The 144,179-nt window shown below is 45.3% G+C and overlaps 3 protein-coding genes across 4 annotated transcripts in view; 2 read left to right on the top strand and 1 right to left on the bottom strand.

Annotated features, from left to right (window-relative positions):
• The window catches only part of LOC135175899 (pancreatic lipase-related protein 2-like), a 23,660-nt gene extending 6,866 nt beyond the window's left edge, over positions 1–16,794 (top strand). The window contains exons 4-13 of the mRNA XM_064144307.1: positions 1,342–1,467; positions 2,395–2,529; positions 6,216–6,324; positions 7,090–7,206; positions 7,794–7,907; positions 9,444–9,562; positions 11,090–11,219; positions 11,505–11,616; positions 13,891–14,058; positions 16,655–16,794. Of these exons, the coding sequence (XP_064000377.1) occupies positions 1,342–1,467; positions 2,395–2,529; positions 6,216–6,324; positions 7,090–7,206; positions 7,794–7,907; positions 9,444–9,562; positions 11,090–11,219; positions 11,505–11,616; positions 13,891–14,058; positions 16,655–16,718 (1,194 nt within the window). The 3' untranslated portion in view covers positions 16,719–16,794. The remainder of the gene's footprint in view (positions 1–1,341; positions 1,468–2,394; positions 2,530–6,215; positions 6,325–7,089; positions 7,207–7,793; positions 7,908–9,443; positions 9,563–11,089; positions 11,220–11,504; positions 11,617–13,890; positions 14,059–16,654) is intronic.
• A 3,101-nt stretch (positions 16,795–19,895) lies between these two features.
• On the top strand, positions 19,896–45,631 carry LOC135175781 (inactive pancreatic lipase-related protein 1-like). Its single transcript, XM_064144073.1, has 12 exons — positions 19,896–19,944; positions 20,709–20,863; positions 21,371–21,496; positions 25,901–26,035; positions 27,211–27,319; positions 30,203–30,322; positions 30,622–30,741; positions 32,693–32,811; positions 38,625–38,754; positions 40,265–40,376; positions 43,281–43,448; positions 45,551–45,631. The coding sequence occupies exons 1-12, from the start codon at positions 19,896–19,898 to the stop codon at positions 45,612–45,614; spliced, it is 1,407 nt and encodes a 468-aa protein (XP_064000143.1). The 3' UTR covers positions 45,615–45,631.
• A 16,678-nt stretch (positions 45,632–62,309) lies between these two features.
• Positions 62,310–139,244, bottom strand: HSPA12A (heat shock protein family A (Hsp70) member 12A). 2 transcript variants are annotated; one of them, XM_064144304.1, is made up of 12 exons: positions 138,749–139,244; positions 116,957–117,042; positions 115,536–115,663; positions 107,072–107,258; positions 104,346–104,450; positions 98,449–98,565; positions 77,813–77,984; positions 75,018–75,104; positions 74,212–74,316; positions 72,892–73,150; positions 71,127–71,230; positions 62,310–68,568 (listed from the first exon to the last, which is right to left on the bottom strand). In XM_064144304.1, the coding sequence occupies exons 1-12, from the start codon at positions 138,774–138,776 to the stop codon at positions 67,934–67,936; spliced, it is 2,013 nt and encodes a 670-aa protein (XP_064000374.1). In that variant the 5' UTR covers positions 138,777–139,244; the 3' UTR covers positions 62,310–67,933. The 2 variants fall into 2 exon arrangements, with proteins under 2 accessions (XP_064000374.1, XP_064000375.1); XM_064144305.1 differs by having other exon boundaries at positions 115,536–115,660.
• Between the last annotated feature and the right edge of the window lie 4,935 nt (positions 139,245–144,179).

Raw genomic sequence — 144,179 nt, 5'->3', positions numbered from 1 at the left:
TCTGAAGGAGACTGATTTTATGCAGTTTCCAAAGCCACACCCCATCCTGACATTGATTTCACATTCTTACCTGTCTGCACTCTAAAAATAAAGACAGAACCACTCCAGTTGCATGCACTCTGAAATACTGAGCAAACCAGTGTGGAGGAACCTGTAAGTTCACGAGCTGGAACCACGTCACTTCAGCCTTTGAAATCACTAAATTCCTTTCAGGCTTTTAAATCTAGTGTTCTCTGAGCTACACAGGACTCCTCTGGCATGAGCTGTGATGCCATTACTGTCATTGCTTACAGCAATCCTAGTTGCCATGCTGAGAATCCAGCTCAGGCTCTCTGAGGATAAGTTATACCTGTACCAAGCTTTTATATTCTGCAGAGCAGGGGTGCATGAGCACACAAAATAGATCCAGCAGCAGATTACTCAGCGCTTCTGCTCTTGACAACATAAATCTAAGTACATCTTGTACTAACTCCCAGCCACTAAACATTAATGTATCTATGACCTAGGGCACACCTCTTCCACACCCAAATTTCCTGAGCACAAACCATGTATTTGCTTGAAAAAAGCACAGTCAGATATCATTATGTGTTTCCCTTTTTCTCTGATAACTAAGCAGCTTGTAGCAGTGTGTGAAAGATCAGTGCCACCTCTCCTGCACACGATTCCTGCGTGAAATTCTGCCTTTCTGAAACACCTCACCACATAAACTGGCATAGACACATCACCTACTTGGGTAAAAAAAATAAATCTAACAAACAACAAACCCACAACCAAACAACCAAAGCACATTTAAAAAGCACAAACTAAAAGACCCCAACCAATAAGCCAAACCAACAAAAAATCCCCAACAACCACCAAGCAAAAAACACTAAAAATACCCAAATAAAGAAACCAAACCATACCAAAAACCCTAACTGTTGCTTTGGTGCAGAGCAGCACATTGAAACCAAAGGTCAGGCAAATAGAAGGGCAAGCTAAACCAGGACATGTGGAGCTGGTGGGCTGCTCTCTCTGGAGGAAATCATCCAGCTTATCTCAACAGGAGTCATGCAATGCTGTATCCCTTTTTTGACTACCTCATATTCCACATGTTGCACCCTGTTCCAGGGTTCTTCCTGTGTTCAGCAAAGTAGATAGGAGCAGGAAAAACCACATGGTGACACCTTCCACCAACCGGTGGTGGAACTTAGAATGGTGAGGTACAGAAGTCTCTTGAGTTGCAAAAATGTCAGGCTTTGTCCATTCAAAGTAGTGCCTTGAGTCCTGCAGAAGAATTGACTAGCTGACTTATTTTAAATAGTGTTTGAATAACCCAAACCAGCTATTTCTTTTCACACACAGGTGATCTCAGCGATTAACTCCTCAACCATCCAAAACTCACATTTTTCCCCACGTAGAAATACCTCCTTCATCATTCATGGATTTGGAAGCACTGGAAAAAAAGGCTGGGTGGTAGAAATGTGCCTGGTATGAGAGAGTGTCCTCTGATTTCCATCAGCAGTTGTTAACTACAACCTGTCAGTATCCTTTAGGCACTAATGTTCGCCTTCCACTTTGCAGATCACTCGCTAGTAGTAGATCACTGGGTAGTAGTAGATACTGTATACAGTTCTGGACCCCCCAACACAAGATGGATATGGAACTGTTGGAGCAAGTCCAGAAGAGGCCATGAAGATGCTCAGAGGGCTGGAGCAGCTCTGCTATGAGGACAGGCTTACAAGAGTTAGGGCTCTTTAGCCTGCAGAACAGAAGGCTTCGAGGAGACCTTGGGGTGGCCTTCCAGTATCTGAAAGGGACCTACCGGAGGGTTGGGGAGGGACTATTGACAAGGTCTTGTAATGACAGGACGAGAAGTAATGGGTTTAAACTGGAAGAAGGGAGATTTAAACTAGATGTTAGGAAGAAGTTCTTTCCAGTGAAGTTGGTCAGACACTGGCACAGGTTGCCCAGGGAGGTTGTGGCTGCTCGTTCACTGGAGATGTTCAAGGCCAGCTTGGAGGAGGCCTTGAACAACCTGTTCTAGTGGGAGGTGTCCCTGTCTATGGCGAGGGGTGGGAGAGCGATAAGGTCTGCCCTGAGCCTCCTCTTCTGCAGGCTGCACACCCCCATCTCCCTCAGCCTCCTCTCACAGGGCTGTGCTCCAGCCCCCTCCCCAGCCTCGGTGCCCTCCTCTGGACACGTCCAAGAACTTAAACTCCTTTCTTAAATTGAGGGGCCCAGAACTGGCCTCAAGGTGCGGCCTAACCAGCACCGAGCACAGGCTACAGTGAGCAGTCCTGTTTGGCAGAGAGTGATTGTCACCCCACTGCTGTGTTACCTTTTCGTGCTGCGACTGAAGAGGGAGCTCTGATCGTTGTTTCCTTAAACGCTTTGCTTTATGTGTTCCCACATCAGCTGTTAGTGGAAGTGGAAAACACCAACTGCATCGCTGTCGACTGGAAAGAAGGTGCAAAAGGCACCTACGCCAGCGCAGTGAACAACCTCCGTGTGATCGGGGCTGAGGTCGCTTATTTCATACACACTTTACAGGTAAAGGACACAGCTTCGCCGCCTGCAATTCTTAAGTGGATCTAGCAGGGTTATGATGCCGCTGCTTCGGTTTTGAACGTGCCCGGTGCGGTCAGACAGAGCTCCGGGGAGAGCTGTGCAATGCGTGGGGCTGAGATCCAAGTAACTGCACTAATGAGCAGCTCCCTGAGGGTCTCTCGCAGCCGCAGAAGACGCGAACTGAGGGGATGCGGTTTGAAAGCGGTGCAAATTAGTTAGGGGCCAGTAGGTGGCAACATCTCCACACGATGGTAGAGGCAGGAGGGCAGGGGAGAGGCAGGGAGGCTCAGCACCGGCGCTGCCTCACCGGAGCCTCGCCAACCTTGCGCATTGTGCTGGAAGCAGAGCAGCTTAGCGCCACTGAAACGAACGGGAGCTGGCTCGCTCGATAACGCCGTTTACTGCCCACAGGCATGATAAACTGCCTCGGTGCCCTCTAATTCTGAGCTTCATGCTCCTGAAAGCAAGTGCCTGCATCTACTTGGGTAGCGCAGAGCTGCTCGGTGGAAAAGACGAAGGCATCCGCATTCCCCACTGACTTCAGAAAGACTCGAGAGTACTTAGAGCCGCTAAAAAAGCAGAACTTTGCCTGGTTACAGACTTGATCCTGGGTAGGAGTCCTTAAAAGCGCTGCAGGAGGTAGTTCAGAGCCCACAAGTCAAAGTGCCAACCTTGTAAGCGCATGAGCATCAAAGAACAGTTGCCCGGGATCTGCTGGGTTGCAACCTACTGTTTCTACCTAGGAAACGCATATCTAGCCTTACACATTTCCTTCTGCATCTCTGTTCTTTGTGTTCAAACCCCAGGTCACTGGAAGATGGGTTCAGTGTCTTATTTAGTATCTATCCCACTGGAAGATGGGTTCAACGTCTTATTTATTATCTATCCCACTAGGAGATGGGTTCAATGTCTTATTTAGTATCTATCCCACTGGGAGATGGGTTCAACGTCTTATTTAGTATCTATCCCACTGGGAGATGGGTTCAACGTCTTATTTAGTATCTATCCCGCTGAGAGATGGGTTCAACGTCTTATTTAGTATCTATCCCACTGGAAGATGGGTTCAGTGTCTTATTTAGTATCTATCCCGCTGGAAGATGGGTTCAACGTCTTATTTAGTATCTATCCCGCTGGGAGATGGGTTCAACGTCTTATTTAGTATCTATCCCGCTGGGAGATGGGTTCAGTGTCTTATTTAGTATCTATCCCGCTGGGAGATGGGTTCAGTGTCTTATTTAGTATCTATCCCGCTGGGAGATGGGTTCAACGTCTTATTTAGTATCTATCCCGCTGAGAGATGGGTTCAGTGTCTTATTTAGTATCTATCCCGCTGGGAGATGGGTTCAGTGTCTTATTTAGTATCTATCCCGCTGGGAGATGGGTTCAGTGTCTTATTTAGTATCTATCCCGCTGGGAGATGGGTTCAGTGTCTTATTTAGTATCTATCCCGCTGGGAGATGGGTTCAGTGTCTTATTTAGTATCTATCCCGCTGGGAGATGGGTTCAACGTCTTATTTAGTATCTATCCCGCTGAGAGATGGGTTCAGTGTCTTATTTAGTATCTATCCCGCTGGGAGATGGGTTCAGTGTCTTATTTAGTATCTATCCCGCTGGGAGATGGGTTCAGTGTCTTATTTAGTATCTATCCCGCTGGGAGATGGGTTCAGTGTCTTATTTAGTATCTATCCCGCTGGGAGATGGGTTCAGTGTCTTATTTAGTATCTATCCCGCTGGGAGATGGGTTCAGTGTCTTATTTAGTATCTATCCCGCTGGGAGATGGGTTCAGTGTCTTATTTAGTATCTATCCCGCTGGGAGATGGGTTCAGTGTCTTATTTAGTATCTATCCCGCTGGGAGATGGGTTCAGTGTCTTATTTAGTATCTATCCCGCTGGGAGATGGGTTCAACGTCTTATTTAGTATCTATCCCACTAGGAGATGGGTTCAACGTCTTATTTAGTATCTATCCCACTGGAAGATGGGTTCAACGTCTTATTTAGTATCTATCCCACTGGGAGATGGGTTCAACGTCTTATTCAGTATCTATCCCACTGGAAGATGGGTTCAACGTCTTATTCAGTATCTATCCCACTGGAAGATGGGTTCAACGTCTTATTTAGTATCTATCCCACTGGGAGATGGGTTCAACGTCTTATTTAGTATCTATCCCACTGGGAGATGGGTTCAACGTCTTATTTAGTATCTATCCCACTGGAAGATGGGTTCAACGTCTTATTTAGTATCTATCCCACTGGAAGATGGGTTCAACGTCTTATTTAGTATCTATCCCACTGGAAGATGGGTTCAATGTCTTATTTAGTATCTATCCCACTGGGAGATGGGTTCAGTGTCTTATTTAGTATCTATCACTGCTCTATTTGCAGCCCAGGCCTCTCTCTTTAAAATTAATTTTTTTTTAAAGGCAGAAATAATTCTTAGACTTCCTTCCTTCCCCCCCCCCCCCCCCCCTCAGTTTACAGATTTCTGGAGATTGACTTTAGGGAAAATTAAGCTGCATTGTGAATGGAAGTACTGCAGCAAAATGCATTCAAAGGAACTTGCTGCCTAACATGAAATAAAAACAATCTGACAGACAAATAGTACAGGGGTTTGGGGGGGTTCTTTTGGTACATGCTTGACAAAAATCGAGCTTAGTGCAAATAGAAGCACTTAACTACAAGCAATTAATGAGCAATCCTTGTTGGTTTTGGTCACTACGCATCCCCAGATTAAATATGACCCTTTCATGCAGCCAAGGTGCTGATTAATCTCTGTTTTCACCTTCAACAGATCTATTTCTGCAGTGTAGGTCTTGCACAGGGAGTACTTGGCAGTGAGGAGAATGAGTGTCATCTAAGCTTGTCTGTGAAAACACTGAGTGATATGATCACATATTCTAAGAAAATAGAAGTGATAAAAAAGGAGCACCTTAGAGTAAATAAGGAAAATTTGAGAACTTGTGGATGAAAGATGAAATTAGGAGTTGATTCAAGTAACAAAGAAGTTCTATTTCCTTACCAATGGTAACTGAATATGGTGACCATATGCCAACACTACTACAGTGAGTCCAGCAGCACTAGGCATTTAAAATTCTATACTGCATCATTTTCATAGAATCATCCAGGTTGGAAGAGACCTCCAAGATCATCCAGTCCAACCTAGCACCCAGCCCTGTCCAATCAACTAGGCCATGGCACTAAGTGCTTCATCCAGTCTTTTCTTGAAGACCTCCAGGGACAGTGACTCCACCACCTCCCTGGGCAGCCTATTCCAATGTCAATCACTCTCCCTTGTTAAGAACTTCCTCCTAACATCCAGCCTAAAACTTCCCCTGGCACAACTTGAGACTGTCCCCTTGTTCTGTTGCTGGTTGTCTGGGAGAAGAGACCAATCCCCATATGGCTACAGCCTCCCTTCAAGTTGTTGTAGACAGCAATGAGGTCCCCCACTGAGCCTCCTTTTTCCCAGACTAAACAATCCCAGCTCCCTCAGCCTCTCTCATGCTATTTTCTAGCAAATCTTAGTGTAATTAAACAATAGAAATAAATTCAAGGAACTCACACTCCATTTGCCATGCAGAAAGTCAGTCTAAATGTTCCTGAAGGTCCATAACTTCTTTGCTTACTATTTAAAGCCTGCATTCTTGTCTCCCACCACCTTCATGATCAGAAAATCTTCAAATATTCCCCTTCTGAAGTCCATTTAATTGGCCACAGTCTGGGAGCACATACTGCAGGAGAAGCGGGAAGAAGGATCAGATGCATCAGACGGATCACAGGTAGGCTGCTCACTAAGGTGCAGTGTTACAGAATCACAGAATGTTAGAGGCTGGAAGGGCCCTTGAAAGGTCATCTGACATAGTGAGACCATACCTGGACTACTGTGTCAAATTTTGGGCTCCCCAGTTCAGGAGAGATGGAGACTTGTTGAAGAATGTTCAATGGAGAGCCACAAGGATGACTGGGGGACTTGAGTCTCCACTATGGAGAGAGACTGTGAGAGCCCTGGGGGTGTTTAGTCTGGAGAAGAGAAGACTGAGAGGAGATCTGATCAACATGTAAAAACATCTGAGGGGTGAATGTCAAGTAGCTGTGGCCAATCTCTTTTCGGTGGTCAGCAGCAATAAGACAAGGAGCAACAGCTACAAACTGGAACAGAGAAGGTTTCACCTCAACACGAGGTCTAAAACTCTTTAGTGGGAGGACATACATTCTACCATTACTATAACTCCCTGGGTTACATCAAGCCCTTAACACACACAAAGCAATACATCAATAATCCTTAGGGTTTTTTCCCTAGGCTTAAAGTTTTACAGGCCAGTAATAAGCACACAGGTAATAAAATGCCCATTAGAAAATTATTTTCTTCTGTCAGAAGTTTCCATAAAGGTTCACAAAACCAAATTATTGCAATTTCCCCTCCTTTTTAGCTTAAACACTCTTCAATTGTTATTCCACAAGCCTCATGCTATACTGAATATGCAATGTTTTAAGTTGGAACACTTCTCTCCTTCCCCCAACCAATAAATGTGGTGCTTTTCCAGGTTTAGATCCTGCTGGGCCCTACTTTGAAGGTTTTCCTCCTGAGGTGAGACTGGACCCTTCAGATGCAGACTTTGTTGATATTATTCACACTAATGCTGCTCACTTTCCTGCCACAGGTAAGTGTTCATCTGCAAGTAAGTGTGCTGGTTTGAGGCTAATTGGAATAATTTAAAGAGAGAAATGAGATCATTTGCTGTGAAAATAAAGTAATAGTGATGTCTATATCACTCACTGGTTTTGCTTAGGGATATAAACCCAAGAAACAATAACAAAGTCAGTCAGTCTCTGTCTGCTTGCTTCATTAACTCTTTTGCTTGGACCTGTACAACTCAATCTAATCATTCTTCTTTTAACTCCTTATCTGACATCTCACCCCTGCATGTAAGCCTTCTTAAATAAGTGAGAGGGTGGAAAAAAAGAGGAGAGAAGTTAGTTCAGAGGCTTCCTGAGAGGTTCTGCTGTTTAGGAGGGGGTTTGAATTTCTGTATTACTTTTAACTTATATATGTTTGCATATAATTGTAAATAGCTGTGTATATATGCTTGTAAATTTGTGCTATGCTGTGAAATATAGCTTCAGCCTTAACTTCCAGCCAGCTGAATTAGCTTGGTGAATTGTAGCAGGGAGGAAACTCCCAAATCACCACAATATGCTTCTGGAGGGACAGACATCTCACTCAGACTCTGACACATGTGTATCTCAGGGCTTGGAATGTACAACACCACTGGACACCTGGACTTTTACCCAAATGGAGGAACCGTGATGCCTGGATGCCCTGATTTAATTCCAGAGGTGAAACATGGTGATTTTGAAGTGGGTAAGCACACATTCCCAACATGCACAGTGCTTGATTTTTGCTCAGTTCTGAAACATGATCTGTGAAGGTAGCTGTCCTTTAGGAAGAACATGGCAGAATGACAAAATGCATTCTGGCCTCTTTACTCAGCAACGAGGAAAGGAAGAAACTAAGGCTGTATGGAAAGGAGATATAATACAGGCCCAAGATTTGCTTTTGCATCTTGAATCTGGGCCTGCAGAGAACAAAAAAGCAGCAACCAGGGAATCTGCAAGCCCAACAACTCAACAGCCCCACCAGGAGGTTTTCTAGACTGAGAAAAGTCAGCGCCATGACCAAACTGGTGGCATGACACCATCACCAGCATCTTGCAGATGCTGCAAAGAGCATCTTACACCTATAAGGCTCAAAGTAGGTGAAAAGGCTCAGTATTTCCCAGGAGCTATACATACTTCTCCTCTCCGCTGGCTCAGGAGAGTTTGGCAGATGGCTGCTGGATTCTGCCTGCTCTATTAAGTCTTTCAAACTTCCATTAATTTAATCTTGTTTTGGTATCTTATACATGCATGAGATACAGAAGTGTGGTAGGAAAGCTGTCTGGCAGAAAGGGATCTGGGGGTTGCCACAGATAAACAAATCAATATGAGCAAGCAGTGTGCCCAGGTGGCAGAGAAAGCCAATGACATTCTGGCTCGTATAAGAAATGCTGTGTCCAGCAGGAGCAGGGAGGTGATTGTCCCCTTGTACTCAGCTCTGGTGAGGGCACACCTTGAATATTGTGTCCAGTTTTGGGTACCTCATTACAAGAGGGATGTGAAGGTGCTGGAGCAAGTGCAGAGGAGGGCAATGAAACTGGGGAAGGGCCTGGAGAATAAATCTGATGAGGAGCAACTGAGGGAGCTGGGAATGGATAGTCTGAAAAAGAGAAGGCTGAGGGGAGACTTCATCATTATCTACAACTACCCAAAAGGATGTTGTGGAGAGGTTGGTGCTGGTCTCTTCTCACAGGTAATTAGTGATAGAAAGGAAGGAATGGCCTCAAGCTGCAATTGTGTAGATTTAGACTGGACATTAGGAAAGTGTTTTTCTCAGCAAGAGTGGTCAGGCATTGGAATGAACTGCCCAGGGAGGTGGTGGAGTCACCAACCCTGGATGCGGTGCTTGGGGATATGGTTTAAGGGTGAACTTTGTAGAGTATGGATGATGATTGGACTTGATGACCCTGGGGTTTTTTTCCAACTGGAATGTTTCTGCATGTGATATATATATACATGTATGCATACACAGAGAGCTGTCTTCTTGAAAGGGAAGTAAAGCAATGCATCTCACTTGAAATCTTGGGGAAACTGACACAGAGATCTCCAGACAGGGAAAAAAAAAAAAGCCAAAAGAGCTCAAACAGTAACTTCTACTGCAACTAGAAATGTGTAAACTCAGAAAAAAACTGCTTACAATACCACACTGCTGTTCTGTGCCTTGGTTGTTTCCATAGTGAGGAAAGTGCAACTCTTGAATAGGAAGTTACTTCACGGATGCTCATAAATTTTGTTCCAACAGATGCTACAATCTTTGGAGGGTGTCACCACTCACGCAGCCATGAGTTTTATTTTATGAGCATCCTCCATCCCACTGGATACCTTGGATATGCCTGTGAAACATACGAACACTTTCAGTCTGTGAGTATATCAGCTCGGGTATGGGTGAGCTGCAAAAACTAAACCAGGTCTCTGCACTCACAGTAGGGTCCATTATGCACACAGAGCACTTGGATATCAGTGGATGTGCTCTCATGGTATGGTTTGGTGTCAGGACCAGTGCACAGAGCACAATGGCTCCCTCAGCTACTCTGTTCTGAAAAATGAAACCTGAAGCACAAATGATGTAATCAAATAGGAAGGGAAAAAAAGAACATGTATCAGTGTATGTTGGGGACTGACCTGTTGGAGAACAGTGAAGGGGAGAAAGACTTGGAAGTCCTGGTGGATGGAAGGATGGCCATGAGCCAGCAGTGCACTCTTGTGGCCAGGAAAGCCAATGCCACTCTGGGGTGTATTAGAAGGGCTGTGGTTAGCAGGTTGAGGAAGATTCTCCCTTCCCTTTACTCTGCTCTGGTGAAGCCTCATCTGGAGTACTGTGTCCAGTTCTGGGCCCCCCAGTTCAAGAAGGACAGGGAGCTGCTTGAGAGAGTCCAGTGCAGAGCCACAAAAATTATTAAGGAAGCTGAACATCTTCCTTATGAGGGGAGAGCTTGAGTGAGCTGAGGCTTTTTACCTCAGATAGGAGGAGATTAAGGCATGATCTCATTCATGTTTATAAATATGTAGAGGGGTTAGTGCCAGAAGGATGGAGCCAGACTCTCCTCAGTGATGCCCAGTGACAGGACAATGGGTGGAAGTTGAGGCATAGGAGGTTCCATGTGAACCTGAGGAAGACTTTTTTCACTGTGAGTGACAGAGCACTGGAACAGGCTGCCCAGGGAGGTTGTGGACTGTCCTTCTCTGAAGATATTCAAAAAACATTTGGATGTGTTCCAGCATGATCTGCTCTAGATGATCCTGCTCTGGCAGGAGGGCTGGACCAAATGATCCTTCGAGGACTTGCCTAGCTCCTGACATTCTATGATTCTAAGCCCCCTACACCCTAAACCTTTATGCAAAAGCACTTAGGTTAAATGTTTCTACCTTAGTAATTCCTAGTTGGAAGAGACATTTAGGCGGTGTTGAGTAATAGGTTGGACTCAGTCTTGAAGATCTTTTCCAACCTGGTTAATTCTGTCAATTGGAGCCTCCAAAATCATTGGCTCTTCTCTAATTTATGCTGAGCCTTGATGACAGCACCTAAATAAATGCATTAATTGTGTTCCTTTCCCCCCTCCTCATATTTTGTTGCTGTGTACGTAGGCAAGTTCTCTTTCACTGGCAGAGTAAAATTAGCTTATGCTTCTGTCCTAGATGATAGCTGAAAAATATTTGAAATAGGGAGTTTTAGGCCATTATCCAGACAGGTATTAAACCTGCTCATTCTACTTGGTATGCAGGGGTACAAAAGTCTAAAACAAGCTTATCAGATTTTGGTGTCAGGATGAGACAACAGGCAGCGCTGCCACAGCTTTGCAAGATCACAACAGCATCTTAAGCCTTGATGTTATCAGCGCTGGGATGAAAAGAAATACTCCTAATTAACTGATGCTTTGTTTTCCCTAGGGAGACTGCTTCCCTTGCCCCCAGGAGGGCTGTCCGATGATGGGCCACTATGCTGACAGATTTCCAGATAAATTGAAGAGGGTAAACCAAAAGTATTTTTTAAATACAGCAGCAGACCCACCTTTTGCTAGTAAGTGGAGGAGGGTTTTTTTTAATGGTTAATCATATGTGTGAAAAGTAATTGCCTTGTTCTGACTTACGGACATGCACCTCTGTTGCTTGCATAAACAGGTGCTAATATCTCTGACAAAAATGCTACACTAGTTATCAAAATCCAAGCTCACTAAAGCTTTCATTTGCTAGCACAGATTAATTCCAGATAGGGGGAAAAATGACTTCTCAGTATACCAGGACTCTCAGATCTCTCATATCAATGAATTCCAATTTTATTTTGCTTTTTCTTTTCTTTATGCAGCTTGGAGACAACAAGTATCTATCAAACTATCTGGTATAAAGAAAATGAGGGGGGACATAAACCTAGTTTTCCATGACATGGAGGGGAACTCAAAAGAATATGAAGTCGCCAGGTAAGACAAGTTAATGTTTTCCTGTAGCATTTAATGCTGCTAACCTTAATCTACACACTGTCCACACAGAAGTATCTGCCCTGCTTACATCTGTATTGTAAATCTTCTACTTAGCATCAGATATGGGGGGAAAAAAAGTTATTCCATGGGTAACACCTATGAGAGCAGGTGGATGGTAGCAAAAGGGAAGTGGAAGGCACTTTCTCTCCATGATATGTGTCATGGAAGGCCAAAACTGTCCACACTAAGTATTTGCACTGCTTGCATCTGTATTGTAGATCTTCTACTAAACATCAGATATGGCAAAAAACCCACAGAACTTATTCCATAGGTAACACCCATGAGGGCAGGTGGATGGTTTCAGAAAGGAAGCAGAAGGTACTTTCTTTCCATGATATGGCTACACAATGAATTAGGAATAGAGTTTGAGTTGCTCTTAAAAACAAAACCAAACCCAAACAAACAAAAAACCAAACCAAAACCCTCTAAACAAATGAAAACCCAAACACCAGACTTTACACCTCTGGAATGCTTGTAGCTTCCATGCTACCATGGGTCCCATCTGTCAGCTTACTCGCTCCATGTGCTGACAGGACTCTGCTTTGCCAGTGACTTGCTGTATGATCTTATGCAAGGCAATCCTATGCCTGAACTTGTCAAATCTGCAAGGTGGATATCTCCTTCTTCCCCAGGATAGTCATCATTATATCAATGGTACATTTTTATGGTCTGGGCAGTGAGTTTCTGTCACAGCCCATATTATCTCCCACTGACTAAAGTGGCAGTTCACACTGTCTTCTGTACCTGCTCTGAAACAAGGACTTCACAGAATCACAGAATTAACCAATTTGGAAAAGACCTGTGAGATCATCGAGTCCAACCTATCACCTAACACCTTCTAATTAAATAAACCATGCACTAAGTGCCTCATCCAGCCTCCTCTTAAACACCTCCAGGGATGGCGACTCCACCACCTCCCCAGGCAGTCCGTTCCCATACCAATCACTCTTGCTGTGAAGAACTTCTTCCTAACATCCAGCCTAAACCTGCCCTGATGCAGCTTGAGACTGTGTCCTCTTGCTCTGTCCCAGGATGTCTGGGAGAAGAGACCAAACCCTACTTGGCTTCAAGCTCCCTTCTGGTAGTTTTAGACAGCAATGAGGTCTCCCCTGAGCCTCCTCTTCTCCAGGCTGAACACCCACAGCTCTCAGCCTCTCCTCACAGGGCTATGCTCTAGACCCCTCACCAGCATTGGTGCCCTTCTCTGGACACATTCCATGAATTCTCACTCCATCCTCTTTACACATGCAGACTAAAGCCCCACAGAAGTTCCTAGGTCATCCATAATATGGTTAGCAGGTCAAGAGAGGTTCTTCTCCCCCTCTACTCTGCCCTGGCAAAGCCACATTTGGAATGTTGTGTCCAGTTCTGGGCCACTCAGTTCAAGAAAGACCTCAGGAAACTGCTTGACAGAGTCCAGCACAGAGCCACAAAAGATGAAGGGAGTGGAACATCTCTCTTACAAGGAGAGACTGAGGGAGCTGGAGCACTTCAGCCTGGAGAGAAGGAGCTTGAGGAGGAACTTCATCCATGTTTATAAAGATGTAAAGGGTGAGTGCCAGGAGGCTGGAGGCAGGCTCTGGTGTGTGATACCCAATGACAAGACAAGGAGCAATGGGAGGAAGCTGAGGCATAGGAAGTTTCATTTAAACGTGAAGAGGATTTTTTTTCCTGTGGGGGTGGCAGAACACTGAAACAGGCTGCCTAGGGGGCTCTTGGAGTCTCCCTCTCTGGAGATGTTCAAGACCTGCCTGGATGTGTTCCTGTGTGCAGGTGATTCTGCTGTCCAGGCCTAGGTGATTCTGCTCTGGCAGGAGGATTGGACCAGATGAGCTTTCAAGGTCCCTCACAGCCCTTGATATTCTGTGAATCTGTGATGCTCCATGAAAACCTCACCTTGAGCTTTCCCTGTGGCGATACCTATAAAACTCAGCACACCTGAGCACTGGAGGCAGCTACAGCCTCACCTTTGTCATCTCCTAATGGTCTCCTGACATACAGACAAAGTTTTTGGTATTGTTTTTCATCCTCCCCTTGTTTAGAGCATAACAACCCAGAGTCCTGGGCCAGTGTCTTGCTTTGTTACAAAGAAGAGCAAAAGTGCAATTTCCTGTAGTAACAAAGGGGAGAACTCAAATCTTGTAGAGAGTACAACTTAGTTCCACAACCTCTAAACCATCAAAGTTGGAATTGCTGTCTTCATTCTATTTGCAGTGGAGTCCTCTCTCAAGATGAAGTTTATACAAAATACCTTGATGTTGAAATTAACCCCAAAAATACTAAGAAAGTTGAATTCCTCTGGAATAAAAACATATTTACTCTGCTCTGGGCAAGGCTGGGAGCAGAAACAGTCAACATAACTTATGGAGAAGATGGACATAGGTAAGCATATCCCTTTTATGGGTCAAAGGAACAGAAAAAGAGTGTAAGAAACTCTGGGAGGCAGGATTGAAAAGTGGTCTCAGTAAACTGCACAGATGTACTAAAATTCACATTGTGGATTGCAAAACAAGATATTACACTTTGGTCAGGGAAAAAAAAAAAAATCAAATTCCAGACAAGAGGTAATTGTTTGGAAAGGAATGCAGCAGTGAACAACGTGGAATGAATGCTGGTTTGCCACATCAAAACCATTGCAAACAAGTAAAGCAAGTCCATATGTATCATCAGTACTATTGGATAGAAGACCCAGAGAGTGATTATACTAATCAGGAACAGCGTGGCCAGCAGATTGAGAAGTGATCCTGCCACTCTACTCTGGTGAGGCATCACTTGGAGTACTGTGTCCAGCTGTGAGACCCCCAACACAGGAGAGACATGGACCTGCTGGAGCGGGTCCCAAGGAGGGCCACAAAGATGATCAGAGAGCTGGAGCACCTCTGCTACAAAGACAAGCCAAAAATAATTAAGGTTATTCAGTATGGAGAAGAGAAGACTCTGGGGACACCTTACAGCTACATTTCAGTATCTGAAGGGGATCTGCAGGAAGGCTGGGGAAGGACAGTTTAGAAGGGCTTGAAGTGACAGGATGAGAGGCAATGCTTTTAAACTGAAGCAGCGCAAGGACTTAACATGGCCCTAGGCAGCCTGATGTAGTTGGAAATGTCCCTGCTCACTGCAGGGGGCTGGACAAGATGACCTTTGAGAGTCGCTTCCAATTTGAAGCAATCTGTGAATTTGTAGTTTGCATTAACTGGGGCAAGACTAACCAAAAAAGCAGGATCTTTTTCAAGTTTGGAGAACACACTTCAGGAACATCATGAGAAGTGTGGGTAGTAGGTCAAGGGAAGTGATCCCCCTCCTCTGTTCTGCACTGGTGAGACCCCACCTGGAGTACTGCATCCAGTTCTGGACCTCCTGTTGCAGGAGAGATGTAGGTGGGCTGGAAGGTGTCCAGAGAAGGGCCACAAGAATGATCAGAGGGCTGGAGCTGCTCTGCTGCAAGGAAAGACCGAGGGAGTTGGGGCTGTTAAGTCTGGAGAGGAGAAGGCTCCAAGGCAACCTTATTGTGGCCTTCCAGCATCTTAAGGAGGTCAACAAGAAAGCTAGGGAGGGACATTTTAGGATGTCAGGTAGTGATAGGACTGAGGAGAATAGAACAAAGGTAGAAATGAGTAGATTCAGAGTGGATGTGAGGAAGAGGTTCTTCACCATAAGGATGGAGAGCCTGGAAGGGGTTACCTAGGGAGGTGGTGGAAGCCTCATCCCTGAGGTGTTTAAGGTCAGGCTGGATGAAGCTCTAGACAGCCTGATGTAGTATAAGGTGTCCCTGCCCATGGCAAGGTGACTGGAACTAGATGGTCCTTGTGGTCCCTTCCAACCCTGACTGATTCTATGATTCTAACAATGCACAGAGACTGAAATCCAGAAAAGCAGCAAATGAGATTTAGAAAACTTGATCTGTGCAGAGCAGCTGAAGGAAATGTGTTTCTCAGTCAAGAAAAAGCCTGGAGAAGAGCATTAAAACATAGGCATAAGCTGTTTGTGAAGGGTCATGATTAACTGCATTCGCTGGGCTGAAGTCAAGGCTTCCCTGGCGTATTTTACAACAGAATAAATATTGGTTTGTAGTTTGCCATTGCCACAGATTAGAGAAGCTGATGAAATCTCCTTCTGTGTGAGCTCATAAAAAAAGCCACAAAGCTTTGACTGGGGTTAAGCACCTAGGCTAAACAAAGAGAGCTCAACGAGACACCTCTCTGATGTTTCATCTGGAACTCTGTGAAACTAGAGACTAAATTTTATTCATTTATTCAAACTGAGACTTTACAACTGATCTCAAAAGGAAAAGAAGGTTTAGGCTGAAAAGGACCTCAAAGATCATCTATTTCCAAACCCCTGCCATAGGCAGGGACACCTCCCACTAGAACAGGTCTCTCAAAGCCTCATCCAACCTGGCCTTGAATATCTTCAGGGAGGGAGCAGCCACAGCCTCTCCGGGCAACCTGTTCCAGTGTCTCACCACCTTCACTGTAAAGAACCCTTCCCTAACATCTAGTTTAAATCTCCCCTCTGCCAATTTAAACCCATTATCCCTTGTCCTGTCATTACAAGGCCTTGTAAATAGTCCCTCCCCAGCCTTCCTGCAGACCCCCTTCAGATACTGGAAGGCTACTAGAAGCTCTCCTCAAAGTCTTCTCTTCTCCAGGCTGAAGAGCCCTAACTCACATAGCCTGTCCTCATAGAAGTGCTTCAGCCCTCTGATCATCTGGGTAGTCCTCCTCTGGACTCACTCTAGCACCTTGTTGTCATTAATGTGCAGATGCAACTACTCTGCAGAGCAGTTTGTGTTAGTTTATGGACCAAGCTAACACGTCTCAAGGTGACAGAATGGCTTACGTAGCTTTATGGATCAAACTAACAAGCCTCAAGGTGACAGCTGACAATCTTTCACCTTTCTTTGGAGGAAAACAGCTAAATAAATCTTGATTTAAGTGGTTTTTGGTTTTTTTGTTATGTTTTTTTTTTTTCTTTCTAGGTCAACATTATGTGGCCGTGGAACTGTGACACATGGAGTACCTCAGTTACTTACGCCTTGCTAGAGGTCACCAAGGACAGCTGTTCTGTATTCAACAGCTGAGCAAACCACCAGTCCTGTGCATGGGAATGTTGGTGAACAAGGCTATTAAAGCAAAAAAAAAAAAGGAAGAAAAATCAAACTGCCTGTTGTTGCCTTGATCTTTTCAATTCTGTTTTCTGTGGAAGAAGCTGGAAATCATATATGCTGAAATCCATTTATAACTGTGATTCAGAACTGTGCAGTCTTACTCTGCCAGTGCCTCACAGTAAGAATTGTTTCCACCACATTGATAACCTGCTGGATTTTCTATCTATCAGACACTCTCAAGGCAACACATTACCTCAGCACTGGGAGCAGTCCCAAATGCTTTCACCTCTACAGCTTATGCTGTTGCTCAAAACTTTCCAGACATGTGAGCACTGCCTTCAGAGGACACTTTGGGATGAGGCAGGAATGGAACAAGACTAGCCTATTTCTGGGGCTTTTTAGCTTGGAGAGAAGGACACTAAGGGGGTGACCACATTCATGTTTATAAATATGTAAGGAGTGCCAGGAAGATGGAGCCAGGCTCTGCTCAGCCATGCCCAGTGACAGGACAAGGGGCAATGGGTAGAAAGTGAGGCATAGGAGGTTCCATGGGAACCTGAGGAAGAATTTTTACCCTGTGAGGGTGACAGAGCACTGGAACCAGATGCCCAGGGAAGTTGTGGGGTCTCCTTCTCTGAAGATATTCAAAAACCATCTGGATGTGTTCCAGTGTGATCTGCTCTAGGTGATCCTGCTCTGGCAGGGGGGCTGGAACAAATGATCCTTCGAAGTCTCTCCCAGCCCCTGACATTCCATGATTCTCCATCAGGTCACAACAGCCCTTTGTACACTGCACCTTCATGCAAGCCACAGGTGGAGGCAAAGCTCAAATGTTCCTCACTTGGGAAGAAATTTAACAGCTGAATCATACAAACTAGGTACTGCTGAATTTCTTTCCTGTGACCACTGACAATCTTGGAGAGAAGCTCTAATTCTGAATCACTCCAGACTTTAGAAAACATCCACAAACCCCATATTACACTAAAAGAAATGCTACTGCTCTTCAAAGCATGCCATGAGTGAGCCATACGGAGTTTTAAGACACCAAGGCTGTGGATATTTTTTTAAGTGTGAAAATCAAACTCTTAAGTTAATGAATAAGAAGAAACAGTTAATCATTTATTAAATTCCATTTCCCCACATTTGATAAATGCTGCACAAGCACTTGGGCAGATAAAATTCTAACACATAGTAGTAGAAACACAATATTAAGAGTGTATTTATGAACCACAATATTAGGATGGGCACAGGTATCTGTGAAATACTAAACCCAAAACAAACCACAAGAAAAACCACAGTAACAACCCCTGTTGTATCCTTGAGTAAACACTAACCAAAGCTATATGAATTTAGAAACACAGACCCACAGAATCACAGAACCTTAGAGGTTGAAAGGCACCTCCAGAGACCACCAAGTCCAAACCCCCTGCCAAAGCAGGATTCCCTAGGGTAGTGCACACAGCAATGCATCCAGGCAAGGTTTCAAAGTGTCCAGAGAAGGAGACTCCACAACCTCTCTGGGCAGCCTGTTCCAGGGCTCTGTCACCTTCACTGTAAAGAAATATCTCCTCATGTTGAGGTGAAACCTTCTATGTTCCATTTTGTAGCTGTTGCTCCTTGTCTTATTGCTGCTGACCACCAAAAAGAGATTGGCCCCAGCCACTTGGCATCTCTCAGATATTTGTACGTGCTAGTGAGATCTCCTCTCAATCTTTTCCACACTAAACAGCCCCAGGGCTCTCAATCTCCCTTCATAGTCACTTAATCATAGAATCAATGAATGCCAGGGCCCAGGACATACCTCAAAAGCTCAGCCAGTCCAAACCCCCTGCCAGAGCAGGATCTCCTATACCAGATCACACAGGAACACATCTAGGCAGGTTTTGAATATCTCTAGAGAGGGAGACTCCACAACTCCCCTGGGCAGCCTATTCCAGTGTTCTGCCATCCTCACAGGGAAAAAAATCCTCCACGTTTCCATGAAACTTCCCATGCCTCAGCTTCCACCCATTGCCCCTTGTCCTATCATTGGGCATCACCCAGCAGAGCCTGGCACTCACCCCTTGTACTGATGAGGTCACCTCTCAGTCTCCTCTTGATGCAGGCAGAGCAAGGGAGGGGTCTGAAAGATGGTATGGGTGCCTATCAATTCCTCCAGTAGACCCCTTACATCCCAACTAGACAGCACTAAACCCAAGAACTTTTCTGTCCAAGACAAGTTCCTAAACACACCACCACACAAATCCACATAATACTCTTTAGTATTACACTCCTGATATGTTGCTGCCTTGGAATTACCCTGCCTCTGGAGCTCCAGTCTTATTCTGATCTCCAGCACAGCAGTTCAGGAAATTGATGGCCATGGATTTTAGAGTTTTCAGATAAAACAACAAGCTAAATCTTCCAGCTTAGCTACAGACTATAATCTGAAATAAATATTGCTATCTTTCTGGGAACGTTTCCAAGGATAAAGCAAGCTATAAAAAGTCCATGAGAAGTTTACACATTAGAGTGTGGAGCTCCAGGGCTGCATTGTAAGTACTTCATTTTGGGGGGGTTCTTTTTCTACTTTGCCAGGTTTCCCAAGTGACAGCAATATGAAGAGGAGCAACAGTTTACGAAGGTGTGCTTATGCTAGCTCTAAAGGAGCTGCTATCCAGCTGGACAACAGGACAAAAACCACTTTGGAATTAAGCTATGTTTTAGCAGATTTAGGAGTTCCCACAACCTCTAGTGCAGCAAGGATCATAGAATGTCAGAGGCTAGAAGTGACCTTGAAAGATCATCTGCTCCAGCCCCCCCTGCCAGAGCAGGATCACCTAGAGCAGATTGTACTGGGATGCATCCAGACAGCACTTGAATATCACCGGAGAGGGAGACTCCACAACCTCCCTGGGCAGCCTGTTCCAGGGTTCTGTTGCCTTCACAGGGAAAAAACTTCTTCAGGTTTCCATGGAACCTCCTGTGAAGCTGTTTTACAGTTATAGATACTTGGTCCAAAGAAGACAGACATAGCACACTGGGACCTTGAGAAAACTCAGCACCAGAGAACTAAGTGCACTTAATAATCGACCAAGTTAGCAAATCCTTGCTTCTTTTTCTACCATTCCAGATGCTGGGAATTTGGATACTTGCACTTTTTCTGCTCGGCACAGCCAAAGGTAAGCACATAGAGTTGGTATTTATACAACCTTTCCACACTGCTATATTTTCTAAGGTATTATTCTGTATTATGGTGCCTTAAAACTTACTGGCTGAGGTTACACAGCTCACCTTCCTGCGCAAGAACAGTGAGAAGACTGTGTGCATGTGTGAGCCTTACATTTGCCTCTTCTCCACTCTGTAAATCCCACCCTAGGAACGTGCAAGAAACGCTGCTGTTTTCTAGCTCAGAGCAAAGCTACTGAGCTCCCAAACTTAAGGAATTATTTGTTGTGCTCTCCTTTTAGGGATGGAAATGGAGAAAAAGCTGAGGGTGGTAGGCAGAGGCAGACTAATGAGAGTATAGCTTTATACTCAGCAGAAGCCACTGGCTTGTGTAAGACTTCTCAGGTTCAGTGTAGTCAGCTGTTCAGAACAGTATCAGGTTATTGCTGATTATTTGTAGTATCTTGGCTTGGTGTTAGGAGAAACTCATGGGCTCTCTTTGCCTGAGGCAAAACACAGCTGGGGAGAGATACTCAAGGCATGGTACAAGATACCCAGGGAGGAACTCCACTGAATACTCTGTCAAAGGACTGATAGGGATGCTTCTTCCCTAGGGAAAAACTGTAGCCTTTGGAGATCTTAGAGAGGGTAACTGCTTTCTGTAAACTGTAGGATTTCCAAGGAGCCAAGGGACCTCCAGAGAAAAGATGCTACAAGTTGTGACTAGCCTGATCCACTTCCCTGCTCATTAATCTGTTACTGATTTTGTGTGCTACAGGCAAAGAAGTTTGCTACGATAGGCTTGGATGTTTCACAGATGATAAACCATGGTCTGGGACTGTAGAACGACCAATCCATAAATTACCTTGGAAGCCTGAAAAAATAGACACTCACTTCTACCTGTACACAAGAAAAAATCCCACTCAGTCACAAGTAAGAACTATTGCAGTTTTAACATCAGTAAATGAGATTGGGGGTGGGGGGGAAGAGTAAATATACAGAGACTCCACCTGGGTGTCTGGAAAGTGTCAGAAATAGCCAAACCTAAACTTTATTCAAGAGACAACCCACTTTATTCAAGAGAATCTCTTCCACTTCCTTAAGTGGAGTCTCTGGAGCAGAATTCTCATCCTCCTCCATCCCTCATAAAGGAGCACTACTCCCTCATGTTTTCTCTCTGGCCACTGAGAAGCACAGGAAGACTAAAGTTTTTAATCATTGGGTAATTTAAGTTCTATGTTTAAACAAGTAAGATGAAAATACATTACAAGCATTGTCTGCTCTAAGATACATGCCAAAACTCATTTTGTGCACCCTAGTGGATGCACTTAACAATGCATAACTTTTAGACAGATAGGAACAGTTCAGGGCTTTGTAATTTGGATAAAACTCTTTACAGAAAGCAGATTTTCAATTTTGCTGTTTTAATGTGTACCACAGGAGATCTCTGCAATTAATCCCTCAACAATTGATGCATCAAATTTTGATGCAAGCAGGGTAACCAGATTCATCGTTCATGGATTTATAGATAATGGAGAGGAAAACTGGTTGTCAGAGATGTGTGAGGTAGGTACCACAGAGAAATCCTGTCCCTATGATGTTCCTTTGCATTGAGAAACGCATACCTGGGAATTGTCTGTTTTCTCTGCTTCTAACCAACTTCTCTCGTGGTCTTGTGGTGATAAGGAAGGGGAAAGAGGCCACATTTTCAAATTTTTTCGCAACTTAAATAAGTAGCTTTGCACCTTAGAATCAGTCAGGGTTGGAAGGGACCACAAGGTTCATCGAATCAACGAGGTTGGAAGAGCCCTATGCAGTCAACTAGACCATGGCACTAAGTGCCTCATCCAGTCTGTTCTTGAACACCTCAGGGACAGAAACTCTGCCACCTCTCTAGGCAGCCCATTTCAATGACAAATCACTCTCTCTGTGAAGAACTTCCTCCTACTATCCAGCCTAGACCTCCCCTGGTAGAGGAGAAGACTGTGTCCCCTTGTTCTGTTGCTGGTTGCCTGGCAGAAAAGTCCAACTCCCACCTGGCTACAACCTCCTTTCAGGTAGTTGTAGACAGCAATGAGGTCAGCCCTAAGCCTCCCCTTCTCCAGGCTAAACAACCCCAGCTCCCTCAGCCTCTCCTCACAGGGCTGTCTTCCAGACCCCTCAGCAGTTTCATGACCCTTCTCTGGAGGTACTGGTTCCAGTACCTCAACATCTCTCTTGAATTGAGGGGCCCAGATCTGGACACAGTACTCAAGGTTTGGCCTGACCACTGCTGAGTACAGAGGCAGAATAACCTCCCTTGTCCTACTGGCCACACTGTTCCTGATACAGGCCAGGATGCCATTGGCTCTGCTGCCCACCTGGGCACACTGCTGGCTCATCTTCAGCTACTACCTACCAGCACCCCCAGGTCCCTTTCTTCCTGGCTGCTCTCCAGCCACTCTGTCCCCAGCCTGTTGCACTGCTTGGGGTTGTTGTGGCCAAAGTGCAGAACACTGCACTTGGCCTTGTTAAATCTCATCCCATTGGCCTCTGCCTGCTCATCCAGCCTGTCTAGGTCCTTCTGCAGCGCTCTCCTACCTTCCAGTAGATTGACACCTGCTCCTAACTTGGTGTCATCTGCAAACTTACTGATGCTGGACTCAATCCTCTGGTCCAGATCATCAATAAAGATATTGAACAGGACAGAATCATCTATTTCCAACCCCCCCCCCAGCCATGGGCAGGGACCCCTCACACTACATCAGGCTGCACAGAGCCTCATCCACCCTGGTCTTGAACACCTCCAGAAATGAGGCTTCCACCACCTCCCTGGGCAACTCCTTCCAGGTTCTCACCACTCTCATGGTGAAGAACTTCTTCCTAACATCCACTCTGAACCTACCCATTTCTAGCTTTCTTCCATTCCCCCCAGTCCTGTCACTACCTGACAGCCTCAAAAGTCTCTCCCCAGCTTCTTCAATTTTTTATTGAAGAAAAAAAAAAATCTATGTTGGTTATCACTGAATGAGCAGTGAGGGCTGACTGTTGGATGTGTTGCCTAGCAACCTGTTCAATACACCGACTGACTGTTGGATGTGTTGCCTAGCAACCTGTTCAATACACCGACTGACTGTTGGATGTGTTGCCTAGCAACCTGTTCAATACACCGACTGACTGTTGGATGTGTTGCCTAGCAACCTGTTCAATACACCGACTGACTGTTGGATGTGTTGCCTAGCAACCTGTTCAATACACCGACTGACTGTTGGATGTGTTGCCTAGCTGTTGAGTTGGCCTCTCTTCTAGGCTGCATGGGAGAGGGAGAGACACCAGGCTTACAGCAATGTGATGCATACTGAACAATCAGTTTATTGAAGCTGAGCATGATACCTATATAGCGGAGTTTGGTGGAGGGGCGTGTATTTTTGATAGGCTTACATAGGCAGAAATGGGCTGTCCACACACACAGGGGCAGACCTGACCAGCTACCCTCCTTAATCCCCCTTTGTAGCAACTTAGCCACAACACTGCTTGTTCCCAGGGCTGACCAGGCTGCCCTCTCGCACAGCTCAGCTAACAGCCTCTCTGCCAGCCTCTCAAGGCCACTTTTCTGCAGATGTGCCTCCTTATCAGAATGACCTAAGTCTGTTCAGTTACTCTGCCTGTTCTTTTCACTTCAGTTCTGTTCAAACCCCAACAGTTAGCAGCCTGTCCAGCGCACCGACCGACTGCTGGACGTGCCGCTCGGCAGCCCGTCCGGCGCACCGACCGACTGCTGGACGTGCCGCTCGGCAGCCCGTCCGGCGCACCGACCGACTGCTGGACGTGCCGCTCGGCAGCCCGTCCGGCGCACCGACCGACTGCTGGACGTGCCGCTCGGCAGCCCGTCCGGCGCACCGACCGACTGCTGGACGTGCCGCTCGGCAGCCCGTCCGGCGCACCGACCGACTGCTGGACGTGCCGCTCGGCAGCCCGTCCGGCGCACCGACCGACTGCTGGACGTGCCGCTCGGCAGCCCGTCCGGCGCACCGACCGACTGCTGGACGTGCCGCTCGGCAGCCCGTCCGGCGCACCGACCGACTGCTGGACGTGCCGCTCGGCAGCCCGTCCGGCGCACCGACCGACTGCTGGACGTGCCGCTCGGCAGCCCGTCCGGCGCACCGACCGACTGCTGGACGTGCCGCTCGGCAACCTGTCCAGTGCACCAACTGACTGTTGAACGTGTTGCTTAGCAGCCTGTCCAGCACAATGACCGACTGCTGGACATGCTGTTTAGTAGCCTGTCCAGTACACTGACTGACTGCTGGACATGCTGCTCAGCAACCTGTCCAATGCACCAACTGACTGTTGAACATGCTGCTGAGCAGCCTGTCCAGCACAATGACCAGCTGTTGGACATGCTGCTTGGCAACCTGTCCAGCACACTGACTGACTGTTGGATGCGCTGCTCGGCAGCCTGTCCAGTGCTCTGACCAACTGTTGGACACACTGCTTAGCAACCTGTCCGGTGCACCAACCAACTGTTGGACGTGCTGCTTGGCAACCTGTTCAATATACCAAAAGCAGATTGATCTTTTATAGCTGTCATTCTCCCATTTTCTACTCTTAAAATAGAGGTATTTTTTAATAGAACTTCACAATCAACAAAATAGCTCACTTGTTCTTCAGCTTGTTCCTTCTATTCTTTTCATCAGTTTTCGTGGGGATAAATCTTCAAATTCCTGCTCTGTTTTTCTTTTAGAGTGGAGAAAATGGGGCTGTGAATACAACAGCCCTCCTATGTGTATCAGTTATTTACTTTCCTTCCCATTAAGTAATAATCCTCTCTGCCCATTCATTTTTACCACTTCTAACATAGCCACAGACACTTCTATTAACTTTTTTCCTCTTTTTCCACTTGTAACTTGTTTTGGATGCTTTACAATGTCTGAACACAAAGCAGACAATAATAAATCTACCAAAGCTGCTAAAGCAAAGTACAAATAGCCAAATAATTCATCTCAGAGGAGAAAAGCAGAGCCACGCAGTTTGTGGCAGACGATAAAGTGTCTGCCAGCATATTCCCAAATAAAGCCACAAAGCTGAAATGAATGTTCAGTGACACCAGCTATTTATGAACCCTCTTAGAGTCATAGAATCAACCAGGTTGGAAGAGACCTCCAAGATCACCCAGTCCAACCTGTCACCCAGCCCTATCCAATCAACTAGACCATGGCACTCTCCTTCTTACAAGCTCTCTTGAATTTTAACATGTAAAAAAATGCAATTTTGAAATTAATTTGGATGAAAATACTTTAAATTTGCTTTGGTGCCTAAGTAGACCTCTTATTTAATGTTACATACAAAATCTGGCTGAAATTCCAGATTAAAAGTGTTTGTATAGCTTTTCTTGCTTCCTACCCCTTGCTGTGAGTATTTGCAGTGATGGTGTGGCCTTTACTACAGCATATCATAGAATCCCCAGGACTGGAAGGGACCTCAAGGATCATCTAATTCCAACCCCCCTGCCATGGACAGGGACACCTCACACTAGATCAGTTTGCTCAGAGCCACATCCAGCCAGGCCTTAAAATGTTCCAGGAATGAGGCTTCCACCACCTTCCTGGATAGCTCGTTCCAGGGTCTCACCATCCTCATGGTGAAGAACTTCTTCCTAACATCCAATCTCAATTTACCCACTTCTACTTTTGCTCCATTCCCCCATGTCTTATCACTGCTGGACACCCTAAAAAGCTCCTCAGCAGCTTTCCTGTGGGCTCCCTTCAGATACTGGAAGTCACAATGCGTACCTGTTTCAGCATGTTGTGAGCAAACAGATGCCTGTGAGCAGGCACGACCACATCTATGTGCTAAGGTTCTGATCCTTCAAGTGTTCTCATAGAAATTCATGCAACATTTATGAATTGAGCTGTTACCAGCAACATGATTCAATGCCAGGTTGTATTTACTATGGATCTCTGCAGTTTTCACTTTTGTTTTACTAAACAGAGGATGCTTAGCGTGGAAGATGTCAACTGCATCTGCGTAGACTGGAAAAAAGGTTCAAGGTGTCAGTACACTCAGGCATCAAACAACATCCGTGTTGTGGGCGCTGAAATGGCTTATTTTGTAGATGTTCTGATGGTAAGAATCTTTTGGTTATATAAAGCTATAGCTGTAAGGCTGATCTGAAAGAAACACAGTTCAGGAACTGTCACGATTGTGAATGCAACCAGCAGAAAAATGTTTTCTTCTACTCAGTGATCATTTCAGAAGATGTGCTACAGACAGATTCTCTGCTTTTAACAGTTAGAGAATTATGTGACAACACGTGGGTTAGTCAGCTCAGGGACATGAATTTCTACAGGACACCTTCCTAGCACAGCCAAACACTTATTCCATAGATGTTAACTCATGTAAAATGTGCAGTTATAAATATGTAGGGATATTTGGTACAGCAAACTGCATTTTCACCAACACAGAACTCAACAAATGGCTCTTAAGAATGCCAGAAAACCTTTGGTAAGAAACAGCACCAGGCAATACAGATGACCCACAACTCTGCACTGACCAAACAAACAGAACATGCCGTGTGCCCCCTTTCTTAGCCAGCTTCATGTGCAAAGCCATGCTTGGTTTGAGGCCTCCTTCTGACTCTGAGTGCTTACAACAGACATTCCCCATAAAAGAACTATAAATTATTTAGCATGATGGGTCTAGGACTACACTGAACTACATCTCACTCTCTACATCTTCACTGCAGCCAATAAAATATTGTCCAGAAAGGCTGAAGGCATCTCTCTTCTCAAGCCCTCCTCCAACTGCATGCGGCACCTGATCTGCCAGGTGCAACTAAGAGTTCCTGCCTGACTGCGTTTTACAAGTCACAGAATCACAGAGTGTCAGGGGCTGGAAGGGACCTTGAAAGCTCATCCAGTCCAACCCCCTGACAGAGCAGGAACTCCTATTCCAAATCACACAGGAACACGTCCAAGTGGGTTTTGAATATCTCCAGAGAGGAAGAGTCAGATAGGCATATCCTGTGAGTCTCAGTGAGTCTAGGATGTAAAATGGATGCAGGGCATCACAAGACTGTTACCAGAGCTGTCTAGAGGCTTATCAGCCTCCAAATGCAGGCAGCACCTGAATAAAGAGGTTTGGAAAACATTTGCATGGGATATAAGCATCTAAACTGGCAAACAGATGCTGAAATCCTATCGGAGTTCTCAAGCCTGTAGCCCAAGTAGTTCTTCAGTCCCTTTTTGCTCTCCTCCCTGTTGCTGATGGACACAGATGCAATCATTTTTGTTATTTCTCAGGAAAGATACAATTACTCTTCAGACAAAGTTCATATAATTGGCCACAGCCTTGGAGCACACGCAGCGGGTGAGGCTGGCAAGAGGCGCCCAGGCATCGGAAGAATAACTGGTGAGTCAGTGACTGAAGTCACAGCTCAGACTGCAGACACCACTGCTTAACACAACACCACTGGTGATTTGCTCTTCCAGTTGCATCTGACTGTGGGCTGTAGTTCAGCCGAGGGTAATGCGGGCATCATAGAGCTTAGCCACTACTCACATAGCACCAAGGAGCGGTGCCTTGGTAGCTGTGGGAAGATAGCCAATGTGAGGAGTCCTTCTCAGCAAAGGAGATTCTCCATGCAGCTAACTGAGCTGAAAGGCCCCATGAAATACAGCAGCTGACTTGTTGATGCACATTAATGGTTGTGGCCAACTCTACAGAGCTCTTTCTCCAGTGCTTCAGACTAGCAGTGCCACCACCTAGTGTTAGCTTGGAGCAGGACAGGGGCAATGCTGCAACATAACAATATTCAATTGCTGCTGATAAAAACAAACCTGTAACAGCTAATGCCCAACCAGGACCAGCTTTAAGTGCCATGCTTATGTTTCACACCTACCTAAAGCTAGCATAACAAAACAGATCTCTACCTTCCTTCTCCAACCAGCTTTTCTCCAGCTATTGTCATCTTTCATTAAGTGGGCTTTTTATACAGCACCACATCTGACACACAACATTACCCACTCCTTCCAGAGCATGCTAGAAGCAACACAAGAGTGAGTAGTTAGGTATTTTGCACTGTAGTTTTGCTAAGAACTACAATTTTCCAGAAAAGCATGGATCAAACCTGATGATTCAGAAGCAGCAAGCTAGCTTTCCTCTGATGTATCACCCATTATCAGCTTGCTCTGCCACACCTGTACAGACTTTTCACATATTAGAGTACATTAACAGTCATTAACTTATCCTTTTATTGTTATTCCCAGCAAACTTCTGAGAGCTTCATTTCTTCACTTAACTCTTGAAAGACCAGATCTATTTCTTTGTAGCTTCTTCAAAAATTGACTCATATATTGTCTGTCCAGGTAGACTTAGTAAAGAACTGCACTCCCACTGGCCTGACCAGTGCTGAGTACAGAGGCAGAATAACCTCCCTTGTCCTACTGGCCACACTATTCTTGATACAGGCCAGGATGCCATTGGCTCTCCTGCCCACCTGGGCACACTGCTGGCTCATCTTCAGCTGCTGTTGACCAGTATCCCCAGGTGCCTCTCTACCTGGCTGTTCTCCAGCCACTGTCTCCAGCCTGTAGTGATGCTTGGGGTTGTTGTGGCCAAAGTGTAGAACCCTGCACTTGGCCTTGTTAAATCTCATCCCATTGGCCTCTGCCCACTCATCCAGCCTGTCAAGGTCCTTCTGCAGGGCTCTTCTACCCTCCAACAGATCAACACCTGCTCCTAGTTTGGTGTCATCTGCAAACTTACTGATGATGGACTCAATCCCCTCATCCAGATCATCAACAAAGATATTGGCCAGGATCAGGCCCAGCACTGATCCCTGGGGGACACCACAAGTGATTGGTGTCTTACTTTCCGACAGCTGTGCAGATTCAGGTTTTCACCTCCCAACCCTCCTCTGTTGTCTTTCCCTGTTGGGAGTTACACTTTCCATGCTCTGAGAAAATAGGGAGGCCTCTTGCTGCCAATAAGCCAGATTTTCTTGCTTGGTTCTTTCAGAAAAGGTATTTTTGGTCTGGTGCTGTTTTATAGCTGTCCTCATCTTGCTCTAAATACATAGACCTTGAACATTTTCCACTGCTTCCATAAACAAGGTTTGTGTCTTGCAAGATAGAACAGGTAAATCTCTGTGGCTGATGGCCCGGAGTGTTTTCATTTTTCAGCATCCTTCAGCTTGTAATCTGTTTTCTACCCACATTAGCTGAGAGCAAATGACTCTTGAAGTAGTCAGTTTGCAACACTGCAAGACTTAAATGATGGAAATGAACATGGCCAAGAGGCATAGTGTGATGGTTTGGGGCTTCTAACTAGCACACATAGCAAAGCTCCAGGGAAGCACAGGCTCTCTCAGCCCTGTGCCCACAGCAGGAGCATTAGTGCAGCACAGCCATGGCACAACCCTTCTCCATATCCCTGCGTTGTTCCATGGAGAGATTTCATCTTTCTTACAAGTGCTTAACTGACTCTTTGTGAAAGCAAACAGCAGTCAAATAAGCATACTTATGACCTTTCGCACACAAAAGTCAGTTTTGGATATTATTAACACAGCCCTTTTCAATTGTTACTTTCCCCAAGGGATTTCAGACCTGGTGAACCTTAGACTAATAGTCCACAAAATTCAATCTAAAAGCAAACCAGGCAGAAAAAGAGGTACAAGTACAAGGTAGCAGAAACTGTGCAATTTGCAAGTCTTTACAAGCTCCTAAAATTGTTGCAGCAATTTGGAAAACAACTGAATTCTGTTTTCCACTTGCATCAAAAGCAAAGATTATAATTAGTAAACTAGAGGATTTCCAAAATCTAACCAGAGCCAGAAATAGGCAAGGTGGTTTTAACACCTCCCAGTATGTGGGGTGCTATCAGCATCAACTCCTCTTTTAAGTGGAGTATTCTAGGCACCGTGCAGATAGATCAGTCCCAGGGGATGCAGACACAGCGACCTCATTTTGAGCAAGATTCTAAAAGGGAAGCTCAGTTCAAAAACAACTAACAACATTATCCAAGTGTTTGGATTCAACACTGAGGCAAATAAGTACAATTTCATTGGCTTCACATAGCTAACCCTATCTCCTTCTTGGGAGAAAAGGCACTTGGTAAGAGTCATTTCCTTCCATTGTCATTTCATTTATTTATCATTTCATTGATGCCTATACTACTTACATGCAAGGAATGCTAGGCAACTCTAAGTGTGATATTCACTATATACAATCACAGTGTTATGCCAAATGGTGCATCCATCTCTCTTTATCTACACCTATCTCTTTCTTTTTTCAGGACTGGATCCTGCTCAACCTTATTTTCAAGACACCCCAATTGAAGTGAGACTGGATACATCTGATGCAGATTTTGTTGATGTTATCCACACAGATATAGCTCCCACCATCCCCAACTTAGGTGAGTAATCAGCCCTACCATATTAATACCTAATTATCAAATATTTATTCCCTTGGCACCTTTTCATCAAGACTCAATTGTGCACAGAGACAGAACAAATACACCACATCCACAGAATCACAGAAACATCCAGGCTGGATCACCAAGTCCAACCTACAAGCCTACTCTATGAGGTTCACTAATAGTTCATTAATAGTTCCCCTCCTAAATACCAAATATGGACAAATTTCAAGGCAGAATCCACAAGTACGAGATGATATTAATTTAAAATGTGTTCATACCTGCTTTAAATGCTTCAGGTTTTGGCATAAGCCCAGCTATAGGACATATTGACTTCTATCCCAATGGAGGAGAGCACATGGCAGGGTGTAAGAAGAATGCTCTTTCACAGATTGTAGACCTCGATGGCATCTGGGAAGGTAAGCACGCTGATCACCTCACACATGCTCACTTATAACTACTTAACTTTCCTTAGTTCAGCTGTTCTGCATTAGCTTTTGGTGCCACTCCCCAGTAAGGACAGCTGCAGAATGCAGTGGGACTGTTAATAGGCTCCAAACACACCATTTTCCACAGGTTATTCAGAAAACAAACAACCCAAAGGGTTTGCCTCTGGAAGATGTGCCTCCTTTAAAGTATCTAACAGCAGCAACCAAAGATACTGAAACTGTGCCAGTAATTTTGAAGGGCCTCCAAAAACACATTTCGTTTTGTTTCTGTTTAGTTGCCCAGCAGCAGTACTGGGTGGAGTAAGGCAAACCATTTCTCTAAGGATACCTTCAGCTGCAATGCTTCTGAGATACAGCAATTATCACACACACACACACACACCCCAGTTATCTATTACAATCTGGACTGTATTAAGGCAATGTCATTGTGTCTATTTTTACCCAGCTAAAAAAAACCTTGCCATGTAGATGCTCAAATGCACTGCTCTTTGTTATTTATATGGGCTTAATAAAAGCTCTCTTAGAAAATGTCTCTGCCTCTTTCTAAAGTTATATTGCACAAAACATTCGAAAGAAACCAACCCAAACCCCAAGATACCTGTTGTAGAGGTTTTTCAATCTATTACCTGAGCTGTTTTTTTACATCATTGCAAACACCTTAAGCTCTAGGAAAGCATGAACTTATTTGTCATAACTACCTTTTCATTTTTTTTAATGCAGGTTTTATTCAGTGCAGCTGGAGGCATTTTTTTTTAAATAGAGTAAACTTGTTATCAATAATGGGGAATTAAAGCACAAAGAAATGCCTGTGTTGTATGTGATCTTCTTTTTAACCTAAGCCAGGAGAATAAAGGCAGCACAAAAGAAAATAATATATTCATTATTTTAATTTTAAGAGTCTCCCTTCCTTAAGCACCTCCCAAATAATAATAATTTTGTTTTGAAGTCCCCAGCTGGAGCAAATCAGCACTGCCCCGGGAAACTCACTGTTAAATAGTTTGCTTTTGGATTTCTTTTGTTATGATAATGCAACTGTTGCCTACAAAAGACCTGGCTTCATGCAGTTCTCATTTCTATTGTGAAACTCGGTCAGATGGCTTGGGCGAGTGTTTGTGAAGGGAAAGGGAGCAGGGGCTGAGCTGAGCAGCACAGCTGGGCTCCACAAAGCATTCCAAGCTTGTATTTTATACCTGTTGAGTCAATGACATTCCTGAGAGCATCAACTCCTTGCAAAAAAAAAAAAGAAGCTTCAAAGCTTATGTTTGATACCGTTTGCTAGTTTGAAGCTAGCTAGAGTGTTTTGGTGAGAAGGACTAGATCATAGGCTGTGAAATGAAACCAAGAGTGATGTCTGCTTCCCTCATAAGCTTACTGAGATGTATAAAAACATAAGCCAAAACACAGATAACACACTTGGCATCACTCTCACTCAGGCTGCTGGCTGGGCTGCATCTTACTCTCTAGCCTCACCCTCCATTTTGGACTAATCCACTTTGCTTCCTAACCCCCTGGCCAAACCTCCATTCTTCCTTGGGACTGGGGTAAGGCTAAGAGGGGTAGGGGGAAGGTGCAGGGGTGGTTGAGAGCCCCTCCGGGGGACTCAGGTTTCTGGGAGGGAGTTGTGTTTCTGTATTACTTTTTACCTTGTATATTTCTGTCTATAACTGCATATACTGTAAATATCTGCTTATATATTGTGCTAGCTGTAAATATAAGCTTCATTCAAATTTCCAGAGCCAGCTGAGTCCAGTCTGGGCGATTTCTAAAGTGTGGGGGGCGGGGAACACACAAACCATCACATACTGTGATGAGATTTTTGAGGAGGAATGATGCATTCCAAAGACAGGAGCAGGGCTGTGCAGGAATCTTTCCTCAAATGGTAACAGAAAGGAAGGGCTAACCTGGGAGCATCTTTTCACAGGAACTCGGGACTTTGTGGCTTGCAATCATTTGCGGAGTTACAAGTACTACTCTGACAGTATCGTCTACCCTGATGGATTTCTGGGCTATCCTTGTGCTTCATATAATAATTTGGACTCAGTAAGTATTCCCCAAAGCTTCAGAATGGACTGTGTCAAAAATAGTGGCTTTTATCTGTACATCTGAAATTCAGTTTGTTTGTGCTGGCTTGTACCCAATGAATGCAGCTGTAAGAGAATCACAGCATCACAGGATGTTAGGGGTTGAAAGGCACCTCCATAGACCATCAAGTCCCACCTCCCTGCTAGAGCAGAACCATAGAATCTAGCTCAGGTCACACAGAAGTGCATCCAGATGGGGCTTGAGATCCTCCAGAGAAGGAGACTCCACAGCCTCTCTGGGCGGCCTATTCCAGGGCTCTGTGACCCTTACAGTAAGGAAGTTCTTTCACATGGTGAGAAAGACCTTTCTGTGCAGTAGTTTATGCCCATTGCCTCTTGTCCTATCCCAGGGCACAACTGAGAAGAGATTCTCCCCTCTCTCTGGACCCCCAGCTCTCAGATATTTATAAACATTGATTAGAGCTCCTCTAAGTCTTCACCAGACCAAACAGCCCCAGTCCCTCAGCCTCTCTGCATAGGGCAGCCCCAGTGGAGGTTGCCAAACATCCTAAAGTATCACAGCTCATGCAGCTGGCGTGGCTCAAAGTAGAAAAAAGCAACAACAAAGCAGGGACATTCCTAGTGCTGTGCTGATATGACAGCTCTGAGATACTGCTAGGGCTAGCATAGCTTCCCCAGGCTTGCTTTGCTACCTCAGACTGGGGTAGAGACAAGGAGACCTTGTTCCTGTAATCACTAAATGTATTTATCAGAGAACGATGAGTGAAGCCCTTAGTGTGGCAGGTGAGCTTTCAAACACATCTTAAACGTCTTCTTTCCCAAACAAGAAGAAGTAAAATACTATGTGATAACCTGCTAGGATTAGTCCATGACCTGAGTATTTTGGTCACTTAAGATGATTAAGGAAGTTGAACATCTTCCTTATGAGGGGAGACTGAGGGAGCTGGGGCTTTTTAGCTTGGAGAGGAGGAGACTAAGGGGTGAGCACATTCATGTTTATAAATATGTGAGGGTGAGTGCCAGGAGGATGGAGCCAGGCTCTGCTAGTGTTGCGGAGGGCAGAAATACGTGGCCGAGTCGAAAATTTATCAAAAATAGATATTTTTTATTTTTACAAAACCCGCCCCCACAACTATATATATAAAGATTAATTTCGTTTGATAAACAGGTTAAGTTGCATGAGAATTCTACGAGGATACCATTAATAATCTGACTATATATATTTGGAAGTCAGTTTTTGGAAAAGGCTTTAGCTATTAATTAATAGCGGTTTCTTACTAAATTAAGCTAAGCCAAATAACTCACTCAGGCTGGCTTGTGCGGTCTGTCTTCCTCCTCCAGCGGCTACAGGAGTCGTTAAGGGTCGTTAAGGGTCGTTAGGCAGACAAAGGTGTGTGCCTAACACCAAAGCAAGTCCTTAGTCTCTCTGCCGTCCAGGCACAGGAGAGTGAGCGAACTCGTCCAGGCACACGTAAAATCCAAAGCGGGAACCCCAAAGGCGGGAAGACCCCCAATATTTATACCCTTCGCTAGACAAAGGGCAGAGTTACCACACTTTAGGCGCGAAAGCGCACGGCCAATCCCAGCCTGGCTCCAGCGCGGGAACTCACGGGGCAGTCGCCGCCCCCTTCTCGGCTGCAGGGCAGGCGAGGGGGGGGGGAAACCAGGCGGCTTTTCCCCTTTCCCCCCGAAGTCCGGGCAGGAGAGGAAATTAGGGGTACAGGACTCCAGGACATCCCACCCCGGTGGTAATGAGCATCTTTGTCTAGAACTTGAGTGAGAGGTGATCCCCCTTCAATTTAGGAACCTATTAATATATATATATGGCTTAGCCTTTTCCAACATTAACAATAGGTAATATATTAATCGCCCCAACAATATTTAACAATACTTAACAAGGCTTAACAATAGCCCAAACAGTATTAATAAAGCTACACAGTCAATTTGAAGATTGCTCTGTTCCTGGTAGAGCAACCAAGTTCATGGCAGAGCCTTAGATGCTCTGAGTCCATGGCTGGAGGTCACAGTCCGTGGGTCCTGATGCCATCATCCACTGGCCACCCCGGTGATATGACTCCATCTCTCGTGTAGCTGGTTCTCCTTTTCCCAGGTGCTGGTCAGGTGGTCAGGAACTGGTCCTCTGCCTCGACCTTAACCTGTAAGGAGACAAAAATCTGCCTCGGCCTATAAAGGCCAGGCTTAGCAATTAATAGTTGGGGACGATCCACCGTGTACTGATCCGGTGGCCTTTTCCATTTGCATCTAGGGCTTCCCAGGCATGTAAGCCTCTGGGTTTACCCCATGCCATTGGCACTACCCCTATAGGTTGGCCTTTTGTACTGGGGCAGGTGGTCAGTGACCACGTGGCTCACCTAGGCAGCAGGTCTTTATTCTGGGGGCTTCTGTAGCTCTCCCCGTGACTGCTGACCATTAAAAGCTGCCGAGCCACCATTACACTAATTCAGTGTTTTGCCTCCCGTATGGGAGACGAGAAAGGGTTAACCTTTCTGTCTGGGGACGAGCTGCAGTTCCCAGCGGGGGGGCTGCCGCTTCTGGGCGAGCCGCTACGGGAGCCACCGCTGGGCGAGCCGCTTTTGCTGGCCCTGAGCTTCTCGCGGCTGCCTCTGGATTTTGCAGCCGATTTCTGAAGGCACCGCACTAGATCCTTCAGTTGCCAGTCTGCCAGCTGCCTTAAAACAGTTTTTGGTACCCCTAAAGTCAGGGCTTGTCTATACCAACTGTTCTTTTCTCTGGGTCTCCAGTCACTCTGTGGGTCTCTGCCCCTTTTCCTCGGGGAGAAGCCTGAAGGACCGGTCCCCCTGGGGGGGCAGTCCTGCACTGGCCGGACCTGCCTGCGCAGAGTCCTGGGATTTTCTGGGGGAGAAGCACGAGACTGTCTCTCCCCAGCCCCTTTTCCTTCAGGAGACCCAAACCCAAACTGCAGCCCGTGGGCATTCAAGTCAGTTAACAGTTCAGCCCAAGTCATTACGTGCTCTTTAGCACCATCGTTCTCTGCATTTTCTCCAAGCACACGTTCAATTTTCTCAACGTTCTTCATTACTTGGATTTGCAGAGTTGCTGGCAAACCCTTCATAATAGGGTGCAGTCTCTCCGGGTCCACAGGGGCATAAAACGGGCAATCGTAATGTCCCTTATCATAGATAGCCTGGACACAGGCAAGTCTGCGGAGAGCAGTGATGAGCTCAGAGGAGCTGGTGACCTTTAGTTCCGTCGGCTCCCCCCGGTAGGCTGGGCGGACACTGCTTGCCCAGTAGGCTATCCGAGCGGTGAGGCTGTGTGTCCCCTCGGGTTCACGTGTCAGGAACACATCGTCCCCCCAGTCTCCAGCAGCTTCCTGCGAGTCTAGAAGGACCCGGTCCCCACCGGCTCGGGACACTCGATACACATAGTCAGCGACTGAGTCCCCAGGATCTCTCGCATATTTAACTTGTAAGTCACTGAGCTGTGCGTCTGTGAACTGCTTTTTGATCACGGTGGTCCCTGCACCGCCTTTCCTGCCCTTCACGGACTCAGTCCTGATCACAGGCAACACGTGCTTGTGCACCGCGGCGCCCTCCTCACCGGAGCTCTCTTCTCCGCTAGCTACGGGAGAGTCCGGTCGGGACCTGCGCTTTCTGCGTGGCTTTGAGGCTTTCTGCCGCGCAGAGGCATGTGCAGAGGAATTCTCTGAGTCTCTGGCAGAGTCTTTTGTGCCTGGTTTCGGGGAACTCCTCTCCCCCGAAGAGCCCCTCGGGGCATTCTCTGCCTCTCTCCCCGATTCCCGCGAATCACTCCATTCAAATTCAGACACGGAGACCGAAGAGGTGGTGTCTGCAGGCGTTACAAGCCTTTCTTTCATCTGGGCAGTCAGTGCCGCGGTCAGGCTCTTTGTCTGCGCCAGCATGCTTTCCCAGATACTTTGGCATTTAGCTTTTTCGGCTAATAAATCCTTTTCCAAGGCCTGAATTCTTTTTTCATAATTTTCAAATTCGGCCAGAGTCTGGGTCACGACTGACCCCAGAACAACAGAGAAATGCTCCGTTGGAGACTCAGAAATCACAGGGTCTGAGCGCTCAGCTAATTTCTCCAGGATTTTCTCCGGATTTTTACAATTTTTCTGAGCCCAAATTAAATCAAGACCTGTGATTAGGCATCCCTTTTCTTGTAGAAATTCTATGATTGAACTACCCTGCATACACTGCGCCATAATGTTGCGGAGGGCAGAAATACGTGGCCGAGTCGAAAATTTATCAAAAATAGATATTTTTTATTTTTACAAAACCCGCCCCCACAACTATATATATAAAGATTAATTTCGTTTGATAAACAGGTTAAGTTGCATGAGAATTCTACGAGGATACCATTAATAATCTGACTATATATATTTGGAAGTCAGTTTTTGGAAAAGGCTTTAGCTATTAATTAATAGCGGTTTCTTACTAAATTAAGCTAAGCCAAATAACTCACTCAGGCTGGCTTGTGCGGTCTGTCTTCCTCCTCCAGCGGCTACAGGAGTCGTTAAGGGTCGTTAAGGGTCGTTAGGCAGACAAAGGTGTGTGCCTAACACCAAAGCAAGTCCTTAGTCTCTCTGCCGTCCAGGCACAGGAGAGTGAGCGAACTCGTCCAGGCACACGTAAAATCCAAAGCGGGAACCCCAAAGGCGGGAAGACCCCCAATATTTATACCCTTCGCTAGACAAAGGGCAGAGTTACCACACTTTAGGCGCGAAAGCGCACGGCCAATCCCAGCCTGGCTCCAGCGCGGGAACTCACGGGGCAGTCGCCGCCCCCTTCTCGGCTGCAGGGCAGGCGAGGGGGGGGGGAAACCAGGCGGCTTTTCCCCTTTCCCCCCGAAGTCCGGGCAGGAGAGGAAATTAGGGGTACAGGACTCCAGGACAGCTAGGTAATGCCCAGTGACAGGATAAGGGGCAATGGGTGGAAGTTGAAGCATAGGAGGTTCCATGTGAACCTGAGGAAGAATATTTTTCCTGTGAGGGTGACAGAGCACTGGAACAGGCTGCCCAAGAACTGCCTGGATAAATTCCAGTGTGATCTGCTCTAGGTGATCCTGCTCTGGTAGGGGGACTGGACCAGATGATCTTTCAAAGTCCCTTCCAGCCCCTGACATTCTATAATTCTATGTTTCTATGATTTATAGATCAAGGTCAGGAAGTTCTTCCCTGTGCCAGACTGGAAGATGAGGACCTACAATCTAAGCAGCATTGAGTCAACAAGCTTTTCACCTTCTACTGACAGAGCTATAAACTTACATACTGCTTACATTGACCTTTACATGTTCTAAGCAGATGACAGAGATTTCAGTTTGACCTTTATGTGTTCTAAGCAGATGGCAGAGATCTCAGATCAGTTTGGGAGAAGGTGACTGCCTACTCCTGCCACCACAGTAGAAAGCTGCTTTCTGTTTTCTAGACAGCCCTTCTTGACCCAATCTGAAGGTATAAGAGAGTATGACTTTTTTTTCTCCTCATTTTCTGGGCAGGATTCATTCTCCTCCCTGCTCTTGTTAATGACTCTCAAGGATATCACCGGTGTGGCCAGCTTTGGTTAAATGACATGAGAAAACCCACAGACACCTGAAAAATCAGAGCCTTTGAGAAAGTTGGCTAGCTCATGTGATTTTTCTCATGTCACAGAAAGGATTACTTAAAATTTGTTTTTGTGGTGGTACAGGGCTGACTAGGTGTATATGCTACAATTAATTTGGGAGGTTCTTTTGGTTTATTTGTTGGCTTGTTTTCCCTTGCCTGGATGCATAATTTTACTTACATATATATCTGTTTATTTTCACTAGGATAACTGTTTCCCATGCCCAAAAGGGGGATGCCCAAATATGGGTCACTATGCAGACAAATTCAAAGGAAAAAGTACATACAGTTTCCAGAAATACTACCTGAACACTGCAGAGGCCAAGGATTTTCCTCGTGAGTTTTCATTGCTTCCATTGCTACCTACTGCTTGTAAACAAACCTTTCTATTTTCCTCTTTTACAACCACTTTGAGCAGATCTCATAGCAGTGCAGTGACTCTTTGGTCCTTTGTCCTTTTTTCTTCTTTTGCTCCAACGCTAATGTTGCAATACAAGAGAGATGTGGAGGTGCTGGGGTGGGTCCAGAGGAGGGCAGTGAAGCTGGAGAAGGGCCTAGAGAATAAATCTTATGAGGAGCGACTGAGGTAGCTGGGGATGGTCAGGTTGAGGAAGAAAAGGCTAAGGGGAGACCTCCTTGCTGTCTGCAGCTACCTGAAGGAACACTGTGGAGAGGCTGCTGCTGGCCTCTTCTCGCAGGTAGTTGGAGACAGTCCCCTCAAGTTGAGACAGTTCCCTCAAGTTGAGACTGGGGAAGTTTAGATTGGACGTTAGGAAAAGGTGTTTCATGGAGAGAGTGGTCAGGGACTGGAATGAGCTGCCCAGGGAGGTGGTGGAGTCACCCAGCCTGGATGGGTTTAAGGTTGGTTTGGATGTGGTGCTTGGGGATATGTTTTAAGGTGAATCTTGTAGAATAAGGTTCTAGTTTGGACTTGGTGCTCCTGAGGGGCTTTTCCAACCTGGATATTTCTGTGTGTTCAGTTATGGGCCCTCCAGTGCAAGAAAGACTTTTTACAAACTCTGGAAGTCACTGAGGTATTTAGTGGACTGGAGGAAAGAGAGTTGGATTTGCTAATTGCGTGCTAAAAGATAGTTCCCAGCCACAAAAATTATTTCTTTTGAGCTTCAGGATTTTTGTGCACTCCTTCTAAGATGCCTATATTTTGGTGTGTATCAGTATTTAGTCATAGCACAGCCTTCTTACCAACTTCACTGACCTGCACGGTCAAAACACTGAGGTCTAGATTGCCTTTATCATGTTGCAGATTAGCTTTTGCTGCTGGGTTTTTTTTCTCTCCTATAAAATAGCACAAATATCTTCCCATTTCTCATGTCAATCTCATAAGGGCAGATCTGACTCGTTGGTGTATTGTGTTTGTTTTGCATGGTTATAACCCAAGGAGGAACAATAAGCACCAAGACCCATGTGTGAGAGCATTATGTTAACCCCTTTGAGTCCAGACAGCTTGTGAGGAAGTCTTCAGCTGAAAGTGAAGGGCAGTGGTCACAGAATCATGGAGGCTGGAAAGGACCTCTGAGAGCATCAAGTCCAGCCTATGACCTAACACTGTGATATCAGCTAAACCATGCCACCAAGTGCCACATCCAATCTTTTCTTAAAGCCCTCCAGGGATGGTGATTCCACCACCTCCCTGGCAGTCCGTTCCAGTGCCTAATCACCCTTTCCATGAGGAAGTATTTCCTAATATCCAAGCTAATTTATAAGTGATACGTTTCTTTTGCTTTCAAGCAGAAGCATAGACTAAAAAAAACAAGGCCCAACACTTGATATTTTGGAGGCTGTTTCTCCCTGGGTAAAATCTAATTTACTGTATTTCTTCTCTCAGTTTGGAGGTACAAAGTGAGTGTGACCCTCTCTGGAAAGAGTAAAGTAAAAGGATACGTAAATATTGCCCTGTATGGAAGTAATGGGAACACAAGGCAACATCAGATCACTGAGTGAGTTAACAATTCAGCAGACTACATATCTTTAATTAATTAATTAATTTCTAATTCATGTTTTTGATTAATGTTTCTGTTCAAATTGTACCCACAATGTAAACGTAGCCACAGGTCACTCCCTCTGGATTTGCACAGGAAGGGAGAAGGTTGGAACAAAGGATTTTAAATCATCAAATTTTGATGTTAGTTGTTTGCTGCCCCACTCAGATCTTGCTGAGCTCCAAGGTCTGGTATTCTTGTCTTTCACAGGCTTGTGAAATGCTGCTGCCAGTGCTGCTTACACCTAACAGTTACCTTGTGACTGACTGCATAAAAATCTCCTTGCTCTTGGTAGTAACTTTGCCTGCTCACACTGCTGCTGCTTGCTTGCCTCATGTTCACATAGTTAATTGTGGTTTTCAGTTTAGTGTCTGTTGTGGAGAGCAGGAATTAATACATGGCCGAGTTGGGAATTTATCAAAAATAGTTATTTTTATTTTCCCAAAAACCTGCCCCCACAACTATATATACAAAGATTAATTTAGTTTAATAAGCAGATTCAGTTGCATGAGAATTAACCTACAAGGATACCATCAATAATCTGACTCTATTGGAAGTCAGAAGTTGGAAAAGGCCTCAGCTATTAATTAATAGCGGTTTCTTACTAAATTAAGCTAAGCCAAATAACTCACTCAGGCTGACTCGTGCGGTCTGTGTTCCTCCTTTCCAGCGGCTGCAGGTGAATGGTTAAGAGGTCGTTAAGGGTCGTTAGGCACACAAAGGTGTCAATAGGAAAGCAAATGCTTGAAGGTCTCTCTGCAGTCCAGGCACAGGGCAGTGTGTGAGCTCAGGCAGACACATACGTCCAGGCACAGGCAAACTCCAAAGCGGGAACCCCAAAGGCGGGAAGACCCCCAATAGTTATAACCTTCGCTAGACAAAGGGCAGAGTTACCACACCTTAGGCGCGAAGGCGCACGGCCAGTCCCAGCCTGGCTCCAGCGCGGGAAATCACGGGGCAGTCCTCCCCTTCATGGGGCACTCCTCCCCCCCTTCACGGCTGCAGGGCAGGCGAGGGGGGAGGGAAACCAGGCGGCTTTTCCCCTTTCCCCCCGAAGTCCGGGCAGGAGAGGAATTTAGGGGTACAGGACTCCAGGACAGTGTCAACCAAAATATCTGAAATGGTGAAAAAGAGAAGGCATTTTGATGTGAGTTTGGGGAAGTGCATTTTTCAGTTTGGGTTTTTGCTCAGTGATAGCTATGTCACTTCAACTTTCTTAAGGGTGCCACATCTGCATACCTGGCAGCGGGAGCCTGCAATGAACTGATCCCAGTTAGCAGGCATCTTTGCATTATGAGGGCACTCCAGCACACTTCCAGCTGCCATTGCAAGGCCTGTGTCAATTCCATTGCTGGAAGTGAACTTTTTTTTCTGCTGTGGTAGTTTGGAGTTCCACCCCCTGCTGCAATTCACCAGACTAACACAGCTGGCTGGAAGTTAAGGATGAAGCTATATTTTACAGTGTAGCACAAATTTACAAGCACATATACACAATATACACAGATATTTACAACTATATACAATTATATACAAGTTGAAAGTAATAGAGAAATTCAAAACCCCTCCTGAACAGCAGAACCTCTCAGGAGGGCTCAAAACTAACTCCCCTCCTTCTTCTCACCTCTCCTTTATTTCAGAAGGCTTACATGCAGGGGTGAGATGCAGATAAGGAGTTAGAAAAAGAATTATTAGATGGAGTTATACAGGTCAAGGCAAAGGAGTTTATGAAGCAAGTGGTAGCCAGACAGAGACTGACTGACTTTCTTATTGTCTCTTGTTTTTATATACCAGTGGGTGATACAGACATCACTATTATTTTCTTTTCACAGCCAATGATCTAATTTTGCTCATTAAAATATTCCAGTTAGCCTCAAACCAGCATATCTCCCCAGCAAATATTGCTCTAATCTGCCAGGCATCACCACAGAACCAGCACAGAGACATAAAAGCAAAGGGATTTTGTCCTGTCTCTCCTTACTTCCAGAACCATAAGCCTTTTAATATGGGGAAGAGTAAACATCCTCCTCTGAAGGCAGATGAGTGAGAATGCAGAAGAAGGAATACAAATCCTGCCTTTCTCACGAAGCTTATTTAAAAGTGTAAAGGTTTCTTCTGATGGTTTTGCTGGTTCCTCTGGGTTTTTTTTCCCTCCACCCTGTTATCTCTCAGTTCTGCATTGGAAAAGGCATCACACATTCAAATGATTCTTGATTTCATACAGCAGGGGTAAATTTCAGAAGGTAGACTTTCACCTTCATAGCATGGAGATTCAAAGGGGACAAAGGAGAAGATCAGAGATACATTGGCTCCTATTCAGTGAGATGTAGTAGCTGAAGCTATTGCCAGTCTCAGACTGCTTGCAATATTGATACAACATGAAGTAGCCAGGTTATACTCTGTTGTCACTCATGAGCAGATGCACATCTGATTTTAATGTGGTGCTGCAAAAGTGGGAATCTGTGCTAGACCCAGGCTGAACAGATGGTGGATAACCTTTTTGCCTGTGCCAAAGAATCTAACTTCTGTATCACATAAATTAACATTAAAAGAAAAATATCATTTCTGTGCCAAAATACCTGCCCACAGAAGCAACAGGGAGCAAGCTCTTCTTTCTGCACAGGGACTGTCTCGTAACTGAGTCTTCATTGTGACTGCAGCACACCAAGCCTGCCTGCCTTCTCTCCTTACAACACTGATTTGGGATGAATCCTATTGAAAAAAAGTGACAACAATATTGTTACCATATTTTAAGCTAAATATTATTTCTCTTCTTTCTACTCATTTGCTACCACAGCCAGACAGCTGACAAGACTGGCAACTAATAGTAAATGCCTCACAGCCATAAAATGTTGTTTTTCACAGGGGAACACTCAAACCAGACAACACTTACACAAAATTCGTTGATGCAGAAAGTAATGTTGGAACAATTACAAAGGTGAAATTTCTCTGGAACAACAACTGGATAAACCCAACTTTTCCTAAACTGGGAGCTGCAACTGTCACAGTACAATCTGGAGAAGATGGGAAGATGTAAGTATATCCATTGTGAAAATCCTGAAAGCTATTTGGGAAGACAGGTGAAAAAAAGTTATGTGGGGTGGAAGCATTTTTGCAAGAAAAGCTAATGTAAGCATTAAAAGGCACTCAAAAGGCTCTTTTATTTCCTTCCTTTCAATACGCTGTTCATCCATGCTTCAGTTCACTGCTCCTTCAACCCTATGCCTTAAATAGCTCCAAATAAAACCTTAACATATTTCCAGGCTTCAGAAGAGGAAGCTTCCTGTATAACCCTTTGGGTGAGAATAATTAGTGTTGGCTTGGATTGTCAGCATTGTTCTTGCCAAGATCTTACTGCCCTCAAGCATTTGTTCTCTGTGTCTAGGCTTGCACTAGGGTGTCTGATTCACCATCAGTGGAGCCAGCAGAAGTGTTCCATTGATGCTGATGTTCCCTGATATGATGATTGATAAAAGAGGATAGCGATAAGCCCAACCTTCCAATGAGCAAGACTAATACCTGGAAGCTGTGCATAAAAGGCTAGATATAAACTTGAGGCAAAGAGGCTAAAACCAGTCTCTCTAGACTTTATGGAACAGGGGTTGGACATTTAGGCTGTAGAAATGGGATGTACTGATTCTGTACTTTCAAAACCAACTCATTCACAGAATCGCAGAATTAACCAGGTTGGAAAAAACCTTCGAGATCAAGCCCAACTTATCACCTAACACTTTCTAAGTAACTAAACCATGGCATTGCCTCATTCAATCTCCTTTTAAACACCTCCAGGGATGGGGACTCCACCACCTTCCCGGGCAGCCCGTTCCAATGCCAATCACTGTTGCTGTGAAGTCTTCTTCCTAACATCAGCCTGAACCTGCCCTGGCAGGTTCTGAAGAGGATTCATGATTTCATACAGCATCAATTATTTTATTTCCCTCATTTCATGACCAGGCATCTGAAAGAGGAGATCGAGTATATGTTTTAGATCTATATACGAATTCATAGTTTAAATGCTACTGTTTAAATGCACTGCAACAGACTCCCCAGAGAGGCTGTGGAGTCTCCTCTGGAGACTTTCAAGACCCATCTGTATGCATTCCTGTGTGACCTGCACTAGATTATGGTCCTACTCTGGCAGGTGGGTTGGAATCAATGATCTCCAGAGGTCCTTTCCAACTCCTAACATCCTGTAATCCTATGACAACATGAGAGAGAGAAATAGTTTCAAGCAAAGTAAAACGATTACAGCCCAACAGCCTTACCTTTAAGTAGTTGTAGTTGCTGTTCACCAAAGCATATTGCTGAGGAAGCTCATTCCTTTCTGTCTGTGCTCACTTCTATTCACTCACTGCCTCTGCACATGGAGTTGTGACCCTCAATGTAGTGATGGTAGCACAAAATCTGGGAATAAAAAAAGTAGAAATTCTACAAGTAAAGGGAGGCAGGCAGTGAGCCAGAATGAACACGGTCCATCCATGCTTTCCCCAGCAGCAGCATTTAGAACTTAGGAGCTCAAAGCACCTTGTGTTCAGTTGTGTCAAATGGCAGAGCAGGTTGACCTATATCAGCACAAATCACAGAATGTCAGGGGCTGGAAGGGACCTCGAATGCTCATCCGGTCCAACCACCCTGCCAGAGCAGGATCACCTAGAGCAGATCACACAAGAATGCATCCAGGCAGGTTTTGAATATCTCCAGAGAGAGATTGACTCCACAACTGCCCTGGGCAGCCTGTTCCAGGGTTCTGGCACCCTCACAGGGAAAAATTTCTCCTCATGTTTACATGAAGCTTCCTATGCCTCAACTTCCACCCGTTGCCCTTTGTCTTGTCATTGGACATCACCCAGCAGAGCCTGGCTCCATCCTCCTGGCACTCACCCTGCACATATTCATAAACATTGCTGAGGTCACCTCTCAGTCTCCTCCAAGCAGCACAGCCCCAGCTCCCTCAGGCTCTCCTCATAAGAGAGATGTTGCATTCCCTTCATCATCTTTGTGGCTCTGTGCTGGACTCTCTCAAGCATTTCTACGTCCCTCTTGAGCTGAGGGCCCCAGAACTGGACACTTCTATATCTCCACAAGCTCTGACAATTCAGGGTGTCTGCATTTATTTCTCTTTTTTTTCTCTTCAGATACCGCTTCTGTGGTTCCACGACGGTGAGGGAGGATGTTCTGCAAATTCTTAGTGCTTGCTAACAAGCACATATGGATGCCCCAAATCCATGCTACCAATAAAAACTAATCATGCATAAACCACTGAAGTCTGCAGTCCCTGCTGCTATCATGTTGGTGATGTGTGTTGGGGTTTTATTGCTGCCTTGGAAGGCGAGGGTTGTCTGTGGGTACCTCTCTACAAACAGAAAGTTTAGGGCAGGCTTAGGAGTGAATGAACCAAAGCCTGATGAAAATTTTCCCTGATTTCAGCTTGCTTCAAAACAATTTCAGACAGCAAGAGGAAAGACAGAACAAGAGGACGCAGTCTCAAACTGCTTAAGGGCAGGTTTAGGCTGGAGATTAGGAAGAAATTCTTCATGGAAAGAGTGATTACCTGTTCAAATGGGCTGCCTGGGGACGTGGTGGAGTCACCATCCCTGGAGGTGTTTAAAAGAAGACTGGATGAGGCACTTAGTGCCATGATTTAGTTGGTTGGCTAGGGCTGGGTGATAGGTTGTACTGATGATCCTAGAGATCTCTTCCAACCTGGTTAATTCTAGGATACTAAACAGTCAGGTAATAGAATCTCAATAGTAACTCCCAGAGAGTAGCAAGAAAAAGCAGAGAGGAGAGGATTAGGGAAGTCACCAACCCTGGATGTGTTTAAAGGTTGTTTGGATGTGGTACTTAGGGATATGGTTTAAGGTGAATCTTGTAGAGTAGGGTTCTAGGTTGGACTTGGTGATCCTGAAGGTCTTTTCCAACCAGGATATTTGTGTGATTCTGTGAAGGTGGTATTCTTAATTAAACTGAAGACTAAGCCCAGTATTTGCGTGAGATAAGGATGAAACAGAGATAGAAACATGGATGGTTACAAAGTGAGGACAAGGATTTTAGTTACCTGTGAGAGATGGAAGCGTGAACAGGATGGAGAACTGGTAAGATGCCAATGCTGAATTAAGCATTGCACCTTGTGAACTGGACAGAATCCTTTTGAGAAAGCTGTGCAGAAATTTCCAATGTTAGTGAAGTTTCACTAAAATGCTCATAATGTGAAGAATCACCAAAGCATCCAGAAATCCCATCTGCTGGCCCTCAGCCTTGACTGAAACTGCCATATGATGTGGTCAAAGCAGGCAACGCAATAAGGGGGTCACTTCTTCCCCTGCACTTGGATGAAGACAGTGCTGGGCCCCATCCTCTTTAACATCTTCACAGATGATCTGGATGAGGGCATCGAGTCAGTCATCAGCAAGTGTGCAGATGACACCAAGCTGGGGGCAGATGTAGCTGGGTTGGAGGGCAGAAGGGCTCTGCAGCAGGATCTTGACCACCTGGACAGATGGACAGAGTCCAATGGGATGGCATTCAATAGCTCCAAGTGCAGGGTGCTGCACTTTGGCCACAACAACCCCATGCAGAGATACAGGCTGGGGTCAGAGTGGCTGGAGAGCAGCCAAACAGAAAGGGATCTGGGGGTGCTGATTGACACAAATCCATTTCTGTCCAAACATAAACCTATCTTGGCTCCTACAGCTTACTGCTGGGAAAGTGGGCTGCTGCCAGAGGGACCCCATCCTCACTGAAAAAAATAACCCCACAGAACTGCTGGGGTGTGGAGATCTGGTCCTTCTTGAGACCTTTCTCTTCAGCAGTTTCTCTTGATGTTCCCCAGACTAAGGCACTCTACTCTTTCTTCCTCTCCGTGACCTTTCCTCCTGCAGACTGCCTTATCTTGAAGGACATCAATCCCTAACAATTTTTCTGATTCCCCTTGCAGCAGTGGAGAGTGAAACCATGTTAGTCTGTATTAGAGCACTGCTCAGCTGCAGAACAAAAATAGCAGTGTAATTAATTCAATGCATTTTGCCAGGGCTCAGTTTAGAGATGTGCATTTTTTGTCCTGCATCAGACTGAGGTAAGTAAAATTTTGGGTTCTCCTGCAAAACCTTTCTTGCCTCTCTACAGCTGCACAGCTCCAGCTGTGCAGGAGGCAGGGGGTACTACACAGGACACTACACACTTTCACACTTCGTTTCTGTCATCCAGACCGAGGAGGAACACACATCCCCTCTCCAGGGAGATAAACTGTTTTTGTTTTACTCAGAGGATATTCAGCTACAGGCATGGGAATGTAGATGCCCACGTACCCTGCAGCCCTTTGACATCTCCTGCTTCCTTCTGCCTTGACTGTTTGGCTCTGCTAGAATTTGGCTTCCTGATCTCAACACCTCCTGCTGAGGAACCCTCAGCAGGGTTATTAACTTCCTAACACCGCAGAAGAGTTTCTCCTTTGTCTTTTGTTCCTTTTCCTTGGTATAAGCAGATTCTTGCCTACACAATTGTTTTGACAGTCACGATATTCCCTGCATTATCCTCTGCCATAGCCACTTCAGCAGCCCGTCATTTTAACAAACACCTAACAGAAGCAAGACCTTAAAATTGACAATAGCATCACAATAATAATAACAACAAATTAAAAATCTCCTTTTAATAACGAACTGGAGCTGCCTTCATCTTGTTTTAGCAGGGCACAATCCTTCCCTTCCCCCTCCCCAGCACTCCTGAACACTTTACAAAGCTATTACACAAAAGGCAATGTTAAACGAACAACAAATTACTTCCCCTTTAGCTAGCTTTTAATGCTAATGGCTCTATTTATTCCCGACCTTTTGAAATATTAGATTTTTTTTCCCCTTATTTCTCTCCCCCCCTCCCTCCCTAAATGACAACATAAAAAGACTCCTTGTTTGAAAACGCGAGTGACTTTAAACCACACGTTATTGCTCGTAAGTATAGCGTGCGCATGCATCATTCATCCCAGCGCCCCATTTGTGGCTAATTGGTATATATTTCAGTTGACATATATTGTTCTCCTGCAAAACGTGTCAAATTCCTTAACGATGGCGCTGACAAAAGCGTGGTGCTTGAGATATATAAATTACTCTCTTTACCATGTAATCATTCTTATCTATTGGGGAATGCTGTTTGCGACAAATCGCGCTCAACAAAATACGCACTAAATTGATTTCCTTCCCCTCTTCTCCCTCCCCCCCCCCCTCCAATGTTAATATCACACCACTTGGAATCTTTGATTGAATCTTTAAATGTAAAAACCTTTTGATGTTGGGGTTTTTTTTTTCTATTTTATCTACTTCACTCTGCAGCTTTCTTTGCTTTATTTATTAAAAGAAGAGGGGCGCAGGTCTCAAAACATAGCTTTTGTTATCGGCGCGAGAAAACAAATGGACTGTAATTGTGGATGTGGAATGAGTAATTTGGTGAGCAAGGCTTTGTGCTGTGCTTTAGGTTTTTATAATTCCTGCCAGAAATTACTATGATTTTGTTGGTGGGCAGCATTGCAATCAGAATTTTAAGCACTGGAGCAACTTGGGCCACGTAGTTTTCATTACGCATTGTACTGCCACGTATGATGTGCTTCTTTCCTATGTTGCAAATCATCTGAGAACAGTAAAAGATAAAGAGAGGGGGGAAAAAAAGAAATGAAGATTTCATGTGACTCTAATTATTACTGAGATATAGCAGCACTCATTGTTGTCCTTAGACAATGCTGTCTATAGTCATTACGCTGCTCCATAAATCAGTAGGGTAATGAGGTTCTATCTCCCAAGAAATGTTTGTGCATATCTTAATTTGCCATTGATGAATTCTCCTTCCTGAACCTCTTGAGGTTTTTTTTCCTCTTTTAATCTAGTTTGTCATATTAGAGCTTTCATCACCTAGTCACAGCTGACAGCTTTATGTGTGCATGTTTATTTCTGTACCTTCCTGAGATGTGTCCTCGGAGGCCATAAACAAGAGCCTTACGATTTTATGCCTGAAGGTTATTTTGCTCTTAATTTGAGTGTAAATCACAAGCTGTTTTACCTCACTCTCACACTTCAGAGTATATATATATATATATACACACACACCCTGTACAGTTGTATTTAACTGAAAATAAACCCCCAAAGGCTAAACTTGTTAACATCAGGTCTCATACAAAAATTAGAGACAACATTTCCTCGATGAAAGAGAGATTTGCTTAAAGAAAAGACCATCTTTGGGACAAATATATTACACAATAAGTTCATAGAAGTACCTGCTTTTTTTTTCCTCTGCAAGCCCTATAAAATCCAAAGACAATAAAAAGGTAAAACATCTCAGCACTCTTAATCTGCTAGAACAGAAGGCTTCAGTAGGGGGCAGAGGAAGAAAAGAAAATCAGAGAATCACAGAATGTTAGAGGTTGGAAGGGATCTCCAGAGATCATCGAGTCCAACCCCCCTGCCAAGGCAGGATCCCCTAGAGTAGCCCACACAGCAATGCATCCAGTTGGGTTTGGAAAGTCTCCAGAGAAGGAGACTCCACAACCTCTCTGGGCAGCCTGTTCCAGGTCTCTGTCACCCTCACTGTAAAGAAGTTTTTTCCTGTTGAGCTGAAACCTTCTCTGTTCCAGTTTGTAGTTGTTTCTCCTTCTCTTATTGCTGCTAACCACTGAATTGGCCACTTGACACCTACCCCTGAGATATTTATACACATTGATCAGATCTCCTCTCAGTCTTCTCTTCTCCAGACTAAACAGCCCCATACCTCTTAGTCTGTCTTTGCAGGCCAGATGCTCAAGTTCCCCAGTCATCCTCCTGGCTCTCTGCTGGGCTCTCTCCAGGAGGTCCCTGTCTCTTTTGAGCTGGGGAGCCCAAAACTGGACACAGTATAACAGATATGGTCTCTCTAGGATAGAATAGAGGGGGATGATTTTATGTTCCCACAGACCTAAATGAAAAAATCCTAGCAGTGGCTTACATGCCAGTCTCAAGTTGTGCCAGGGTAGGTATAGGCTGGATATTAGGAGGAAGTTCTTCACAGAGAGAATGATTTCCCATTGGAATGGGCTGCCCAGGGAGGTGGTGGAGGCACCGTCCCTGGAGGTGTTCAAGAAAAGCCTGGATGAGGCACTTAGTGCCATGGTCTAGTTGACTGGATAGGGCTGGGTGATAGGTTGGACTGGATGATCTTGGAGGTCTCTTCCAACCTGGTTGATTCTATGATTCTATGCCACTCACTTTAGCAGTGGCCTACATAGAATCAACCAGGTTGGAAGAGACCTCTAAGATCATCCAGTCCAACCTATCACCCATGCCACTCACTCCTAAGCTGTGCCTATATACAAACATGAACCAAGACACAAAGCACTCTTTAAATGAGCGTAAATGTTGCATTGAATTACACAATAGTAACTGAGCAGCTACTACACTTTCTAGCAGATTGGAGACAAATGTTATCACAGAATCACAGGATGTCAGGAGTTGGAAGGGACCTCCATATATCACCAAGTCCAACTCTGCTGCCAGAGCAGGACCATAATCTAGAGCAGGTCACGCAGGAACACGTCCAGATGGGTCTTGAAACTCTCTAGAGAAGGAGACTCCACAGCCTCTCTGGGCAGCCTGTTCCAGTGCTTCGTTGCCCTTACAGTAAAGAAGTTCTTCCTCATGCTGAGGTGGAACTTCCTGCGTTGTAGTTTGTACAGTGAGACCACACCTCAAGTATTCTGTTCAGTGTTAGGCACCAAAAGCAAGATGTGGAGGTGCTGGGGTGGGTCCAGAGGAGGCCAACAAAGCTGAGGAAGGGCCTAGAGAATAAATCTGGTGAGGAGCAGCTGAGGAAGCTGGGGATGGTTAGGTTGAGGAAGAAGAGGCTGAGGGGAGATCTCATTTCTGTCTGCAATTTCCTGAAGGGACATGGCAGAGAGGCTGCTACCAGTCTCTTCTCACAGGTAATTGGAGACAGGACAAGAGGGAATGGCCTCAAGCTGAGACTGGGGAGGTTTAGATTGGACACTAGGAAAAGGTTTTTCACAGGGGGAGAGGACAGGCACTGGACTGAGCTGCCCAGGGAGGTGATGGATTCACCAACCCTGGATGTGTTTAAGGGTGGTTTGGATGTAGAGTTTAGGGCTATGGTTTAAGGTGAATCTTACAGAGTAGGGTTCTAGGTTGGACTTGGTGCTCCTGAGGGGCTTTTCCAACCTGGAAGTTTCTGTGATTCCTCCCAGCAAACCTGAGTTACAAAAACACTCTCCCTGCGCCTGGGACAGAGAGGACATTGAAGGGCAGCACACAGCAGCAAGGTGCCACTCCTTGCCGTGCCTAAAAGGATGGTGACATGGCAGCAGCAGAAAGGAGCACATTTTTGTTGCAGAGGAGGCTGGCAGGGGATGAAAAACTTCTTTTTAACCGAGGAAAACATTAGAAGTGAAAAGTGACTGCACTACTTAATTCTCCTTTTGACCCACAGAGAAAAAGAGGTGCCTGATGAAAAATATATGATCATGGGCAGTGTGAAGATAACTGTCTGATCAGATAATGGAATTGTTTGCAGTGATAAGAATGAATCCATTACTAATGCAAATAACCATAATAATTATAATTTGCAATACAGTAAAAATCACCTAGTCTACCTCCTCCTCTGACAGGAGACTGTATAATAAATTATAGGCTGAGAAAAAAAATTTTTTTTCAAAAGGATAAAGGTTAAAAGAGTTAAAAAAAAAAAAGAATTCTAAAACTTAAATGCTTAAGAGGGAAGTCAAGACCTGAAAGCAGAAATTGGGGCTATTAAATGAAACGATTGTGAAGAGTGAGATATTCTGGAATTGATTAGCAAACCTGAAACGAAACATTTCCTTGTCTCACTACCCTCCTGTCATGGATTTCAATAACTCTGGAAGAACAAAAAACATTAAAGAGTTGGCATGGCACAAGAAACTTAATTTAAAGGTAGGTGAATATGCTAATAGTACTCTGGGAAGATGAATGTAGCTTAATGCACACATATACACACGAGCAGAAAAAAGCCTCCAGGAAGGTTCATTAAATTCGAGGAGTTTGATCATTTGGGTTTGGTTTTGCTTCGCTTTGGTATCCAAAGCAGATCCACTTGTTCAGGACTGCATGTGCAGACCGTGCATACCTACAGGGCAGGTCTCTTGAGGGTCTCTGAGCACACCAAGACATGCATGCCAATTCCACAGCCTTCTTTCTTTGTGTGTACGGAGACAATGGGGAAATAAAACCTTCATTTCACCTTTGTGGAGGAGGAGAATAGGGCAGATGAGAATCATAGAATGGTTTAGGTTGGAAAGGACCTCAAAGACCTTCCAGTTCCGACCCCCTGCCACTGGCAGGGACATGTCCCACTAGAACAAGTCACTCAAGGCCTTCATCCTGGCCTTGAATACCTCTAGGGAGAGAGCAGCCACAACCTCCCTGGGCAACCTGTGCCACTGTCTCACCACCCTCACTGGAAAGAACTTCTTCCTAACAGCCAGTTTAAACCTCCCCTCTTCCAGTTTAAACCCATTACTCCTCATCCTGTCATTACAAATCTTGTCTTACAGAGCTTGCACTACAGTGAGATGCTTTATTTTGTACAGCAAATCTGCTTTCTCCATTGGTTAAGCAAAGAAATAAAGCTGCATAAGGCTTACCAGACATGGTTGGCATCGTAGCAGTCATAGATTTAGGTGACGCAGATCATGTGAGGCTTCCACACCCATTAACTCTGAGTAAAATAGCAATTAAGTGACCAAATCTAAAGAGCTGTCCTCCAACACTGTTAATTTAGCTCCTTGTTTTCCAAAGCACAGTATGTTCTGTAACAGTGATATAAGAAGAGACAGGGTTTTAATGACAAGGGACGTGTAAGAGAGACTTAAAGGTCGGAGACGCTGGCATGTAGTCAAGAGTATGGGTGACTACTGTCTGCAGTTGGAGTATTTCACTGTATTTTAAACTCACAGTTAAAAGCTCAATGTATCCATTCTAAACTTCCCCAGCAAGTCCTTCAGGAAGTCAGACATTTCACAGTATCACAGTACCACACAGTATCACCAAGGTTGGAAGAGACCTCACAGATCATCAAGTCCAACCCTTTACCACAGAGCTCAAGGCCAGACCATGGCACCAAGTGCCACGTCCAATCCTGCCTTGAACAGCTCCAGGGACGGCGACTCCACCACCTCCCCGGGCAGCCCATTCCAGTGTCCAATGACTCTCTCAGTGAAGAACTTTCTCCTCACCTCCAGCCTAAATCTCCCCTGGCGCAGCCTGAGGCTGTGTCCTCTCATTCTGGTGCTGGCCACCTGAGAGAAGAGAGCAACCTCCTCCTGGCCACAACCACCCTTCAGGTAGCTGTAGACAGCAATAAGGTCTCCCCTGAGCCTCCTCTTCTCCAGGCTAACCAATCCCAGCTCCCTCAGCCTCTCCTCGTAGGGCTGTGCTCAAGGCCTCTCCCCAGCCTCGTTGCCCTTCTCTGGACACGCTCAAGCACCTCAATGTCCCTCCTAAACTGGGGGGCCCAGAACTGAACACAGTACTCAAGGTGTGGTCTAACCAGTGCAGAGTACAGGGGCAGAATGACCTCCCTGCTCCTGCTGGCCACACCATTCCTGATGCAGGCCAGGATGCCACTGGCTCTCTTAGCCACCTGGGCACACCTGGGCCTCTGAAGTCTTTCACTGCAGCATTCTTTACGTGTCTGAAAAGCTCAACACACTCCAGCTGAGTGAAACGCAGGTGGCCTATCAGACCTTTCATGGTAGAGGAGTTGGAGGGAAGTGCTCTCTTTAATGATGCAAATTCTGAAAGCAAACTGAGCACAAAACTTGCAATATCTTTCATAACCATCGTTTGTGGTTACCTCATAAGCACAACTCACCAGAAACACCCCCAGCTCAAGTAATACTGTCACAGTGGGAGGGACCCATCTCACTCAAAAGGGAGAAGCAGCAATACCAGAAAGGTAATGGAGGTGGATAATAAATGGGACAGAAGTTTAAGAAGAATTCCTTACAAGGTACCCTTGGTTATTTACTGCATAGAGGACGGGGTCAGACAAGACTGTTAGGGAGATTCTCCCTCTGAGTCATGAGCTTCAGAAAGGAACCCCTTACACTCTAAACTCACAGAATCACAGAATGTCAGGGGCTGGAAGGAACCTCAAAACCTCATCCAGTCCAAGACCCCTGCCAGACCAAGATCACCTAGACCAGATAGCACAGGAACACATCCAGACAAATCTTGAATATCTCCAGGGAGGGAGACTCCACAACTCCCCTGGGCAGCCTGTTCCAGTGTTCTGGCAGCCTCACAGGGAAAAAAGTGCTCCTCATGTTTAAATGAAACTTCCTATGCCTCAGCTTCCACCCACTGCCCTTTGTCCTGTCATTGGGCATCACCCAGCAGAGCCTGGCTCCAGCCTCCTGGCACTCACCCTGCACATATTTATAAACATGGATGAGGTCACCTCTCAGTCTCCTCCTCTCCAAACTAAGGAGCCCAAGCTCTGTCAGGTTCTCCTCATAAGAGAGATGTTCCATTCCTTTCACTATCTTTGTGGCTCTGCACTGAACTCTCTCAAGCAGTTCTATGTTCCTCTTGAATTGAGGGGCCCAGAACTGGACACAGTACTCCATATGCAGCTTCAGCAGGGCAGAACAGAAGTGCAGGAGAACCCCTCTTGACCTACTAGCCACAGCACTTCTAACACAGCCCAGAATGGCATTGGCCCTCCTGGCCACAAGCGCACATTGCTGGCTCATGGTCAATCTCCTGGTAGGAATCCATACTTAGTCCCAGACTTGGTCAACAGTGTGGATCTAGAGGACTGTGTGGGTGCAATCAACCCTTTATATCACTTAGCAACGTGCTTATCACATGCCAAGAACCTGTTGCAGCAAGGACTCTCTCAGCCTTGAGAAGCAACCTTGAGAGGCATCCCTGCCCAAGGGCAGATCCTGGCATGCACCTGCTGCCATATCAGAGAGCTCAAAGGGCCCTGGGCTGTTCAGTATTTGTGAGCAAGATAACTGACTTAGGGCCATATTTACATACTGAGCACAGATGTTGCTTTCCTCCAAATATGGCTTGTGTGAATGTCCTGGCACTGACCAACACCACGGATAGGTGAGTGCATTGTTCAAATCAGCTCCTGGCTGGCTGTTATCTGTGTCCCCCCAAATCCACCACTTTGAGCTAGGTGCAGCCATCACAATCAGATGCAGCCAGTAAGATCTCCTCTGGTGACAGACACTTGAGCAGGGTTATGACAAGTACAGGTCAGGCTGGGGGAGCACATTGTCACAGCTATTAACTACTGTCAATGCTTAACTATCAACTAATAGGATTAATCATTGAACATGCACCCTTCACATTGCACACCAGGTGGCTTTTAGTCAGTGTTTACAAAAGTTGAGAACACAACATGCCTCAACTACTCACATCACAGAATCACAGAATGTTAGAGGCTGGAAGGGACCTCAAAAGCTCATCCAATCCAACCCCCCCTGCTAGAGCAGGATCACCTAGTTCAGATCACACAGGCATACATCCAGCCAAATCCTGACTATCTTCAGAGAGGGAGACTCCACAACCCCCCTGGGCAGTCTGTTCCAGGGCTCTGTCACTCTCACAGGGAAAAAAATCCTCCTCAGGTTTCCATGGAACTTCTATGCCTCGACTTCCCCCCATTGCCCCTTGTCCTGTCATTGGGCATCACCCAGCAGAGCCTGGCTCCAGCCTTCTGGAACATCACCTTTCATTGTCTGTTGTTCCTTCCCCAGGGCTTTGTGGTTTGTAGTGGGATGTGCACAAGACAAATTCTCCACCTGTGTGCACAAAGAATGACTTCAGCACTGGTTTCCAAAAGTCCTTCCAGCAACAAGGTGTTTGTCTGCAAGAAGTCAGCATCTACTGCCTAATCTTCAAAGCTGCCAACAGAAGCATAAAAAAGTTCACAGGTCTATAAAATGCCATTGAAAGAGCTGGGGGTTAATTAAAGAATTAGATTTAGGGCAAGCATGAAGCTAGTCTTCAAATGTGCCAAAAGCTGTCAGAGCAGGACAGGCATGAAGTGCTCCTGTGCTATCTAAGGGTAGGGCAGCCACAGAAAGTCAGAGTTGGCATCATGTAAAACTTCAGAAAGCTGAGGACAGGGAAACACAAATAAACCTCCCAGGCAGGTAGCACCATTGCAGCATCAGAAGCTTTAAAACCAGAATAAACAAAATTTGGGAGCGGCTTAGGCAGAACTAATAATGTTTTGCAGGAGGAAGGTGAGATATGGTTGATGTCTGTGGCCCTTTCTGGTTACATGCATCTCCTGCCATGCTCTGACAGCTGCAGTGTCAGTCAGCGAAGGCACTGGAGGGATCTGCACAAAGATGGACAAGTAAAAACAAGAGGAGCAATCTAAGGTCACAAAGAACACTGCTGATTCTGAAAGAGCAAGCTGACTCTGAAGGAGAGAGAAGATAAATGCCTCTGTGGGATGTGATCAGTGCATTTTGGCAACATCCTCTCAGTTCTGTTGCACCTCTAACAAGCGTGTGGCACTCCTTGATCTTCAATCTCATGTGTCCCACCCCTAAGACAGAACAAAGAAGCTGCAAAAATAATTTAAGTGTATTTTGGACACCCTTATTCATGTTACCTGAGTCTTCAAATGCCTTACAGCAGAATTAAAGGCTCAGGGAAGACCTTATTGTTCTCTACAACTACCTGAAGGGAGGGTGCAGCCAGGTGGGCTACAACCAAGGCATCCAGTGACAGAGCAAGAGGACACAGCTTCAAGCTGCATCAGGGCAGGTTCAGGCTGGACATTAGGAAGAAGTTCTTCACAGCAAGAGTGATTGGCATTGGAATAGGCTGCATGGGGAGGTGTTTAAAAGGAGACTGGATGAGGCACTTAGTGCCATGGTTTAGTTAATTAGAAGGGTTAGGTGATAGGTAGGACTTGATGACCTCAAAGGTCTTTTCCAACCTGGTTAATTCTGTGAAATGCTGAGAATGGTTGCCCTGGGCTAGCAAAATATCTATTCTGTCCAGCACCAAACTCTTGGCTAAGGATTTTTCACTGACAAGGCAGCCAGCTGTGTGCTCCTAACACACTGCAGGTGCTACTGCCATTTGGGACCTCTGCTCACACAAGGAAAATTGTCTGAAGGAGGATGCAGTAGTATTGTTCATGCAAAAACACACTTAAATACAGGAACCCCCCTATAGAATCATAGAATCAACCAGTTTGGAAGAGACCTCCAAGATCATCCAGTCCAACCCAGCACCCAGCCCTAGCCACTCAACTAGACCATGGCACTAAGTGCCTCATCCAGGCTTTTCCTGAACACCTCCAGGGATGGTGGCTCCACCACCTCCCTGGGCAGCCCATTCCAATGGCAAATCACTCTCTCTGTGAAGAACAAATGCCGAGCAGGGGCAGCATCTTTTCTGCTGGATTTAGTCTGTTCACAGTTAAGTTCTTCAACTGCACTCATTTTGAGGAGTTGATATTCATCCAGATTAAAAGTGGGGGGGCTGGGGAAGAATGGGGCTGAGAAAATAGGCCGTCTAGAGGCAAAGTGAAAGCTCTGTGAGCAACACTTTACGGTGCTGTGCTTAAACTGCAGCCCTGGTATGTATTAGCAGGCATGCAGAGATGGCCCACACATGGTATGCAGTGCATGTGTGTGTGGGAAGCATCAGGCCAGCTCTAGGAGTGCTCTTTGTACTGCAGAGGAAGAGGATGTGTGGAGCCTGCTGTCTGCTCTTATCAGCTGATGGCAGGCGGAAGTTTCTAACTGGAGGTGTAGAGCTTATTTCTCAGAGGGAAGGAAATGCTCCTTGTTGTGCTTAGGAAAGGCAGAGTCACCTTTCTGACTCCTTAGATAACCATGGTTTAGCAAACTGGGACATTCACAGATGTTGGCCTCACCATTCCTTTCGACTTTGAAACCTCTGCTCTTTGGTTACTTCTGGAGCACACCAATGCCTCTGTCCTCTCGCATCCAAATCCTAATTCCACATCTCTTCAGCCAATTCCTTTGGTCTCCTTATACTCAGTCCAGCACTTGTTGGCTCTGCTGCAGCACACAATATTCCCAGAACAATCCAATATTGTATTTTTCCATTTCTCCATGTTTATGTGAGCTCACCTGGAGACAGCAATAGAAGCATCACAGCAGTTGCAATCTACCAAGCTGTTAGAACACTTTTTTTTTGCCATCACATGGTAGCAACCACCATGTCCTAGGTTTGTGACTTCTGCTCCTGGGATATAGCATCTAGTACACTTTTCCCTATCATTGCAATCTCTGAAAACTGGGGAAAAAAATAGATACTACTTCAAAATTATAACCAGCTGTCCTGGAGTCCTGTATACCCCAAAATTTCTCTCCCTTTGTGGTTTGAATGGGAGAGGAAAGGTGCAAAACACCTGTTTGTCCCCCCTGCCCCATAGGGCAGCAAAGGGCCCTTCTGGCACGAGGCATGACCTGTACAGATTCTTGCGCTGGAATCAGGCTGGGGATTGGTTGTGGTCTTCGTGCCTAGGAAGCGGCAACTCGACTCTTTGTCTAGCAAGGGTATAAATACTGGGGTACTTCCTGCCTTGGGGTTCTCCCCTGCTTGGATAGTTCCTGCAGAAAGAGTCCCCTGGTGCTCCGAAGGACAAGCTCCTGAGGGACAGGACTGTCCCTGCTTTGGAGGGCTTGCCACCATAAGCACCCTTTGTGCAAGCTAAGGAGCCTCAGATGTCCTTTGAAAGAGAGAGAGCTGACATGCATCTGGTCTGCTCTTCCTCTCAGACAGCCTGACTCACCTGTGAGTAAACTTTGGCTCAGCCTGATTAATAGTTCCTCATCTTTTATATACCTCCAGAGATGGTTAGAGCACAGCCAGAGATGAATGAGAAGTAATAAACCAGAACTTTTTCCTTAAAAAGTTAAGTTTTCAAACATCAGTACCTAACAAAATTGGCAAACAACAGGTCTGAACCCCACTTTACCAAAGCATGTGCAGTTCTCACCAGTTAATCCAAGTTGCATCTCCTGAAATTCAGGTAGCTCTTGCAACTGAAGAAGGGGATTCTGAACTCATTCTCCTTAAGACAGGTGTCTGGAGAATGTTTAACGTAGCTGCTTAGGAAATTGGAGCGAATCTCTTGGGGGAAGATGGACACTGCTGCCATGGAGGTTGTTTTTGGCAGTTGTTTTCATCCATAGCTACCCACCTGAAAACACCATCTCCAAATTTCAATAAGGACTTACCTGACTCTGTGAGCATCATACACAGAAGTTCTGAGATTGGAAAAGACCTCTTCAAAATCATCAACTCCAATCATTAGTTTCACACTGACAAGTCCTTGACTAAACCAAATCCCTCAGCACAATATCTAATCACTATGAATCCTTATGATTGGAAAGGACCACCAGGATCAGCCCGTCCAGCCTTCATCCCAGCATCCTTAATCACCAGACCATGGGCCTCAAGCACCACACCCATTCTCTTTAAACACCTCCAGGGATGGTGACTCTACCACCTCCCTGGGCAGCCTGTTTCAGTGCCTGACCACCCGCTCAGGAAAGAACTTCCTCCCAACATCCAACCTAAACCTCCCCTGATGCAACTTTAGGCCATTTCCCCTTGTCCTACCATTAGTAAATTGGGAGAAGAGACCAGCTCCAGCCTCACTACAACCTCCTTTTAGGTAGTTGTAGAGGGTAGCAAGGTCCCCTCTCAGCCTCCTCTTCTCCAGACTAAACAACCCCAGCTCCCTCAGAATCATAGAATCAGCCAGGTTGGAAGAGACCTCCAAGATCATCCAGTCCAACCTAGCACCCAGCCCTAGCCACTCAACTAGACCATGGCACTAAGTGCCTCAGCCAGGCTTTTCCTGAACACCTCCAGGGACAGTGACTCCACCACCTCCCTGGGCAGCCCATTCCAACGCCAATCACTCTCTCTGGGAAGAACTTCCTCCTAACAGCCACCCTAGACCTCCCCTGGCACAACTTGAGACTGTGTCCCCTTGTTCTATTGCTGGTTGCCTGGGAGAAAAGACCAACCCCCACCTGGCTACAATCTCCCTTCAGGTAGTTGTAGACAGCAATGAGGTCAGCCCTGAGCCTCCTCTTCTCCAGGCTAAACAACCCCAGCTCCCTCAGCCTCTCCTCATAGGATTTGTGCTCCAGGCCCCTCACCAGCTTTGTTGCCCTTCTCTGGACATGCTCCAGCACCTCAACATCTCTCTTGAATTGAGTAGCCCAGAACTGGACACAGGACTCAAGGTGTGGCCTGAGCAGTGCTGAGTACAGGGGAAGAATAACCTCCCTCATCCTGCTGGCCACACATGTTTTCCAGACCTCTCACCAGCCTTGTCGCCCTTCCCTGTGCCCGCTCCAGAACCTACTACAAACCCTTTCCTAGCAAGCTGGGGCTGCAACTTCAAAAATAAACATCTCAAAGGAAAAAAAAAAAAAAAAAAAAAGAAATCTTTAAATTTAGAAGAGTCCAGTGAAAGGACCAAATTCTGGATGCACATATGAGTCCCCTGGAAACCGGTGCGATGTGCTAGAACACTTGAAAGCAAAATGTAGTCCTTAGTGTGTCTCTGAAGACTGTAATTATATTTCCCATTGTACTGGTAACATTAATTGAATGTTTAGCTGAAATCAAGTTCATTACAAGTTAAATACAGTACCTAGCCTATTAGGATGGTGTTTATAATTATAGTCATAAAGCACTTGTAAAACATCTTCATTGGAGCAAATAGGTGGAAGTTGGGATGTAGCAGCTGCTAGGCACCTCAGTTCATTCTCTGCATCATGTGTCTCAGCAGCACTGTACACTAAAGTCACACAGAGCATTGAATCATCTCCATAGGTAGTGCCAACTGCCAAATTTTAGGAGGTCAAGACCTGCAATGGTTAGCAGAAACATTTAATATTGCACAAATGGTTAGACATTTTTCTTCCAATGCAGCTGAACCTCACTAAATCTTCCTAGATCTAGAAATACACAATAAAGTTGCAAACATACCTGGTTATTGGCAAACTTATTAGTCTGTTAACACAATTTTAACAGTAAACCAGTCTTTGACAAGGCTTAAGAGACTGCAGTCCCTTTTGATGTATCAAATTTTATGTTTGATTTCATGACTCCTTCAGAGTATTACCACAGAAGATACCTAATCTACTTTTGGTATTGTCTGAAAGTCTTTCTATCTTAATTCCAACACACCCCCTACTCAGAGCTACACCAGCTTTGGTGGAAGGCAAAAAACACCCAGCAGTGGATTTCTACATTGGGCATGTATCAAGTCCCCCCTAGAAAGGACACAAATGAATTAAAAATGCAGCAGTCTCTTGCTGTGTGCTGCACAGGGGACTGGCAATGACTCTAAGTGTCCACACACCTAAAACCTTGAAGCCATCTCATAAGCAGCATATACAGTTGCTGTCAAACATAGAATCATAGAATGGCTTAGGTTGGAAAGGACCTCAAAGATCACCCACTTCCAACCCCCTTGCCATAGGCAGGGACATCTCCCACTAGAACAGGTTGTTCAAGGCCTCATCCAACCTGGCTTTGAACACCTCCAGGGAGGGAGCATCCACAGCCTCCCTGTGCAACCTGTGCCAGTGTCTCACCACCCTCACTAGAAAGAACCCTTTCCTAACATCTAGTCTGAATCTCCCCTTTTCCAGTTTAAGCCCATTACCCCTTGTCCTGTCATTACAAGACCCTGTAAATAGTCTCTCCCCAGCCTTCCTGTAGGCCACCTACATATGAAAGAACATCCAAACCCAAGCAGAAGCACTTGGCCTTTCTCAATTTCACAACAATTTTTTTATAGCCATTTTCAGGAAACAACTCTCAAAAAGAGAAAAAAAAAACCCACTAGTTTTATGGTATTTTATTTGACGTGATTGAAGACACACAAACACTCAAGACACAATCCAGACAAGTTGTGAACAGCTCCAAACATCAGTGAAATCTGAGTTTATCTTGCACAGAGGTGAACAAGACCACAATGGTTGGTTTTATAATATAGTTTAAGACTATTTCAAGCAGGTGAGTATTGTGACATTATGCCCAACAACTTTGATACTATTCATCCGCTTAAGCCACTTCGTGTCATAAATATGCAGCTTATCTTGGCAATTAAATCTCTGCAGCATATAAGTAGCCTTCTCATAATAATGCATTAAAACTCCTGTATATAAATATTGGTATATTCATACCAATGGAAACTGTCCTAACTGTCGCTGCACGTTTATCATATTCTAGCACAATTAATGATTCTGTTACAGTCAGCTGCTAATTTTCATTCTAGAGTTAACTTGGACCCAAACTTGACACTGGCTGCTCAGAGCAGAACTGTTCCTAAGACCATTTGCTTTCATTCTAGAGTTAATTTGGACTCAAACGAGGACACTGGCTGTTCAGAGCAGAACTGTTCCTAAGACCTTTTGCTTTCATTCTAGAGTTAATTTGGACTCAAACTAGGACACTGGCTGTTCAGAGCAGAACTGTTCCTAAGACCTTTTGCTTTCATTCTAGAGTTAATTTGGACTCAAACTTGGACACTGGCTGCTCAAAGAAGAACTGTTCCTAAGACCTTTTGCTTTCATTCTAGAGTTAAGTTGGACTCAAACTAGGACACTGGCTGCTCAGAGCAGAACTGTTCCTAAGACCTTTTGCTTTCATTCTAGAGTTAATTTGGACTCAAACTAGGACACTGGCTGCTCAGAGCAGAACTTCTCCTAAGACCTTTTGCTTTCATTCTAATTTGGACTCAAACTTGGACAGTGGCTGCTCAGAGAAGAACTGTTCCTAAGACCTTTTGCTTTCATTCTAGAGTTAAGTTGGACTCAAACTAGGACACTGGCTGCTCAGAGCAGAACTTCTCCTAAGACCTTTTGCTTTCATTCTAGAGTTAAGTTGGACTCAAACTAGGACACTGGCTGCTCAGAGCAGAACTGTTCCTAAGACCTTTTGCTTTCATTCTAGAGTTAATTTGGACTCAAACTAGGACACTGGCTGCTCAGAGCAGAACTGTTCCTAAGACCATTTGCTTTCATTCTAGAGTTAATTTGGACTCAAACTAGGACACTGGCTGCTCAGAGCAGAATTTCTCCTAAGACCTTTTGCTTTCATTCTAATTTGGACTCAAACTTGGACACTGGCTGCTCAGAGAAGAACTGTTCCTAAGACCTTTTGCTTTCATTCTAGAGTTAAGTTGGACTCAAACTTGGACAGTGGCTGCTCAGAGAAGAACTGTTCCTAAGACCTTCTGCTTTCATTCTAGAGTTAACTTGGACCTAAACTTGCACGTTGGCTGCTGAGAGCAGAACTTCTCCTAAAACCATTTGCTTTCATTCTAGAGTTAACTTGAAGCCAAACTTGCATGACACTGCTCAGAGCAGAATTCCTATGACCTTTTGCTTTCCCTAAGGAGAGCAGGTCTCATCTTCTCAATATTAAGTTGCACAATGTCATCTGACAACCCTATTAAAAAAGAAATACTCTGCAGGGGCTCTCCAGCAAAACTGCTACTCTAAAAATTGACTCATTTCCTAATAAAATTCATATTACTTTCACAGCCTACCCTCCTCTATCGAAGCAGGCATCCACATGCCACTTCACAAAGTCGTTTTCACTGGCTTATAGACTACAGACCACAGCATTAATATTCTACTTACGATTCTAACTCTTTAGACAAGCTAATTTTCCATTCTTAAGATTTCAAGAGGGCAACAAGGACAGTTGGGAGTTTGTTCAGTAGTTCAGTGATCTTGCAAAGATAAGCTTGAAAGTGTTCTCCTCAGACTCAATGAGGGAGTGCAAAAAAATATGGAAAATTACACTTCACAGTTACAGTAATTTCAGCAACAAACCCTTGCTTGGACCCAGATGGGATCTTACAAAAGGTGAATAAGAAAGGGCAGAGAATAGCTACTGTGCAGGGAACTATGCTTCAGAAGAGCTGCAGAAACTACTGTTAGCATTCCCCACAGACAGGCTGATAACAGCACAAAAGTCATGGGCCACTTGACCTTGCAGTTCACCCCTTCTTGAAAGGAGAGAGGGAGAGGTTTTAGCCACTTATTAGACCAAACTCTGTGCTAACAGGAGAGCACAAGAAACAAATCTGTGCAGAACTGGACTGATTCCAGTTTAACATAGGATGCAAAGAGACCCAGGGTCTACTTTCAGAATTTTGTCTTTTGGCAGGTGGCAGTGGTAGACAGAGACAGGGTCTGACCTGCAGCTACAGTAGATCAGTGTCACCTGGCTTTGGAAGGTTAGTTTTGCATTTGTTTTTGTTGGTTTTGCATTTTGTTTGTTTGTTTTAACTCGAGAAGATTCTTAATAAACACCACCAGCCTCACCCCCCCACCCCAAACCTGGTGGAGAAGTTGAATATTCAGATCATTCAATCTTAATTTTTAACTTGGTTTTTACAGGAGGATTCATCCATTATTATGAAGAACTGCTGGAGATGGAATGGTCACCATCTGAAAGAAAGAAATGAAAATCCCAGCAACATACTACTGCATCTGTGCAATATGCTGAACTGGTATGACTTGCATTGCAGGAAGAATGTTGGATTGTCTGACACACCAACATTTCTTTCCTATTATTATGAGATCAGCCTTTTCTATTTCATCTCTTACCACCTTTAAAAGCCTGTAATTACAGAAGCTGATTGAGAAACTATGTTATTTAAAATTAACAGCTGAATGAAATCAACAGAGGCAAAAGAGCATTTTCGTACAAGAAAAATAGCGCTGTAGAAAGAAAAGTCTGTACAGTATTTAAATATTGTATATACATAAAATTATATTGTTCATAACTCATCTTAAAGTTTCTCTTGTTTGTAAACCATGGAAAGCAACATACACACACACACAAAAAAATAAATCCCGGTATTCAGCTTTTAAAGCATTTAGCAGGCAGCAGGGAACTGAATGCTAGCAAGCACACTTTGTAATTATAGAAAGTACCCAGCCAGATACTATGACTTGCATTCTCCATAGTCCTTTTTGTTTTGGTTTGGTTTGGTTTTCTCCTTTTTTTTTTTCTCTTTGTTTAGAGAAACATGAATGCAGAACAGATTTCACATTCAACTAGGGAACTGTGCAGGAGACACAGAAAACTCCAATGGCAAAACGCAGTTGCATGTAGTAGTTCTGCAGCTCTTTCCTGTGGCAAAACTCCAGGTAAAACACAGCTTTAGTACAGGACTGGAATGTGAACTCGTGAAATAACTGACAGAGCTTTCATTTCCTAGAAGTGTCAGTAATGGATTTAACTCATGCTCAACTTCTCAGGAAGCAAGATTTAGTTTAGCAATTAACACTTCAAATATGCAATGAATTCCAGCAGGTAATCAGGCAGCTCTGTACAAATTCTCTGGAAGGCTGATTCTGTGTGTTAGTGTCAGTCTGTCAGTTTGGGGAGGGATGTGGATTTGTATCTGAAGCTGCCAGTTCTCAGCAGGTACAGACTGTAGGTTTGGAAGTGACCTTACCTTTAGCATTCTTCAACATAAAAACTGTTCCAGTCGCAGGAGAAATGTTCCAAGTGAAAGTGCTTAAGAAAATGTTTTCAGGAAGCTATTATGTGGAAAACAAGATGCTCCCATGAGCATCTCTGTATTTCACCTGCATTAGAGCTGTGTGCTCACAGCCATGGAAGAAATGCTTTACTTGATGCTATTTGTAGTTTCACTCTCTTGGCTTCTGCCTTCCACTTTACTGGCCATTCAACTCCACATAGAAATCTATTTTACTCACTTATAATGTGTGCTACTGAAAATAGACTATGCTACTCTTGATCTGGGCATTTTCTCTCTTTAAAGTTGTCTTAATCTTCTTGGGCAGCCATCATCTACCTCTACTTCCAAATCTTTACACAGAGATTAGCAAGAAAGGAGATATAATCACTTGGAAAATCACTGGGTCAGAGGGATCTTGACAGGCTGGAGAGATGTGCAAACACGAACCTTACAAAGTTCAATGAAGGGAAGTGCAAAGTCCTGAACCTGTGGAGGAATAACACCATGCACTACTACATGCTGTCAGCCAACTGAGTGGGAAGCAGCTTGGCAGAAAAAGATCTCAGGGTCTTGGTAGACAAAAATAAATAAAAAGAAGTTGAGCACGAGTCAATAATTTGCCCTTGCAACAAAATGCCAATAGTCTCCTAGGCTGTATTAGGAAGAGCATTGCCAGCAGGTCAAGGAAAGTGATTATTCCCCTTTATTCAGCCTTGGTGAGACCCATATCTAGGGTGTCAGGTCCAGCTCTATGCTTCTCAGTACAAGAGTGTCATGGGCATACTGGTGTGAGACAAGCCAAGGGCCGTGAGGATTAAGGGACTGGAGTACATGTCAAGAGGAGAAGCTTAGAGATACTGTTTGGACTTGAGAAGGCTCAGGGCATGCTAGGAAAGTGAATAAATGCCTTACAGAAGACAGTAAAGAACGTGGAACCAGACTTCTTTTACTGCATACCTCTGAGAAGAGGCAATGGGCACAAACTGAAATGCAAGAAATTCCTTGTAAGCACAAGGTAAAAAAAATGAGGGTTGTCAAATACTGCATCAGGTTGACCAGAGTTTAGACATCTCCATTGTTGGAGACATTGAAACCTGGACAAAGCATCCTGCTGTAGCTAACACTGCTTAGAACAGCGAGGTTGGGACCAGATGGCCAATGAATATCCCTTCCAACCTCAACTATTCTTTGATTCTATGATTTCAGATGGAGAATAATAAAAACAAGTTGGAAGACCCAAAAGGGAGATAGCTTTGTCTTTAATAATTTTCCTAAGCATAATGTGGGCAACGCTACCTATTTAATCCAACAGCTTGTTCTGAGAGCTGTGACAATAAAGGTTTTGTTTTCAAACTGGAGAAATCAATATATAACTTTAAAGTAATTTTAAAGGATTTCGGGGGATTTTCTTTTCAGCAGGGCCTCAGAATATAAGAAACTCAATTCCCATTACTCTAAATCATTGCTTTTTCAGCACTTGAAGTTTTGAAAGCACAAGGCAAAACCCAAAATCGAAATATTATAGACTATTGATTTGTTCCCATTGCCAGAGGATGATGCTGTTTAAACAGATATGCCCTCTACAGCCACCAAGTGGGTGAGGTTTTCTTGGGAGAAGGAGGAAGAAGGCAGCAAAGAGATAATAATTTTCTATCTTTTCAACTAATCTTCGGGTCCCAACAACAATCAGTTTTCATTTAATAAAGGTAGCTCTTTAAGCATGCTTGAGTAACTTGGGAACTTTTACTACCTCTGGAACTTTTGCTCCCCAAGCTTTGCAAGGGTCTTTTGAAACGCAGCCTTTGGTTACCAAAGGGCACGAACACGACACCCCCCACCCTGGTAGCTGTTCTCATATAGCCTGCTGAAATTCAAGTTGATTAGGTGATACATGAACGTCAAAAAGATGGAATAGGGGAAGAGCAGTCTCACAAACAGGCTGCGGTGGGGAGAGCGGGCTGTTAGTAGTTTAAGAAATCAATACCAACTTTGACACTTTTAGAGGTGGCAACATCAATGGCCATGGCTTTGATTTCAGTGTCCCCAAACTGCATAAGCGTTTTGATCTCCCGCCGGTTTGGCACCGAAGCATCAGTTCCCGTGAGATCCAAGCGAAGGGTGCCACACTTCTTCACCCCAGCTTCGGTGATGAAGCTAACGTTATCCTGTTCTGAGCTGTAGATATGGATCACTATTACTAACTGAGAAGGCTTGGCCGGTGTGTAGCTGCGTGTCACAGTCTCTCCAAGGGCTACAGACTGGTCGGCTGAGATGAACTTGTCGAAGACGTCGGTGCACCAGCGTGTGCCGTCTTTGATTAGGAGCTTCTCTGCTGGGTGCTTCCCTTCCACAAACCGATTCAGCACACCCACGCCATAGGTGAGTGGGGAGCGCCGCACTTTGATGACAGCAGGGTCTAGGCCAAAGAGAACAGCTCCTTTGAGGATCGTGAGCCCCACATCCTGAGGAATGATGACTCGACATCTTGAGCCAAAAGCGCTCTGCACGGCTTGCTGGAGTAAGGGGGATTCGGCAAAGCCACCCACGAGGAACAGAAACTTGACATTGGTCACTTCTGGCTTATCGAACACATCACCTAAACAGAAACAGAGCCCATTCAATAGGGAAGAATCCACTGTGACAAGGCAATGCAGGTGAAATTCCTAACGACCCAGTGAACTTAATGTCCCATGCACACACCTAAGATCTGAAACTACAACATCTATACCCACACTGTCTCTCTCAGCATGTACTTGTCCCACTCCTGTAATCTCCCCCATGCTCTGTTTCACTGGGAATGAAAACTTACCTCAAAGGGCAGTATTTCTGAAGTGGCATTTAGACCAGAACATTTTGAAGTCATAAAAGTCATTAAAATCATCAAGGTTGGAAAAGACCTTGAAGGTCAACGAGTCCAACCAGAAGCCTGCTACCACCAACGCTAAACTGGAGCCTCAAGTGCAACATCCACATGCTTCTTCAACTCTTCCAGGGATGGGGACTCCACCACCTCCCTGGGCAGCCTCTTCCAAGGCCTAACCCACTCTCTTACCCTCCTAATCCACAAGCACAGCATTCTGTGCTCTCAACTTCTGCTTCATCCCCATCTTTTTCCTCTCTGTCACTCGTATCTTCTCCCCAAATCCACCAGTTTTCACCCAGGCCCACTCATGCCCAGCATGGCCTCCCCAGTGCTGCAAAAGACCTTGAATATCCTGCAAGCCAGCTACCAGGAACACTAAACTACAGCCTGAACAAGCTACTGTCCGGTTGCAGCTGTAAGGGGGTGTAGAAGAAGAAGAAACACAAGAAGAGGAAAAGCAAGAAGAGAGAAAGCTTCTACCAATAAAGGGAGAGTCAGATTTCTTGCAAAGACATCCTGCCAGTCACATTCTGGGTAGTGGGGAACAGACATCACCTCGCCACTTGAAGTGGCAGCAAGATATTCCCAAACCTGATTTACACACCCTTTAATGCATTCCAGACAGGTCGCCCCATTTTAAATGAACTTAGTATTTCTGATCCTAACATCTTAAACACATTAAGTCCCATCTGCAAAATAATAATAGCCCCTCACATTCTTACAGATGTTCCCTCTTAACTTAAACCCACACATCCTCTACTTTCAAGAAAACTTTCAAGGTCTAGGGAAGTTCTTCTCACACACACACACAGTATTATCAGGGTTGGAAGAGACCTCACAGATCATCAAGTCTCCCCCTGTACTCTGCCCTGGTGAGAGCACACCTGAAATACTGTGTCCAGTTTTGGGCTCCCCAGTTCAGGAGAGACAGGGACCTGCTGGAAACAGTCCAGCGGAGAGGATGACTGCAGGACTTGAGCATCTCCCCTATGAAGAGAGACTGAGAGCCCTGGGGCTGTTCAGTCTGGAGAAGACTGAGAGGAGATCTGATCAATGTGTATTAATACCTGAGGGGTGGGTGTCAAGTGGAGGGGGGCAATCTCTTTTCAGTGGTCTGCAGCAATAAGAAAAGGAGCAGCAGCTAAAAACTGGAACATAGAAGGTTTCACCTCTATACAAGGAGAAACTTCTTTACAGTGAAGGTGACAGAGCCCTGGAACAGGCTGCCCAGAGAGGTTGTGGAGTCTCCTTCTCTGGAGACTTTCATAACCCACCTGGATGCATTCCTGTGCTAACTACCCTAGGGGATCCTGCTTGGCAGAAATGTTGGACTCGATCTCTGGAGGTCCTTTCCAACCTGTAAAGTTCTGTGATTCTGTGAAAGCCATATAGTTCACTTGTAGGCTTACCCTTGGCTCAAATAACTGAAGCAGCATGACTGAGTTGCCTGTCACAACTTCTGCAATTCTAAGTCTGTCTCTCCCTGTTCACATACAAGCTGTTCTGCACTAGTCCTACTAAACTGTGACCTCTGAAATTTACCTAACAGTTCACACCTAGATAGCAAAGTTAGAAATTCCATTCCAAACATGACTCAATTAGTGCTTTGTAAGGTGTAGAACAGCATTACTTTGCTCACTACATATATTATAATCTACCTGATACAAATCCAATCTTCCAATCTTTAAATAATAAATCTCCCAATAAAACTGTCACTTTCCATTAGTGGATAAATAAATTCAGTGCTGCTTAAGCTATGCCTGGAAGTATTTTTACCATAAAAATCATTCATTTTTTGTGCTTCAGAGATGTCAGTGATTTGGATGTCTATGAACAAACGTGTCCTTCCACTGAGGAGAAATGAACCAGAGGGCTTAACAGCAGCAAGAGTCAGACACTACTTAGATCCCTGGCATTATTTGTATGTTGCCTGAAACAGGAGAAAGAAAAGAAGGATCTGGGTTAGTCAGTGCCTTTCAGTCTTCTGAATGCTTGAGGCTCTAAAAGTACAGAAAAAATGAAGCTTAAGCACTGACAGGACTGATGAACACTCAGTAACTAGTACTAGAGTGAGGCAGGAACATGTGTTAAGGTGACACCTCTTACTTCTATTACTTCTCTAACTACTTTGGAGAGAACTATAAATTCAGAACTAAATCCCTTGCCCACGTTTGGTGAGTACAACTGGAGGAAGTGTTGCTTGACTTCAATTCCAGTCACTGGTTTGAAACAGGCAAGCAAAGCTTCAGTTTCAGCTCTGCTGGAAAGCAGAATTGCCTGCAGATACATACTAAGGTGCTGGACAATCTGGTCAATTGTAGGCTTGAAAAGAGCATTCATTGCATCCGGGCTCATCCTCAGCATTCCCTGGGAGGACCACTTCACAAAGTCCACACTGGAAAAGAAGATAGAAAGGATATTAAAACATTGCAGCTGAGCTACAAGGAACAGCCAAACCCTCACAGGAGACACTAAATAATGAAATCAATGAGTCTACAGAATCTGCATGTGTTTTCCTTGGGCAAAAATGCCTCCTCACCCTAGTCCCATACCAACTGCAGCAATGTAAAATTTCAAGGCAGAATTATTATTTTGGCTTGTCTAATTGCTGTTTTCTTTGCCTGATTGCCTTCTGTAATATTAGCAATGCTCAGCTGCTTCCTGCAACAGCTGGCAGTCAATCCAGTGCTCGCTCATCTGAAACAGGACTGATTCATCCCCAGAAGGGCAACATTTAGATTATAGCAGCAGCAGGCCAAAGCCACTGGAAACACAGAAGGCAAACAAGCAAGTAGGGGAAGCCTCAGGAGGCAGAAGAGAGCACAGCATTTTTAATGAGGCATAATATTTGTTAAGTGAATACAGGCTTTAAGTTATTCCACCACTGACACACATGCATATATCTGAGTAATCTCCTTTGCACTCACACAAATTATATGTCACTGCCATACCTTTTCTACCCCATTATGCAAATAATTTCTTTTTATTTGAAGGAAACATTTTGCATTCAATCACTGAGACTATTAACACGAGGATGGTCTGGTGAGGGGGGAAATTTTCAGAATGTTTTAATGATTTTGGAACCTCAGCTTCATTTAAGAAGTGATCCCTAGACTCCAAGTCATTTAGACTTAAAGTACATTTACCAATAACTTTAGGAAGAGAGGCAGGGATTTCAGCCTGTATGATACATTCAGCATCCACTGGATTAAGAAAATGCAGAAAGAAGTCAGTGTACAGGTACTAAATGCCATCTCTTCTGCTCTCAAGTCCCAAGCATTCTGCCCCAGATTTACAAGCTCTATTGCTCCTTCTCCTTCATGCCATTAATCTCCAGGTCTCCTGTAGTATACAATGTCACAAAGTGCAGAATAGAATGTCCACTTTTATTTTCTCCTCCATTCCTTTTCCATAGCAGCCCATGATCTTGTCATTCAGGGTGCTTCTTGATACTGAAAATGCCCTCTAGAGGGGAGTACATCTCCCCAGCCACTGAGCAAATTATCCAACTGGTAAAATACTAGAAGAAAAGAAAGCCTGCCATCATTTTAAAAGAAGAATTCTTCCCCCTTGCAGAGCTGTGTGCAAGCTCTGTGTGTCTGTGTTTTCACCAGTGATCTGGTATTGCTAGTAAATCCCCTGGAGCCATCAATATATTTATGCATCTCACTCAAAATCTTGGATTTGTTTCAGGGCCCAGGCCTCTAAAAATCGAGATTCTAAGTATCTAACTTTTGGAAACCTAAGTCTGTATTTGATTTGACATGTAAGAGGACTCAAAATACATGGTCAAATTCAGGGAAGTGATGTAGTGATGCAGGAATGTCACAGAAAGCAATGTCAGAAGAGTGCAAGTCCAGTACAGAAAATGTTCTGCAAAAGATGGATCAGAACTTTTTATTCTGGAAGCTACACTTGAGGCAAACTCATTTTCTCATCCTTAAATGGTATTTTCCCACTACTACATTTCAGTCCATGTAATTAGGATAATTTAATTATTTGTCTTTGCCACCACTAGTTAATTCTGCATCCATCTAGGTTCAGTTGTCTACTCACTTGCTTTTCCTCAAGGCATGTTCTACGCTGTGACCTCGAAACTTCTTGTAATAGTCAATGAAGGAGAAAGGCAGAGTGATGTTTAGTGGATTGGTCCTGTCTGGAGCTGCTGCTCGTTTACGGGACTCAAATGCTATCATCAGATCTACCCAGGCAGCAGGACGCTTGATTTTAAACTGCTCAATAAAATCTTCTCCAAATATTTTACACAGGAGCTTTTCAAATTCATAGTCCACACCCAGAGAACCATATGGCCCACCTGCATTACAAACAAAACACAGCTTTAACATTCTGAACTGCTTATTTGGTTTCAGGATAAGCAAACATACATCAGACACTATGAGAACTGTCAAGGGAGAATGTCTACAGAATGAGGGAGCTTTCCTAAATATTGGTCTAACACAGAACATAACCTTACCTTTGCCTCACTTTTACAGCACTACCACTATAAAACTGAAACACTTTTATTAGAAGCATAAGAAACTGCCTCCTTAGCCACACCTGAGAAGGAATGGGTTGGATGCATCTTTAGAAGCAGACAGAGCTGGTGCATGCTGTCCTAATTACCTTACCAGGTTGTTCCCTGAGGTATTTGTGTAGCCAGCAAGACTGAGAAGGCCTCAGTGATGAACCACACAGATGAAGATTAACTTTGTATAGAGACACAGCAGCAAATAATAGGCTGACACATGTGCTTAAGAGTTTAGCTACAGGACAAAGTCAAAAGGGATCTGTAGTTCAGGAAGGGAATACTATTCCAGGAATTGCATTTTTATATCTTTGGTGGGGACCACTGACTGTGAATTCTTCCCAGGGGATGGGTGTTTAACAGCCTGTGAAAGTACTGGAATATGTACGGTTTCCCCTGAATCTAAGAAAATCTCTCTTCTGGCAGCAGCCCCTTTATAAGGATTTTGTTGTGACACTCAGCTATTGCTGTCTCCACAGCACATCTCTGAATACCTGGACAGAGCAGCAATACACAGGTGACCTCTCAAAGGACATGAAAACGATGACTTTGCTAGCAGAAGTCAGGCCAGGACCATGACAGGACGTCCTGGCCTGAATGGAGATGAGTAACACTGGAGATAACACTGGAGATAGCAGTTTCTTACTCTACCAGCGTGAGGTTTATCCTCCAAAGGCATAAGAAGCATTAAGTCAATACCCATGTCTGCTGACCAGAAGCTAGGCTACACTAATTTTGGACATTGAACTGATTTCAGGAAGCACTGCTAGTGAGATGTAGTGACTAATAAAGCTACACATTTCCTGCACTGATAATTCAAAACAAGACAGAAATCATGGAAGGGACATTACCTGTTGCCTTGTACAGTTCTTTCAGATGTCCTTCAGGGAGCCTGATCTGATGGACAGTCATATCTACTGTGCCTCCTCCACTGTCAACCACGATGTAACGGTCACCTAGTTTGCAAGCAGTATTTATGTTAGTGTTCTCTCAACAGCATATTGCCATGAAAGCTTCTCAGGGCTATCAACAGGACAGATAATCACATCATAATTGTCAGGGTCAGAAGGGACCTCAAAGATCATCCAGTTCCAACCCCGCTGCCACAGGTAGGGACACCTCACACTAGACTAGGCTGCCCAGAGTCCCATCCAGCCTGGCCTTAACCTCCAGGAATGAGGCTTCTACCACCTCTGTATAATGACATACAGAGAGTCATGAATGTCTACACTGAAGACCTGATCTTTCCTGGTAATTATAATGGAATGATTGACAACAAACATGAAATTCAGATGTCAAAAGCTATTGATTTAACACAGATGGAAAGCAGACAAGTAGAACTGCTCATGCTGCTGGGGTACATTCCAGTGGGTTAAATTAATGCAATGGCTTATTTACAAAGCCTGTTCTGAGGAAAATATTCTGGTTGTATTTTAAAACCTGGATTCCTTTCTCCCATCTCCTTAATAAACTGTATTTTGCTGGAGCATAAAGAACTGGAGTTCACCCTTAATAGCCAAGAGCAGCACAGCAGCACACAAGCTTGTATTTTTTAGCTTTCCTATTTGTAATCGCTGAGAGAACAATGCAGTACACAGCACATTTGTGGGAAACAGTTTCCCAGTGAGAGCAAATGTTACTCAAGAAAGGACACTACCTTCTTCCAGTTCAGACCAGATCTCTCCTATGACATTTTCCACCATAAAGGTACGACTCTGTCGATTACGACGGATGTGCTCCTTAGCTAGTCATTGACAGGGAAAAAAAACCACAAAAAGCACATGAAGAAGCTGATATCATAAGCTGCAGGAAGCAGGTGCAAGCAGGCTGACAGATCTGTATTCATCACTCCTTAACAAAAACTATTGTGTTAGGATGGGGAACATTACAGCAGTGCTCCTAGAAAGAATGAAATCTGGTTTGCATCCACACTGATCCTCCTTGAAACTAACTGGATTACAAACAATAAGCTAATAGGGAAGGTACAAACAGGTCTGATTAATTTGTTAATGTATTCTAGATTTCAAAGCCCCACCTAGCACCAGTTGGGCTGGCAGCCAGCTGTGCTGGGCACAGGCTGTGCCACCAGGCGGCAGCTCCAGCCTGCTGCCAGCCTAACCGAGGGCTGGGAGACAAGCTTCACCTTGCCTAACGGCACTGCTCGTTTTAGGTGCTCACACACAGACATCTCCTGAGCCTTTGAGGATGTCGGTCTGTCTCAAAACAAGCAGCCTTCAGTACTGCTTCTCAGATTTATAACTTCTCAGGGCCACAGTGATCAGCAAGTCTGGCCCACATAATATTTTAAATACACATAACAATTATAAATTGAGCATAATCCAGCCATAGCACTGTAACAGTTAACTTAAGAGAACTACTGCTGCTTGGGCATTTAAAAGACAAAGAATAGGCTGTGAAGAGAAAGAGGAGTAGTGAAAGCCTTTGCTGTTATGCTTCTAAATCAACCTCTGCAATTGAATGATCAAAAAAAACCCCTCATTCCCTGTGTAACCTTCACTCACCTTCAAAGGCACTTCTAGAAACACTACAGAAGAGAGGCACCCTGTCATGCATGGAAACACGATTCTTTCTGAAAATACCAGCATGCAAATCACTGAATGCATTTTGCTTCTTGTTTCTACAGTGCCCCTCATCAGAACAAGCCATAGGGCTCCTAGACTGATACTGCCACCCCCAGCCATAAAGACCCTATATGATGCAGACAAGCTGCATTAGCCTCACCGCACTGACAGCAGCACACAGCGAGAGCTTGCACAGCGAAGCATTCAATGACAGAACAAGCACTAAGGTCCAAGCAAGAGCCCAACAAAGAGCCCACAGAAATCAGTGGGAGTTCTTTCATTCACTCCTGGGGGATAGAAGTGAACACAAGAGCCAGTCTTTAGCTATGACTGAAGTAAGGTTATCCTGGCTACTATGAACAGCAAAATTTTTGTTTTGACTTCCCAGCAATAATATGGTCCTTGGAGTGCTTCTCTCTGTTTATATTTAAAAAGGTTTTCTCCTTAAGCTGTTCTCAGCTTGTCTTGGGTCCCTGCCATGCCTTTATGAAATTTTAATTCTAACCCCAAATTAATTCACTCCAAACTTTGTTTTCATTAATTTTGACACGAAACCTTTCTCATCTCCAATAGCTTTCATCATACAAAGTTAAGAAGGAGAATGGTACTTCCCATTCAAGAAAAAGCCCACCAGCAGAAATCTGTGATTTGCCAGATTCTGCTCCAGCTTCAAAACCTTAACCAGAGAAACTATTTTCTTGTATTGTTTTCCCAGAGGAAAACCCCTGAGTAGCCTGAAAGTGCGTTCATGTAAAAATCACATGGAACTGGAATGGTTCAGAACATCAACAAGGGGGACAGAAGGTGAGGGGCCCCTGAAGGGACAATGTCCTCTAAAGGGATTGTGTCTGTGTGGGCTTCCTTAACACTGAACACATCTGACAAGTGCTGGCTAGGAGAGGCATGGATTTGAGAGAGTGATGTACTGACCCCACATAACTAAAAACCATACCCTCTGGTAAGTACAGGAATAGCTTTACTAGCTTGAACTTCCATTTGCCAGCACTGCTTTGACCTAGTAAATGCCTGCAAAACACAAATTCTTCTGAAAAACTGCTTCTGGGATATATTGGCTCACTACAACCATTAACAGCTCACACTGGGGGGAAATCTGCACATTATGCAGCAATCACATCTTACTGCTGGTTTCTCTTCCTCTTTCTTTTTTCCCCTTCTATTTTCCTCTAAATACCAAGCTCAAAAATCCTTGGTGACAAAGGATCTTTTGGCAAGTGATTTACACTCTGGTCCAATCCCTGTCCCTCACTGTAAGCACTGATATCAGCAACATATCTCAGGTCAGTAAATCGTAAGTGCTGCATTCAGTCCTCCTACAAGCAGATAAATTCATTGCTGTATTCCAGCATAGTGTGGTCCCCTGAGAGTGGAAGACCATTAATGGTATGTCATAAGGATTACATCAAAAAACATCTGCCAAAATTTTGGAACGCCTCAGACTGAAAGTCTCATTGCAGACTGCTGTTTAGGACTGTTTTAATAATTCAGCTACTCAAAGACATAACTGTTTCCAAGCAAAATTAACTGAATGATTCAACTCAAAGCACTGATTTTAACTAAGGCAGAAAAATGCGGGTGTGAAAACACTAAAAGGCTCTTACAACACCCCAATGAAAGCAAGGCAAAGAAGCTACCTGCATGCTAAAAGTCAAGTAACTGCAAGCAGGTCTGCTGGATCAATGCCTAAATGAGTCTAATTACAGCAAACAGCAAAGCAGGTTAGAAAAACAAACTGATGCAGCCTGAAACATTTGCAAGAGAGCAAGGACAACAAGAAATTGTAAGAAAACAGCCCCCATGGGCAAAGCAAATTTAGGTGTAAGAGTCTAAAGAAGTGAGTTAAGAGAAGTACCCTGTGTAAATCCAGTTCCAATAGTGTCACTCGGGCTATAACCATTGACAGGTGCCCTATTGCTCAGGTCTATCATCTGGTGCAGACGGAGCTTTCGGCAGTAGATAGAGGCAGCCTCAGGTTCCAGGGCAATGATCAGCTGCTCGGGGTTTTCGGGCGATGCCATTCCTGCCTGCAAGAGAGAACGCATCAGAGAAGCAGGGTGGGAAACGCTGCAGCCCAGCAGACGCTTTCCAGCAGGGGAATGAGCCCAGCTCATGGTTTCAGTCAGCTTTGCCCTCTGAGTTCAACACACAGAGGAGCTGCTGCTGTTTGCTAACAGTCTTGATCTGGGAACCGTCCTGCCCACGATGTATAGCACAACTTCACAAGCTGCAGCAAGGACTCTTCATGCACTTACCATGCTAAGTGCCTAACTGAGCAGTTGTGTACGTGGCAGGTGGGGAAAGGAAGACAAATCATTTTGGAACCTGGAATGAATGGCCTAAAACCTGAACTCCAAATTAACCTATGGATCTGCCTGCTAAGAGGGGGCCTAGCCTCCTTTGGCCTCTCCTCCTCACAACAATAGCTTCTCTTTCTTTATATCCCAGATATACACAGCCCTCAACAAAATGAAACTCCCAAGCTGTGCAGCTTACTAGGAAGATGGGATACATTTTGCCCGTCGTGCATCTTCTGACTTAAATGCAATGTCTTCTACTTCAAAATACATTGCTTTTAAGTACAGCTACTTTTATAACATCTTTGAAATGCTCAGGATATTCAAGGACTCAAAATACAATAGGGCAGATCTATAAAATATGAGAACAAGCCTCAAAGTAATCTCCCATCATAAAAATCAACATTTGCCATTCTTTCTCTTTTCTTTCTGGATTTTCAGCTTCCAGACACATAGACTTTCAAGAAGTCACATGCTCTCCTGCATCCACATCACTCTGAGCTTGGAGAAAAATATCAAAGAGCAGTTGACAAAATGATGCTTTTATGTCTTTAGTCTTGTGCTTCTCCCTACTGTACGACTTTCTGTTAAACTAGATACAAATATGTTTCAACTCTTTCTGCCTGACTTGTGGGTTACTCAGAGTGCCTGAGTACTAAATCATGCAGCAAACAAATAAATGCATGACCATTTTTCTGTTTCCACGGTCAATCTTCCAGCAAGCCTTCATTTCTATTCATACACACACACTGCAGTGCATCCAGAATATCCCCAAAAGAAGGCAGACTCACATGGAAAGACTGTGAAGCTGGACTGGAATTTGGCTTCCCTCATACAGCTGTTTTATGGGCTGTGGGAATTGCTGCTGGTTTCTACCTGCAGCTAGGAAACTCAAAGCTTTGTCAAAAAGCAATACTGGGGTAAGACTTGGAGACATAAAATTGTCCTTCTCATATACTGACTCATTTCATCTTCACCATCTTAATAAATCAAATACATAGATGTTTATAGACAGCATCTTCCTCGTTGTTGATAACAAAAAAGGAAAGCCAACAACAAATAAATTCCAAATTAAGAAAGTATAGGTTAAACTAACAGTGGTTGCTCCTTACTTTAAAAGCACATTAGGATGTTAGGAACAGGTTCTTTACCATGAAGGTAGCGGAACAGTGGAACAGTGTTGCCCATGGAGGTGGTTGGGGCTCCATCCTTGGTGATATCAAAGTGAGGCCAAGCAGGGCTCTGGGCAGCCTGATCTAATTGAAGATGTCCCTGCTGACTGCAGAGGGGGTTGGACTAGATGACCTTCAGACGTCCCTTCCAACCCAGACCATTCTATGATTCTGTGATCCTATGCATTGGGTTATGGTCACTTTACATCCTCTATTGCTGTCAGGCAAAACCTTCTGCTTTGGTTACATCCAGTGGATGCAACAGCATGATCTGAAACTGGTGGAACTGTCTGGGAAGGAGAATACTGCAAACACCACAGTATCAAACCTTAGTGGAAAAATGTTACATTGAAGAGAATGTTTGCAACCCATCTTTCAAAATTTGGAATAACAGCAGCCAGATTAACCCTAAAAGACAGAAAATTACTATCCATCAAGCACAGGTCCAAGACTGTCTCTCCTGTCACCATACCACTTGCATGCAAGTGTGCTGGCTGGTATAGGCTTAGAAAAAGCTCTGGATATGTACTGGGGATGAAGTTGTTGAACTGTGCATAAGTGTAAACCCAGCCTTTCCTCCAACTGGTCTGGATAGACTAGGCACAAGCAGGGCTGGTTTCATGTCAGCTCACTTCAACATACTTATCCCCAGCTGAGCTCTTCTACACACAAAGCTTTAATCTGTTGCATTGGAAATGACAACATTCAAGATACGAATCAAGACTTGGTCCCTGACCAATATTTAACTGCTAAAGAATTCCAAAAATACATGGTCTCTGCACACAAACTCACTCAGCCCTTTGCTGTCTTCACCTTTGGAAAGTTATGCTAAAAGCCTAATCTGAATCCTTCCTGCTGTAATTTTAAGGCCAGCACTTTGTGTACAATTTAGTAAGAGCACAGAGAACAAGTAACTCCCCACTAGCTGGCTGCAGTTTTCCCTCATCTATTAAATCTATTATCATGCCTTGTAAGAGCCCTGAGTCTGAGCAGGAAGTGTTAGGTTTATTTAATATCCAGCAACGTGGAGGAACTCAGCGTGCTCAGTCTGCTCCCTGTACTGGGTAGACGTTAGCAGCACAAAGTAGTTCTTAGTCTCATGTTAAGCTCGTGTACAAAAAAAGAAATAGATATTTTAGGGAAAACAGAGTTTGTTGCTAAAGCCATTAAAATCTAAAGCCTGCATCATAAAGCATTTGCATCTGTGACAAGACCTGAGTGGCACACAGGGAATGCACTGGTATTTCCTAACTTGAGGAGGGAGAGAAAAGGCTGTACGCATTGCAAGGTCCATCTGCTTTAGGAGGGTGATTTTAGCACAAATTTCCAAGGCTGGTTCTGCTAAAAGAAAACAGTAAAGCATTAACATTTCCTTCCTCCCCTCCTCCAGCAGTAGTCTGTACCATGAACTTTTCACATTGCAGCCTCCACGTCAAGAGAGGAAGGCAATGACCTGCAGTGGATGGACTCAGATCCATGTTCTCAGACCCTCCAAGTATAGCAGTTGCTATTCTTGCTACTTTTTCTCTCTAGATATTATTTTAACATCCTCAAAATATCTCCTGAAGGAAAAAAATTCAACAGAAATTACAGTTTTCAGCAGTTCAAAGCACAGCTGATCCTAACAGAATTTCATAAAGAAAATGTTGAGGGTTTCTTGCTAAGCAGCTTTCCTTACAGAGCCTGAAGGGGCAGTTGCAATGAAGAATGTGTTATTTCATGTCATAAAAAGAGCATACAAAGATTCCTGTACAGTGCAAGGTACTAGATATCCAACATATATGTATTTTAGATGTACATACACAAAAATGTGTATGTGTATGGCTTGATATTGACTACTTATACCTTGTACATGTAGCACTTCTGCTTAGATCATAAGAGACAGCACTTTACTGTGCATATATTTATCTATACTCAGGACAGACAGAATGGGAACAGGTGAGATGGGAAAGAAATATGAACACAGGCGTGCTGCTAGGGAGGAATGCAGCAATGAGGCTGCTTTCATACAAGCTCTGAGATGAAGACTTAGGCAGTACTTCTCTTCCATTATTACAGCCAAGGAGAATACTAAGCATGCAGAGAAAGAAGAGTGAAAACAGCAGGCAGGAAACACAAAGAAACCATTATGCAGCCACAAAAAACATTAACTGCAGAAGTTTGGGAATTTGCTATATTTCACTTTTTTTCCTGTTCCATCTGCCTCACTCTATGCCTTTGCCCACTGCTGCCCAAGCACTACTGTCACTAAAAACAGAGACTCACAAGTTAACAGGCTTGAACAAGACAGATCTAAACATTGTCTTGGTATCCAACATCATATAGATCATTCTGGCAGTGGGACATAGAATCAACCAGGTTGGAAGGGACCTCCAAGATCATCCAGTCTAACCTAGCACCCAGCCCTAGCCAGTCAACTAGACCATGGCACTAAGTGCCTCAGCCAGGCTTTGCTTGAAGACCTCCAGGGATGGTGACTCCACCACCTCCCTGGGCAGCCCATTCCAATGCCAATCACTCTCTCTGGGAAGAACTTCCTCCTAACATCCAGCCTAGACCTCCCCCGGCACAACTTGAAACTGTGTCCCCTTGTTCTGTTACTGGTTGCATGGGAGAAGAGACCAACCCCCACCTGGATACAGCACTCTTCAGGTAGTTGTAGACAGCAATGAGGTCTGCCCTGAGCCTTCTCTTCTCTAGGCTAAACACCCCCAGCTCCCTCAGCCTCTCCTCATAGACAGACTCATTCCATTTCTTGTGTCTAGGGCAGGTTACAGGCGACTTTGTAACAGCATCACATCTCGACTCTAGTCTGCTAAGGTGATTTTCTCCATCCCATTCCATTCACTAACAGCATAAAGACAGTCACCACTTACGAAACATGAAAGAAGCAGACAGCAGACTTCCAAAGTATGCAAAGGTGGAAAAGCCATCATGGAACTACAAAAATCCTTAGAGCCTCAGAAAGTTCTTTAAAAAATCATTTATTTGCAAGGAACTGCTGCATTTATATACACAGAAGAAGCAGCAAAGAACACTACGGAAAGAGCTACTTCAAAAGACTGCCCCAAGCTCACTTTACTCATGTGGCCAAGGACTGGGATTTCATGCTTTGGGAAGAGACTACTCAGATTTTCACTCACTCCACTAAAGCAGGTCTGTGAGCTGGTGCCAGCGCAGTGCTGTCCAGTTGCCAAAATACATCATCAACAGCAAACTTCAAAGCCTTGTGCGCTGGAGCACAAATAACTTTACCGTCCAGATGCAGGTGAAAACTCACCACACTGCCTCTGCTTTTATAGCAAGAGATCTGTCACCAGATGAGAGCCACAGCTGACCACAAACACATTCCTGATTCCCTGAACAGCATCAGCTGCCAAGTGTCAGACTAATTCATTTGCTAGCAAATATTGAGGTCTGGACTGAAGCTCACTAGAACAGCCTGAGCACTTGCAGAGAGCTAAGCAATATTCACTCATCCCATACCCAGAGTCATCATTGCTACAGATTAAAAGGTGCTGCCTTTAGATCCAGCCTCATGTGCCATGATGCACAATGAAAAACTGCAAAGCACTTGATTGCTTTAACATTGCAATGTATACAGCTTTAAAGGTAGAGTCATGGCAGAATACTCTATGGTTTGAGCCTTTTTAAAAGGCAATGAAAGCCATGAAGTAGGCTTAGGCAAGAAGCTCTGCTCTCTGAAAACCATCCAAGTGACAAAGGTCAGCATTTAGTACTCCTGTATTGCATAATACAGCCAGGCAGAGTGCTCTTGCTCTCTCAGGTGTTATGACATCATGGTGACCACAGAAGGAACAGCATATTAGCAACTACACTACACCATCAATGACAATGCACACATTTAAGATCAGTACCATTTCAGGCTACTGAAAACAAAAATTAGATCTCCATTTTTTGCTTTTTCAGAGAGATGCTTTTACAAGCAAACAAAAACCCAAAGCCCAACCACTGTCTTGACTTGCAACACAAGGAACATGTCCAACGTAGAGTTCAGTCTATTTCTTTAAGCTATAAAACTGATTAAAAGAACTGATACTGAAGTCTTAAACAGTGCAAAAAAAGAACCTCATAAACAGAAAATATTCCACCTGCTGAATTTAAGACAGTGATTTATTATTAAAATTGTACATTAACTGGAGACAGCCTCATGCATTTCACATTCATCTTTATTTCCTTGAGCTTCACCTGTGTGGAAGCCTTCTCTTCCTTTCTCTCTCATGTACACATATTTACTCTTTACTCAAAAAAAACCCTTTGAAATCAAACTTGTTTAATGGACACTAAAACTTCTGGAATTTCATGACAGAGTCATCCAGTCCAACCTCCCCCCCTGCCAGAGCAGGATCACCTAGACCAGATCACACAGGAATGCATCCAGGTTGGTTTTGAATATCTCCAGAGTGGAGATATTCAATATCTCCAAAACCTCCCTGGGCAGCCTGTTCCTATGTTCTGTCACTCTTACAGGGAAAAAAAATCCTCCTCATGTTTCCATGAAACTTCCTCTGCCTCAGCTTCCACCCATTGCCCCTTGTCCTGTCACTAGGCATCACCAAAAAAGCCTGGCTCCATTCTCTTGGCACTCATTTCTAAGCACACATATTCATAAACATGAATGAGGTCACCTCTCATCTCCTCCCTTCCAAGCTGCAGAGCCCCAGCTCTCTCAGTCTCTCCTCATAAGAGAGGTGTTCCACTCCATCCCAGACTTGTGACTCCAGCCCCACACCTGTGGCTCTGTGCTGGACTCTTTCAAGCAGTTCCTTCAGGTCCACCTTGAACTAAGGGGCCTAGAACTGGACACAATATTCCAAATGTGGCCTCACCAGGGCAGAGTAGAGTAGAGGTGCAGGAGAACCTCTCTCAACCTACTCACCACAGCCCTTCTAATACACCCCAGAACAGCACTGGCCTTCCTGGCCACAAAAGCACATTGCTAGCTCATGGTTATCCTTCCATCTACTTGGAGTCCCAGGGCCCTGTCCCCTTTACTGCTCTCCAGCAGGTCAGTCCCCAGTCTATACTGATACCTGGGGTTGTTTTTTCCCAGGGGCAAAGACTCTGTGCTTGTCCTCATTAATGTTCTCTCTGCCCAGCTCTCTGGCCTCTCTAAGCCTCACTGAATGACAGTGCAACCCTCCGGGGCCTCAGCCACTCCATCCAGCTTTGCATCACCAGCAAACTTGCTGACACTGCACTCTGTGCCCTCATCCAGGTTGTTGATGAACATATTGAATAGTACTGGTTCTGGTACTGACCCCTAAAGGACTCCACTGGTTACAGGCCTCCAACTGGACTCTGTCCCATTGACCACAACTCTCTGACTTCTTCCCTTCAACCAGTTCACATTCATAGAATCATAGAATCAACCAGGTTGGAAGAGACCTACAAGATCATCCAGTCCAACCTAGCACCCAGCCCTAGCCAGTCAACTAGACCATGGCACTAAGTGCCTCAGCCAGGCTTTGCTTGAACACCTTCAGGGACGGTGACTCCACCACCTCCTTGGGCAGCCCATTCCAATGCCAATCACTCTCTCTGCCAACAACTTCCTCCTAACATCCAGCCTATACTTCCCCTGGCACAACTTGAGACTGTGTCCCCTTTTGTTCTGTTGCTGCTTGCCTGGCAGAAGAGACCAGTTCCCACCTGGCTACAACCTCCCTTCAGGTAGTTGTAGACAGCAATGAGGTCTGCCCTGAGCCTTCTCTTCTCTAGGCTAAACATCTCACTACTCGATCATCCAGACCACTCTGCACCAGTTTAGCTGCAAGGATGGTGTAGGAGACAGTGTCAAATGCTTTCCTGAAATCAAGATAAACCACATCCACTGCTCTGCCATCATCTATCCACCCGGCTGACTGCTGTGAGGACTGAGAGGCTCCCAGCTCCTGCTGCAGCTTTTCTCATTGCCAAGGAACACAAAATCACTCCTTCCTGCACACAGCAGTCGATTTTCAGTCAATTCTGAACTTCTTCTCCCTCCATCAACACTGGGTGACAGCACAGGCAGGCGCACACACTTTCACAGGATCACTGCACGGACATGGCTTACTTTTGGAACCAGAGCACTAAAATTGACCGAACCTGCAGAATGCAATTGCACTGAAAACAGCAGTTGAGATGACCAAAGGCATGCTACAGGCCCCAGGCAGGCAGACTCTGAGAAGACCTGATAACAGAGGGATCTGCCTTAATGTTCTGCAGCATAGAGGGCTAAGGAGATGAAAATATTAAATAAATGAAAGATGAGGTACATTTTACCCCAAACTTACATAGCATTAGATTCAGACTGTTCTTGCACCTCAGTATTACTTTAAAGTCTCCTCCTCTGGAGGCTTTCAAGACCTGTCTGGAGGCATTCATGTGCATCCTGCTCTGGCAGAGGGGTTGGACTCAATGATCTATGGAGGTCCCTTCCAACCTCTAACATCCTGTGATCCTGTGAATATAGGCAGAAAAGCCTCAACCTTTTAAGATGCATCTATACCTAATATTACAACAATCAGCACATTCCCTAAGACAAAAATGTCATGAAAATATATATTCATCTTAACACAGCCTCTCAAAAAGGTCCAAAAAGGAAAAAGAAATTACTAAGAGTAAGTACATACTGGAAACAATTGAGGTACCAAGGTGCACTACAGAGTTAGGATTATCAAAGGTGTGCAGGCAGACTGGTCTTGACTCCTGTTTCATCAGGATCTAGAGTCAGGGTCACAGCAAACTGCAGCTGGGTCTACTTCAGTTCTACCACTCACATTAACTTGCAGAGTGGTGGTATTCACTGCTGCAGGAGAAGCACAGAGGCCACTCTGAGCTCCTGATGTCTATTTGGAGTAGGGAATAGTTCAGGCCAGTTCTCTGGAGGAAATAAGCAGATCAAGACCTGGTTTTCACCCATTTAGTAACATTTGCTACATCACTTTCACAGTCAAATGGAATAAGGAAATTATTTCTATAATACTCACAACTTTTAAAAGGAGCATTTTCTCTGGATAAGAACTGTGCTTATACTGAGGAGAAGATTTCACTTATGTTGCACTGCTAGCTCAGATTATCTATCTGTAACACGCACACACTATAGCCTGAATCCTCCTTTATGCATTGAAAGCCTCTAAAGGAAAACATTCTGTAAACTAAATAAAGAGTAAAATACTGCATTACCTTTCTGGCAGTTGAATTCCATCTCTCAGAAAGAGAAAGAAAGAATGAGGTCTGATTGGATGAACGATAATTTACTGCTTTGATAAATTTTGGAGCCATCTAAGAGCTGATCCTGTCAGTGCCATAGGCACAGCACTCACAGTTAATAAGACACCTCCAGGTACAAAAACGTAGCACAAATAAACAGCTAAGCAAGTGCAAGAGGACAACTACCCTCAGCAGACAGCTGGAAAAGCAAGGCACAACGACTAAAAGCCTTAGCTTTTGTTATGAAGCAGGCCAAGATACGGTGAGAATCCATTCCACAATCCCAGTTCAGTGTCCCAGCCAAATGCAGCTCCTCCCCCAACAGCAACCTTCAAATTCTGCAGGTGAACATGTAACATGTACAGAAGCTGCAGGGACAGCTCCATCACAGCCTTGGGTCCCCTGTTCTGCTTTCACATTTTGACACATGCACTAAGTGCATTAATTTAATCACTTCTGAAGCAACCAGATGAGGCTAATGAGTCATTCTTCTGGGCAGTACCAAGCAACTTTTTTAACTTGTTTTACTATTAAAGCCACATTTGTTGGCCTCAGAGATAAGATTTTAAAGTTAGATCCCATTAAATAACTCATAAAGATAATGTGCTTCATTAAGGACATCAGCCAGCCAAAAAAGCCCACACAAGCTGTGAATGAATATCAACACTTTTTGTTTTCCAAGGTATTTATTGTAATTAGTAATGATAGGAAAGCCACAACTCCAAGTTTAGCATCGTGCAGCCTGCATGAAGAAAGTATTGTGTGACTGAATCAAGGCAACACAAAACAGCAGTCGGAAATTAAGTGCCTTGTGAAATTCACTCTGTTTAAACTAATCAGTTCATTGTGTTAAGGGATTCATGATAACACCATCCACTTAGTGCCTTGCTAAGTGAGCTCTTCTCTAATCCTCCTCCTTTTTCACTAGCTAGCACTTTCTCTGGTTCTGTGGCATCAAACTGGGATGCCACAAATAAACGACTGAGATCTAATTACAGAGGCAGAGCATGCCAGGAAAAAAGATGAGCAACATGGGAAAAGATTCTCAGCATTATCAGAGGCACATAAGGGGGAGCTGGGCTGGCAGGGAGTGGGGGCTAGTGGGCATCATAAAGCTGCATGAAAAGCACAATCCATGCACTTTTGCCAGGTCTTCAGCTCAAGATTTAACAAACCTTCACAAAAAAAGGTCTGAAAATCACTATGCCATCACACTCACTGATGCTTTGCCCTTAGTCTTCAGAGTGATGAAGAGGACCCCACAATACAACAAGTATCATTAATAAATACAACACAATGAGGTCAGACAGCAGCCCATTTAGGTCAGTCCACTTATCTGCTCAAAGAGAGATTCTTAACATTGCCACAGAACTAACAGGGTTTTCAAAGGCATCCAGATTCCCCTTAGTGACTACAGCAGACATGCTGGGTTGCCCACAGCAGGAGAAAGAGCTGCCCAGTGCTACCCACCTTTCAAAAAATCATTCCAAGGACTTAAGAGCCTAGATGAAAAGTAAGAATTAACATCTGCTTGTTTGCATGTTTGAAATCCAGCCAACACAATGCTGGCATAGTGGTTGTTCCTGCAAAGAGCTAAGATCTACAATGGCACAGAGGCATTTTTTTTTCTTTACAGAGTCAAGAGCTTTTTGCTTTCTCTTAAACATTTTCAATACATACATGCATATAGATACATATAAATGCATACATTTTCACACTGCTGTTGCCTATTGTGAGACCAAGCTGAACGGTGCTGTCGATATGCCATTGGGAAGGGATGTCATCCAGTGGGACCTGGACAAGCTGGAGAGGTAGGCCCAGGTGAACCTCATGAGGTTCAACAGGAGCAAGTGCAGGGTCTTGCACCTGAGCCAGAAGAATCCTCACTATCAAAACAGACTGGGGGAGGAGGTGACAGAAAGCAGCCCCATGGAAAAGGACTTGGGGGTGCCGATGGACAAGAAGCTGGATATGAGCAGACAGTATGAGCTTGCAGCCCAGAAGGCCAATCTCACCTGCAATCAAAAGCATGGCCAGCAAAGAAAGGTGATTCTACCACTTTGCTCTGCTCTGGTGAGACCTCACCTGGAGTACTGCATCCAGCTCTGGTGCCCTCAATATAGGAAGGACATGGACCCAATGAAGCGGTCACGAAAATGATCAGGGAGTTGAAGCACCTCTGCTATGAGGACAAGTTGAGTGAGCTGGGGTTGTTCAGCCTGGAGGAGGCTCTGGGGAGACCTAAAATCATAGGGCCTTCCAGTATCTGAAAGGATCCTACAAGAAGGATAGACTGTTTACAAAGGGTGAGGGGCAATGGCTTCAAACTAGAGAAGAGCAGATTTAGACTGGTTGTTAGGGACAGGTTCTTTACTATGAGGGTGGTGGAATACTGGAACGGGTTGCCCAGGAAGGCAGCTGAGGCCCCATCCCTGGACATATTCAAAGTAAGGCTCAACAGGCCTCTGGGCAGCCAGATCTAGTGGAAGATGTCCCTGCTGACTGCAGAGGGGTTGGACTAGATGACATTTGGGAGTCCCTTCCAACCCAGAGCATACTATGCAGTGTAGCATTTAATTTCTAATTAGACTTACTTCTACGGTGGAAGAAATTCTTGGATGCCACAGAGAGAGCGATTTGCCATTGGAATGGGCTGCCCAGGGAGGTGGTGAAGTCACCATCCCTGGAGATGTTTAAGAAAAGACTGGATGAGGCACTTGGTGCCATGGTTTAGTTGACTGGATAGGGCTGGGGGATAGGTTGGACTGGATGATCTTGGAGGTCTCTTCCAACCTGATTGATTCTATGAACTTCAAAATGCAATAATTGTGTAAACTATTACTATGACTGTTAACTCCAAAGACATCTTTAGAATCACAGCCCTCTGCTCTAGCACTCATTTCCTTGTTACTTCTCACTCTAAGCATTTGTGACTGCTAATTTCCCTGAGTAATAGCTGCAGAATGAGCTCTGCAGAGATTATCAACCAAACACTCTTGCGCCCCTCAGTTGAAGACAGACATGGAGAAAGTGGAGAGTGTTCAAGAAGGGCTGATAGAGAACATGTCTTGTTAGAAGAGACTGAGGGGTCTGCATTTGTTTTGTTTAGTCTGGTAAAGAAGCGGCCAAGGCTCAATCAAACAGCTGCCTGCAGCTATCTGAAGGTTAGTCACAAAGACAGCAGAACACAACTTTTCTGTTTTGTCAGGAGACACAAGGGGCAGAAGCTACATATTGCAGCTGGTAAAATTCCAATAGGATATTACAACCCCTCTTTTTTCCTAGGAAGGTGATGCATTGCTGGAACAGCTGCACAGAAAAGCAGCTATGGTTTTGGAGATTTTTAAAACTTGGATAAAGAAATCCACTGCTGACCTGATGTAGGCAACAACCCTGCTTCAAAGGAAGGTCAGATTAAATCACCTCCAACAAAGGCTTCCACAGTTATAAAATGCTGCAGGTATTAGACACTAAGAAAGACCAGAACTGCTGGTAGGAATCTTTCCCAGATGCTAAAGAGGTACACACTTTCTCACTCCTTGTCTTCGTGAATGCTGTGCCAAAGCCTTGCCTGGATACTTGAGGAGATGCCATTTGTGCCTGACAGTATAGCAACAGGACCAGACTCAGGGCAATAAGCCTGCAGCTATTCAGGGCTTCACAGGTTCCCACAGGGAGTTCAGTCCTCTCTGCACTCAGAACCTTTACTTAAGTGTCTTGAGATCACAAGGAAATATTTATCACAGTACTTTTTTTTTTTTAATCTGAAAGCTACACTTTTAAAATCCAAAAATATAAAGAGCACAACAGTCCTAAGTAGTCCTTTAGCCTTAAACATCAGCCATCAGTCACTCTAAAGTGATTCAATATAAGGAAAGCAATTACCTTAATGCATCAAGAATGCACAAGTTGAGCTAACCACACTAATACAATCTGCACACACAAACAAATCTGCCTCAATGCAGTGTCTTGTTAGAAAGGGAAATTCAATTCCTAATTAATTCATTTTCCTGCATTTGGTTTGAGACCAAAAAAAGTAGAAAATACAAATACCTAGACTTGAAGCTCAACTCTTTATCATAGAATCATAGAATGAACCAGGTTGGATCTCCAAGATCATCCAGTCCAGCCTAGCACCCAGCCCTATCCAGTCAACCAGACCATGGCACTAAGTGCCTCAGCCAGGCTTTTCTTCAACACCTCCATCAGCAGTGACTCCACCACCTCCCGGGCAGCCCATTCCAATGCCAATCACTCTCTCTGGGAAGAACTTCCTCCTAACATCCAGGCTATACTTCCCCCGGCACAACTTGACACTGTGTCCCCTTGTTCTAGTGGTCGTTATCTGGGAGAAGAGGCCAACCCCCACCTGGCTACAACCTCCCTTCAGGTAGCTGTAGACAGCAGTGAGGTCCCCCCTGAGCCTCCACTTCTCCAGGCTAAACAAGCCCAGCTCCCTCAGCCTCTCCTCATAGGGTTTGTGTTCCAGGCCCCTCACCAGCTTTGTCACCCTTAGTGTCCAGCTCTGCTCCCCAAACACCATTTTGCAAGACACTGAGACCAAACTTTGTGGAACAATCCACTGAAGCACCTATACCAGTTTCTGAGTATCCAACTCAACACCAAGGTTTACAATGGAGCCATTCATAGAATCATAGAATCAACCAGGTTGGAAGAGACCTCCAAGCTCATCCAGTCCAACCTAGCACCCAGCCCTAGCCAGTCAACTAGACCATGACACTAATGCTGAAGTTTGCTGGAGTAGGAGGTGCTTGGAGTCTGAATAATCAATCTGGCTACCATCATACACAACATGCTGCTCCGCGAGATGTTTTGGATCAAAGCAGAATCCATTTGACTTTTCATTTCTGTTCACTAATCTATCAATAGAGCTACTCCTGTGGAAAAAAAAAAAGGTACAGCACAGTCTGTAACACTGCTTCCTCCTAATAGCTGTTTAAAATCTGTGGCATTATCCTATTCTGAAAAGCAAGAAGACAAATGAGGCACGTGGCACTGTAATGAAGCGTGACTTTTCCGCCCACTCCGAATAATGGATTTTGTGGAGCTGCACTGGCTGCAGTCAGAAGTGCTGCATTTGTGTGGTCACTGATGAGATGAACTGATTTGTTATAGATGGGTAGCTTGTCCTGCTGAGATAAGTGCCTTTGCTAGGTGCAGCTAGACAGCCTCAATTTATTTGTCCTGCTATTTTTCCTCCTAAGGGTAGAGGTTGCTTTACCAGTGCATCTCTATACTTTATACGTATACAGAAACAATATATACATCATTTCCATCACCTATTCCTTGCATTTTCAACTTGAACTAGGAATTTTGTGGGACTGAAAGCACTGTTTGACTCTATAATCATTCTCTTCTATTCTCAGACCTTCTGGGGTTTGTATTATAATTTCCTTTGTTTTGTATTTACAAACCAATCAAATTTACTAACTATAGGATTAATACTTCTAGTCCAAATGGTAAGGAAAAAACAGCTTCCTGCAGAAAACAACAGTGGTAACCACAAGGGCTCCTCCCTGCCAAGCCTTCTGAAATGTCACCCTCCTCTCACAGGGAGAAGAAGTCCTTTAGCTGGTCTTAGTTAAAAAAAAACTCAGGAAATTCATAGTCCAAAACTGCACCACGACAGCTCTGACAGGGGAACATTACCCCAAAACTAGCTGACATGAAACTCTGAAATCATCATTTTTTTTTTTCCTTTGCACAGTAGGCTACACAAAATCTCCAAATTGCCTTTTTGTTGATGTTGTTGTGCCTCTGCCCTTTTATTCTTTAAAAGAACTCACAGGTATTGACATCATAAATAAATCCAGATTAGCATGACTCAAGCTGACTCACATAGTGCTGAATGGTAACGTGCTAATGGAGAGGTTATGCTTGTTGACAGGTTGATGGTAAGTGGGATCACAGTGCCACTGGGTCCCTCTTTCCAATAGGGTGATGTTGCTGCAGCTCACTCCCTAGAGACTGCTGCCATAGATCACATTTGTGCAGTAAATGAAAGCTCAGCTCCAAGTGGTATTACCAAGAATGTTTTGCTGCATTACATTATATCCCCCAAGGTGCAGGAGGACATTAGTTGCAAGTTTCATGAGTAGCATGCATTAGAAAAACGAAGCCATTAAATTCTCATAAGCTTTTCAATTTTTCATGTCATATTATTCTAAAAATGCTTTTTGCACCATGGGCATGCACCAGTTACCACAACAGCCAAACCTGACTCCCTTCCTCTTCAAGTACCCTCCCACTGGCTCCAGCTCTCCCCTTTCCCTTCCTTCCAAAATATCCTGATTGCAGGTCCTTGTGGCTCAGGCTGGTTTCACTAAAGGGACACAAATGGTTCTGGCTGAGAGGGGTTTTGCCAAGAAAAATACATTTGCTATTTTCTGTTAGTTGTGTCTCATTCTGCACATTGGGCTTCCTGATTTTGCCTTAATAAGCCTCACCACAGTTCCACTTTCGGCTTGTACCTCTTTTCCCTGCCTTTGCAATTGAATAGTGGCATCTAAGACCTCTTTTAGATCCATCTATTATCCTACTTCATTGTCCTTTCTATGAATTCATTTACAAACAACCCTACCCACTAGTTGTAGACCTTGTCTAGACTGATTTATATTTGTTTGCAGACTTCTATCAGTACCACCCCTCCTCCTGACTGTAAGTTTAAAGTCTTTCAGATGGTTGTTCTCTTGGCTGGAAAACCCCATCTAGCACAGTCCCTCTTCCAGAAAGAAGGAAGATTTTAATTTTTATCTATTTCTGTTGGCTCAAATGTCTTCTCAGGCAGTTCCTAAGATCCTGAGAAACATGTTCCACACCTTCATCCAACAGGCACAGATCTCTCTACCTATTCTATTTTACTTGCTTAGCTTTCAGATACTCCAGCTTGTGCCACACAAGTGGACAAACAGAAACATACTGATCTGGATTAGCAGATGGCTTTGTCAACTGCTTCTGCTTTCTTGTGAACATGGCTGGATAATTAAAATGTGCAAACTGACATCAATTTCCCACTGTGCTGAGTTTCCACTCTGTAAGCTTCGTTCCTCAGTTATCTACTTCTAAATGAAACACAGCTACAAGACTCAGAATCCTTCCTAACATATCACTTAGTAAATATTTTAATCCTTGTGACTAAAAAGATATCACCACAAGAGTGACAGCATGGTTCAAGAGAACTCCAGAAGATACAAATAATCAGGATGGTTGATGCACAAACACACTTCTGCCTCATCTGTCTCCACTAAAAAGCACTGTTTCCAAGAAATCATCAGCTTCCCAGTACTACCTATGCCTGAGCATCACTGCCTTTTTATACTGGAAGTCTGCTGCACTCTGCCTAGACAACTAAATTTCAGCTGAGTGTGTTTTATGTACCAAGGCAAATGCTTACAAAGATGCAAGCATAGTTCAGCTTCACAGATATCAATATGCTTAAGACTCTCCAGTCGTCTTCTGGAAAGTTAAACACATTTCACATCATGTTTTTGTTCTCAAGGAATTTTATGTGCTGTCACATTATGCCTTCACCAAATTTGTTTACTTTTCTCCAAGGGTTTCCACAGAAGAGGCCTGTACTGATAAATGCAATGCAATTTAACTCTGGAACACAATGTGTTAAATAATACTCATCATGTGCTCTCCACAACGAAACCCATGTGAAAACATCTATAAATATTCAGTGTAAGAGCTGGTTAAAGAAAGCCTCTGGAATTCCAGGCTCACTGGACCTAGACTGCCCCTCTGTTTATTTATACAAGCTTGCCATGCAAATGATTTTGCTATCTGTAATTGAAAGCCAAATCTGCTTAACAGCTCTGCAACTTCATTTGAAAAGATAAAGGATGCTCAACATCTCCAAGCAAACAAGCTGATTATGTCTGAAAGCCCACACAGAATATGTTGGGCAAGCTACCATTACACTTCCCTTTCCTTTGCTCTGCCCTGAGTGCATTTCCTATGTCATGTTCTATTTTCTTCTCTCATAGCTCTGCATTCCCCTACTCCTATCACACTCCAAACTCCTCCTCATAATCTTAATCTTACGGCATGTTCAAGGAATTCCAGCCTGTAGATTCTGTCGTGCACTTAGTGAGCCCAAAGAATGTGCACTGAAAGATGAGCTGGAAGAATGCCTTACTAAAAAGAAATACTCTGCCAAGAATATTGCATCTTATGTTCCTCTAATAAACAATCCACAGTGCCTGAATTTCATTTGGATAAGGGATTTAAAGTAATGCCCATGGTAACACATTAAGGCAGTTAAGTGCTGTTAAGATGAACCAACTCTCCATGCCTACCTAGATGCAGTGGATTACTACATAAATAGTCTAGAATGCTTTCAGAGTTCATCTTTCCTTTAGTACACATCTTCTCTTTTTTATCTTTGTTTTTGTGGCATCAACAACACAAAACTACCAAAACAGTGAATTTTCTCGTGTCACTAAGACCTCAGACAAAACAGAGGTGAGATGTTGGGCTTGTGTCCATGTTCACATGGCATTCTGATGAGGCTGGAAGTGCCAGGCTATGATCACAGGTAGGAAGTGGTTTTCCTCCATAAGCCATCTTTTCATGTTGGGGTGTAAACTTCATGTCTAGTGTGGGTAGTGGCATATGGCTGCTTCTGCAAGGACAAGAATAAGAGCAGGTTCCCACCTACATGAGCAGGGTAGAGTCCTCCCACATCCTGTCCAAACAGACCATGCTACCAAGGTCTCCAAAACAAGCAAACATATCAGCAATTTGAATTTACTACTCACAATGCAAGCTCCTCGTGAGAATGAGATTCCTTCTAACACTGGTAAATACAGCACTTCTGACAGATCTACACCAAAGCAAAGACTTTGAAACAGAACCACTAGGACACAGAAACAAGAAAAGTTAACACTATTTATGAGGGTTTATATTTTACTGGTGGGGACAATGGCAAAATCTGACTAACACATCCTAGAAGTCATTACTCAGGATGTAATGAAGACAGATGGAACACATACTAATCCCAGCAGACGTGCTTTGGGAAAGAAAACTTAAGGCACAGTGGGTTCTACAGAGATGACACTCTGCTCTTGCCACTGAGCTCTTTCCAGGTTTGACAAGGCCTCAACAAGCACCACACATCTTCAGAAGTATCTCTGGGCACACAAGAATTAGGCATGAGTGACAGGAAGAGGCATCTGTGAACTGTTATTCAGGAACAAGGATATTTTGATTTGGTAAAGTGAAGCTGTAAAGACATGCAGCTCTCTACAGACTTAGTCACCCAGGAGGCCCCAGAGAGCAAGACAAATGGGAGTAAACAAATACCTGCTTCAAGGGGTAACAACTCAAGTATAGAAAGAGTTAAGGAAACAAAAAGCACAACAGATGAACACAGTTGGGGCAGAAATGGTGGCGGCAAGAAGCAATGAGGAGCAGTTTTCACATATCAGTAGGTTAATCACAGTCAAGTTTTTGTAGGCATGAATAAAACAGCATTTTAGAGAGGGTTTCAGAGGAGGAAAATGAGTTAGTACTATAGATGTACCATGTACATGACACACAGCTTATGCCCGAGATGACACGGATGAAGAAGTCAAATGCAGGCTGCTTCCCTGTCAAATGCAAGGCTACAATACCCTGAAGAGATACAAACCAGGCCAGATTACAGTTGCTAGAAGCAAGGAAATGAAGTTGCAGTAACCAAGATGCAAAATCCTTGACTGATGAAAGCTTAGCAGTATGTACAGACAGGAAAAGTGGTCATGCAGACAGCATTAGCAGGACTTTGATAGGCTGGATGGAAAGAGAGAGGAAGAACTGTGAGCTGAAGGGAACTCCCAAATTACTCTCTCAAACACGAAAGCAGCACAGCAGCTGGAAGGGGGACACATAAGAGCCCTTGTTTAGATCAAGAGTTCCAAGTTAGCAACGTTTTGTTTCGGGCAAGACAGAGATGAGGCAATGTCAGAGATGCACTGAGACTGTTGGCTGTACAAAGCTGATGGATGTTGAGTGCAGAAGCAGATCTACAACAGCTCTCACTTGACTTTATGAAGTCCATGCAATACTGAACTTTGCCTAGACAACTGCTTAACCACTGTGAAAAGACTGAGCTTTTCATTATGAACCAGTGCTGAAGCTGTTGGCATTTTTGGTCTCTTAGGGCTAGCTACAGCCTTGCCACAGATTACTCAAGCAGATTTCCACAGCTCATTAACATTTCCCACTAGCTAACTCTCAGCTTACACCAGTGGCTGTACTTCAGTGTGTTTCCAGTAGCAAAGTTGCTAGCACTGCTTCTCATGCTTTACTCAGTGCCTTGCCTCTTAGGACAACAAGCTCTCGTTTTCAAGATGCTTGCATGTTCCAGCTCCTAGCAACAAGAGCCACAACTTCTGATCCATCTGCACATACTGTTTTGAGGAACGTGTTGGATTCAGGAATCTGAAAGACTGAATGGCAATGCAGAATTCTGTTTTCTGCATTTCCATTTTCGTTCCCATTCCTTTAAAAGCAATAAAATCAATCGTGTCAAGTAGGTATCAATTACTTCCCTGAACTCTCGTCTGCCTATAATTGCTCACACACCCCCAGCTAAAACCCTTGTCAGCCCTTGCTGTTTATCAAGCTTGCCAATAGAAGTACACACAATCACAGACACAACCACAGACACAGACACTAATTAACAACATTCCATTGCGCCACAAATGAGAAATGCTGAGAGATCTACCTCACCCTGCCCTACACAGCTCCCAGTTCACGAGCACACATGCACACAGACAGCAGGCAGACAACAACATACAAAGATAATGAATGGGTCTCTAGTGTTTCAGATTTACCTACAACCGTGTCCTTCCATCAGAACTTTAAGAGTGTTTTGCTTCTGGCACTAGCATTAGCAATCCCACAATAAAGACTGTTAAGAAAAACGTTGCTCAACATTAGAGATAGTTAGGAACAGGAGTCAGAAAATAATCTGTGTGCTTCCCAGGAGCACTCTGCACATTGCTCATGAGCTACCAGCTATCTTACAAACTGTGCAGCATCACAGAGCTGCTGCTAAAGGGGTTACACAAGTCTCTGACCAGAAGAAAATAACTAACTAAAGCCAAACCTGAAACCAAACACCCTGATGAAAAGAAAGATGTGGACGCCTCGTGTATTAAAGACGCAAGCTGAGTTTGAACTAAAGGACATGCCTGTGGGATGTGCACATGCTGGGAGGGAGCTAGGGGGAAAGAGTTAAGTGCAGACAAGCCTCTTACTGGTGAAAATAGCATTTGAATTTAATTTATATCCAGTCTATCCGGTTCGTGGTCCTTTCGTTCCTACTGTGGGAAAATGGGAACTGGAAAAAAAAAGTCCCACTGAGGAGACTTTGATTTCCCTCCTTTTTCTGGGGCTTTTTGGTTTTTTTTTTTAAGCTTTACTTTAAAAAAGTCTGTGATGACCTAAAGAAAATAACAAAACAAAACTCTCTCCAGTATTTTAAAACCAGCTTTCCCTTGGGTCTCAAAACTGCATCTGTTCCATGTGCACTGAATTCAGCAGGACTACAATGTACAAAGATGACTACAACAGCAGACTCTGCAGTGAGTCTAATATACAGGAGGCATTTAAGAGGTGAATTCATGCCACTCAAAGCTACTGCTTGGTAGAGTGAACTCCTTTTTCAGTGTTCCTAGTTTCACTCTTTTTTATCCATGTTTACACTACAGCTAATTGTTACAAATACAGTTTATCATTCAGGCTGTCAACTAGAGCTTTAAAGGGGCGTTTCCACAGTAAGCCTGTAATCTTACCTTGTAGGCAGCTTGTCTCATGAACTGCTTTGCAGGCTGCTTCCAAATAGCTGGCACTGTAATGACCCATCTCACTTCATTGTTTTCAAAGTCTGAGCCCCCTTGGTCACTGAGCTCCTGAAAAAGAGGAAAATAGGAGTGAATGCAAAATGTCAGGCGTCAGATTTGTAGGAAAATATTCTTTTCTGCTTGCTTTTAGTAACCATAATTTTCTCTTTTCAGGTCTTCTCCTGTTCCATCCATGCTACAAATCAGAATTATTGCCAACCTGTCGAGAATGCTTTATTGTGCCAAAAGCAGGAATTAGGGTTGATGCCTATAAAGAAGTTTACTGCTTAACATGAAGTAGAAAAGTTTGTTTTTGCAAAAGCAGCTGCATTTCACAGAACCTTTATGCACCTTCTTAGTGGCAGTGTGGGATTTGCTCACAGCCTGCAGACCTCACACTGGCACTTTGATTAATGCACAGAAAAATCACACAGTATCACAGTATCATCAGGGTTGGAAGACACCTCACAGATCATCAAGTCCAACCCTTTACCACAGAGCTCAAGGCTAGACCATGGCACCAAGTGCCACGTCCAATCCTGCCTTGAACTGCCCCAGGGACGGCGACTCCACCACCTCCCCGGGCAGCCCATTCCAGTGTCCAATGACTCTCTCAGGGAAGAACTTTCTCCTCACCTCCAGCCTAAATCTCCCCTGGCTTGAGGCTGTGTCCTCTCGTTCTGGTGCTGGCCACCTGAGAGAAGAGAGCAACCTCCTCCTGGCCACAACCACCCCTCAGGTAGTTGTAGACAGCAATAAGGTCACCCCTGAGCCTCCTCTTCTCCAGGCTAACCAATCCCAGCTCCCTCAGCCTCTCCTCGTAGGGCTGTGCTCAAGGCCTCTCCCCAGCCTCGTCGCCCTTCTCTGGACACGCTCAAGCATCTCAACGTCCCTTTTAAACTGGGGGGCCCAGAACTGAACACAGTACTCAAGGTGTGGTCTAACCAGTGCAGAGTACAGGGGCAGAATGACCTCCCTGCTCCTGCTGACCACACCATTCCTGATGCAAGCCAGGATGCCACTGGCTCTCTTGGCCACCTGGGCACACTGCTGGCTCATGTTCAGGCAGGTATCAATCAGCACCCCCAGATCCCTCTCTGTCTGGCTGCTCTCCAGCCACTCCGACCCCAGCCTGTATCTCTGCATGGGGTTGTTGTGGCCAAAGTGCAGCACCCTGCACTTGGAGCTATTGAACCCCATCCCATTGGCCTCTGCCCATCTGTCCAGGCGAAAATACCTGAGCTATCACTGACAAACATTACCGTTTTACATCCTGGATTTTCCAATGACTTCTTTATACACCACTGACCTTTAAATCAGTTTTTTCCAACTCAGTTAACGAGGGGAAGTTACAGTTAAATCTTTTTCTTTAAAAAAAAAAGACTGATGGCTCCTTGAAAATTTTGCTTCAAGCAAGCATCCGAGACCTGGCTGCATTTTTTTTTCCTATCCTCTTCTTTTTTTATCCCCCTTAAAAAAGAGGAAAGTCTGTATTGCACTTGCAAATGAGGTGATACACTGACATGTTTTGGGAAAGGTTCCAAGTAAAATGTCATTACCATATGTCCTATCTGAATTTCCATCCAAACAGGGAGAGGTTCAGAGAGGTGAACAACAGGCCTTCAGAATGTTAAACAAAAAATGGCTCTGCAAGTAGGGTGCCCCTGCCCATGGCAGGGGGGGTTGGAACTAGATTATCCTTGTGGTCCCTTCCAACCCTGACTGATTCTATGATTCTATGTGCTGTGCCAAGCTGTTGTGTTTGTTTAGCTATGCTGCAGTTCAGAAATCCATGCTAGAAAAGTGGCACCTTTATACTGCACGAGGCACCAGGAATGGGCAGATTACAGTCCAGAGCAACAGCAAATTTACATTGCTTGTCTAATTAGCTTCAGCAGGCACCCATAAATCACAGGCATTTATTTATTAATGTCAAGAAACTATGTAGCCCTGAAGAAGCAGAGCAGCAAATGCAAGGGATTCTACCCAACATTCATATCCACTTAGAATTACCCCAGATTGAGCACAGGCTCAAATCTATGACTCCAAAATCAACCACAAAATCTGGTTGAATAAATCTTTGACAAGATGAGGAATATGAGTTCTAAACACAGAATTACTGAGACCTGTGAGACAATCGAGTCCAGCCCATGGCCTAACACCACCACATCGCCTAGACCATGTCACTAACTGCCACATCCAATCTTTCCTTAAACACCTCCAGGGAGGGAGACTCTGCCACCTTCCTGGGCAGTTCATTCCAATGTAGAATTGTTCCTCAGCAGCCTGAAGTCTCACACAGAATAAATTAAACCCATCACAAGAGTAGGTTATTTTTTAACAGCAAGGCTATTCTAAACAATGCTTGTTGAGATGAATAATCTGATTTGACTCAGCAACTACTATGCCTACATTGACATTACAGTTGTGCATTTGAAGCCATTTCACTGTTTAGATGAGATTTTAAATCTCAGATACTGCTTGCTGGCCTTCCAGTACCTGAAGGGGACCTGCACGAAGGGTGAGGTGCCTGAATGTGTCCAAAGAAGGGCACCAAGGCTGGTGAGGGGGCTGGAGCACAGCCCTATAAGGAGAGGCTGAGGGTGCTCAGCCTGGAGAAGAGGAGGCTCAGGGGAGACCTCATTGCTGTCCACAGCTACCTGCAGGGAGACTGTAGCCAGGTGGGGTTGGTCTCTTCTCCCAGGCACCCAGGGACAGAACAACAGGACAGTCTCCAGCTGTGCTGGGGCAGGTTTAAGCTGGACATTAGGAAGAAGTTCTTCCCAGCAAGAGTGATTGGCACTGGAATGGGCTGCCTGGGGAGGTGGTGGAGTCACCATCCCTGGAGGTATTTAAAAAGAGGCTGGATGAGGCACAGTTTAGTTAATTAGAAGGGTTAGGTGACAGGTTGGACCTGATGATCCTAGAGGTCTTTTCCAACCTGGTTGATTCTGTGATTCTGTGGAGAGGGACTGTTTACAAAGGGCTGCAGTGACAGTAGAAGGGGCGATGGTTTCACACTAGAAAAGAGCAGGTGTAGATGGGATGTTAAGTTGGACATTCTTTACCATGAGGGTGGTAGCACACTGGAATGAGATGCTCAGGGAGGTAATCAAGGCCCCAGCCCTGAAGATATTCAAAGTCAGGCTTGACAAGTCTCTGAACAACCTGATCTGAGGAGGATGTCTCTGCTGACTGCAGGAGGGTTGGAGTAGATGACCTTTGGAGGTCCCTTCCAGCCCAAACCATTCTATGATCTATGTCACAGGAGAAGATGAAAAAAAATCTTGCAGCTTTAGTTTCTTGTAATATTTTTCTAAAGTTGCAACATTTCTAATGGGAAATGGAAAGTAAGGTGCATTTTCTCTACCAACATCAGCCATTTAGGGGAAGGGGGGGAAGAAAGGAGAAGGCAGTATAAATGGAGGCATTTCCCATCAGAATAGAGTACAGATTCACAAATAAATGCTGGTTCTTCTTAATGTTTGTTAGATTTTCTGCAGAAATGTGCATTAGAGTTTGAAGCAATCAAATAATGCAGACAACATCAATCTGGGCAGCAGTACTGATCTGCTTGAGGGTAGGAAGGCCCTACAAAGGAATTTGGACAGGCTGGATCAATGGGATGAGGTCAGTTGCATGAGGTTCAGTAAGGCCAAGTGTGCCAGGTCCTACACACAGAGCACAACCATCCCATGCAATGATACAGACCTGGGGAAGAGTGGCTGGAAAGCTGCCCAACAGAAAAGGACCTGGGGGATGGTTGGCAGCTGGCTGAATATGGGTCAGAAGTGTGCCAACTTTTTATGTCAGAAACAGTGTGGCCAGCAGGACAAGGGAAGTGGTTCTCCACCTGTACTTGGCACTGGCAAAGGCACAACTTGAATACTGTGTTCAGTTCTGGGGTCCCACTACAAGGACACTGAGGTGCTGAAGTGGGTCCAGAAAAGGGTGACCAAGCTGCTGAAGAGTGTAGAGCCCAAGTCATACGAGAAGCAGCTAAAGGAACAGGGGTTATTTAGTTTGGAGAAAAAGAGGCTCAGGGGAGACCACCCTCTGCAATTACCTGAAAGGAGGCTGTAGCAAGGTGGGTGTTCATCTGTTCTCCCAAGCAACAAGCAATAGGACAAGAGGAAATGCCTTCAAGCAGGGCCAGGGAAGGTTTAGAGTGGGTATTAGGAAAAAAATTGTTTACCAAAAGGGTTGTCAAGCACTGGAACAGGCTATCTGAATAACTGGATGAGCCACCATCCCTGGAGGTATTTAAAATACATGTAGATGTGGCACTGAGTGACATGGCTTAGTGGTGGACTTGGCAGTGTTAGGTTTATAATTGGACCTGATGACTTTAAAGGCTTTTTCCAACATAAATGATTCTTACAATTCCATCTCACAGCACAAGAACATGAAATTCACCCCTTGCAAAGGGTCAGCAGAAAGCCAAAATATCACAGACCAATCACAGTATCACCAAGGTTGGAAGAGACCTCACAGATCATCAAGTCCAACCCTTTACCACAATTCTCAAGGCCAGACCATGGCACCAAGTGCCACGTCCAATCTTGCCTTGAACAGCCCCAGGGATGGTGACTCCACCACCTCCCTGGGCAGCCCATTCCAGTGTCCAATGACTCTCTCAGTGAAGAACTTTCTCCTCACCTCCAGCCTAAATTTCCCCTGGCATAGCTTGAGGCTGTGTCCTCTCGTTCTGGTGCTGGCCACCTGAGAGAAGAGAGCAACCTCCTCCTGGCCACAACCACCCCTCAGGTAGTTGCAGACAGCAATAAGGTCACCCCTGAGCCTCCTCTTCTCCAGGCTAACCAATCCCAGCTACCTCAGCCTCTCCTTGTAGGGCTGTGCTCAAGGCCTCTCCCCAGCCTCGTTGCCCTTCTCTGGACACACTCAAGCATCTCAATGTCCCTCCTAAACTGGGGGGTCCAGAACTGAACACAGTACTCAAGGTGAGAACACAGTACTCAAGGTGAGAATTGCAGCTTGTGGCACACATACAACAGTTAAACTGTGTGAAAGAGAATAAAAGGACTGTTGTGCAAAGGTACCTGGTGTAGGTCTGGGTAATGGAAGCAGTAAATCTGTACTTGTGCAGAAATCCATGTGGGCTGATACACTGAAGCTCAGTACAGGCCAGTAGCCTGTACAGATCATTGCACTGGCATAATTACAGTTTCCATCAGGCTAGCCAGCTTGTACACCTCAGCAGGTGATTTCTGTGCAGACTTACAGCAAGACTCAAGTCACCAAATAATAAATGAGCTTTTAGTAATCTTTCTGTCACAAACTAAACCCAGCTCTTCAAACTTCTTCCTGCTGAACAAGTGAAGGCAAAGTCAGCATGGCACAGGAGATGCCAGTAGGTGCCCATCCTATTGTGTTTCAAGGTGCCAACTCTTAAATATGAGAACCTTGCATGAACACAGAGCAGTCCATCATCCCAGCAGCAGAAGTGCACAGCACAAGGACAGTACTCAGTCTCAAATTTAATTCCTGAGCATTAGCTCCCATACATTTTCTTTTGAAATTAATACTTTTGCATGGAAAACAAAGCAATATGAAATATTTGAGTTGAGAAGGAGATATTCAGAACTCACAGGGATACAGTTACTACTGGTGAACCAAGCTTCCCCTGTGTGAAGGGAAATCACTTCAGGCTACTGAGTGCTTTCAAGTCTGCAGCCTGCAGCCTGCAGCCTGCCTAGAGTTTCTACGCTGCCTTGCTTTGTTTACATCAAATACTACTGAGGTCAAAGCTTGGCAAGGTTAGAAGTGTTAAGCTCATATTTATACCAGTTATAAATACAGGAAATCTAGATAAGGAGGCACTATCCTACCTTTAATGCTTGTTCCTTAAAGAATTGCAGAGCATAAGCAAATATCTCAAGTGCTTTGACTTTTTTGCCATTTGCAGCTGTCAGATCTGTCTCCATAGTAAGATTCTGTATGAAAGGGAAAAAAAAAAAGAACTTAGGAGTTATTCAAAGTAAAAGGTAAACATGAAATTAATTCCCACTGCTCAAGGGAAGGAAATTCTTTATTATCCACCTGGTCAGGAAAGAGTGACTAGATTGTTCTGAAGAAGATCAAACTCATCACTTCAACTTCCTGGAGCATGACATTTGCTGCTTATTTTAGACTTTGTTTTTAAAAGCCTACCCTGTCTACAGACAACTGCATGTAAAGATAGAAATGTGAACTAAATGGTGAACAGTCACAATAAGTGCATTTGTAATTGGTTATAACAAAGCTATACATTGCAAGGTATTTCAGTAAGGATGAGTTAAAAGCATGGATTTTTGGCTTCCCACCATCACATGAAACCAGAAAATACCTCCACACAGAAAGTACTGCCCAAGACCCCCAAAATCTAGAATGGATGCAAGACAAAAAGATAAGCAGTAGGAACAACATCACATTACAAAGTGATTGGCACTTGCAGTTTTCACAGAATCATAGAATCAACCAGGTTGGAAGAGAGCTCCAAGATCATCCAGTCCAACCTAGCACCCAGCCCTAGCCAACCAACTAGACCATGGCACTAAGTGCCTCAGCCAGGCTTTTCCTGAACACCTCCAGGGATGGTGACTCCACCACCTCCCTGGGCAGCCAATTCCAATGCCAATCACTCTCTCTGTCAAGAACTTCCTCCTAACATCCAGCCTATACTTCCCCCAGCACAACTTGAGGCTGTGTCCCCTTGTCCTGTTGCTGGTTGCCTGGGAGAAGAGGCCAAACCCCACCTGGCTACAACCTCCCTTCAGGTAGTTGAAGACAGCAATGAGGTCACCCCTGAGCCTCCTCTTCTCTAGGCTAAACACCCCCAGCTCCCTCAGCCTCTCCTCATAGGGTTTGTGTTCCAGGCCCTTCACCAGCTTTGTCACCCTTCTCTTGACAACAAACTCTGGGTAAATTTGCTCCTCTGCACTAGATTTCAGCATGGCTGTCACATTCCATTTCTGCTTTCCTAGTAGATTTACAGTACAAACCAACCTCATGCAGGCTCCCTAGACAGCTGGGAATTTCAATAAAGAAAATTAGGACATGAAGATCTAAGGAAAGCAGACATTGAATGTCTAAGATCTAGAAAGAAGGCTGGCAAAATGTACATGCCAAATGCAGCAAGAAGGGAAATTAATCATAATGTTAAAGAGTTTCATTTACTTTATTTATTCTCCAAACTTAGAAATAGGGCTGCTTCTCATCTCACTGACACTCTTTAAGCAAACATCTATTGCTGTCCCCAGGAAAATAATTTGAACAGCTGTCAAAGTTTTAGAGAGTGGACAGAAATGAAATTATTTCACATTCAATGGGAGTAAAATAAAAACCACTCTCGCTGCAGTGGAGAGGAATACAGAAAATTGTATTTAAAGATGCTCAGAGGGCTGCAGCAGCTCTGCCATGAGGACAGGCTACAAGAGTTGGGTCCTTCAGCCTGGAGAAGAGAAGGCTTCAAAGAGATCTTGTAGTAGTCCTGCAGGATCTGAAGGGGACCTACAGAAGGGCTGGGGAGGGACTACTGACAAGGTCTTGTAATGACAGGATGAGGAGAAACGGGTTTAAACTGGCAGAGGAGAGATTTAAACTGGATGTCCTATCACAGGACACAACTGAGAAGAGTTTGTCCCCTCCCTCTTGACCCCCAGCCCTCAGATAATCATAACTGTTGACTAAATCCTCTCTAAGTCTTCTCCTCACTAGACCAAACAGCCCCAGGTCCCTCAGCCTCTCTTCATAGGGCTGATGCTCCTAGACCTCTCTGGTCCTCTTGGAGAACTCTACAGCTTTCTAAAGGGTTTAAAAGAATAAATTAAACCCATCACAGAAGTAGGTTATTTTTTAACAGCAAGGCTATTTTAAACAATGCTTGTTGAGATGAATATTCTGATTTGACTCAGCAACTACTATGCCTACATTGACATTATAGGTTGTGCATTTGAAGCCATTTCACTGTTTAGATGAGATTTTAAATCTCAGATACTGCTTGCTGGCCTTCCAGTACCTGAAGGGGACCTGCAAGAAGGTTGAGGTGCCTGAATGTGTCCAAAGAAGGGCACCAAGGCTGGTGAGGGGGCTGGAGCACAGCCCTATGAGGAGAGGCTGAGGGAGCTGAGGGTGCTCAGCCTGGAGAAGAGGAGGCTCAGGGCAGACCTCATTGCTGTCTACAGCTACCTGCAGGGAGACTGTAGCCAGGTGGGGTTGGTCTCTTCTCCCAGGCACCCAGGGACAGAACAAAAGGACAGTCTCCAGCTGTGCTGGGGCAGGTTTAAGCTGGATGTTAGGAAGAAGTTCTTCCCAGCAAGAGTGATTGGCATTGGAATGGGCTGCCTGGGGAGGTGGTGGAGTCACCATCCCTGGAGGTATTTAAAAAGAGGCTGGATGAGGCACTTAGTGCCACAGTTTAGTTAATTAGAAGGGTTAGGTGACAGGTTGGACCTGATGATCCTAGAGGTCTTTCCCAACCTAATTCTATCATTCCGTGAATTCTGTGAAGGGGACCAGGACCAAAGCACTACAACAGCAAATGCAGAATTATCCAGGAGAATGGGTTAACACTTACACTAGTGGTATGCAGTTTCATCTTAAACTTTTCAAAATACAACCAGTGTTTCGATTCAGTGGGATCCAAGTCGTGGTAGAAGTCTCTGGCTGCATAGCCAAAGCTATGAAACTTTCTCTCCGGTGTCAGCAGGATAGTGGTCGGCGTCTTCTGATTGGACACACCTGGATCTCCACCTTCCCAGCGCCTATTCCAACAAGAGAAACAGCTCCAGTAAGGGATACCAATCACTACAGCAACAGAGAAAATACACTGCACAATGAGAAAAACAATGTGGTGGCAGATTGCACAAACTGCTTTCCCCTTCAAAGACACTAACCCTGTAACGCCAAAATCACGTGGCTTTATTCACATCCCTATCAGACAACTCAGCCACCAGCAGTAAGCTTGCAGATGACACCAAGCTGGGGGCATGTGTCCATCTGTTAGAGCAGGGGTCCTCAAACTACAGCCTGTGGGACACATACGGCCCCCCAGGCTCCTCAGTCAGGCCCAATGGTATTTACAGAACCCCCCTGACCCTCCCTGCTGGGGGCTGGGGGGGAAACCAAACCTCTGGCACAACTTGAGACTGTGTCCCAACCCCACCTGGCTACAACCTCGCTTCAGGTAGTTGTAGACAGCAATGAGGTCACCCCTGAGCCTCCTCTTCTCCAGGCTGAACATCCCTAGCTCCCTCAGCCTCTCCTCATAGGGCTTGTTTTCCAGGCCACTCACCACCCAGCAGCAGGAATCTGGAGGGGGAGAGGGGAGCATGGGGGTTGATCTCTTCTCCAGGCAACCAGCAATAGAACAAGGGGACACAGTCTCAAGTTGTGCCAGGAGAAGTATAGGCTGGATGTTAGGAGGAAGTTGTTGACAGAGAGAGTGATTGGCATTGGAATGGGCTGCCCAGGGAGGTGGTGGAGTCACCACCCCTGGAGGTGTTGAAGAAAAGCCTGGCTGAGGCACTTAGTGCCATGGTCTAGTTGACTGGATAGGGCTGGGGGACAGGTTGGACTGGTTGATCCTATGAACAAGCAAGTCATAACACAGAGATAGCTATAAGCATTCTTGCCTTCTCAATTCTTTATCACAAAAATAAAGGCAGAATGGAAGAGCAAGAACCTGCCATTACTGTTCCTCCCCACCCCATCCACAAGCACTTCCAGCATGGGAAACAAACATTAACCAGCAAACACTTCTTAAAAAGGCATCTGTGGAAAATCTGCTTTCTGCTGTCAGACATAATCATAACACAGCTCAAACGGGAGCCAAGTTAAGATCACACAGGCATCTGCATTCATTATTAAACCACATGTTGATTACTTTCTTCTAAAGATAGCAAAACACACTTTCAGAATATGCTACTGCCAAGTCCTTGTCCCAAAGCACAACAAGGTTGCCTTGTTCTGTGGTACTTGCTTGTGTGACATAGGAAGGTTATGCAGGGGAAAAAAATAATAAGGAAAAAAAAATCCTTTTCCATTTCACTCCCAGAAACAGTTGAGTCAATTGTAAATTAATTGCCCTCCAGACCAAAGCAGGCAACTGGCATGGAAAACTGCAATCTAAGGGGTTAATGCTTGGCAAAGTAACAAGGAACAGGATCTTCTAAAGTGCTGGAAACCCTTCAAACCATTCAACTAGATCAAAGAGAGCAACATCTTCCCTTGTTTTAACCAGCAGCAGCAATGGCAGGGAATCACATCTATGGATTTACTTCAGTGTAGAAGGCAATTCCACTGCTTTGAAAGCAGAAATAGCATGATGAGAAGTGGAATGATTTCCACCTTCATTCACTCAAAGAAACTTGCCTAAACCTCCCTGGCCCTGGAGCTATTACCAGCTGGCAAAGGTTCTGCTCCAGGTCACTTCTTCTAACCTGCTTCTAAAGATGCAAGTGGTCCAATCCAAAACCTTTGAGTAGGTGTTGCAGCAAACATATGGCTCCAGCGTGAAGAAGTTGGGATTCCACAGCCCATGAACAGAAAGTACTGCCCATTTCACCAGACTGCTCAATCCCACACACCCTCTGCAAGCAGAGAGGAGACAGTCTGCCATCGTTTTTGCCTGGAATCATTAATGATTCATTCTGAGTCACTGGTGGGAAATTCCATAAATAGGATGTGGCCTATAACAATACTGCTTTAGTTTTCATTTTGGCTAGGCACATTTTCTCTTTCTGGAATAAGTGCACTTAAAGTGCAGTTTAAATGAAGACAAATTGATGCTCTGTGCTAAGGGCTGAAATTGCCAAAGTCACCTAGAGAATTGGATGCTCACTTCCTGACGAGTTACTGCTGGAAACTAGATACAATAATTGCTCAGCACCGTCTAAAGTTCTCAGCCTGTATCACTGTTCCATTACAGAAAGAGCAATAAGGAGAGAGAAGAGGAAGTCAAACTTCACCACTAGCAATCGAGAGACTTTAAAATATTCCTGTGTGCCACCTTTTCAAGAGAGAAGCAGCTGCAAGGGCATGTGCATGGTAACTCCTGAGTGCAACATTCTTCTCAGGTAAAGCCCTGGCCATGCTCCAGTCAGTGGAGCCTTCTAGTCAGTAGGGACAGGGTTTCAACATTTAACTTTGGCAGGTTTGTTTTGTGGTCCCCAAACAGGGGAAAATAAAGAGGAGAGGAGAGGAGAGGAGAGGAGAGGAGAGGAGAGGAGAGGAGAGGAGAGGAGAGGAGAGGAGAGGAGAGGAGAGGAGAGGAGAGGAGAGGAGAGGAGAGGAGAGGAGAGGAGAGGAGAGGAGAGGAGAGGAGAGGAGAGGAGAGGAGAGGAGAGGAGAGGAGAGGAGAGGAGAGGAGAGGAGAGGAGAGGAGAGGAGAGGAGAGGAGAGGAGAGGAGAGGAGAGGAGAGGAGAGGAGAGGAGAGGAGAGGAGAGGAGAGGAGAGGAGAGGAGAGGAGAGGAGAGGAGAGGAGAGGAGAGGAGAGGAGAGGAGAGGAGAGGAAAAAGGAAAGGAAACGGGGAGAGGAGAGGAGAGGAAAAAGGAGAGGAGAGGAGAGGAGAGGAGAGGAGAGGAGAGGAGAGGAGAGGAGAGGAGAGGAGAGGAGAGGAGAGGAGAGGAGAGGAGAGGAGAGGAGAGGAGAGGAGAGGAGAGGAGAGGAGAGGAGAGGAGAGGAGAGGAGAGGAGAGGAGAGGAGAGGAGAGGAGAGGAGAGGAGAGGAGAGGAGAGGAGAGGAGAGGAGAGGAGAGGAGAGGAGAGGAGAGGAGAGGAGAGGAGAGGAGAGGAGAGGAGAGGAGAGGAGAGGAGAGGAGAGGAGAGGAGAGGAGAGGAGAGGAGAGGAAAAAGGAAAGGAAACGGGGAGAGGAGAGGAGAGGAAAAAGGAGAGGAGAGGAGAGGAGAGGAGAGGAAAAAGGAAAGGAAACGGGGAGAGGAGAGGAGAGGAGAGGAAAAAGGAAAGGAAACGGGGAGAGGAGAGGAGAGGAGAGGAAAAAGGAAAGGAAACGGGGAGAGGAGAGAAGGGAGAGGGGAGAAAAGGAGAGAGGAAAAAGTAGAGGGGAGAGGGGAGAGGAAATGCTCATTAAGAGCATGGACTAACACATGCCCAGCAGTACTCTAAATGCATGTGGGAGATATTTCTCTAAGTAAAGTCAGAGTTCAAAATCTGTTCAAGCAGAACCCAAGGCAGATTTCTGCCTCAATTCAGACAGTTGAAACCAGTTCCTAGACTGATATAAAATGGAGCAGCTCCAGAGTGCAGCATAGATCAGTTTATAGCCACAGAGGACCTGACAGCATATGAAAAGTGAAAATAGAGGCAAGAAGAAAGTTAGTGCAGAAAGTATCACAAGATTATACTAAGAGAAATGCCCTTCCTTACACATGAATCTGGCTAACAGAGCAAAGAAAAGGATGCACACATTTGATCCAGAGCTGCAGCACACCAATCAAGGCAACAAATCAGTGGGGTCATCGAAATCGTAGTCAAACACTGCTAGGAGAGTGTGTGCAGAAAAAGGTGAGAATGTGCCTGCCAGGAATTTGAGTCAAACAGGGAATAGAAGGTAAAGGAAAAACCTGAAGGCTGAAATAAAAGTTGCACTGAAGAAAGACTACGTTCTCTCTCCTTCCAAAGACAGCCTGCAATTTGTTTTGCAATCATATTCATTTTTCCATTTATTTGCTCCATTTGTTAAATTCTCACACTCAGTTCGCTGCTATTTAACCAGAAGCCAAAATGTTTATAAACTTGACATAAATGCATATAAATCAACAAGAGTTTTCATCTCTTCTCTGCAAAGATGTTATTAACTCGTTCTCCAGCAGCAAACTGTCTTTCATGACAGCTCTGGCACTGCCCTGCTCACCGAAGTGCTTGCTGAACTCATGGCCGCACTGTTCCCAAGCATTTACTCACAGAGTCTCAGTACACAGGAAACAATACCTGTTGTCACAGAGACTTCTACTTCTATGAGAGCCAGAAGGTAACCATAACTATCAGAGAAGCAGAGAATCAACCACGTTGGAAAAGAACTCCAAGATCATCCAGTCCAACCTGGCACCCAGCCCTAGCCAGTCAACTAGACCATGGCACTAAGTGCCTCAGCCAGGCTTTGCTTGAACACCTCCAGGGATGGTGACTCCACCACCTCCCTGGGCAGCCCATTCCAATGCCAATCACTCTCTCTGTCAACAACTTCCTCCTAACATCCAGCCTATACTTCCCCCGGCACAACTTGAGACTGTGTCCCCTTGTTCTGTTGCTGGGTGCCTGGCAGAAGAGACCAACCCTCACCTGGCTACAACCTCCCTTCAGGTAGTTGTAGACAGCAATGAGGTCACCTCTGAGCCTCCTCTTCTCTAGGCTAAACACCCCCAGCTCCCTCAGCCTCTCCTCATAGGATTTGTGCTCCAGGCCCCTCACCAACTTTGTCGCCCTTCTCTGGACACATTCCAGCACCTCAACATCTCTCTTGAATTGAGAAGCCCAGGACTGGATACAGATACAGCACTCAAGGTGTGGCCTGACCAGTGCTGAGTACAGGGGAAGAATAACCTCCCTTGTCCTACTGGCCACACTGTTCCTGATGCAGGCCAGGATGCCATTGGCTCTCTTAGCCACCTGGGCACACTGCTGGCTCATCTTCAGCTACTATCTACCAGCACACCCAGGTCCCTTTCCTCCTGGCTGCTCTCCAGCCACTCAGTCCCCAGCATGTACATTAAGGTATGTTTTTTGTGCTGGGCTTCACAGCAAATAAACACAACAATAACTGCACAACGAAAGCCATAACTTTGCTGACTCCACACTCAAATGTGCTAATAAAGTCCTGTGTGCTCATTCTTTCTGAAGCAAGATCTTCTAAATACAACCATCTTACCCTTCATTGAGATGTCTAAAGAAAAGCAGCTATGTTAAAAGGCAAGTCAGAAACCTAAATGTCTGGAAAAGATCAACACTAAAGAGGGGACGTGGAAAAAATGTTAGGAAGCAAAGAGGACTGTGCATCACTGGCATGGTTTATTTTAAGGTAAACACTCTGCAGTGCAGGCAGGAAGTGACATTTGCTCTGCTGAAATATTTGTAAATCACCCTACATGTAAGCCCTGTTATATGCAGAGTTTGGACCTTTTAATACAGAATCACAGAATGCCAGGGGCTGGCAGGGACTTTGAAAGATCATCCAGTCCAACCCCCACTGCCAGAGCAGGCATCTGAAGTACCAAAGCTCTGTTCTGATACATTAGCATTCTTTTCATCAAACTGTATGCTGAGTATTTATGCATAAATATATATAAGTGTATTATATACATTATTTTAAAGAATCACAGAAGGTTAGGGGCTGGAAGGGACCTCAAAAGATCATCCAGTCCAACCTCCCTGCAGGGCAGGATCGCCAAGAGCAGATCATGCAGAAATACATCCAAGTGGGTTGCAAATGAGCCAGCAATGTGTTCTCAAGGCCAAGAAGGCCAATGCCATCCTGGGGTGTAATGGAAGGGCTGTGGCTAGTAGGTTGAGAGAGATTCTCCTCCCTCTCTACTCAGCCCTGGTGAGGCCACATCTGGAGTACTGTGTCCAGTTCTGGGCCCCTCAGTTCAAGAGGGGCAAAGAACTGCTTAAGAGAGTCCACTGCAGAGCCACAAGGGTTATTAAGGGGGGGGGGGGGAGGCTTCCTTATGAGGAAAGACTGAAGGAGCTGGGGCTCTTCAGCTTGGAGAGGAGACTAAGGGATGATCTCATTCATGTTTATAAATACACAAAGAGTGAGTGCCAGAACATTCACAGAATCACAGAACGTCAGGGGCTGGAAGGGACCTCAAAAGCTCATCCAGTCCAATCCCACTGCCAGAGCAAGATCACCTACACCAAATCACACAGGAATGCATCCTGGCAGGTCTAGAATATCTCCAGAGAGGGAGACTCCAAAACCCACCTGGGCAGCCTGTTCCAGTGTTCTGTCACCCTTAAAGGGAAATAAAAAATCCTCCTATTTCCATGGAACTTCCTATGCCTCATCTCCCACCCACTGCCCCCTGTCCTGTCATCGGGCACCACCACACAGAGCTGGGACATTTTGATGCAGGAAGCCTGGTAGTCTGAATGAGAACCCAGTCTGTAATTTCACAGCACCACAGAAACATTCAGGTTGGAAAAGCCCCTCAGGATCACCAAGTTCAACCCATATTCCTACTCTACAAAGTTCACCCTAAACCATATCCCCAAGAACCACAACCAAAAAATTTCTGAACACATCCAAGGTTGGTGACTCAACCACATCTCTGGGCAGCTCATTCCAATGCCTGACCACTCTTGCTGGGAAAAAATATTTCCTGATATCCAGTCTAAACCTACCCAGTCTCAGCTTGAGGCCATTCTCTCTTGACCTATCACTAATTTCCTGTGAGAAAAGACCACCACCAACCTCTCCACAACATCCTTTAAGGTAGCTGTAGACAGTGATGAAGTCTTCCATCAGCCTCCTCTTCAAACTAAACAGCCCCAGCTACCTCAGTCTCTCCCCTCACAAGATTTATTCTTTCCCAGCTTTCTTACCCTCCTCTACACTTGCTCCAGCACCTCCACATCCCTCTTGTATTGAGGTGCCCAAAACTGAACACAATACTCAAGGTGTGGCCTCAGCAGAGCAGAGTCCAAGAGGACAATGACCTTCCTGCTCCTGCTGGACACAGCATTGCTAATACAAGCCAGGATGTCATTGGCTTCCTTTGCCACCTGGGCACGAAGCTTGCTCATATCAAGTTGCTTGTAAATTTACTGCAGTATGGTGTGAACTCAAGGGCAAAATCAGGTCCTAAGGCAAAATTTTGAGTCCAAAGAGCTTAAAGGACATCCCTACAAAGACCAAGGATTTCACATAGTAAGGATCCCACAGAGATTAAAGAATACAGCATGTAGGATTTAGACTTCCTCAGGTACAGCTTCAGGGATATCTTCCTTCATTTCATCCAATCTCTTTAAGAAATTTGATTAATAGACAACAGAAATTGATAAACATAGGTTCTGACTAGACAGTCCTGTAACCTGGGACAGCTTCCTGTGCTGTTCAGAGAACAGCAGATGGATGACATGCATAAGCAGCCCTGAATCATTACCTGTGCATACTGTTAAAGGCAGGCATCTTTGCAACTGGTTGCTTACCATCACCTCAAAATTCACCTCCCTATGTAGATAGCATTTCAAATGTTGAAGTGAGTCCAGAGGAGGGCCATGAAGAAGACCTTGAGCAGTACTGCCATGAGGACAGGCTATGACAGTTGGGGCTCTCCGGCCTGGAGAAGAGAAGGTTTGGAGGAGACCTTGGAGTGACCCTCCAGTATCTGAAGGGGGCCTACAGGAGAGCTGGGGAAGGACTATTTACAAGGTCTTGTAATGACAGGATGAGGAGTAATGGGTTTAAAGTGTCAGAGGAGAGATTTAAACTAGATCTTAGGAAGAAGTTCTTCACAGTGAGGGTGGTGAGACACTGGCACAAGTTGCCCAGGGAGGTTCTGGCTGCTCCCTCCCTGGAGGTGTTCAAGGCCAGGTTGGATGAGGCCTTGAGTGACCTGTTCTAGTGGGAAGTGTCCCTGCCTATGGCAGGGACTTGGAACTGGATGATCTTTGAGGTGCCTTCCAACCTAAACCATTCTATGATTCTATGAAATCACTCAGCTGCATTCAATCTTGGAAATCCTTTGCGACCATAGACAAACCAACTATGCAGGCTGACTGCACAATCAACACTGTCTGCAGAGATTTATAGAGTTACTTTCAGCTAGCAACTTTGCTTAGAAAAATGCTTGCTAGACTACAGCATGTTCATTTTTTTGTCCTCTTGAGCACACACACAGTCACAGAAACATGCATGTTGGAAATGCAACACACAACTGTAACCCTGAGAAAGGTCTACACTGTGGCAAACACGAGACAAATGTAGGCACTGCAGGCTCCTGTAAAAGCATCTCTAGCTACTGCAGGCAGCACCATGTTATCACAAGTGAATACTAAATGCTGCATTGCAGCCCTTACCTCATTACATGAATACATTCTGGCTCCTTGGTGAAGCTGTAGGCGTAGCCACTGGATGTTGTGCCAAAATCAATAGCCACAACAACAAGATATAACTGTTCTACAGCATCATCTGCATCGGAGTCCTTCTGTTAAACAGCAGAAGCAAAACAGAAACTGAGTCATTGGTGAGAACATCATCAGGCTGTCTCACTCTTCAGTATTCCATGCATATCTCTTCAGTAAAGACTTCCTTAAAGCTGCATTTGTGACCAAAGCTGACACTAGAAAGCTGCACATTCCAATGGAGTTGAAAATTCAACATATTGAATTCAACATACTTGCTGCAGCCTTTTATATATAACCTTCTCAATCAAGAGTTTCCTTCATACTCCTTCTTAGGAATAGTTATTATCCTCAATCATTAAAGCATATGACTAAACACCAAGTTATTGGTTTGGGGGCTCTTGGTTCAGTTTTTTTTCCTTAAACTGATCAACTCAATCACAGATTCACAGAATCAGTCAGGGTTGGAAGGGACCACAAGGATCACCTAGTTCCAACCGTTCCAACCCCCCTGCCACGGGCAGGGACACCTCATACTAGATCAGGTTGTCTAGAGCCTCATCCAGTCTGGCCTTAAACACCTCCAGGAACTGAAGAGCATGTTTATATCCATCAGTGTGGTATATTTGGGATTTACCTGGTGGTTTTAGGAGTTAAGTATAGCATAATAATAGGACAAGGGGCAATAGGTGCAAGCTGAAGCATTAAGAGGTTCCACACAAACGTAAGAAAAAGCTTTTTCCCTGTGAAGGTGACAAAACACTGGAGTGTGCACATGCTGCCCTGAAGGCAAATCACATCCTGAGGGCTGCATCAAAAGAAGCAGGGCCACAAGATTGAGAAAGGTGATTCTGCCACTTTGCTCTGGTGAGACTTCACCTGGACTACTGCATCCAGATCAACACAGGGAGGACATGGACCTGATGGAGCAGGTCCAGAGGAGGACCACAAAAACGATCAGGGGGCTGCAACATCTCTTCTAAGAGAAGAGGCTGAAACAGCTGGGGCTGTTCAGCCTGGAGGAGAAAAGGTTCCAGGGAGACCCAATAGTGACCTTCCAGTACCTGAAGGGGGCCTACAAGAAGGCCATAGAGGGACTGTTTCCAAAGGCAATGAGGGGCAATGGTTTGAAATTAGAGAAGAGCAGATTTAGACTGAATGTCAGGAACAAGTTCTGTGCCGTGAGCATGGTAGAGCACCAGAACAGGTTGCCCAGGGAGATAGTTGAGGCCCCATCCCTGGAGATATTCAAGGTGAGACTCAACAAGTTTCTGAGCTGACTGCAGGGGCCTTGGTCTAGATGCCCTTCAGAGGTGCCTTTCAACCCAAACCATTCTCTGATTCTACACAGTCCATGTTGAAATCACATTTCTTACTGCAATGTGTGATGGAGACAGTGGAGTTATTCCAGGATCTCCCAAGCTCTTGGCTGGTGATGAGTAAGTGGATGTGGAAACTGCATCTGAAAGGAAACAAAAAAAAATCTTCAGTGCTAGTAAGCAGAGCAAGTAGAAGAGGACATTTGCTTTGCATACTGCTACACTGGTTTCCTGTTGTAACAAACCTGATGTAAAAAGAAAGTAAATTCCACAGCCAAAGTGTAAAATGTATTTTTTTCCTTTACAAATTGCCTTTGCAATACACAACAACTGCAGTTTTGGCTTTAAAATGTTTGTCTGACCTTCATGACTCATTTCCATTCTTTTCCCTATTACATTGCCACGTGTAACTTTAAAAGTCCTAACTACATGCAGAAGTCGAAGGTGATAGAACCAGCCTGAAAGCTATGCACATTGATGGCCAATATTTAAATGTATGGATGCAGAGCTGTGAGGTCAAAAAAGACAGACCCATTTCAAGAGAAAAAGAGGACTTGCTACCAATTTGACAATGTTGTTAGAGTAAGTTGCCATTACACCACCATGAGCCTTTATTCTGAAACTTTTCCCAGTACTGTCTCCTGTCTCTGTTTTTATTCTTCAATATAATCTCTGCACTGAAACATCTTGCAGCTGTTAATAAAACTGCAGGACACAATCCAGCTGGGGAAAAAAAAAAAGGAAAGCATTATTAACAAATCATCAAAGAAATATCTCTACCCTGCATACAACACTGAAAATTTGTTTAAAGGAACATACCAAATGAGTGACAAATACTGTCATGCACTACTTATGCTTTTCCTTCTTGTATTTAGCCTGTTGATGATAGAAAAGTAAATTGCTTGTTAAAATAATGAAGCACTGATGACTCAGATTTACATATAATATTCCCTTCTGTAGACTGCAATAGTTGATCACTATGCAATGTAGACCCTGTTCCTGCTCGTGGTGTCCTGCACCTTCAGATGTAAGCCTTGAGCTTACTGAATTCTCTTATGCAGAATACAAGCCACTGAGATGCAAACCAGAATTATGTATTAAATCTCCAAGTCTTAATTGCCATAATAAACACTGAATAATACATTTCAACATATGTTTGTCACCTACTGGGATGTATCATACAACAAAATGCATACTTATGCATAAGAAGTAGTTCCTAGCCATGGCTGAAAAGTCAGAGCATTACTCTACAGATGACACAGGAGCTGCTCTCTAAGACCTTACTTCCAGCAATAGAACAAAGGGACACAGCCTCAAGTTGTGCTAGGGGAAGTATAGGCTGGATGTTAGGAGGAAGTTCTTCACAGGGAGAGTGATTGGCATTGGAATGGGCTGCCCAGGGAGGTGGTGGAGTCACTGTCCCTGGGGGTGTTCAAGAAAAGCCTGGATGAGGCACTTAGTGCCATGGTCTAGCTGACTGGATAGGGCTGGGGGATAGGTTGGACTGGATGATCTTCGAGGTCTCTTCCAACCAGGTTGATTCTATGATTCTACATCTGTCTATCCTAACACCAGTGTTTCTTGCATGGAAATCTTCAAAACTCTGGGAATTTACAGGCTTAGATATTGTTGTTCATGCATTGAAATCAATATCTGAGAATCTAAAGAGAAATTTCTAAGGAATTTGTTGTTTCATTCTAAGCATTTGGAGTTTTCCACTTCATTTATAGTAAAACATAGCACTGATGTGTAAGGGTCAGAAATTCAGAACTCAAGAGGTCTTCACCGAGTGATTTGATCATAGAATGATTTGGTTGCAAACTTAATGAAGAATTCTGCTGTTCCTGGCAATTAAATATCTGTTGTTTCCCATGGGAAATGCAAAAATCTCTGCAGCAGGCAACTATAAGATCTTCCTCTCGATCTTAATATTGCTCTTGCAATGTTCACTTGGGTTCAAGTCACCATATATGTGCTCAGTCTGATCTGAAGAAGCATCTGCAGAAGTAAAACACTCACATTTCCTATACAAGTTCTCCAAGAGTATTTTCTGTTGCTCCTTTTGTTATGAAGTCCAAAAAGCCACAGGCCAAATGTGAAAAAAAACCCACAGAATCTGCTTGGTTCATTGAGACATATTTGGCTCAGATGCTGTTAGCAGCCTCCTTTGTGCAATCTCTTCCTCTTTTCAAAAGAGATTAATTTTTGTGCCATTAACATGGTGTTTCTCAGAGAATATTTCAGCATAAGAGCAAAAGAACAGGGATACTAGTAACAAACATGTTCCTTGGATGCTGCTGCCATTCCAAACTAGACCTGAACCAATACTTCCTGAGCAGGGGGTTGATTAGGTGACCTTTGGAGGACAGACTGGAGTCCTGGGCACAGAGGAACCAAAGGAGGTTCAACAAGGACAAGTGCAGAGTCCTGCATCTGGGTTGGAATAATAAACCGCACCAGTGCAGGCTGGGAGGTGATCTGCTGGAAAGCAGTCCTGTGGAGAGGGACCTGGGGGTCCTGGTGGATAACAAGTTAACCATGGCACAGCAATGTGACCTTGTGGCCAAGAAGGCAAATGGGACCCTGGGGTGTATTAGGAAGATGTGTCCAGCAGATCAAGGGAGGCTCTTCTCTCCCTCTACTCTGCCCTGATGAGACCTCATCTTGTATACTGTGTTCAGTTTTGGGGTCCCCAGTTAAAGAGGGACAGGGATCTGCTGGAGAGGGTCCAGCAGAGGGCTACGAGGATGATGAGCAGACTGCAGGGCATAGCTTATGAGGAGAGGCTGAGGGACCTGGGGCTTTTTAGTCTGGAGAAGAGAAGACTTAGAGGGGATTTGATAAATGTTTATAAATGGGGACAGGGTCTGCTCACTGCTCCCTGTGACAGGACAAGGAGCAATGGGTGTAAGTTGTGGCAAAAGAGGTTCCACCTCAACACAAGGGGGAACTTCTTTACTGTGAGGGTCCCAGAGCACTGGAACAGCCTCCCCAGAGAGGTTGTAGGGTCTCCTTCTCTGGAGCCTTTCAAGGCCTGTCTGGATGTGTTCCTCTGTGATCTGTGTTAGATAGCATCGTCCTGCTCTGGCAGGGGGGTTGGACTCGATGATCTCCTTGGGTCCCTTCCAACCCCTAATATCCTGTGATCCTGTGTCCCTTCCAGCCCAGCCAATTCTATGATTAGAACCTTGCACTATTTACTCAGCATCTCTGGAAACTGGTACATTGCCCTCACTTCAGATGCTGGCTTTGAAGCACAAAAACACAGCCATCAAACCCCCATCTACATGTTTTCAGTGTTGCCCTTTGTTTCTAACTATTTTTCGGTACCTGTTTCAGCACTCATGTGTCAGTGATCTGTTCTTCAGCCTGTCTTCAGTTTATCAGTCCAGGTGTACCTTGAGAAGCTATTTATAGCTCTCTCAACTCAGCAAATCCTGTGTGACAGCATGCACATGCTTTTGTCTCTCAGCAGTGAGTAAATAACCAGTGCAAATAGTCATTTTCATCCAATGAAGCTGTGCTAACCTGAGTGATTTCTATGAAGAAATGCCTTATCCAGCCTCCTCTTAAACACCTCCAGGGATGGAGACTCCACCACCTCCCAGGGGAACCCATTCCAATACCAATCACTGTTTCCATGAACAACTTCTTCCAAACCTCCAGCCTATACCACCCCTGGCACAACTTGAGACTGTGTCCCCTTGTTCTGTTGCTGGTTGCCTGGCAGAAGAGACCAACCCCGCCTGGCTACAGCCTCCCTACAGGTAGTTGTAGACAGCAATGTGGTCACCCCTGAGCCTCCTCTTCTCCAGGCTGCACACCCCCAGCCTCTCCTCACAGGGCTGTGCTCCAGTCCCCTCACCAGCCTTGGTGCCCTTCTCTGGACACGTTCCAGCACCTCAACATCTCTCTCGAGGGGCCCAGAACCAGACACAGCACTCAAGGTGTGGCCTTATCAGTGCTGAGCACAGGGGCAGAAGGACTTTCCTGGTCCTACTGGACACACCGTTCCTGACACAGGCCAGGATGCCATTAGCCTTCTTGGCCACCTGGGCACACTACTGGCTCATGTTCAGCTGCTGTTGACCAGCACCCCCAACTTGGTCTGCAAACTCACTGATGGTGCACTCAATCTCCTCATCCAGATAATAAATGAAGATATTGAACAGGACTGGGCCCAGCACTGATCCCTGGGGGACACCACTACTCTGGCTGCCAACTGGATGTGGCTCCATTCACCACCACTCTCTGGGCCCATCCAGACTGTAGTGGTTTACCTTTAAAATGCTCCTGAAAACTCATGCAGACAGTCTGGATTTGTGCAAGGGCTCACTTGCAATCGACTGCTCAACTTTCATGGAAGGGTAGACTCTTGGTGACTTACAAATATTTTCTGATCAGAGGAAAAAAAGTCTTTCTAAAGCCATGAAAATTCCACACTGCATTGGCTGTTGCTCCTGTAAACACACAGCTAAATCAAAGAATTCTGAGTCCTACATGCCACCAACCTAGAATCATAGAATAGTCTGGGTTAGAAGGGACTTCCAAAGGTCACCCAGTCCAACCCTTGCTACAGTCAGCAGGGACATCCTCAACTAGATTAGGTTGCCCAGAGTCCTGTCCAGGGACCCCTCCAGGAATGGGGCCCCAACCTCTTCCCTGGGCAACCTGTTCCAATGTTCCACCACGCTCAAAGTTCTTCACTGAGAGAGTCATTGGACACTGGAATGGGCTGCCCGGGGAGATGGTGGAGTCGCCGTCCCTGGAGCTGTTCAAGGCAGGATTGGACGTGGCACTTGGTGCCATGGTCTAGCCTTGAGCTCTGTGGTAAAGGGTTGGACTTGATGATCTGTGAGGTCTTTTCCAACCTTGGTGATACTGTGAACTTGTTCCTAAGATCTAATCTAAATCTGGAGTTCTGTCAGATCAAGAGAGAAAACGCATGGAAGGCTACACTACAACCTCTAAAGCAGCAAACTAAAATTTTAACCAAAGATACTGTTATGGTGAGTCTGCAGAGTTCTATCATGGCTCCCCAGTTCAGGAGGGACGGAGATCTACTCAAAAGAGTCCAATGGAGGGCTATGAAGATGACAAAGCGGCTGGAGTGCTGCCCTGTAAGGAGAGACTGAGGGTCCTGGGGCTGTCTGGTCTGGTGAAGAGAAGACTTAGAGAAGACTTAATCAGCATTTATAAATATCTGAGGGCTGGGGGTCAAGAGGGAGGGGACAAACTCTTCTCAGTTGGGTGCTGCAATATGACAAGGAGTAACAGATGGAAACTACAGCACAGAAAGTTCCACCTCAATGTGAGGAAGAACTTCTTTACTGTAAGGGTCCCACAGCACTGGAACAGGCTGCTCAGAGAGGTTGCGGAGTCTCCTTCTCTGGAGACTTTAAAGACCTGTCTGGATGTGTTCCTGTGTGACCTGAGTTAGATTCTATGGTCGTGCTCTGGCAAGGGGTTTGAACTTGATGCTCTCTGGAGGTCCCTTCCAACCCTTAACATCCTGTGATCCTGTGCTCATGGTAGCACAAGGAGCAGTTGCATTACCTTGCAGCTCATTTCATGAGACTGCTAACTAAATCATGTGCAGCAACTGGGGCAGCCGTAATTGTTAGATTGCAACTCAGCTCTTAAAAGGGGCCCTGACACTGTCACTGAGTTTTCAGGGCCAGTAAGTGCAGTTCAGAATACTGGGAAGTTAAAAAGTCATTTATCTGAGTAGTCAGCAAATGGTTTGCAGGCTAGTCACCCTGGATTTAATGACAGGACTTCTCCTATCAAATAGTGAAATAGTTGTTAAAAGCAAATGAAAGTCTGAAACCCATGGCATTTCTATTATCCACCTTATCTAAACTGAAAGATTGTAAGAATCATAGAATCAACCAGGTTGGAAGAGACCTCCAAGATCATCCAGTCCAACCTAGCACCCAGCCCTAGCCACTCAACTAGACCATGGCACTAAGTGCCTCATCCAGGCTTTTCCTGAACACCTCCAGGGATGGTGACTCCACCACCTCCCTGGGCAGCCCATTCCAATGCCAATCACTCTCTCTGTGAAGAACTTCCTCCTAACATCCAGCCTAGACCTCCCCCACCTCAGCTTGAGACTGTGTCCCCTTGTTCTGTCCCTGATTGCCTGGGAGAAGAGACCAACCCCCACCTGGCTACGACCTCCCTTCAGGTAGTTGTAGACAGCAATGAGGTCACCCCTGAGCCTCTTCTTCTCCAGGCTAAACAATCTCAGTTCCCTCAGCCTCTCCTCCTAGGCTTTGTGTTCCAGGCCCCTCACCAGATGTTAAAACATACACCTCCAGGGTTTAATATTTTGTGGAGTAAGGGGCAAAAAAAATGTGCAGTTTTACAACCACATTCTGGAAAGCAGGAAAGGCATGGATAGTCCAGCAGCCCTTAAAAGCTCTTCTTTCTAAAGGATGGTGATTGATTTGAAAAAGAAAACAAAACAGACTCTGTTCCAAGCCAGAGTATGGGAAAGAGGGTGCAAAAGAACCTGATTTGCAATCATGCTGGAACAACAACCAAAAAAAGCATGCCTAGCCTTTATGAATAATAGAATCAGGGTATTTGGAACAGCTCTTACAAGCAGGATGACTTATTAAGTCTTCTGTAGTGAAACAGCATAATTGTAGCTCTCATAGTTCAAGTTCCAGCCTTATCTCTCACGTTTACTGAGGCTCTCTTCTGTGACAAACTCCACACCACACGTGCTAAAAGGACATTTCATCTTTGGCCAGCTGCACACTAAAACAAATGGAGGAATTTGATCTGGAACCCAAATTAAAGTAAGGCTTCAAGCATTTACACCAGTAGTTTAAACAATCCTTTCTGAGAACTGATGCAAAATTCCTGAATGGAAACTCTTTCGTTTGCTTATGAAACAATAATATGAATATTGGCCTGAAATCTAATCATCCATATCAGGGACTTGTATGATTTATGTGTGCAGAATGAATTTGACTCTGCTACTACAATTCTGACTTCGGTCCTAACCTAAGCAACTGCCAAAGAACTCCCTGTGCATTTTGAAGGTGACCAGACAAGGAAGGGAAGGGAGAAGACTCCCACTTTGAGCACTTTTTCTCCCCCAAAACATTCAAAAGATCCTATCTCATTTGCAAATCCCCAAACAATTATAGCATCAGTGGTGAATGGTTGAGAGCAGCTCTGAGGAAAAGGACCTGAGGGTCTGGGGTGATGAAAAGCTCAACATGAGCCTGCAGTGTGAGTGCAGCCCAGACAGCAACACTGTGCTGCAGCAAGAGCAGTGTGGCCAGCAGGGCAAGGGAGGGGATTCTGCCCCTTGGCTCTGCTCTCCTCAGACCCCAACTGGAGTCCTGTGTGCAGTTCTGGAGCCCCCAACACAAGAAAGACATGGAACTGTTGGAGCCAGTCCAGAGGAGGTCACGAAGATGCTCAGAGGGCTGCAGCAGCTCTGCTATGAGGACAGGCTGTGAGAGTTGGAGCTTTGCAGCCTGGAGGAGAGAAGGCTTGGAGGAGACCTTGGAGTGGCCTTCCAGCATCTGAAGGGGGCTACAGGAGGGCTGGGGAGAGACTATTGACAAGATCTTGTAATGACAGGATGAGGAGTAATGGGTTTAAACTGGCAGAGGAGAGATTTAAACAAGATGTTAGGAAGAAGTTCTTTCCAGTGAGGGAGGTGAGACACTGGCACAGGTTGCCCAGGGAGGTTGTGGCTGCTCCCTCCCTGGAGATGTTCAAGGCCAGGCTGGATGAGGCCTTGAGTGACCTGTTCTAGTGGGAGGTGTCCCTGCCTATGGCAGGGGGTTGGAACTGGATGATCTTTGAGGCCACTTCCAACCTAAACCATTCTATGATTAACCTGAAACGTAATCATCCATATCAGGGACCTGGACGATTTATGTGTGCAGAATGAATTTGTCTCTGCTACTACAATTTCTGACTTCGGTCCTAACCTTAGCAAGTGCCAAAGAACACCCTGTGCATTTTGAAGGTGACCAGACAAGGAAGGGAATGCAGAAGACTCTCACTTTCAGCACTTTTTTTCCCCCCTAAACATTCAAAAGATCCTATCCCATTTGCAAATCCCCATACAATTATAGAACCAGTGACATTGAGAGATCAGCAGCTGCTGAACTAATAATGAATCCTGGTCACCATCACATTAGCTGCAATTGCTGGTTTAGCAGATTTTGTTGGAATTATTTCTTCTTTTCATCCAGACACACAGAGGAGTTCATTTTCTGTGGTTTCCTGCAATTGCTAACCATTTTAGGTTTTTTCTCTTTGTCAGCCACATTCCAGGTTTCAAGAAAATGCAACAAAGGATTAACCTTTAAGAGCCACAGAATACAGAGTAAAAGCAAAGTCCACAGCACTCATCAAAAACATAGCTGTGAACATCTCACTGGGAGCATGAGTCAGCTGAATCTGATTTTCTAACAGATCTGGAGAGCAGGACCAGCCTTGATATTTGATGAGCTACTGGCAGCTGATACTCTCTGGAAGCCTATTAGTCTGTTCTGAATATTTGGGAGTCCTTGCCATGCATTCCTATTCAGGACTGGATTACCAGACATGGACCAATACAGTCCCAGATAATGAGATTTAAGACAAGAGGCTCAAACCATCTTTAAGCAAGATTACTGCTAAACCACACAGTGACAACTCACTAAGGTTCTACTACAGAATTAGAATCACAGAACCTTAGAGATCATCAAGTCCAACCTCCCTGCCAAGGCAGGATCCCCTAGGGTAGTCTGCACGGGAATGCATCCAGGTGGGTTTTGAAAGTCTCCAGAGAAGGAGACTCCACAACCTCTCTGGGCAGCTTGTTCCAGGGATCTGTCACCCTCATGGTAAAGAAGCTTCTCCTCATGTTGAGCTGAAACCTTCTCTGTTCCAGTTTGTAGCTGTTGCTCCTTGTCTTATCACTGTGCATCACCAAAAAGAGATTGGTCCCAGCCACTTGAGACTTGTACACGTTGATCACATCTCCTCTCAGTCTTCTCTTCTCCACACTAAACAGTCCCAGGGCTCTCAGTCTCTTTCCATAAGAGAGATGCTCAAGTCCCCCAGTCATCGTGGCTCTCTGCTGGACTCTCTCCAGCAGGTCCCTGAACTGGGGGAGTCCAAAACTGGACAAGTGTGGTCCCACTAGGGCAGAGTAGAGGGGAAGAAGAACCTCCCTAGACCTTCGTGATGCACCCCAGGATGCCACTGGCTCTCTTGGCCACAAAAGCACCTTGCTGGCCCCACTAGGTACCAGCACAATTTTCTGCTTCACATATCAGGGAAATTGTTCATTTCAAGAGCAAAGCAGCGCACCATAGCCATGGATTCCCTGCTAACAGAACACACCCTGCAAATAACAGACAACAGAGAAGCTGAAGTTCTAGCAAGAGTCTCTGAGCCAGAATTTAGTAAGACAAGTAAAAGCAGGAATTCACAATTGCAGTCAGGTCCCATCAGGTCAGGGGTGAAACTTCTACCTGTCTTGTGTCACCAGTTCATCACACATAAAAGAAAACCCCAACAAGCAAGACTAAAACAAAACAAAGTCATCCTAAGTCTGCCACTAGAAATCCCTGTGTGGACCTTTTCAGACATGTGCTACAGGATATTAGAGTCATGTCTGCAAAAGAGAATGCTTGGCCTGGAAACAAGTGTGTTTTTCAAACCTTTGCAGACCTCACTTCCAAGTGATGCTGAAAGGGATTCATCATGGTCTGAATTTCCTGCAACCCTTCTGAAATCCAGAAAACGAGCAGCTTCACTAGAACATCATCCCTCTGCAGGCAGATGTCTGAACACTAGTGTGTATTTTATAGCCTTATCAACATATCTTAAGTGCATTTGTATTTCTACTCTGCCAGAAGTGACCACAAACCCAATACCTGATAATTAAGCTCTCCCCTTAGTTTTCCAAATCAACAGTAAGATCAATACTATTTCGGGTCACATTTACAGCATCTTAAGAACTGCTTTCACAATAAGTGAAATTCTTTTTGATCCATAATGTACAACACAATGAATTCCATTCCAGATCTGAACTCCTACTTTAGTTTAAGGACCCTCTGTGAAGACCCAGATACTGCACCCTTTTCCAGGCTCTCCCCAACTCCCAACTGAGAACACCTGGAGTACACCATCCTGCTTCAAAAGGAAACCTGCAGTAATGCCTTTTGATTTGTATAAAGCATATCCACTGCTCCACATGCCAGATCTGCTCAGCCTCTCAGTTATTTGCAGGCAGATGAACCAGATGCACTGGGTAAGTCAGAATGCATCAGACCTACAGAATGCCACTACTGCAGTCAAACTTTGTTGCTCAAATAAATCCAAGTTAACTGAATCTGCTGTGTACATCACAGGATGTCAGGGGTTGGAAGGGACCCAAAGAGATCATCGAGTCCTACACTCTGCCAGAGCAGGACCATACAATCTAGCTCAGATCACACAGGAACACATCCAGACAGGCCTTGAAAGGCTCCAGAGAAGGAGACTCCACAACCTCTCTGGGGAGCCTGTGCCAGTGCTTTGGGACCCTTACAGTAAAGAAGTTCCATCTTGTGTTGAGGTAGAACCTCCTGTGCTGCAGCTTCCATCCATTGCTCCTTGTCCTATCCCTTGTGTTTATGTGGGACCTCCTGTGTTGCAGCTTATATCCATTTCTCCTTGTCCTATCACAGGGAGCAAGTGAGCAGAGCCTGTCATCCCCCCCACCCCGCACCCCTCCTGGCCAGCCCTCAGATACTTATAAACATTTATCAGATCCACTCTCAGTCTCAGACTGAAGAGCCCCAGGTCCCTCAGCGTCTCCTCAACAGGCAGTGCTCCAGTCCCCTCATCATCCTCATAGTCCTCTGCTGGACCTTCTCCAGCAGATCCCTGTCCCTCTTAAACTGGGGAGCCCAAAACTGAACACAGTACTCAAGATGAGGTCTCGTCATGAGGTCTCACATGCTGATCATTTCCACAGATGAAACACTTGCACCTATCTGATGGCCATTTTTCTTTTGAATTTCCAGCTTCCCAGCAGCCAGTGAGAGTGACTGCTATATATAGCTATGATCTCAGTCAAGTTGCTGGTTACACCAAAATCTTAGCCAAATTCTGCACTGGAACAGGCTGCCCAGGGAGGTGGTGGAAGCCTCATCTCTGGAGGTTTATAAGGCCAGGCTGGATGGGGCTTTGAGCAACGTGATCTAATGTGTGCTGCCCTTGCCCATGGCAGAGGGGTTGGAGCTAGATCACAGAACCATAGAATCAACCAGTTTGGAAGAGACCTCCAAGATCATCCAGTCCAACCTAGCACCCAGCCCTAGCCAGTCAACTAGACCATGGTACTAAATGCCTCAGCCAGGCTTTTCTTGAACACCTCCAGGGATGGTGACTCCACCACCCCCCTGGGCAGCCCATTCCAACGCCAATCACTCTCTCTGTGAAGAACTTCCTCCTAACATCCAGCCTATACTTCCCCCAGCACAGTTTGAGACCCCTTCCAGCCCTGACAATTCTGATTCTACAATTTTCTATTCTCTGGATTTAAAACTAAAACAACAACAACAAAAGAAGGATGTAGCACGTTAAATGTGGGTATAGGTTGGCCATCAGGCAATGAAAATATGGAATTAGAACCACTGCTTCTTGCTCAAAACACTGTATGTAATTTTTTGAGGAACAACAACCATTTTGCTGCAAGCAAAGTTTGCCAACTATGTTTACATGATGTTTACCATACTGCTCTTAGCTGGCAGTTGCTGCATTGATGAAGTAACCTTGCTCAGCTTTTCCTATTGCTGAGATTTTGCTTTGCATTAAGCACAAAATGTCACAGTTTCCAAACGTGACATGACAACCTAGACCATTTCACTGTAAATACAAAGGTGGCCTTTGAAAATAATTATAGAGGAACACACACACAAAGAAAGAGAGGAGCAAACAAAAAAAAAACCCAACACTTAAAATATCCCTATGAATAATGAAAAGATCCTGTATTTCACATCAGGAATAAGAACCTTCTGTTTCCATTGAAAGCAGTGACACCACTGCCATTACCATCAATGGGAGCAGAGTTCTTTGTTTTAAAGTGCCAGCAGGCATCCAGCCTGTTTGTTGGAGACTGCAATGCACTTCCCTTCTAAGTACGTGGCCACAGCTAATCTCTGATACACATCCAAGTTTCCTGATACCCTTTCATAATAATTGGGCACCCAAAGAGCTGGTATTCATCACACTGATAGCAATTAGAGCACAGTGATTTCCTAAGTAAAAAAAAAAAACCAACCCTCCCAATTATTTGGATCAAATTCTAAAAATAAGACATGTTCCTCATTACAACTTTGACCTTTTCCTTTTATGTTTTTCCATTGCCTCCCATCACAGTTACAGTTTTGACTGGAGAAATTACTTTTGCATTATGTTATCAAGCTTTCTTAGGTAATTTTTTAACATTATTGTTAAGAGCAGCAGCAAAAACAACCCCAGGTTCACCCTATCATTCTGTTTGGGGATAACATTTATTTTCCTGCACCTGGGTTGGGGCAATTCCAAGCACCGATATAGGCTGGGCAGTGACTGGCTTGAGAGCAGCCCTGGATAGAGGGACCTGGGGTTGCTGGTGGATGAGAAGCTCAACATGAGCCAGCAGTGTGCGCTTGCAGCCCAGGGAGCCAAGCAGATCCCAGAGTGTATCAAGAGATGTGTGGGTAGCAGGGCGAGGGAAGTGAACCTCCCCCTCTATCCTGCACTGGAGAGACCCCACCTGGAGTACTGCACCCAGTTCTGGAGCCTCTATTACAAGACATGCTGCAGCCTGTCCAGAGAAGGGCCACAAGGATGATCAGAGGGCTGGACCTGCTCTCCTATGAGGACAGACTGAGAGTTGAGGCTGTTCAGTCTGGAGAACAGAAGGCTTCAAGCAGACCTTACTGTGGCCTTACAGTATCTGATCATCTAGTTTCAACTCTCCTGCCATGGGCAGGGACACTTCACACTGCATCAGGCTGTCCAGAGCCTCATCCAGACTAGCCTTAAACACCTCCAGGGATGAGGCTTCCACCACTTCCCTGGGCAACCTGTTCCAGGGTCTCACCACTCTCATGCTGATGAACTTCTACCTAACAGCCACTCTGAATCTATCCACTTCTAGCTTTGTTCCATTCCCCCCAGTCCTATCACTACCTCGCATCCTCAGAAGTCCATCCCCAGCTGTCCTGTAGGCCCCCTTAAGATACTGAAAGGCCACAATAAAGTCACCTCAGAGCCTTCTCCTCTCCAGACTGAACACCCCTAACTCCTTCAGTCTCTCCTCATAGCAGAGCAGCTCCAGCCCTCTGATAATCCTTGTGGCCCTTCTCTGGACACCTTCCAGCTCATCCATAGCCCTCTTGTAACAGGGGCTCCAGAACTGGACACAGTCCTCCAGGTGGGGTCTCATCAGTGCACAGTAGAGTGGGAGGATCACTTCCCTTGCCCCACTGCCCACACTTCTCTGGATGCAGCCCAGGATGCCTTATCAGTGGCATCTTGCAATGATGTCTCTCTTCCTACATTCCACCTCTTCCACACACCCCTGTACTACTGCAAGGAGAAACAAAATCTATCTTGGTTTACGTGCAAGAGAGAGCAGGCTGCATGTTGTGATAAAGATGAGTTAACAGCAGATTTTGCAGCTCAAAGTAGAAGACAACTCTCCAGGATGTAAATATGGTACGGAGAGAGTTCAGTACCTTGTACATTTACCATGTACTAACCTGCTCTTCCTTAAAGAAGCTTTTCTATGAACCTGCCTCCTTTAGGCTTCCTTACACTATTTGCCTCTGTAAACAGTTTTTCTGTATGCCTCATCTCCTCCCTCCTTCCCTCCAAACAGAAAGACAGGAGCAAAAAACAAAACACAGATGTACAGAACCAAGGTTCCTGTGAAACAGTATCTTCCTCAGAAAAGGTTTCCTGCTGCTTCTCCATCATCACGTCTGTCATCATCTCCCTCATCTACTTGGTTCACTGCAAGGTTGTCAGGAATGGCACTAATAAGATTATGCTCTAATTCCCAGGGCCACACTCATAAACCAGAACATTTTTGACACTAATCACTTTCTTTGGGAAAAACACCACTTAGCAGCTGAGAGGAGGGATAGCTGGGTGCTTTAGAAATCAACTGAAAATATTTGAGGGTTAATAATTCTCTGGTTTACTGAAGGTCTCTTTTTATGAATCACCTCAAGATGCAATGATATCCTGCAAACAACTCAGTGCTGGATTTACCTTTCCAGATGAACATACGCAAAGAAAGGTTACTCAAAAACTGAACAAGAATTAGTGCTCAGCTCTTCCAGACCATGTGTCCAGCACACAGCAATCTGAATGCTTTTGGGAGTACTTCTTTACTTCAAAGGCAGAAAAGTTACTTAGCTACCAAGCATTCCCAGATTCACAAAGTATCTTGCAATGCATCGAGCTGGGTGAATGCAATGACTCTTTTTTCTTAGAACATGACAAGGGAAAAAAACACTTGTAAATATTTTATCTTCTTCATTTTGACAATCTTCAGGATTGCCAAGCATGATTCATGTATTTGTAGTCTGGACAAAAGAAAAGAAACCTCTCTTCTCAACTTCATAATAAGGTCACCTCAGAGCCTCCTCTTCTCCAGACTGAGCAGCCTCAACTCTTTCAGTCTGTCCTCATAGGAGAGCTGCTCCAGCCCTCTGATCAACCCAGTGGCCCTTCTCTGGACATGCCCCTGCATGTCCACATCCTTCTTGTAATGGGGGCTCCAGAACTGGATGCAGTACTCCAGGTGGAGTCTCACCAGAGCAGAGGGGGAGAATCACCTCCCTCAACCTGCTGGCTACACTTCTGATGCAGCCCAGGATCTGGTTGGCCCTCTGGGCTGCAAGTACACACTGCTTAAAGGAAGAAACTGAAGAAAGATCACAAAATGATGGAGTCACCAACCAAAAAATCCATTTCCAGGTGTTTTTAAACCAGCACTCGTCGGGCTTACATTCAAGTGCCATGAGCCAGCAGTGTGCCCAGGTGGCCAAGAGAGCCAGTGGCATCCTGGCCTGCATCAGCAATGGTGTGGTCAGCAGCAGCAGGGAGGTCATTCTGCCCCTGTACTCTGCACTGGTTAGACCACACCTTGAGTACTGTGTTCAGTTCTGGGCCCCCCAGTTTAAAAGGGACATTGAGATGCTTGAGCGTGTCCAGAGAAGGGCGACAAGGCTGGGGAGAGGCCTTGAGCACAGCCCTATGAGGAGAGGCTGAGGGAGCTGGGATTGGTTAGCCTGGAGAAGAGGAGGCTCAGGGGGGACCTTATTGCTGTCTACAACTACCTGAGGGGTGGTTGTGGCCAGGAGGAGGTTGCTCTCTTCTCTCAGGTGGCCAGCACCAGAATGAGAGGACACAGCCTCAGGCTGCACCAGGGGAGATTTAGGCTGGAGGTGAGGAGAAAGTTCTTCACTGAGAGAGTCATTGGACACTGGAATGGGCTGCCCGGGGAGGTGGTGGAGTCGCTGTCCCTGGGGCTGTTCAAGGCAGGATTGGACGTGGCACTTGGTGCCATGGTCTGGCCTTGAGCTCTGTGGTAAAGGGTTGGACTTGATGATCTGTGAGGTGTCTTCCAACCTTGGTGATACTGTGATACTGTGACTCTGCATATACACCACAGAGACCAGCACTGACCAACCACATAACCAACAGGAGAGCCACCCTACCATACCAACAAGCCAACAGCGCAGCCTGCAATGGAGTTCCTATGGCTAAAACGACAGCAGGGCCATAGCTGAGTAAGCAAGACTGTGAATACAAAAGGTTGGGTTTTGAATGCAACAGTTCCATAGTGAAATCCTGAAAGCTTTTATAAATGGCATGTCCTGCCGCTCTGATTACAGCGTGTGCTCTGCTAAGGTATCCATGGAAACTTGAGCAAGAGATGTTAAATCTGTTGGATCTGTTTGGCACCAGGGAACGGGTCTAGTTGCCAATCAGCCTAGCATAACCACAGGTATTTTAAGCGTGGAGAAAGCATCAATGGTCCTCAGACGATGATGAAATCCACAGGACCGAACTGCCAAAGGAATTCATTCCCCAAACAATGGCAAGGAGGTGGTAAGGTTGGACTAAAGAAATTATGATTTTAATATTGTTATTACCTCTTAATAGAGTAAGAACAGCTCAATTGTTGTAAAAAGGCTATAGACACCCAAATACTCTACAGACCACACGGGAAAGAGGGAAAAAGAAAGCGAGGACACAAATACACAGATCCTCGGGAGGAAAGGCTGTGTGGGACTGGTGGACAAGGAGTGCTTAGGAACGTAAAATCTTTTGAAAGCAGTGGCTTCAACGCTAGACAGTAGTCCTCAGCTGCTCTGAGGACATCAGATGTATTGAAAAATGGAGAAATTGAAGCAGTATTCTCAGATTATTGCCTGTAGGAGAAGGAAGAGACATAAAGAATAATCTACCTCTGCCGCCTTCTCCCAGGAAACTAATGCAGGCTGGGCAGGCTCCTGCAATAGAGACAGTTTTTCTTCAGAGAGAGTAAAGTGAAGAAACTCCCTCAGATGACATGGAATTGCTATTACAAATACCACTCACATACACACTTCTTTCTGTGCTACAACTGATAACAATTACTAGAAATCTCTCTCAGTATTCCTTAGAAACTGCCTCTGCAGAGCACAGTATGAGAGTGTTGACTCAGGCACTGAAGAACTACTAACAGAAGAAACAGCTCTAAGAAAAATCCCCTCGAGGTCTCCTCTTGTTGTAAATTAAGATGCCTTTAGAAGTGAGCCATGTGCCCAGAGCCCTGTAAATCAATCAAGCACCAAATGATTCCTGCACACGAGCGGACCACAGCAGCACCGATGACTGGGCAGACCGAGGCAGCTCATAAAGCTGCTCTCTGATGTCCTTGACACACCCTGGCGCAGTCCTGAGTAAGGATATATAGTCAAGCCCTCAGACAAGAGCAAAGGCTTTGTAGTTTGAACACTGGCCTCCCTATTCTGAGTATTTCAATTTATTTACTTGCTTACTTTATCATTACTGACTGCATTTTCCTTTTCATTTACATGAAAACCTCTCTCAAATCTCTAAGACAGACTTTGAAGGGATTTCCTGGTTCAATACCAATAACTTGCACAGTTCACCACTCCCATCCTAATTTTAAAACTCTGTCAAGTCACAGCTTTAAGAGTAGTTGTGGCAAAATTCAAAACTTGCATCTGCTTATATTAAATGTGTACCATTATCACAGTATCAGTCAGGGTTGGAGGGGACCACAAGGATCATCTAGTTCCAACTCCCTTGCCATGGGCAGGGACACTTCACACTACATCAGGCTGTCTAGAGCCTCATCCAGCCTGGCCTTAAACACCTCCAGGGATGAGGCTTCCACCACTTCCCTGGGCAACCTGTTCCAGGGTCTCACCACTCTCATGCTGAAGAACTTCCTCCTAACATCCACTCTAAATCTACCCGTGTCTAGCTTTGTTCCATTCCCCCCAGTCCTATCACTACCTCACATCCTCAGAAGTCCATCCCCAGCTTTCTCGTAGACCCCCCTTAAGATACTGAAAGGCCACAATAAGGTCACCTCAGAGCCTTCTCCTCTCCTGACAGAACAGCCCCAACTCCCTCAGGCTCTCCTCATAGCAGAGCAGCTCCAGCCCTCTCATCATCCTTGCGGCCCTTTTCTGGACACCTTCCAGCACATCCATATCCCTCTTGTAACAAGGGCTTCTCATCCACCAGCACCCCTAAGTCTCTCAGGGGTGCTCTCCAGCCAGTCACTGCCCAGCCTATACTGGTGTTTCTTAACAGCACAGCAAATAGGCCATAGTTGAGGTATCCTGAATAATAGAAGCACTGAATGTTCATAAGACCAAAAAACGTGCCTGGTCACTGCTGTCTACAACTACCTGAGGGGTGGTTGTGGCCAGGAGGAGGTTGCTCTCTTCTCTCAGGTGGCCAGCGCCAGAACAAGAGGACACAGCCTCAGGCTGCGCCAGGGGAGATTTAGGCTGGAGGTGAGGAGAAAGTTCTTCACTGAGAGAGTCATTGGACACTGGAATGGGCTGCCCGGGGAGGTGGTGGAGTCGCCGTCCCTGGGGCAGTTCAAGGCAAGGTTGGACGTGGCACTTGGTGCCATGGTCTAGCCTTGAGCTCTGTGGTAAAGGGTTGGACTTGATGATCTGTGAGGTGTCTTCCAACCCTGATGATACTGTGATACTGTGAAGAGAGCCACTCTCAGTTTAGTGACCCAGGAGTCAAGACACTTGTCACAGTGAAGAAGATAAAAGTCCGCAGGTATGTCACAGGCCTTTCAGATCACTGAGGCTCATACTTGGCAGCAGCATTTCCTCAGTGCAACACCAACATCTGTGACCTTACATCACCAAACAGCTGCACACACTTCAGTAAAACATCTGTGAAGCAAACCAACATTTATAATCATCAACGATGGACTTCAGAGCTCGTTCCTGGAACAGATTCCAAGTCCTCCTGCTACCTCTTCTCTCTATCACCACCGCAGAAATACAGCTGAACAAGCCTGCACCGCAGTGATCTAACCTGGATTTCAATCCATTTCTGTTCTCAGCTAGAAATGCTGTTTAATAGAAAAGAGGCAAGTGCCATACAGAAGCTGAATCAGTAAGCAACTGATGTAATTTATGGATACTCTAAAGCTTTCATTAAGCTGCATATGGAAAATGTCCACAATTACTTCAAAAAAAAGAAGAAGGAATAAACCCAAACTCCCACAAAAGGTCATGTTGCTTCATACCTAATCAAGGTCATGACTGGTTTGGTTCTCCTCCTCAGAAGCAGCATGATTTGAGTACATTGGGGTTTTTTTTAATTCTTTTACCTTTTCCCTTATTCCTGCTTACTGAGAGCCAGCAGAGCTACTTTAAATACCCAAGCAAGCAAAAGTGTTCCTTCACAATACCTACAGACTACCACAGCCACAGAGAGAAGCTTCTACAACAATAAATGTTGTGTTCTTTGAAGCCAAACACTTGTGAAATCCCATCTGACACATCATCTAAAGGTAGAAGCAATTCAGATACAGAAAATGGAGGCACTGGGATCCTTTGGTGGTGGTTGTTGTTGTTATACAATAAGAAAAACGTATTGTTAAGATTTTTTTTTTCTTTAGGAAATGGAATTTTTTTTCAGTGCAATGATAGTTAGAATAAGTGAAATCATAGCAAAAAGGGAACTAAACACCCAAAATAATTTAGATGAAAAAAGAACTGAAAAAAAATTAAAATATTTGCCCAAATCTGTAAATTTAGACAAAAAAAAAAAAAAAAAAAAATCCAGACTTAACTGTTACAGCAGATATGAAGCCTTGAATACTTCAACAGCATTCCCATCTAAGTGGGAGAAGTTGGCCACGGCAGGTCATGTCAACTCAACATTTAAAAAAGAAATCATTTGGCAGAAAAGAGCATGAGATGAGACACCAGTCAACTCACATCTAACCTCAACTGTCAGTGACACAGTCAGAAAGTGAAATACATCCAAAATCTTGACATTTCCATGCAGGACTCGGGTCCTTTGCAGCTGAGACAGCATTTTGGTCCATCCGCACAGAACTGGCTGCTGTAAGTTCAGCTAACATCCAAGGCTGCAGGTATTTGAAAGACATCCAAATCACTCCCTCTAGACTAGGTTAAAGCCTCCATGCAAGCACTGGCTACATCAGCCTCTGGACAGACCAGACCTCCTGGGACCTCACTACAGCAGGCTGAAGCTGTGGGGAAACTTTGCAGGTACTGAGCAGAGCAGCTCTGTTGAACACCAACTGCTGTCCCAGTGGGAATGAACTGAATATCCAAACTGAAAGCTCAGAGGGTGACAGTTCTTGTCGGCTGAATCAGCATCACCCAGTTATGAGCCAATGACCTTAAAAATGCCTAAAGTCAGTATAATTAGAAGCTTTACAAGCAGCAGCTCCTGGATATGAACCACTGCATCCAGGCTCATACTAACCAAGCTGCAAGATGCCGCAGTGCTGTGTTAACTGAAGCTATGAAAGTGACTGGCAGGCACTGCACAAAGCTTGGCTATTTTACACATAGACAATTCTTCTATGCATTGCACTATGCTGCAAGAAGTGACTGCAGCTTCACTACATCACTTTTTAACCCCAAAGCCTCTTTTTCAACTGTCATCTTCAGTGTTTCAGTGCATGTAAAGAACACAAAGATTTCTGGCATAACAAATCATTGCTTTGCTACACAGTCCTCCGTCTTTCAGCAAAATCTCTCCTGCACGGGCTCTTCCTAGGTCACCAGTTATTTAATTTCAGTATTGTGTTGCACTAACCTTGCAACCTTGCAGAAAACAAAACACGATATTCTGTCACCTAGAAGACAAATGAACCTGTCAGTCTCTTCTTTCCTTTTGTCAGCTGCATGCTAGAAAATTGTTACAGGTTGCTTCAACCCAAAGAGGCTCTAGAGATTTATTCAGGAAGCACTGAGAGAACATTTGGATTGGGAGGAGGGAGGGAACCCAGTAGAGGAGATCATGTTTAAGATCCAACTAGTTTCTAAGTATTGTTTTCTGGGTTGTTGTTGGTTGTTGGGTTTTTTTTAATGGCTACTTCATGACTCTTTAATTCCACTTTTACTGTTGAGCTGTTTTATTAAAAATCTCTCTCAAATCCCACTATGACCTGTCCAAAAATCAACCTTTTCGGTTTCCTCGTACAATATACCTTAGGCTCACCACTGCAACTTCCTCAAATCTTTGCAGCATGCAGTGAGGACGAACGGACAGAGAGATCGAATTAAATCAGGCTGACTCTGCATTTCCCTTGGGGTTTATTCACCCATATCATTTGTATCCTAGGAACCCTCTTCCCTCCCCCAGTTACTTCCCACACAAGGAGAGACCACCCCTGTCCTGCAAAAGCGATGTTATTTATATCAGGCACAGTGCAATCACAAACGGACCAAACCCACAGCATCCTTGGTTTAGACAAAACACGATTCAGCTCTCGGCTCCTAGCAAGTTTGCAAAGCCGCAGATCCGCGGAGCCGTTAACGTGGTAAAACAGAACCACTTGGGGTTTATCCGACCCTTGCACCTCGTCGGGAACTCTCTGGTCCCCGAGGCTGTGCCAGGATGCTCAGGCTCTCATCCCAGGCAGTGCTGTCTCTCTCAAGTCTTTCTTTTTCAGTGCACCAAGCTACTCGCTAAAAAAAAAAAAAAAGGTGTCTTTCTTTATTCCAGCCCCTGATTGTTAGTCTAAGCCCTCCCCCCTTTCTTCCGGGCCGTTGCTGGGACCGCGGAACCCGGACCCGGGGGGAGGATGGAACCACAAAGCCCTCCAGCCGGGAGGGATGCTGCGCTGGGGCCGCGCCCGCCCCGGCCACTCCGCCGCATTGTTTTTTCACCTGGACGCCCCCTCGCTCTGCTGCATCGGCTGCCCCCAGGGACGCGATGAGCCGCGGCAGCTTCGCAGCGGGCGGGGGGCTCCGCGGGACTCAGCTCCGCTCCGCGCTCCCCTCCAGCCCAAATCACCGCAGCCGTCCCTACCCGCGGGGACACCTCGCACCCTGCCGGGGAAGCGGCGAGAGCCGGCAGCCCTAGTTGCGCAGACAGAGCCGGGGCGGCGGGGCCGGCCCAGCCGCCGGGACATTGTCTGCCGCCTTCCCCACCCCCGGACGGGGCTCCGGCTCCGGATCATTTCCCCCGATAAGCCGGGGCCGCGCCGGAGCAGCGTCCGGGCTATGCCGCGCCCGCCGCAGGCAGCGCTCCTGCATTGCGGCGGGGGCCCGGCGGCCGCGGGGCCGCTCCCCCCCTTACCTGCGGCACCGCTCTCCGGCTCCGACATGGTCCCGGCCGCCCGCCGACACTGCTCCGCGGCTCCCGCTCACTGCACACCTCGAGGCATGGGCCGGCGCCCAAGCTGCGCTGCCCACCCCGGGGAGGCCACTCCGCTCCTTCCTCCGGTCCCCACCCCGCTGCGCCTTCCTGCAGACGGAGCGGAGCGGCACGGGGGAAGCCTCGGCTGACCCGGCGCTCACAGGCTTCCCGCGCCGGCTGCGGGGCTGCGCGGCCCCTCCCCGCCTGCTCCCCGCAGCCGCACAAGGGACCCGGGGCTGCGGCTGCCGCTCGGAGGCGGTGGGGCGCTGGGCGGGGGGAGAGCTCCGAGGGGCAGCCCAGTCCAGATAAGCCAGCCCCAGATGCGGATTTCACGGCTTCTGAAGCAGAAAAAGCCTCCCGGTGACAGCTATGAAAAGAGCACCCGGTCCGCGGCCGAAAGTGACATCCTGTCTCGGCCCTGGGAGCTGGGAAAAGGGTGCTGAGTGCTGCTGGGACAGAGCTATCGTGGTTGAAGAGGTGGTCCTTTGCCTTCGGGTTGCCAAGGGTGTGTCTGTATAGCTAAGCTGAACGGGCCGAAATCCTTAAGGCATCCCCCTAAATTATGCATTTCAGAATAACTTTTACAGCATTGGATTAATTTGAATTTGGAATGAACTCTCCCATGTAGTTCTGCAGTGCCACCAGGGCCAGAATCTTGTGATTTCCAGCTAATTAGCTGGTCTCCAGGACCTGGGAGAGAGACACCCCTATTGTTACTTGATCCGTGTGTTAGTCTTAAGACTTTTTCCAAACTAAGTAAGAAGCCATTACAAGCCTGTGAATAAAAACAAGGGTGGTATCCTCCCATGAACAGTCCTGGAGCCAGAGGTCTAATTCTACTTTATACCTTCCAGCCTCTGCAGCCATTCCCATTTTTAAATCACTGCCAGCAGTTCACCTGAAACAAACAAGGGCATTAACTCCAAGCCTAGCCTTAGGTCTTTGCTAACTCCTCATCTCTGGAGGTCACTGACATTCACCACAAGGTAAAATCCAGCCGAAGCTTCCTATGAGTCCTCTTACCAAAGCTGGCACTCACAGGAGGGACTGTGAAATCCCTGAGAGCTAGGGAATTTTGAGGCAAAACCCTCCAGACTGCAGGTTCTCACTCAGCACCTATATTTGTTCCCTGATTTGCTCCTGTCAGGACATTAGCACTGTTCCTTGTCTGGTTTATTGCCTCTTAGGACAGAGGGTGTGGCACAGAAGTTAAAATTTAAGCAGCAAACTGCCTCACATCTACACACCTGACTCATCTCGAAAGCCTTCATCCATGCTGTGCACACTAGAAAGACACAGGGATGGTGGAGCAGCAGCTCACTCCACCACTCACATCAGCTGTAAGCATAGATTCTTGTGGGCGCTCTGTGACACTCTGCACTGGTAGGACCCCGTCTTGGGTACTGCCTTCAGTTTCGGGCTCCCCAGTTTAAGATGGACAAGGATCTGCTGGAGAGGGTCCAACGGAGGGCTACGAGGATGATTAAGGAACTGGAGCACTGCCTGATGAGGAGAGACTGAGGGACCTGAGGCTTTTTAGTCTGGAGAAGAGAAGACTGAGAGGGGATCTAATATAAATATATAAGTATCTGAGGGCTGGGAGTGAGGAGGGGAGGACAACAGGCTCTGCTCACTTGCTCCCTGGGATAGGACAAGGAGCAATGGATATAAACTGCAACACAGGAGCTTCCACCTCAACACAAGGGGGAACTTCTTTACTGTAAGGGTCCCAGAGCACTGGAACAGATTCCTCAGAGAGGTTGTGGAGTCTCCTTCTTTGGAGACTTTCAAGGCCAGCCTGGATGTGTTCCTCTGTGACCTGAGCTAGATCACATGGTCCCGCTCTGGCAGAGGGGTTGGGCTCCATGATCTCTTCGGGTCCCTTCCAACCCCTGACATCCTGTGATCCTGTGTGACACAGGGATCACTGACACAGCCAGCCAAGCCTGAGGACAGTGTGCCTTGAGACACCGAGCACTGGGAGGGCTGCTGCTCCCCCTTCTCCCCTCCACTCCCGGGAACAAAGAGGAACATCTGGCCAATAGGCAGCTTTAATTACCTATTTAGAGCCAGGCTGAATATTTATGCTGCCATTAGCAGCCTGGGAAATAAGAAACCAAACAACTCCTAACACTTGGTTTCCTGACAAGAGACTTAAGTAGCAGAAACTTTTGCTTCAGATTAAATGCACTTCAAAAGCAGCTAATGGTAGACTTTACAAATATATTGAGATAATTAACAGAGGCAGAGGGAAAAGAAAAGAAACAAACAAGGAACACATAAACACTTCTCCAAACTGTTTTAGGGGGGGAAATAAGTATTGTGTGCAGGCTAATTTTCCATGATCCCTCAAGCAACAAGACAACATGCATAAAAATAGCATTTGCTGGGTACAGACATCTTGCCGAATGTCAAGGCAGTGACTACATTATTCAATATCAAGCCAGGTTGCCTAAGTTACACACTAAGCTGTAGGTGTTTTGAATAATGCAGAAGGAGAAGATTTGAAGGCATGTGACTGCTAGTTTCAGAAATAAGACCCTTTCCCAGGGAGCTCAGTATCTCCACTTAAAATCTAATGAGAGGAACCAAATAAAAACTGGGGAAAAAAAAATACTTGAAGTACAATTAGATTCTCAATCAGAAATATTAAATGAAGAATAAATGCCCCTTAAAATTTCTCTACCTCAAAATTAAGTACATAGAAAAAATAAATTAAAGGAAAATAAAATCCATCATTCTTTTTCCTTGCCACCTCTCTCCTTTGGAAATGAATAGAAAAGCATATTTCACATGAAACAAAGAGACTTTTTGAGAAGGTCACCCAATCAAATGAGCAGTTCTGGAGCCAGGGAGACTTCAGTTTTGCTACTTATTTGATGGGAAGTCTGTCACTTGTATGGTCATTTCAACAGGTTGTTCAGAATCTGTGGATTTAATGGTTTGCTCTTTTATAAACATAAAGGTAGATCAGTCCACATGTCGTAATTCAAATATAAAAATCCCAGGGATGGATAGGTTTTGGAAAGGATTGAATCACAGAATGGTTTAGGCTGGAAGGGATCTCAAAGGTCATCCAGTTCTAACCCCTCACCATAGACAGGGACACCTCCCACTAGAAGAGGTTGCTCAAGGCCTCATCCAACCTGGCCTTCTCTTCTCCATACTGAAGAGCCCCAACTCTAGTAGCCCATCCTTGTAGCAGAGCTGCTCCAGCCCTCTGAGCATCTTTGTAGCCTCCTCTGGACTCACTTCAGCAGTTCCATGTCTTTCTCGTGTTGAGGGCTCCAGAACTGCACATAGTACTCCAGGTGAGGTCTCAGGAATGCAGAGTAAAGGAGTCTACATTCTCATTATGAACACCCAGGTCAGCTAATTAGCTTGGCCCTTACACAAGATTCAATTATAGTGTGTATGGAAAGAATGTTTTTTCTTCTCACTGCCCTAACATCAACTGGCTTAGTACACTGCAGGGCAGAAGTAGCAGGAAGAAAGAAACGTAACACAATCTGACACTGAAACATGGAAGTGGTATTCTATCAGACAACCAAGGCACCCATCAGTGTTAAATTCAGCACGAAATCACAGAATCACAGAAACATCCAGGTTGGAAAAGCCCCTCAGGATCACCAAATCCAACCTATAACCCTACTCTACAAGATTCACCTTAAACCATAGCCCTAAGCACCACATCCAAATGATTCTTAATCACATCCAGGATTGGCAGCTCCACCACCTCCCTTGGCAGCTCATTTCAGTGCCTGACCACTCTCTCCATCAAAAACTTCTTCCTCATGTCCAATCTAAACCTACCTAGTCTCAGCCTGAGGCCATTTCCCCTTGTTCTGTCTCACAGAATCACAGAATCCACCAAGCTGGAAAAGGCCTCTAAGATCATCAAATCCAACCTATCACCTAACCCTTCTAATTAACTAAACCACGGCACTAAGTCTCCAATTACCTGTAAGAAGAGACCAGCAGCAGCCTTTCCACAATGTCCCTTCAGGTAGCTGTAGACAGCAATGAGGTCTCCCCTTAGCCTCCTTTTCTTCACACTAACCATTCCCAGTTCCCGCAGTTGCTTCTCATAAGCTGTATTCTCCAGTCCCTTCCCCAGCTTTCTTGCCCTCATCTGGACCTGCTCCAGCACCTCCGCATGTCTCTTGTATTGCAGTGCCCAAAACTGAACACAATACTCGAGGTGTGGCCCCACCAAAGCCTAGCACAAGGGGACAATCACCTCCTTGCTCCTGCTGGCCACAGCATTTGTAATATAAGCCAGGATGCCATTGGCACATGTTATGGCATTACTCTGGCTGTGTGGAGAAGCATGGTTTCTGTAGTAGCTCAGTGCAGATGTCTACTTTAAATCTCCTTTCAAGCACCTCCTTCGAATGGAAGACCTCTCAAGTGCAGTCAAGAACAGTGCATTTCACAACTGCAGAGCACTTCTTACCCTTAAGGTGGTCCCCAGAAAGCTGCAGCCTCAAACCATTCAATTCATTACACAAGGGATTCAGCTACACTGACATTAGCTGACAGTATGAAATAGCTGCCTAAGCTAGCTCTGATTTTAGCAGAGCTACCACATACATGTTCTCCATTAGCATCAATCAGTTTCTTGAGAAATATAAAGATCACTACAGTGCCCTTCCCCACAGGTTGTGAGAGCTACACAAAACTGCCTAATCAGTGAAGAGTGGGATGTGCTTCCCACGTGATTTTGAAGGTCTAAGTGAGGTACTGATCAGGCAGCACTGACAGTCAGAGATCTGGAAAGAATAGAGGCATCTGAATATTGCTTTCAATGCACTTGACAGCAAGATGTACAAACATTATTGCAGACACAGAGATCTGGGCAGCCTGGTCCAGTTGAGGATGCTCCTGCTTACTGCAGAAGGGGTTGGACTAGATGTCTTACAGAGCTCCCTCCTAACCCAGCCCATTCTATGATTCTATGATCTGTGTCCCACTGAAGCCTAACCCAGGTCAATATTGGTGCCAGGGAGAGTAATATCTTTAAAAACCATGCCACATTTAAGACAAAATAAGAGAAAGTAGGTAACTCAGGAATCTCTCATCAAGCATTATATCAATTTGCTCAATTAAACCTCCTAGTGTAATGGTTTCATGCATCAAGGTTTCCTTGTACATACTTTCTGGAGCATCACTAAATATACAATACCTAAGTTTTGTTCATCACCTTCATGAATTTTAACAAGAGCAAGTGCAGGGTTCTACACCTGGGCCAGAACGATCCTCACTATCAAGACGGACTGAGGGGGGAGGTGAGAGAAAGCAGCTCTGTGGAAAAGGACTGATGGACAAGAAGCTGGACATGAGCAGACAGTGTAGGCTTGCAGGCCAGAAG

The sequence above is a fragment of the Pogoniulus pusillus genome, chromosome 6 (genome assembly GCF_015220805.1).
Source record: "Pogoniulus pusillus isolate bPogPus1 chromosome 6, bPogPus1.pri, whole genome shotgun sequence".
In the NCBI taxonomy this organism is placed as follows: Eukaryota; Metazoa; Chordata; class Aves; order Piciformes; family Lybiidae; genus Pogoniulus; species Pogoniulus pusillus.
Note: the sequence above shows the minus strand (reverse complement) of the source record. Positions and strands in the feature narration are given on the sequence as shown.

What these genes read in the sequence shown, in the direction of transcription:
- LOC135175781 (XM_064144073.1), top strand. Translation starts at nt 19,896, where the DNA reads ATGCTGGGAATTTGGATACTTGCACTTTTTCTGCTCGGCACAGCCAAA. An exon ending in AAAATCCCACTCAGTCACAA is followed by an intron (nt 20,864 to 21,370) that starts GTAAGAACTATT and finishes TGTGTACCACAG; the next exon opens with GAGATCTCTGCAATTAATCC. An exon ending in TCCCACCATCCCCAACTTAG is followed by an intron (nt 30,323 to 30,621) that starts GTGAGTAATCAG and finishes TAAATGCTTCAG; the next exon opens with GTTTTGGCATAAGCCCAGCT.
- HSPA12A (XM_064144304.1), bottom strand. Translation starts at nt 138,776, where the DNA reads ATGTCGGAGCCGGAGAGCGGTGCCGCAG. An exon ending in CTGGTCTGAACTGGAAGAAG is followed by an intron (nt 74,317 to 75,017) that starts GTAGTGTCCTTT and finishes CTTGCAAACTAG; the next exon opens with GTGACCGTTACATCGTGGTT. An exon ending in CCAGATTGTCCAGCACCTTA is followed by an intron (nt 68,569 to 71,126) that starts GTATGTATCTGC and finishes GTTTCTGTTTAG; the next exon opens with GTGATGTGTTCGATAAGCCA.